The 142874-nt window shown below is 47.0% G+C and overlaps 1 protein-coding gene across 4 annotated transcripts; it reads left to right on the forward strand.

Moving 5' to 3' along the window:
* The first annotated feature begins 5722 nt into the window (after positions 1-5722).
* CYLD (CYLD lysine 63 deubiquitinase) lies at positions 5723-72751 on the forward strand. Of its 4 annotated transcripts, XM_062176066.1 has the most exons (19): positions 5723-5780; positions 6432-6496; positions 7339-7407; positions 12857-13511; positions 14982-15284; positions 17989-18094; positions 38247-38345; positions 40076-40192; positions 46903-47282; positions 48533-48698; positions 49931-50072; positions 51649-51771; positions 55170-55261; positions 56113-56179; positions 61266-61398; positions 62295-62403; positions 63544-63662; positions 63953-64169; positions 67151-72751. In XM_062176066.1, exons 4-19 carry the CDS (start codon positions 13008-13010, stop codon positions 67333-67335), a joined length of 2862 nt encoding a protein of 953 aa, XP_062032050.1. In that variant the 5' UTR covers positions 5723-5780; positions 6432-6496; positions 7339-7407; positions 12857-13007; the 3' UTR covers positions 67336-72751. The 4 variants fall into 4 exon arrangements, with proteins under 4 accessions (XP_062032050.1, XP_062032048.1, XP_062032052.1 ...); XM_062176064.1 differs by lacking the exon at positions 7339-7407; XM_062176065.1 differs by lacking the exons at positions 5723-5780; positions 7339-7407 and adding an exon at positions 5797-5872.
* Positions 72752-142874: the final 70123 nt, after the last annotated feature.

Here is a 142874-nt window from a genome sequence, read left to right on the forward strand (position 1 = left end):
CTACAGCAGGCTACTTTGTAAGTTAATTTTTTATGGCCCATGAATGCTGTTATAAATATCCATACGGCCCTTGGCAGAAGAGCGGTTCCCCAGCCCTATTAGACCCAGATTTCTAAGGGCTCCCAAGTGGATTGGATGAGAAGGGAGAATCAAGGATGACTCCGTGATTTCTGACTTGAGTAGCTGGGGACCACGGGTAAGAAGCAAACTTAGAAGGGGGTTGATGTTGTCAAGTTTGGGATGAGATGTGTAACTAGGGAGGCAAGTGGGGATGCTGAGGTGGGGTGGGAGTCTGGAGCCCATAGAGATGCCCCAGCCAGAGCTAATGGCGGTGGGGTCCTCCTCAGCGTCGGAATGGGGATGGGGTATTTGGGCATGGATGCCACCACTTAGGGGGAAAAGAGGTTAAAAGAATCCCGTGGAAGGGTGGTACTGAGATTTTATGATGCCATTAAGGTCAGAGTTCAGAGTAGGAGAAGGTCCATCAGTTTCAAAAGTTTGGCAGTTATTACCGAACACACTCCAGGACTTTGCAGGGAACTAGTGAGCTGGGAGTCTTCATCTTAAGGTGGGTAGGGGCGTTGCCTGGAAGGTCAGTGCTCATGGCCAGGGGTTTCTCCAGGAGCTAACCGCCCACCGATGTGTGCTAAGAATGCATCATTTTTAGGTGAAAGAAAAACAAGCTGCAGGAGCAGGAGCATTTTCAAAAGAGCCCCAGACTTTAATTATCTGCCTCATCTTTCTGGAAGGAAAAACATGTCAATCCAAGTGTTTCTGTCCTCCCCGCTCCCCCCACCCCACTCCGCCTCACAGCACCAAAACAAGATGCTGAAATGATGCCACCGCACAGTGTGTGAGAGGTAGAGAGTCACGTTCCACGGGGGCTGAGTTGAGGCGAGTGCTTCCTCCCATGGTTGCAGCAATCCGGCTTGAAGTCCCCCTGCAGGCGGTCGTTCAGCCCGGTGGGTAATGTGCACAGCATCAGAGCGACACCCTGGCGATGCCAGTGCCTGAGGGGTTGCACAGTGGCAGGCCTTGGGTGGTGGTGACCGGTGAATGGCAGAGACATAAAGGATGTCAGGATTGGCACCCAGCAGTTTCCCCTGGGAGGGTTACATGTGAAGGACCGCGGCCGGCCAGACTGGAAACCCAAGGTCTTTGGCTGCTGCTTCCCCTACATTTCTTTTTTCCCTCTCTAAATTCATTCCTACATTATCATTGCTTCCCGAACAGTCCACAGATCCAATCCTGTAAGCATCAACCTTCTCCCATCAGCCTCTTGGGAATGCCGCATTCCTTTTGTGTTTGGAACAGCTTCTTTTCTTTGCCTCTTCAGTTCCATGTTCCCCTCCTTCCTGCCTCCTACCTGCCCTGTCCCCACCCCCAGGAAACAAGGGGCTCCTTTGGGACCTGCCCTCCCCTGGGTTGCTGCAACAGTCTGCTGAGTGGTCTCCCTGTTTCTGCCTTGAACTCACGTGTGAGCCGTTCAACTACCCGTCAAATCAGCCACTGTGCTGACCCAGACCCTCTAGGATGTCACGTGCAGGGTAAGCGTCAGCGTGTCCTGTTGACCTGGATGCCCCCTGCGTCTTCTCTGGCCTCCCCTTTGCTCCTCACTCCCCGATTCTGTGTGCTGCAGCCACACTGGCTTCTTTGCTCTCCCTGGACAGTGCCAAGCGCACTGCTGCTTCCCGGTCTGGTCTCTGCACTTGCGCATCCCCCGCTCAGGACCACTCTTCCCCTTCTAGAGAGTGGTATGGCTCACTTCATTTCCTGCATGTCTTTGTTCAAATGCCACCCCCCAGTCCTCAGTTGCTCTCTCCCCTGTGTCCTGGCTTAACAGCAGGCACCACCTGATGCACCTTTGTGTCTTTCTTCCCCTAGAATATCAGCCCCCTGGAACTGGGGCCATGTTCGCTACAGCATCCTCCGAGTCCAGATGGTGCCTGGCATGTAGTAGGTGCCCAGTAAATAGTTGTTGAATGAATAAAGAAGCTGCTGTATTTCAAGGGACCAGAAAATGGAAGTTGGGGCTGCTTCTAAGAGCCAGTTGCCTTTTCCCTCCTGCTGTTAGTGTTTCCTTCCTGAGGGAGGAAGAACGTTCTGACGTGAGACCATGCCTAATCCATCAGCGGCCCGAAGTGTGCTCCAGGGGTACCACAAAGGTCTCAGTGAACAGCACTGTGTCCTCGTCCTTCTAGGGGTGTTTCTAGAATCACACAGAAATCATTTGTCATTGATAACAGCAAAAACGCTCAAATGAGAGAGCATGGGTTTATTGTTCAGCTGGATTAGTTTAAAGATGATTAAAGTAATCTCCCTTATCTCATCAGAAAGAGCTTTTAGGTCAGTGTGGAGTTGCACCTGGGGGTCTCCCTCGCTAAGAGGGAATCACATCCTCATTCCTCCGTGAAAGCACAGTGCTGGGATGCCGTGGAGGAAGCACTGGCACCCTGGCTTTGCCTGTGGGGATGCCTCCGTCCAGTCAGCCCTCGGCTTACAGCTCCTGATCGCCCATGTTCGCAGGGTTGGGGGGAAGATGGCTGGAACCATGGGAAGCTGACGCCCAACTGGAAGTTGCCAGTTGCTGGGATGAGGAGGGCAGAGGATTGCAGTGGGAGTGGGGACCCTCAAGAGAGCACTTATGGCGGTGTCGAGTGGGAGGTCACCGAGCGGGCAGTAGGATCAACGCTGAATCTGGTGGGGCTGGGAGGGCCTTCTAGTGGCCATTGGGAAGCATGGGGCAGGAGCTACGAGGAACCATGACCAGAGCAACCAAGAGGGCTCCTTGAGTCCTGTCAGGGTGTTTCTCAGGTCATAGACCCTACTAAGTAACCTAGAATTTACCACCTCCTGGGGAAGGAGAGGGCTATATTTGCTTTGATGACTGCTTGTTGGGAACCACGAGAGACAATTTAGAACCAGAGTCAAGCACCCTGCTCGACTCTTCCAAGGGTTGAAGACCAAGGCATGGCCCTGGCTGCCAAGGCCCTGTGGTGTAACATTGCCTGGGCTTTGTCTTTTTCTTTTCTTTTCTTTTGCAAGAGTTACACAGAGAGAGGAGAGGCAGAGAGAGAGAGAGAGAGAGAGAGAGAGAGGTCTTCTACCCTTTGGTTCACTCCCCAGATGGCCACAACGGCTGGAGCTGCACCCGTCCGAAACCAGGAGCCAGGAGCCGCTTCTAGGTCTCCCACAGAGGTGCAGGGGCCCAAGGACTTGGGCCATCTTCTGCTGCTTTCCCAGGCCATAGCAGAGAGCTGGATCGGAATGTAGCATCTGGGATTCCAACCAGGGCCCATATGGGATGCTGGAACTGTAGACCACGGCTTTACCTGCTACGCCACAGCGCCGGCCCCTTGTCTTTTTCAGTTCCTTTAGGGTCTATGTCCTTTCCTGTTCCCTTTGTCTGGACCACCCCCCTGCCCCACCTTCAGCTGGCACTCACCTTCTCTCCCTTCTCCTAAGGGTGACTTCCTCCAACAGGGCCTTCCTGAGTTCCCAGCCACTCTTGGTGTATGCTCAGAGGCGGTGTCCTTGGAAGTTCACCACTGTCGCAATTGGGTGATTGTTGGATCAGTTTGTTAAACGTTGTCTCCCCTTGCCAGAGGCAGGGGGTGCCATCTCTCACACACTTCTGTGTTTCCTGGCACCTGCTCACTGAGTCAACCACCAGTTGCATGAGCCCGGGGCCAGGCTGAATGGGACAGGCGTGGAAGAGGCTGGGTCTTCCATGAAGGAAGAATCTGGAATGCAGAGGATGGTATTTCAGTTGGAGAACCCACTTAAACATAGTGGAAAGAGCCCTGGCTTGGCGTCAGGAAAATCAGGGTTTCAAGCCATCTCCTGAGTGGCTGGAGGAAGTTATTTTCCCTCTCTGGACTTTAATCTCTGGACTTTAACCAAGGACTGCAAATACAGGATGCAATTTCCCCATCTCATCTCCTGGCGGTCACCTCTTCTGCCTGTGAGGCTGAACACAGCTTCAGAATCAGTTTCGACATAATGGTCTAGGTGGCCATCATCAGCTGATAGGAGACGGTGATCGAGATAAGCCCATCTGTCAACCTTGAGGATCTTTTGGGTGGGTGGAGACAGGCCCTGACACTGATTCAGTAACCGTGATGGGAGGACCGAGAGGGGGGACCTAGCTGTTCCTGGTGGCAAAGAAAGCCCCAGTGAAGCAGAGTTCAGCAGCACTGGACAGCGTCATCAGATGTGCGTGAAGATGTTCTGAAACTCGAGTGCCTTCAGGGGCCAGTAGGTAATGCAAATGAGAGAAGTGGTCCTGGGGACGGAGCAGAGAATGGCGAGCAGTGTGGCCAGGTGCAGGAAGTGAGAGGGCTTGTCCTGTGTGAAAGGATTCAGAATACCTCTCCCTCACTCCACTTCCTCTTTTCTTCCCTCCTCCTTGGTATATGGGCAAGCAAAAACCATCTTGAGGCTAATATCCAGCCAGCCAGCCATCCAGCCAGCCTACGACCTTTGAGCCCTATCAGCTGCATTGGAGAATCGAACTCCACAGGGGAACAGCGCTGCCGGAGGCCACTGGGAGCCAGACTCCCAACTTGTTGCTTCTGCTGCAGTTTAAGGGTAGACCAAGGAGGAGCAGGAGGGGATCAAGGCTTAGGTTTTCAAAAGAGGTCCATTTCACTCCGGGTGATTACGGCAAGGGAGTTAGTAATCACTTCTATGACTAGTTTTATGCACTCATTGGTTTCAGTTCCCTAGATCTTCAGAAACGTATCGCTTTCCACTGGGGAAATTTGTGTCATTAAATACGCACATGCACACGCGCGCACACACGCACGCACACACACCCCTCCTCCTTTTTCAGTATTAATCACCTTCTTCCATAATTAGTACCTAAAATGTCAAAGGAGAAGGAAGTAATTAACAGGAGTATCCAGCGCAGCAAGTCCCGCTGCGAGGCTCCGGGGCTGATTATAAAAAGCATTTCCTTATATATTTTGAGCACTTGTGGGAATCAGATCCGTAACTACACCCAAGTGCTGGCTGGCGGCCAGGGGCGCGGGGCTGGGTGAGGCAGCGTGCGGAGAGGGAGACTCTCTGGACCCGCGCAGGTGACGACAGGTGTCGGCTGTAGCAGGACTCGCAGGCCGCCTCTGGCGGGGAGGAAGAGCTCCACTGCGGCGTTTAAGCCAGGTGTCGCTGTCACCTCCATTTTACAGATGAGAAAACTGAGACCCAGCTTGAATGCGAGGTCCCCCACAACTGGTGACAGCAGCTTCGGACTTAGGTCTGATTCTAAAGCTTTGCTCTTTTCTGGAACCCGGGAACCCTATTACCAGCTCTCGTCCGGGCTCCTCCCCTAGCCTCCTTTTGACAGCTAAGGCAGAGAGCCGAGACCCGAGCGTGAGCTTGAGAGGCGGAGCTGGGACTAGCAAAGCGCCCCGCCCCGGCTCCGACATTACCCAATGGTAATGAGGCATCCGTAGTCTCTCGTCCAATCAGTCAGAGCTCCCCGCCCCCATCCCGTTCTTCTCCGCCCTTCCCCTCTGCTTTCCCTTTGGCTCCACCGAGCTTGACAGAGCGGAAAGTCCCTTCATCCTGCGACAGGCGGGCAGCCATTGGAGGAAGGTCTGTCACAGGAAGGCCCAATCAGGGCGCGCGTAGGAAGGGAGCTCTGGCAGCGATTGGTTAGCTCAGCGGTCGCCCTCTCCGCCCCCGCTCCCTCCTTCCCTCTTGGGCGGTTCGGAGGCGGGGCAGGTGGGGGCGGGCCCAGGTAGCAGGTTCGGCTGCGCGGGGGCCGCGCGTCGGAGGTAAATACTAGGGTGGTGGGTGTGGGGCGACGGGGCCGGCCCGGGACGTGGGCTGGGGAGCCTGGGCAAGGGGTTGCGTCCCGCCGCTCTAGGTGGGTGAGTGAGTGAGCGGGCGGCCGAGCGGCCGGCGGCCCAGTCCTCTGAGGCGCCCCTCCCCGGCCTCAGGGCGCCTGGAGCCGCCGCGGCGACAGTCGGGCCTCGGCGCCGGCCCGTTAGCTGCCCCGGCCCGCCGAGCTTCCCCGGCCCGCGAGGTGCTGAGCCCACTGACGTCAGCCCGGGCTTCCCCACCCTGGGTCTCCACTCGTCGCCGAGCCTTCCCGGGAGGACTCGATCCTGAGTGGTGGTGGCAGCCTGGCCGCCGCCTCTGGGACCCCCGGAGAAGAGGGGTCTTGGGGTGAAGACAGTGCGGGACTCGGTCTCCCCCCTCCTCCCCGTTAACAGGCAGGGAAACTGAGGCACGGGCCTCCGGCTGGCCCCGGCCGGCCCCAGCTGACCCGAGAGCCCCGGGTTGTGGCGTCGCCCGTCCGTGTAGAGGGGCGTTTGGGATCGGTCGGTTTCGAGGTGTTTGCGGCGCCCGTCCAGGAAGAGCAGCCGGGGTTCTGACCTCGTTAATGGCGTGTTCTGCTTTTTCTTTCCGTTTCCCCTTTCCAGGTTGAGGATGGTTTTGCACGACAACCTGGAGTTCTGTAGTTGAAAGGTGCGCCCTGTTGCGACAGGTACTTTTTTTTTTTTTTTTGAAATCCTATTAAGCGTGTGTGGGGGAAATCATGAAGTCTTGAAGGAGGATGGGGTTTCTGAGTTCGGTGCTCATCTGGGTCAGCTGCTGGGCTATTCGTGTATTTGGCATCCTGTGCCACCCCTTGGCATTTGCGTGTTTTGGGCTGGTTGTCATCTTCCAGCCAGCAAGCTTGTGGCTGCCCAACCCCCCTCGTCCTTGCCACCTTGCTCTCCCCAGTTTCCCCTGGAAAGTTGTATCCTCAGCTAATGAGCATTCCTCTCCTGCTTTTGATTTGTGGCCAATTAAGATTGTTCATTTTGCAAACCCTGGCTCCCAGAGAAAAGCTCAGGCCGGGAGAGGGTGTCCATTCAAGTGGTAGCTTTCTGCACGCCCCCTCATTCCCCAAGTAGATTGAATGGCCCTAGGAATTTAGCCTGCCATTCCCCACTGGGGAGTGGGTGGCTTTGAACTAGAACAGTGTTAGCAGGAAATAATTTGTTGGAAATTCCTCTTGAAGTTCACGTACTGCAAATGCTGATAGCACCCAGAACGTTCTTTAATGGTCTGCTGGAGAATTTGTGGGTCTCCTTGTACGGCAGCCTTCCTTTGGTTGGTACCTCTCTGGGAAGCTGGTAAGACCAGGGCACTTACTATGTAAAACAATGGACACTAGGCAACGATGATTTCTGTGGTCTGGCCGCCTACCCTGTGGTTTTGTTTGATTTAAGGAACTCTTTAACACAAGGAGAGAGAAGAGTAATTGTCTCACTCGTTAAACTGTTAGAACTGTGTTCCTGGATTTCAGAGTGTCATCTTCAATTTCTTACCTTGGTTATATAGAATTCCTAAGCATCACATACGGCGTGAGGCTCCACGGAGACTACTTCCATTCCTGGATTTGATTCTTAGGTGTGTAACAGTGGAGTGCTGCGGGACTTCCCCATGACTTCCTCTGTCCAGACTGGTGCTGTAGGCAGAACTCGCCCAGTCCTCCCAACCCTTTCTCCTTGCCTCCCTCCCTTCGTTTGTTTAACCTGCAAGAAGATTTTAATTCCTTAAAAACAGGATGAGGAATGGGAGTTGCAGCTGTGGCTCTTATCACTTGAGTTAGCCAAAAGTGTTTCGTTCGTTTCTCGTGTGTGGGGTCTGCGCAGGGGACACAGGCCATTGGACATGTCAGTGAGTGTAGGATACTGTTCCTTGTTCTTCTGACACGAACGTGTTGGGGAAGGAGCCAGACTTTGCCTATCACCCGATAAATCCCACTTGTTTTAGGGACTGTGTCCTTGTGTCACAAGTTAATAAAATGAGGAACATGGAAATTAAGTCTCCTTTCTGGTCCTGGAATCCCCATGTTCCTGTGCTTGAACCATTTAAGGAATTTAACAGCCAGTTCCTTTAGTGGGAGATGTTCTTTCTGATGAGGGCAATCATTCCAGCTGCCTGGAAGCAGTTGAAGAAAGGTCCACGAGTCTCCCGTGTTTGTGTTTGAGCCGGCCTTCCTACTTTGCCATTTATAAATAGGGGCAGTAATTTAGCATTGCAACTTGAATTCGAATTTAGATAGCCTCCTATGATCTTTGGAGCAGGGAGGCTATCTCGGCAGATACAAAAGAAGATGTAGTTCTTGAGTTACATCTGTCTTTGTGAGCTGTTGGGAACAGGAGAACCTGGTGACTCCAGGGTGAAATGACACTTGTAGCTTCTGGATAGGTTAACCATTGTGAGTTCTGTGTGGCTGGTGATAAGCCTTTGTACTAGGTATTGTTTTTTAGAACACGTGTTCTGGCCTTTGATGTGTTTATGTAAAACTGTTTTTGATCATCTGCCTTTCATGGAGATGGATAAAATATTCGTGTTTTCCAGTGTTCCTGTTGGTTTGATAATTTTATCTTAATACGTCCAATTCCCCTTTGCTAGAATCCAGACCGTCAGGAAGCTCAGGTAACCAGATATGTTTTCAAATCCAAGTGACCCCGTTTCAAGTTCAGTGTTGTCGAAAGCTAAGCGTTTTGTTCAGCATGGTTTTAGGGCTAAGTATATTACTGTATTTCCAGCTCTTTGGTAATCTTCATTCAGTACTTCAAGTAATTATCAGATATCCATAATCACACAGTTATCCAGCCTGAAACAAGATAGGATTTGACTGAGTCATTTGTTATATGCTCACCCTCTCAGTGATTTGACCTGCAAAGTATTCAGAGAACACAAGTGGAAATTTCTCCCTTCCCATTAACCCTCTGCCCCAGCTGCCCTACCTGGATTGTGAACGTGGCTGCCCTGCTTGTCCCTGTGTTTTTGCTCCAGTGGCCTCTCCTGAAAGGCAGAAGCTCAATGTGTGTGGGGTGTGGGGTGACTTTTGAAGGCAACTGTCATATAAATATATCTTTTTTTTTTTTAAAGATTTTATTTATTTATTTAAGAGGTAAAGTCACAGTGAGAGTGAGAGACAGAGAACCCATCCGCTGGTTCACTTCCCAAATGGCCACAATGGCTGGAGCTGGGCTAATCCAGAGCCAGGAACTTCTTCCAGATCTCCAAGGACTTAGGCCATCTTCCGCTACTTTCCCAAGCCTTAGCAGAGAGCTGGATCTGAAGAGGAGCAGCGGGACTAGAACCAGTGCCCATATGGGATGCTGGCACCATAGGCAGAGGATTAACCTGTGCCACAGTGCCGGCCCCTGAGATATTTTAATTCTTCTCTATTTTTCAGTGTCTGACACTGGACTCAGTGCATAAGATTACTGAACCCACAAGCCAGCCTTCCTGGTTGATAAAGAACTCATTTACAATGTGATTTCAGTCTTCCCTGGGTTTATCGCTTGGGGTTAAGACTTTAACTCTTGTACCTGTCCCGTTTGTAAGAAGAATGCCAGTGTTAGTTTCTACTGTGAGAGGATGTATGTGTTAGCATATTACTGTTGTAATACTGCTGTTTTCAGAACATTAATGGTCATTAAATTTATCATCTGACCCGTCTGTAGACTGGAGCCATTAGTTCCCCATTCAGCTTTATCAGTTGCAATGAAGAGAATCAATTTTTAACATGATAATTTCAAACCCATTTTTAATGTGGTCATTCTAAAAGAGGGAAGGCCACATCCTTTTTATTTTGGGATAATGTGTTATAAAATATTTAAAACTTTTGCTCAGGCCATTCTAATTGTTTAATGTGATCTGTCTGATCATTCTCACTGGGCTAAGGCAAGTTAGAAAGTTACTGCTCCTGGTGTGGTTCGCTTTAGAATACGATTCTTGAAAACTGCTGCTTTTGCCTTTAGTGGTTTTAGAGCCAATTAGTTATCTCAGTTTATTGGAGTCTGTCTCCCTTAAATAATTTGCAGTCTCATAATTAAATTCATTTAACATGGAATGCCCTAATGCATTACTCTTAGTAATTTAGTTTTGTCTTCATAGTATTTTATTAACACCCAGTTTTTATTTTAAATTGTGATATGGGTTGTTAAGCTCGAGAACCAACACAGTGGGAGTTGTTGCTGTCTAAATAATTAAGATTCAAGGCAGTTTCTGATTTTAATATTGCAAGTATTTTTAGGAATTAAAAAAATATTTCTTTCCAAAACATTCATAGAATTGCTTTCCCTTTTGTTTTTTAATTATTGGCCGAAAAATGTAAATCTCTTTTACAGAGAACCCAAACAATAGCTCCCTTCTTTGGAAGTTCCATTTTGACTATCTCCGCCTTCTCAGAGGGATGAGAATAATGTCTATGCAAGACAGCTCACGTCCTTTACCGCCTAAAGGTTCTTGCAGAATTTATGTGTTCCTCTTTTTGTTATTGTTGCTTTGTTTTTTTTTAACACACAAATCTACTTCATCATGTGGCTTCTCAGAACTGGTTAGAAGCAGTAAGTTGGAGAGCAACAAGGCCCTAAAAGGAGTCAAACGCATGCTGCAGGAAACCACAGAAAATGGCTGATTGCAGGAGAGAACGAGAGAGCAGATCGGTTCTCGCAGACGCGAGCGCTCAGGAAGTGTGCCGCACAGCCTGTGAGCACAGTGATGGACAGCCGTGCACACGCAGTCACACATCAGAATTTATGTTCTTCCTGAAAATTGTGATCCAGGAAAAATAAGGCTGCTTTGCAAGCATTTTAGTGCAAAATAACAAACACATCCTGTTGGTGCTTCAGAGGGACAGAGCCTGATGAAGGGATTGGGCAGCTGCTGGGGCAGCACCTGCGAGGGGTCGGTTTACACGCTGCCAGGATGGAGGTTTCCACAGGTGTCTTATGTAAGAGGCAGAGAGAAGTCGATCCCATTCCTGCTGAAGTAGACAGTGCCCTCAAGTGGCATTCAGACAAACGCATCACAAAAAGAGGAGAGAGGAAAAGCACTTCTTGCTGCCCTTGCCTCTGTTCTCGTTAAACGTTGCCCAGGTGCGCCGACCCGGTTGGGCAGAAGGGGTGCCAAGCCCAGCGCGTCTTGGGCATGTCCCCTTCTGACTTGTACAGAGACAGCCTTCTACTCTGGGGCAAAAACTTACTAGCTAACAATTTTTTTTTAAATAAATGTTCCTCTGTGTGTATAGATTTGCCAGATGGTTTCATCGTTAAATTATGAAACTTAAAATTTGGTCTCCTTAGTTTTAGGGGTGTTTGTTTTTTAATTGCAAGACTAGACCAGATGCATATGCTAGTGCTATCCGTTGCTGCCGTTACTCAAAGTAGTGGAAATGGATGCCTCTGGCCGGACGAAGGAGGAAATCAGTGCTGTGTTTGGAAACTAAAAAGCCACATCCTCATGACAGAGAATGCATAGAAACTATTCTTTTCAGAAGAATAATTAAAATAAGGAAGTCTCAATTTGAATTAATGAGTTGCTTAATTATGAAAGATTATTATTTTTATAAAGATTTTAAATGAAAATTTGAAGCTGAAAAGGAAATAAGTCATCTTGTGACATTAAAACACTTTTATTTTAAATAAAATAAATGTTTGCAATTCAGTATCAGAGTATTGCAATTATATGTCCTTATTACACAGTCCAAGTTTGAATGTTATAAAATGTTCTTAATTGGCCGGCGCCATGGCTTAACAGGCTAATCCTCCGCCTTGCGGCGCCAGCACACCGGGTTCTAGTCCTAGTTGGGGTGCCGGATTCTATCCCGGTTGCCCCTCTTCCAGGCCAGCTCTCTGCTATGGCCCGGGAAGGCAGTGGAGGATGGCCCAAGTCCTTGGGCCCTGCACCCGCGTGGGAGACCAGGAGAAGCACCTGGTTCCTGGCTTTGGATCAGCGCGATGCGCCGGCCGCAGCGGCCATTGGAGGGTGAACCAACGGCAAAAAGGAAGAAGACCTTTCTCTCTGTCTCTCTCTCTCACTATCCACTCTGCCTGTCAAAAAAAAAAAAAAAAGTTCTTAATTAAAATTAAAAAGTTATTTAAAATTTATTTTATTTATTTGAAAGACAGAGAAATTTCCCATCCTCTGGTTCACTCAGTAGCCAGGGCTGGGCCAGGCAGAAGCTGGGAGCCTGGAACTCCATTCAGATATTCCATGTGGGTGGCAGGGAACCCACTCAATAGGACTTGGGTGCCCACTAGCACAAAGCTGGGATGGGGAGTGGTGCTAGGACTCCAACCCGGGCTCTGACACGGGTTGCAGATGTCTTCAGCAGAGTCTTAATGGCCACAACAAATGCCTCCCCCCCCAACTGTTTTTTTTTATTAACATAATCAGATTATAATATCTGATATTTGTGATTGTGAGACATCAAATGTTGGTATGATGAATGTGATTAACATTTACCTAAGACAAAATGTACAAGATTAAGGAAGTGAAATTGAGTCAGTGATAAAATGTTCCCTTATCAAAATATGGCATACAGATAAATGAATTGTGATTACCGTTTCTGGATGTAATTTTATATTTTTATTGATAGATGTTCAACACTATAATGGATAACTTTTTACTTAAACTGTTCTGAAATGATAGCCACTTTGATTTACAGGATTTATGTGTATTGTGCTCAAGAATAACAGCCTGTCCATTAAATTAGACAAAATCCATAAAAATTGCTCCTTTTTAAAGTTAAAAAATGTCAGAATATGTGTATCTTTAAAGGTCATCCTGAAAATTTTTGCTGGAATCTAATTATAAATTTCAGTGCCTTAAAAACCAACATTATTGTCTTTGAGAATATTCTATTGGATTTTCTTAAATATACAGAGTTACAGTAGATACGAGCACTTGATGGCTTTTAGCCCTTTGTATGTGCTTCTGGAAATATTTCCTGTAAGTTCATGTTTACTAGTCAGATGAGATTTTAGAAAGTCTTTAAGCTCAATTTTAGGTCACGTAGAACAAAGTGTAAAGTTTCCTTTTGCTTCTTCGCCAGGCGTTTTGATTGCTGTCTTCTTACAGAATGGACACCAAATTGCTCAAAACATGCTTTGGGACTGCCTGTGACTTCATCTTCTGTGGTTTTACAACAAACTTACAAGTAGTTCCATTTTTTTTTGAGTCGATGTTTTGAAGTGAGCGTCACCATGAGTTCAGGCTTATGGAGCCAAGAAAAAGTCACTTCGCCCTACTGGGAAGAACGGATGTTTTATTTGCTTCTTCAAGAATGCAGTGTCACAGACAAGCAAACGCAGAAGCTCCTGAAAGTACCGAAGGGGAGCATAGGACAGCACATCCAAGACCGGGCCGTGGGACACGCCAGGATGCCTTCGGCCAAAGGCAAGAAAAATCAGATTGGATTAAAAATTCTAGAGCAGCCTCATGCCGTTCTCTTTGTGGATGAGAAGGATGTTGTGGAAATAAATGAGAAATTCACAGAGTTACTCCTGGCGATCACCAACTGCGAGGAGAGGTTCAGCCTGTTTAAAAACAGGAGCAGACTAAGTAAAGGCCTCCAGATCACCGTGGGCTGCCCCGTGAAGGTGCAGCTTCGGTCTGGGGAGGAGAAGTTCCCTGGGGTGGTGCGCTTCAGGGGCCCCTTGCTGGCAGAGAGGACGGTGTCCGGCATCTTCTTTGGAGTCGAATTGCTGGTAAGTTTGAGGCACTGTTTCAGTAGACTGGAGGGAGGGGTGTGTGCATCTGTGTGTCTCTGTGTATTTGTGTATATATATACGTATTTTCCCTTTGAAAACAAAATATGGTTTATAGGATGGTTTTGTAATCATTAGGATTTACTTTAAAAATCATTTATTTTCACTTTATTTGAAAGGGAGAGAGAGAGAGAGACAGACAGACAGACATTATCTCCCAAATGGTCACAATGGCTGGGGCTGTGCCAGGCCAAAACTGGAGCCTGGAACTCCATCTGGGTCTCTCGTATGGGTAGCAGAGGCCCAAGCACCTCCACCATACTCTGTTGTTTCCCAGGGTGCACATTAGAGGAAGCTGGATCGGAAACACAGTAGCCAGGACTTGAACCAGGCCCTCTGATATGGGATGTGGGCACTCCAAGTGGCAACTTAACCCCGCTGTGCCAAATGCCTACTCCAGGATTTGCTTCTTAATTATGAATTGAGATGATATAAAGGTGATGCTTACAATTTTAAAAAGCTGCCTACTGCAGTGGGGATATTACATACAGATAGGTCACAGTTATTGCAGACTTTATTGAAATTTTGACACTGTTTTAAAAAAGAACTTTATCAGTTGTAATCACTTCAAAAATTGTTATTGTCTTGTGACATTATTATGTATACATTTCTCAGTTCTTCTTCTTGTGTGAGATTAAGTAAAGACAATTTAGATACAAGATTTAAAGAAAGAAGTTACAGTGATTTAAACTTGCTTATAGCTGTCCCTGCTAATATATGTGAAAATCATCTTAGAACTCATTTCTACTGGAAAGAGATTCAAGAACTCTGTAATTTATTTCCAAACTTAGTATTAATTCTTGAGAACTTAAGTCAATTACATTTTGACATTCTTGCAAATAGAATTTCATGCCTTGTTTGCTTCCTGATTTAATTTTTAAAGAAGTAATTGTAAGACAGTTGGGGATTTGAATCCTAGTTATGTCATTTACGAGGTGGGTTGCCAGGTTACTTAACCAACCTACTTAACATCTCTAAGTCTGCTTCCTCATCTGTAGAAAGATAGCAGTACTCGATGTGTGATGTCTTTGCCATACATTGATATGGGATTTAGCGCAGTGGCTGGCACAGAGTAAGTGCTCAAGAAATGGAGCCAACATGACTGTTATGTTAAAATAAAATTTAGAATAAAAGTGATCTTTGAAATACATGTAGAAAAGAGTCCAGCTCTCTCACAATAGAATTATGATTTTAAACTATCAAATAATTTTATTTCAGCATCTGGTAGAACTTATTCCTTTAAAAAAATCCTAAAGCAACTGTTAATAAGTACTAATTATTTACAGTTTTTTTTTCAGGTTGATTTCCCTGAAATTCCCAGAAATTCCCAGAATGGGCCCTTTTTCCTGTGGATCATCTTTCTGTATCTGTGTATCTGTTATTTTTTCCCCTGTCTCTTTTGAAAACTAGGAAGAAGGTCGTGGCCAAGGTTTCACTGATGGGTTATATCAAGGGAAACAGCTATTTCAGTGCGATGAAGATTGTGGGGTGTTCGTTGCCTTGGACAAGCTAGAAATCATAGAAGATGATGACAATGGACTGGAAAGTGATTATGCAGGTCCAGTGGACAACATGCAGGTTGAACTTCCCCCTTTGGAAATAAACTCCAGAGTTTCTTTGAAGGTTGGAGAAACTATAGAATCTGGAACGGTTATATTCTGTGATGTCTTGCCAGGAAAAGAAAGCTTAGGATATTTTGTTGGTGTGGACATGGTAAGAAACTTTTGGATTATATTATCTTTGTGAATATATGTATTAGTTTATGACCAATTTAGGTACAAACTGAACACTTTGAATATTTAAAATGGACTAACTTGGAGTACTTTAAAGAACATGTTCTAATTTATCTTTGGTAAAAGAACATTGAAATGAGACAGGAGGCTCGATATAGAATTGCATTTAGTCTTTTGCTTCTAGCTTGAAGAAACTGGAATAATGTTTTCAGTCTTTAAGTTTGTGTCAGTGTAGTTGACCAGTAGACAACAACGACAAAACCCAAATATATTAGGTGACGTCTTATTTTGGAATTTTTTTTGTAATCCATGTTTCTCTTTTTGTAATATTTTATAAAATTTTAGTGGCTGATCTGATTTTAATCAGTAATGTGAAAGTCATTTACAGAAAATATGTGAGTAGAGGAAAACCACATTGTTTTTGAGGAATAGACAATTTGAGTATTCTCAAAGGGTATCTTTCATTAAAAGTTTTTTTTAATTTTGCTAACATTTATGTAATATAAAATTTACCATTTTAGCTGTTTTTAAGTCTAGGAGCATTAAATACATTCTCATAGTTGTCCCACCAGTGCCAGCTGCCTGCAGAACTTTTTCATCATCCCAAATTGAAACTTTACCTATGAAATAACTATTCACCCTCCCCATCCCTGCTAACTGCTCTTCTACAAATACTTTCTTTTTCTTTTCAAGTGTGTGTTTATTTTTATCTATTAGAAAGGCAGAGTGACAATGAGAGAGGGAGAGAGAGAGAGGTCTTCCATTGCAAGCAGACTCCCCAAGTGCCCACAACAGCTAGGAGTGGGGCCAGGCTGAAGCCAGGAGCTGGGAACTCCAGCCAGGTGCCCCACACTTGAGCCATCATCTGCTGCTTCCCCTTGCTGCAGGTCATGTGGTCAGACCCCAAACTTGGCGATAGCTGTTTATGCCTTTCCCTCCTTAGATAGGGGTCTAGGGATCATGTTGCTTACCCAGGGCAAGCTGCAGGGAGGTTCGCCCTGGCAGCTTCTCGCCCTGTCCCTGTCCATCCACCGGTTGCCTTGTGCAGTCATTCATTCTAAACGCTCCTCTTCCACTCCTGAAGAGGAAAGGTCTCTCAAGTGCGGTTTTCTCCATCTGTTCCTGTCTCCAGGAACATTGTAGCCACGCAGCACCTTGGGGCTCAGGGCACTTGTCTGACTCCAGGAGCAGCACTTACTAGCTGGTGCTACATTGGAACATCACATAATTAAATCTAAAAGTCTTATTTTGATGAAGAAATTCTTACTTGCTCTTAAAGTGACAAAAGAGCAATTAAAAATGACTTTCTGGGCCAGCGACGCGGCTCACTAGGCTAATCCTCCGCCTGCGGCGCCAGTACTCTAGGTTCTAGTCCCGGTTGGGGCGCTGGTTCTGTCCTAGTTGCCCCTCTTCCAGTCCAGCTCTCTGCTGTGGCCCCGGGAGTGCAGTGGAGGATGGCCCAAGTGCTTGGGCCCTGCACCCGCATGGGAGACCAGGAGTAGGCATCTGGCTCCTGGCTTCGGATCAGCGTGGTGTGCCGGCCGCTGCGGCCATTTGGGGGGGTGAACCAACGGAAGGAAGACCTTTCTCTCTGTCTCTCTCTCTCACTGTCTAACTCTGCCTGTCAAAAAAAAAAAAAATGACATTCTGTGTACAGAAAGACGTATAGAAGTTCAGATTGACAAAGTGTTCAGAAAGTATAAGAGTGGTCGGGGCAAGCTAGGGCTAATTAAGGACAAGTTTCTGGGTGAAATGATATATTATTAATAAAGCTTCCTGCAAAACAATGTCTTTGTAAACCTCAGATGAGTGCTGCTCCTTAGAATAAAAAAATCTGATTCTTTGTTCATCTATGGGTCTATGATTAACTTAAATATCCTTGAGTCCCCCCCCCCCCAAAAAAAAAGTAAAAAAGCAAAAACAAAACAAATGAACAAGCAAGCAAGCAAAAAAGCCTTATTCCTACTACATTTGTTTCTAATACATTCTTTCATTTGGGCAAAATAGTTAACAATTACAAGTGTAAAATATTTTAGAGGACCCTTTTATGGAGAATACAGACTTTCACATTTCTGTTTTTATTGAGGAGGTTTTTAAAAAAATTATTAATATGAAGAGAACAGATTTTATATATTCTAGAGGTACAGTTAGAAGAAGATAGCCATACTTCCCTTCCTCCCCTGCTCCCCCTACACCATCCATCCCTTTCCCTTCTCTTCATCAGTTTTTGCAGACATAACTTTATATTCACAGGCTTAATTTGCGACTAATCATATTATTCAACAAGTGAAAAATCAGACCACAGTCTCACAGGAGTGCCAACAAGGGCTAAGAACAACAGTCATATCCCATTTCGTTCCTATACATTTTTTTGTATTTGTATTAACTGCTACACATTAGAGAAAACATATGATATTTGTCTTTTTGAGAGAGGCTTATTTCACTAAGCATGGTCATTTCCAGTGGCAATTCATTTTGTTGCACAAGAGAGGATTTCATTCTTTTTTATGGCTGAGTAGTATCCCATAGTGTATATACACCACATTTTCCTTATCTAGTTACCAGTTGATGGACATCTGGGTTGATTCCATATTTTAGCTATTGTGAATTGAATTGAGCTGCAGTACACATGGGGTACAAATACTGAGGAGGCTTTTAAACTTGTTTTACCATTCAATTTCTAGGATAACCCTATTGGCAACTGGGATGGAAGATTTGATGGAGTCCAGCTTTGTAGTTTTGCGAGTGTGGAAAGTACAATTCTCCTGCACATCAACGACATCATCCCAGGTACGTGTTGTGTGTTTGTAAGTCAGAGCATCTAACGCATATTTGTTTCAAGGATGTAAACGTAAGCTTCAAGATAAATTTCTGAAACTGTACTTTTATATTATGGAATTACTAGATGGAATATCCTTCCTTTTCCTTTCCAGAAGTACATGAATGTGAAGTGGGCTTTATACATTATCATCTTTTTTTTTTTTTTTTTTTTACCACTTACTCATTTTATGGGGAAGAAGCCCTTTTTGATAATTAGAAGGATCAGAAAATGCAATAAACTGCTACCTGTTTGAGTGAGATCTTAGTTTAACACAGAAGCCTTTGAGCAGAAATTGGTTAATCTATCATGGAGATTATTGCTGGGTGATCAAGGAGATCCATTAATTTTTAGGTGGTATAATTGACCAGGCTTCATGGTATAGTCAAAAACTGATCACTCATCTTTAGAACTTAAAAAATCTTAAGCAGCCTTTATTTTATATCAAACAAATAGCACCTAATGACTGTTGTCTGGAGACTGACAAATAACTGTTGATAGCATCGTCAGCAGTGCCGTCCCCTGGCTGTTAGTAGAAGACTAGTGCAGTGAAGCTCGCCAAGGCATACCTGGTGCTTTCCTACCGAGCATTATGCAACTCTGAGTAAAACATCAGAAGGTGTGCAGGTAGACTGTAGCCAGGAACGTACCAAGCTCTGATTTAAATGACTGGGACCTTTTTACATTCTTGACAGACTTACAAGGTAGATCTTAATGATTCCCATTTTACCCATGGAAACCTGGGATGCAAATAGGACAAAGATTAGAGTAAGTGGTAGAGCCAGAATTCAAATCCAGACCTGTGTGATTACAGAGCAGTGCTCCCTCCAGTCCCTCTCTGCCCGTATCCTCTGTGTATACTTAGGATGTGAGGCCTGCATGGAAAGTCTACTTTGCAGTCTTACATTTGTCCTTGGGAAGATTGTTTCTATGGAGATGTATTTTGTCTCTAATTCTATAAAAGCTGGATTTTGCTATAGCAAGGAACAACAGAACAGGCAAACAGGATTGTTTTTTTTTTGCTTTCGAGTGTTTTTCCATTATTGCTAATCTTGACACAGAACAGTTTTGAGTTCCCCATAGCTCATTTCAGGTTCTTAGTTTCTTTCTGTTTTTTTTTTTTTTTTTTTTTTTTTTTTTTTTGTAAAATGAAGGGGCTAACAATAGATGATCCCTAAAGTTCCTTGTAGGCTGCACTGTGTGCTCTTCCTGTTTCCATGTTGTTGCTTTTTGAAGTTAGCAAATGCTTTCAATTTTAGCTTTTAGTTTTATAGCAAGAGTACATGAATTTGGTTGGAGTTATGGGATTCAGATCATAGTGTTATTTCAGTTTTGTTTTGTGAAAGTCTGATATACTTTGCTCTTTTTGATTTCTTTAAAATCAGATTTTAATTTCTTACAAATTAGGTTCTGGTTCTTTCTTTCTTTTCTTTTCTTTTCTTTTTTTTTTTTTTTGTAGGTCAAGGCAACCTAATTGCATCCCAAACCATTTTCAAATCCACCTTCAACTCCATCTTTAAACTTCTGGTTATTTCTTTGCTTCCCTTTGGAAACAAATTGCTTACATTAGGGAAAACATACATGTGCTTGATATTTTATTTAGTGATATTTAATTTACTTTTTCATGCCTGTTTTTGGAGATAACACAATTTATGGATATGTAAATGGAAATACTGACATTTTAATAAATGATTGCTGTTTTAAAGGCAGTTTTATGAAAGCTTTGATTCAGATATTATTCAGCCCTTACTTAGATGTTGGGGAGATAGTAGGAAGCAAAACAGATCAACATTCTCCTGATGGAGAGCCTTCGAAGATAAACAATAAGTAAAGTTAGATTGTGCTGCGGTGGAGAACGGTAAACAAAGCAGGGGTAGCTTGGAAGTGCTGGCTTGGTGGGTAGGATTTTTCTGTTTCATATGGGGTAGTCCTGATAAGCTTCTCTAATAAGGAGATATTTGAGCTCTTGACGTGCAAAAAATTTGAGAATGAGCCCTTGGATTCCAAGGCAGGCCCCAAGGCTTCAGCCTGGGCTAGTTGGAGCACCATCAGGAGCTCCTTGTGGTTGCAGCAGATTGACTTGAGGGCAAGGGAGTGATGAGGGGAGTGGGTGCTGGAACAGGAGAGCCAAGGGGGCTGTTGTGTGGATTCTTGGCTTTTACTTCGAAGGAGCTGGGGAGCCCTAGGTGGGTTTTGAGCAAAGGAATACTTGCCTGAATTTACCTTTTTTTTTTTTTTTTTTTGGACAGGCAGAGTGGATAGTGAGAGAGACAGAGAGAAAGGTCTTCCTTTTTGCCATTGGTTCACCCTCCAATGACCGCTGCGGCCGGCTCATCGCGCTGATCTGAAGCCAGGAGCCAGGTGCTTCTCCTGGTCTCCCATGCGGGTGCAGAGCCCAAGGACTTGGGCCATCCTCCACTGCCTTCCTGGGCCATAGCAGAGAGCTGGCCTGGAAGAGGGGCAACCGGGATAGAATCCGGCGCCCCAACCAGGACTAGAACCTGGGGTGCCGGCGCCGCAAGGCGGAGGATTAGCCTGTTGAGCCACAGCACCGGCCCTGAATTTACCTTTTAAAAATGGTAATTCTGGCAGCTTAAGAGATTATATGTGGGCCTCGTGGTGTGGCAGGTTAAGCTGCTGCTCGGGACATCTGCATCCATATTAGAGTACCTGATTCGAATGCCATCTATTCCACGTTTCCAGTCCAGCTTTCTACTAATATGCCTGAGAGGCAGCAGATGATGGCTCAAGTATTTACGTTCTTGTTGCCCACGTGGGAGCCCTGGATGGGGTTCCTGGATCCTAGCTTCAGCCTGGCCTATCCCTGGCTGTTGGAGGCATTTGGAAAGTGAACCAGTGTTTGGAAGATCTCTCTGTCTGTCTCTCCATCTCTGTCACTTTGCTTTTAAAATTAAATAAAATATTTATATAGAGTTCAGAGTAGGAAGACCAGGATGGAGACTGTAGCAATGATTCATATGAAAGTTGCTAATATCTGGGATTGGGATTGGGGTGGTACAGTGAAGTTGATGAGAGGTTAATGGATTTTGGTTATAATTTAAAGAGAGCTGACACGATTTGTAAATAGATTGGATGTGGGGTTTGAGTGAAAGAGAGGGAAGAATGGAGAAGATGCCTTCTAGGTTTGAACCGAGCAAGTGGAAGGCGGCAGAAGCTGTTTCCTGTGGAGGGAGGTCACCAGGAGGAGCACGCGAGCATGTGAGCCTGGACAAGGGCTTGGAAATCAGGATTTGGGTTTCAAACATGTTAAACATTGAGTTGTCTGTTGATTTTTTCTCTTGAATGTTTACTTAATATTATAAGAATGTTTCTTTAATCCTTAGGAAGGGTAACAGTGCTGACTTTTTTTATATTTAAGAAGCTGTTTTTATTCTAGAATATATGTGTAAAAACTAGATGAAAAATAGTGATGAATACTCATGTAACTTACCGTCCAGGTTAAGAAACAGAACATTGTTGAGTACCTTAGAAACTACACGATAACCCGTCCTCCATTGTAACTGCCATCTCCCCACAGGGGTAACCACTGTTTTGATTTTTTTCTTGGTAATTTCCTTATAGTTTTATGCTATCTTCATGCCTAAACCATATATTGTTTCTGAATTTAATATAGAGAGAACCATACTGTTCTTTAATTACTTGCAACATTTACTTCAACTGTATTACATTTGCTCAATGTGTGTTGTTGACATTCTTTATTGTGGGATAGTTCATTCACAGTCAGTGCTGCATAGTATATTGCACTGTGTGACAGTTCCGTGGTTCAGTGACCCATTCCAGTAGAAGTGGGTGTATGGGTTTTGGGGTCTTGCCATATCTGCTTCAACACCGATTCACATTTGTGCCAATATGACAGCTGAGGAATGGTTTCTCAAGGTGGTTTTCATTTGCAGTTCTCTGACACAAGTAGCTTTGAGCAGCTTTCCCTATGTTTGTGGAACATTTGTGTCTTCTTCCATTTAACACCTGTTTGTGTCTTTTGCCTGTTTTTCTGCTAGTTGTTTATTTGATTTATAAATTCTCTTTTTAAAATTTCAGTACAGTATTTCAAAACATTTTATTATGAAATTTCAAACATACAGAGAAGTTGAAAGAATTTTATACTCACCATCCCTATGCCTACCATCTGCACTTTACAATTAACATCCCATATCTTTCCATCTCCATCCGTGCACTAAACCATCTCCTTTTTTTAATGTTTTTTCAAAGTAAGCTACAGACATCAGAACACTTCCACAAACACATCAGCATATATAGGGATATGCGTTTAGGGTTTGTTTTCATTTGAGATCAAAGTTATACATGTAATGATGCACACTGTATCTTTTGAATTTTGACTGATGGATAAAGCCCTTGAGTTAGAAACGCCTATCAAGATACTAAAATGATTTTTGTAAGAAATATATTCTGATAGCTCAAATAAAAAAATTTAAAAGTACAGTTAAAATATCTTATTTCTGTTTTTATCTCCTCCACCCTGATTGCCCACTTAACCCACCCCTTGCTTCCCACTGGGAACTACTTGTATTAGTTTTTTATATTTTTCCACAAATACATATAAATGTAATATAAATATGCATTCTTATTCCCCCTTTTTAAGTAAAAGCATCCTATATACACTATCCTGACTCTTGTTTTAGTCTCTTAACTGCATATTGCTGTTCTTTGAAAGTCTAGTTCTTTTTTGTTCTTAAAGTGTATAATTTTTCATTGCATTTTAAAACATTTCATAACTTATTTAACCAATTTCCTGTTGCTGGACATTTTGGTTATTTCTAACCTTTTGCTGTTCCAAACAATGCTTAAGTAACCTTATATATAAATATTTTCCATATTGCTAGCATATCTGTAAGATAAATTCCCAGAAGTGAGGTTGTTTGATGCACAGGTATAGGCATTTATATTGTTCTAGACATTGCTAATTGCCTTCACTACTGGATATAGCAATTTATATTGTTATCAGGAGAATACAACAAGCTTTACCATGAGAGTAAGTGGTTAGTTTTTTTTTTTTTTGTTTTTTTTGTCCTATTGCGAAGATGAAAAATGTATTTCAGTATTTCCATTTCTCTGATGAGGGATGTTGAACATCTTTTTGTGTGATTAAGGGTAATTTTTATTTCTCTTTCTGTGAAGTGTTCGTTCATATCTTGTCAGTGTGTAGATTGGATTAATGCTCTTTTTTTCTCCCCAGTTTTTTCCTTCTGTGTTGGGAGGCACACCTCTTGTGCCTCACTCCTCTGACCCCGCTTGTCATTTGCCTTTTATTGTTTATCTGGTTACTCTCATTTGTATTTTTACTGTGGCAAACTATACATAACAATATTTATCATTTTAAACATTTCTAAGTGTAGAATTCAGTGGTGGTAAGTACCTTTACATGTTGTGCCACCATCACCACTTCATATTTCCAGACTTTTTTTTTGACAGGCAGAGTTAGACAGAGAGAGAGACAGAGAGAAAGGTCTTCTTTCCGTTGGTTCACCCCACAATGGCCGCTCTGGCCCGCACGCTGCACTGATCCGAAACCAGGAGCCAGGTGCTTCCTCCTGGTCTCCCATGTGGGTGCAGGGCCCAAGGACTTGGGCCATCCTCCACTGCCGTCCTGGGCCACAGCAGAGAGCTGGACTGGAAGAGGAGCAACCGGGACGGAACCAGTGCCCCAAACAGGACTAGAACCCGGGGTGCCGGTGCCGCAGCTGGAGGATTAGCCTAGTGAGCCATGGCGTTGGCCTCCAGACATTTTTCATCATGCCAAACAGAATCTCTATACTTACCATGAAATAACTCCCATTTCTTCCCTGCCCATGCCCCTGTAACTTCTTCTTCTTTTTTAAAGATTTATTTATTTATTTGAAAGGCAGAGTTACACAGAGAGAGAAGGAGATGCACAGACACAGAGAGAGAGGTCTTCCATCCGCTGGTTCACTCCCCAGATGGCTGCAACAGCTGGAGCTGCGCTGATCTGAAGCCAGGAGCCTCTTCAGGTGCAGGGGCCCAAGGGCCTGGGCCATCCTCTACTGCTTTCCAAGACCATAGCAGAGAGCTGGATAGGAAGTGGAGCAACTGGGATTCGAACCAGTGCCCATATGGGATGCCGGCGCTTCAGGCCAGGGTTTTAACCTGATGCACCAACAGCGCCAGGCCCTGCATGAATGTCTTTGATTTATTTGTATTTTATGTGGTGTGTGATGTGAAATACAGATCCAGTTTGGTTTCTGTTTTCTTTCCTCTGGCTAGCTACCTAGTCATCCCAACATTGTTTATTAAAAACTCCATTTTTTCTCTACTGGTGCTCAGTGCCACTTTCATCATACTAAATTCCCACGAATATCTTGATGTATTTCTGGGCTTTCTTTCCTTTTTTTTTTTTTAAGATTTATTTACTTATTTGAAAGGTAGAATTACAGAGAGGCAGAGAGAGAGAGGTCTTCCATCCATTGGTTCACTCCCCAAATGGCCACAACGGCCGGAGCTGAGCCAATTCGAAGCCAGGAGAAAAGAGCTTCCTCTGGGTCTTACACGCGGGTGCAGAGACCCAAGGACTTGGGCCATCTTCCACCACTTTCCCAGGCCATTTCAGAGAACTGTATTGGAAGTGGAGCAGCCAGGACTTGAACTGACACTGCAGGCGGCAGCTTTACCCACTACACCACAGCGCCAGCCCCAATATGTTTTCATATTAGTAACTCATCCTCTCTCATTGATGTTTGAAATTTTCCTGTTATACATTGTCTGCTAAAAGCTTAATGGTTTTGCATTTCCATTTAATTCTGTAATCCATCTAGGTTTGCCTCCGTGGAGGCTCTAAGACCTGGCTATAAATACCAATTTGATCTTCTATGATTGCTGATATAAATCAAGTTTCACATATGTATTTCAAAAAGTTTGTGAAAAATAGAATGAAAAGATTACTAATTTGGAGCAAAGAATTTTCACTCGAGTTACAGTCAGAGAATATAATGCCGATCCTTTGAAATTTTTGAGGGGCCAGCATTGTGGCACAGTGGGTTAAGCTGCGGCCTGCAATACTTGGGTCTACATGAATGCTGCTTCAAGCCTGGCTGCTCCGCTTCTGATCCATTTTCCTGCTAATGGGACTGTGAAAGCAATGGATGATGGCCCCTGCCACCCACATGGGAGATTTGGGTGGAGTTTCAGGCTTTTGGCCTGACCCAGCTCTGGCAGCCTTTTTGGGGAGTGGGCCAGCGAATGGAAGATCTCAGCACTAGGCTGGAGGTAAAGCTGGGAGTCTGGAACTCAGTTTGTGTCTCCCCTATGTAGGTGTCAGGAACCAGTGCTGCCTCTCAAGGTGTTGTGTTAGCAGGAAGCTAGAGGCAGGAGACAGAGCTGGGTAATGGATCCATGCACTTCAGGGTAGGACACAGGCATCCTAACTGCTAGAATGAATGCACACTCCCTCAATGTAGTTTTAAGACTTTCTGTCTAGTTTTTGGTTTGTTTGTTTAGTTAATATTAGTTAATTTAGTTAATATTTATTTCTCCAATGAGATTTCCTCTCTTTCACTAGGAATGTATAAGTTTTCAAAAAGTTCACATAAAAATGTGTTTTATTAAAAAACTATGCATGAATTTTAAATTTTTTGTGCCACAATAAACTTACCTTTCTTTTTGTTTTTGGGATTTTTAAAAAATTTATTTTAAAGGCAGAGTTATAGAGAGATGAGGAGAGAGAGAGAGACAGATATATATATATATATATATATATATATATATATATATATATTCCATCTGCTGGTTCACTCCCCACACGGCCTCATTGACTGGGGCCAGGCCAGGCTGAAGTTGGAGTCCAGAGCTGCCTCTGGGTCTCACACGTGGGTACAGGGGCCCAAGCACTTGGGCCATTGTCTGCTGCTCTCCCAGGTGCATTTAGCAGGCAGCTGGATCAGAAATGGAGCAACTGGGTCTAAAATCGGTGCCCATATGGGATGCCAGCATCATAAGTGGAGGCTTAACTTGCTATGCCACAATACATAGCAATAAACTTAACTTTCGGTTCTGTTTCCCACAAACTTTTTGAAATACCCTTGTATTTTCCTTTACCTCCTTGAGCATAGTTATGATTGCTGCTTTGACAATCCTTGTCTGCCAGACTGATGTTTGGCCTAGTGGGTAAGACACAGGTTAGTATATCTACATTCTGCTTCAGGGAGCCAGGGTTTGATACCCAGCTCTGGCTCCTGACTCTAGCTTCCTGCTAACGGGGACTCTGTGAGATGGTGGTGATGGCTCAGTCAGGTGGCTTCCCACAACTCATGTGCAAAATCTGGATTGAATTCCTAGTTCCTGGCTCCTGGCTGGTTTCCAGCTTCTGGCTTGTGCCCCTTAGCTGTTGCATGCATTTGTGAAGTGAGCCAGTGTATGGGAGCTCTCTCTCTCCATTTCTTAATAAGTAAATAATAAATAAACATCCTTAGCAATTGGTATCCATTGTGTGTTTTTTCTTTTGAGAATGGATCACAGTTTCCTAGCGTTTCAAAGAGCTATTTTGTATTAAGTCATTGTGTGTCTCTTCTTTCGAATATTGAGTCTCCTTATAATCTGCCTGCTTGTCTACATTCTGCAGTGCCTGCACATAGTTGTTTTATCTATTTTGTTGAAGTTCATTTATTATCTGAAGGAGAAATGATCCAGTTGGAATTTACTCCATCCTAACAGTTGTATTTATAAATGTTGTGCCTTTTGGAATAAGAGGGTCATTTATTCAAGAAAAAAAGAGGGATTTCCCTGACATTTATGAATAGATTTTACTTTTACAGTTTATTATTGTTTGAAATATGGTATTTTCACCATGTAGCTTTAATTTTTCTGCTTTGTTTTTGTCTTTTGCCTCACTGCAAAACCTTCCTAAGAAGGTCATTTTAGGGCTAAGCCAGTAGTTCTCAACCTGAGATGGTTTTGCCCACAGGGGCTGTTTGGCTCTGTCTTGAGACGGACTTGATTGTTCCACCTTAGGGTTACCGCTGGCTCCTGGTGGGTGGAGACCGGAGGTGCTGCTAAACATCCTGCCATGCTCACCCCGGGTAGCGCCACGCAGTGTCGGGAGAGTGAGGTTGGGAGTTGCACTGATTTTATAGTGGTAACTTGCTGGCTGTCTAAGGGGAATCCCTCAGAAATGTTTTTTTCATTATTTATGCGTTCCTGCAGGAGTGACCTATTCTGGCTAATACCATTTCTCCAAAATCACATGGATAAATGTAATGTCGATTGACTCACCCAATGAAGCATGTTCCTTTTTCATTGTTATTTTCTGAATTTCCAGAGGGTATTTTTCAGCTAAAATTTGTGCTATTTTAGGTTGATCGTAACTATGTTTTTTACCTACCTTAATTGTAATAGTTTGGACTTTACATTTTAAAACTGAATATAATTTATTATATTGAGTAAGTTGAGAGACTAGTGAAATCGGTAGGTTAGTATTATAATTTAAGAAAGAAAGAGCGACTTGCACCCTGAAGTTGGCTTATGTCTAGTTGATTGTTTTCCTCAGTCTGTTGTAGAATGAAGATCTGAAGTGCTCCCCCCACACCCACACTATAGAATGCATTTCCTTCTGTCTGCTCTTCCACACCTCGATTTGGTTTGAAGTATAGATCTCCTTGGGTCCCACAGCTGTACTTAAAAAGCAGACCAAGAGGAAAAGCTGCCATTTCTGTTTTTCCTCTGATGGAACTGAGTGTCACCTGACAAGGAATTCTTTTTGATAGTATTTATCTTAAAAACATTTACAATTGTATTTTATTTAAATATTGTTATGAATTAAAATAGTACAAATCAGTTACATGAACCTTTCAGGAGTCACTTGTCAGGCACACTTTGATCTTTCAGATCAGTAGTTATCATTATCATTATTGCTGGCTCTGAGTGGTGAAGGGAAAGGAAAAGAATGCTATGTTTTTTCTTTTAAAGCCTGATATTCATAAACCCTGAATAGGAGATAATTAAGAATGATACCAGCTTTTATAACATAATACAAAAATTACACTTATTTGCTAACAAAATAAAGCTTGCAAATAGACTTTAAGAACTAAAGTTGTTTAAATGAAAATTAATTTAGTTTATTTGAATGGGCCTTCATCTAAATTTCATGTCATCATTAACACCCTTTTCTTGAGGAGAAAAAAAAGTCATAGTGTTTCTAAAAGAAGCACTAGTTTCTCTTTCTTGTCCAATTACCTTCATTTGTAGAACAAAATTAATATTGCCAGCATTTAAAAAAGGCTCTGTATGGAGCAGCTGAACAGCTGACAAGATTAGGAGAGAATTCTTCCCAGTCAGTTGCTTGCTGCTACTGGCTTCTGATGGATACCTTTAACAAAAAGTGTAGGGATCTTAAGCCTGTTAATAAATTTTTTTATCTTTTCACTGTTTTCAAATGTGTAAAAGCACTAATCTATCTAATTTGACTTTATGTTCAGGTTCTTGAAGTTGTGATAAAGCATATAAATTAGTGCTATCCCAGAATGAGACATTTCTGCATTTCTAGATCGGTCTGTCATCTTCTTGGGGGTTTGGGTGTGTAATGCTCTTTGCTTTAATGCAGTCATTTAGTTGCACACAATTTTATTTTTTTTAAATATTTTTATTTTTTTGAAAGGCAGAGAAACAGAGAAGAGAGAGAGAGAGAGAGAGAGAGAGAGAGAGAGAGAGATCCATCAGTGGTTCACTCCCCAGATGCATGCAACAGCCGGGGATGGGCCAGGTCAAAGCCAGGATCCTTTGAAACTCAACTGGGACTCCTAGGATGGCAGGGACCCAACCACTTGAGCCATCACTGCTGCCTCCCAGGGTGCATGTTAGCAGGCAGCTGGAATTGGGAACGGAGCTGGGACTCCAACCCAGGTACCCTGACATGAGCTATGGAGTCCAAGTGGCAGCTCAGCTGCTGTGCCAAATGTCCACTCCGCATTGAGTTTTGAGGATTATTTCTAAATTCCGAATGCAAGCTCTTTATCAGATACATGATTTGCAGATATTTGCAATTGTAGGTTTGTATGCAAAGGAAATCCTGTTTATTTTTTAGCCAGTGTGAAACTATGGGACAGTATTGCAGCCAGGTTGACACTGACACAGTCAAGATACAGAACATTCCCAACACCACAAGCATCCTTAAGTTGCCCCTTTACTGCCACACTGCTTTACTCCTCTCCCATCCCCTCCTTAACCTCTGACTACCACTAATCATTTATCCATTTCTGTAGTGTTGTCAGTTCAAGAGTGTTAGATATACTAGAGCCAGCGCTGTAGTACAGTGGGTTAAGTGCCCGGTATCCCATATACCCCAGCTTTCCATATCAGAGCCCAATTTTGAGTCCTGGCTGCTCCACTTCCCATCTGGCTCCCTGATAATGTGCCTGAGAAAGCAGCAGAGGGATGGCCCAGGTACTTGGGCCCCTGCACCCATGTGGGAGACCCAGATGGAGTTCTTGGTTCCTGGTCTAAGCCTGGCCCAGCCCTGGCTATTGCAGCCATTTGGGGAGGGAACCAGCGGATGGAAGATCTCTCTCTCTCTTTCTGTCTCTCCTCTCTCTGTCACTGCCTTTCAAATAAATACAATCTTAAAAACACAACATTATTATAAATTTAACTGTACAGTGGGTAACCTCTTAAGATTGGCTTTCTTCTCTCAGCACAATTCTTGTTGTGCAAATCAATGGTTTGCTCTTTTTTATTGCTGAGAAATATTCCACATTTAACTGTCTATCCATTGTTTAACTGTTTACCTACTGAAGGACAGCTGATTTGTCTCCAATTTTTATCTATTATGGTTAATATATTTATTAGCATTTATATACAGTTTTTGAGTGAACATATATCTTCGGTTCCTATCGTAAATATCCAGGAGTGCAATTGTTGGTTGTATTATAGGCTAAACTGTTTTCCAGAATGACTGTACTATTTTACATTACCATTGGCAATATGTAAGTGGTTCCATTTCTTCACATCTCACCAGCATTTGGTGCTGCCATTATTTTTAATTTTGACTCTTCTGAGAGATGTGTAGTTGATATTTCATTGTGGTTTTAATTTGAGTTTCCCTGATGGCTAATGATGTTGGATGTCTTTCTTGCGTTTGCTGTTTGTGTATCTTCCTCAGTGAAGTGTCTCTTTGTCTCACTTGCCCAGGGACTAATTTGCCCAGCTTTTTTCACTGCTGAGTTGTTTTTGTTTTCTAGATACTAGTTCTTTTACATGTGGTTTGTAAATATTTTCTCCTGCTCCATACCTGTCTTATCTTCCTAAAGGGGTCTTTCACAGAGGAAAAGATTTGCATCTTTGTGACATCCAGTTTATAGAATTTACCCTTTATGGATCATGCTTTGGTGGCGAGTCCAACAGCATGTGCCTTGCTCTAATGTGGAAGATTTTCTCTGAAGTTTTAAAAACTTTAAATATCATTTACATGACATTACACTCTTGTTTACTCCTTTGAAGTACACAATTCAGCGATGTTAGCCACACTTGTAATGTGCAGCCATGGCCGCTGTCCTGTTCCGGAACCGTTTTCATTGTTCTACACGGAACCTTCAGCCACTGCTCAATAGATTCCCGTTACCTTCTCCCCCTGGCCTTGGCAACCACGACTGTGCTCCCTGTCTCTAGGGCTCTGCTGATTCTGATTTTATATAAATGAGATAAAAGGATATGCGGCCTTTTGAGTCTGCTTTCTTTTACTTAAGTATAGTCTTTTTGTTTGTTTGTTTGTTTGTTTATTATTTATTTGAGGGGTAGAGTTAGGGAGAAGACAGAGGGAAAGGTCTTCCATCTTGTTTCACTTCCCAGATGGCCACAATGTCTAGAGCTGGGCCAATCAGGAGCCAGGAACTTCTTCCAGGTCTCTATGGGGGTGTATGTGCCCAAGCACTTGGGCCATCTTCTACTCTTTCCCAGGCTACAGAGAGCTGGATTGGAAGAGGAGCAGCTGGAACATGAACTGGCATCCAAATAGGACACTCGCACCATAGGTAGAGGCTTAGCCCAGTGAGCCTCGGCACTCTAGTCTTACAGCTTATGGCTGAATACAGTCCCATTCAGTATCCATTCAGTGGACTAAGTACAGATTTTATTCATCACCTGATAGACATTTGAATTATTTCTAGTCTATTATAAAACATGTTGCTGTGAAATTCATGTACAAGTTTTTCTGTGGATACATGTTTATGATTCTCTTGAGTATGTGCTGAAAGTGGAACTGCTGTGTTATATGGTAATTCTAGTCATTTTGTGGAACTGCCACACTGGGTTCCAGAGTGGCTGCACCATCTTACCTTCCCACCAGCAAAGTATGAGAGTTCTTATTTCCCTGCATACTTACTGATTTTTTTCCCCCAAAAGTTTCAGTATTACATTTTACATTTTACTTCATGATTCATTTTGAATTATTTTTTAATGAGATTTAATGGATTTTTTTAACCTCTGGGTAACTAATTGCCCCAGAACCATCTGTTGAGAAAAATATCTGTCTTCCACTGAATTCCTTTTACACTATACCTTTGTGAAAAATCAGTTTGGTGGGCCAGTGTTGTGATGCAGTGGATTTGGCCTCTGCTTACCATGTCCCACATCAGAATGCCATTTCAAATCCTGGCTGTTCTGCTTCTGATCCAGCTCCCTGCTAAGGTTTCTGGGAAGGTAGTGGAATGACCCAAGTACTTGTGTCCCTGCCACCCACATGGGGGACCCACATGGGAGATGGAGTTTAGGCTTCTGGCTTTGGCCAGACCTGGCTGTTGTAGAGTAAAGCAGTAATGGAAGATCTCTCTTCCCCTCTCTCTCTCACTCCGCCTTTTAAATAAATACATTAAAAAAAAATCAGTTCAGCATATTTATATGGGTGTGTTCTCCAGTGTGTGTGTGTGTGTGTGTGTGTGTTTAAGATTTTTAATTTATTTATTTGAGAGGTAGAGTTATAGACAATGGGAGGGAGGAACAGAGAGAAGAGTCTTATATCTGCTGGGTCACTCCCCAAATGACCTCAACCATCGGAGCTGGGCCATTCTGAAACCAGGAACCAGGAGCTTCTTCTGGGTCTCTTACACAGGTGCAGGGGCCCAAGGACTTAGGCCATCTTCCACTGCTTTTCCAGGCCATAGCAGAGAGCTAGATTGGAAGAGGAGCAGCCGGGACTAGAACCAGTGCCCATATGTGATGCTGGCGCTGCAGGCGGAGGATTAACCTATTGTGCAAGAGCCCTGGCCCCACTTTGTGTCCAGTCCCACTGTCAACACTGCACCCTCTTGATTGCTATAGTTAAACAATAAGTCTTGTAATTGGGAAACTGGTTCTTTCTACTTAACCTTCTTCTGCAAAATGCTTTTAGCTTTTCTAGATCTTTTTGCTTCTCTGTGTCCGTATTAGAATAACCTTATGTGTATCCATACATTTTTTTTTTTTTTTGAGTTTCGATAGGAATCTCATGAAGCCTGTATATTACTCTGGGGAAAGTGGATATCCTTGGGCTACAGAGAACAGACTTTGGTTGGGGCTTTCTCTTTCTGTGCCCACTGAAGTTGCTGACATCTTCAGGCTGAAATGTGGGAAAAATGGGTCAAGAAGAAAAACCCTCTTAGGTCCAGAGATCCCTAGGTGGTCTGCCTTCTCCTCCTCTAGTATTTGTTGTACTCAGCAGGGGCAATGAGGAGAGCATGTCCACTCCATCTTCCTAGAAGGACAAATTGTATTTTCTTTTTTGAGTTAACAATAGATACTAGAGATTACTTCATGCTTGTATAAATTACATACTTAATCTGTTTAAATTATTGCGTTGCACTTTATGAATATATATTTTTAACTAGTCCCCTACTGATGAGCCATTTAGATTGTTTTCACTCTTTTGCTATTTTTAAAAAGAGGTTTATTGATTTATTTGAAAAGCAGAGAGACAGAGAGTGAGACAGACAAACATAAGAAAAAAGAGGGACAGAGAGTGAGATCTTCCATCATTGATTTACTCTCCAATACCCACAACAGCCTGGACCTGGCTAGGAACCAGAACTGTATCCAGGTCTCCCCTGTGGGCGGCAGGGACACCAATAACTGCCGTCATCTGCTGCGTTCGCAGGTGCTTTAGGAGGAAGTTGGATTGGAAGTGCAGACTAGCCAGACACGAACTGACACTCTGGTGTGGGATGCAGGTGTTGCAAACTGTGGCTCAACCTACAGCTTCCCCACAAGTCTGTTATTATAAACGTGAATAACTTCATATATACTAGAGACCTTCAAAGAGTTCATGGGAAATGTGTAAAGAAATTACACGTGGATTTCAAAAAATTTTTGTACAAAATAAGCTTATCCTTTTAGTCAGCTTTTCTTTATGTTCACCAAAATTGATGAGAAGAGCCATTTAGGAGGGAAGGTTTACTTCAACTCACACCTCACAGTCCAAGATCGCTTGGCCCATCAGTCGGGCATCTAGTGGAGGTTGGCAGCAGCAGAACCTCTACAGAGGCATGAACACTTGGCAAACCAGGAAGCAGTGAGAGACAGGAGGCATGTTGTTCTTCTGTGTCCACTGTGGTCTCTCTGTAAATGCACCTCAGTTTGATCATGAGACTCCACTCTAGCAACCTAATCCAATGCAATGACTTCCTAAAGGCCTTACCTTCAGACATCATAATTTAATCAAGCCTCTACCTAATTCACCAACTGTTAACATAAGACTTTGGTATTTAAACATCTGTGAAAGTTTGGGGAACCAAATCCTCTTCAACCACAGCATCTAAAATCCACTTCCCATGAACTCTTTGTAGTGCGCTTGTATGTATCAGTTTGCATGAAGCCAGTATGGCCAAAACATCCTGGGCATAGAATTGCTGGGCCAAAGGGTATGTACATTTCACACTTTGATACATGATGATAAATGGCCTTCCATAGAGATTGGTTGTCAGTTTGAATCACCTTGACTATATATAGTTCAAGATGCAATTCTAGTGTTATCTATATAGAACCTTCTAGCATTCCTTGAAAGGTTTTTGGTAATTAGTTGTCCTAGGAAAGTATTTATTCTGATCAATAATAGAACCCTTTAGAAATCTTTATATGATGCATTGTGAAGTGTGTTTGGTATTAGGTTTTATATTCTCAGATTTTCAATGGCCCTTAACTTCTCATTTGGACCTGAATTATGCTCTTGTGGCTGATGATGTTAAGCAGTGCACTAATTAAGCAGTTTCTCGCCATTTAATGGGTCATTTACATTCATAGACATTTCTTTTGGTTTGAACAATGTCTTGTTCACTGATTTATTACCATTTCCAGCCTAAGATTTTCCAAGGGATTTATTTATTTTTAAAATTAAATCAGGGGTGGGGAATGTCTGGCCATATAAGACTCTTAAAATCATTTGGTCTGGCCCTGGCAACCGTGGGTGGGACTTGAAATTCAGTAAATCTATAACAGACTGATTTTTCCATTGATAATTTTGTATGGCCCATGAATGGTGTTATAAATATCCAAATGGCCCTTGGCAGGAAAAGGGTCCCCACCTGAATCAGGCAAACAAGAGTGGTGGATAAGCTTCTGATTTTATCATTTTGAGTGCATTCTTGCTGGGTATTCTACATATAATGGGTACTTTTGCTTTGGATTCTCTTTTTTAAAAAAAGATTTTATTTATTTATTTGAGAGGTAGAGTTATGGATAGAGAGAAAGAAACAGAGAGCGAGGTCTTCCATCTGCTGGTTCACTCCCCAAATGGCCTCAATGGGCTGGAGCTGGGCCCATCCGAAGCCAGGAGCCAGGAGCTTCTTTTCCCAGGTGGGTTCAGGGCCCCAAGCACTTGAGCCATCTTCTACTGCTTTCCCAGGCCATAGCAGAGAGCTCGATTGGAAGAGGAGCAACCTGGACATGAACCAGCACCCATATGGGATGCTGGTGCTACAGGTGGGGGCTTTGACTACTATGCCACAGCGCAGGCCCCGGTCTGGATTCTTTTGCTCATGCAGTGTCTGTGTTATTGTGCATTTCAGAATTCATTCCCTTTTTCTGCTATAGAGTATTCTGTTGTATAAGTAGACCATGATTTACTTATTCGTTCTTTTGTAAAATGGGTTATTTACAGCTTTCGGTTAAAATGAATAGGGCTTTTGTGTACATTTTTGTGCATGTTGTTCAGTGGTTGTATCTTAGTATTTCTTTTAATATCTTTAATCAGGATAGTTTTAAAAGATTGATTTTTTTTGAAAGACAGAGTTACAGAGAGAGGAGAAACACAAAGAGATTTTCCATCTGCTGGCTCATTCCCCAAATGCCTGCAATGACCTGGGCTGGGCCAGGCCTAAGCCAGGAGCTGGCAGTTTCTTCCCAGTCTTCCCTGTGGGTGTCAGGGGCCCAGGGAATAGGCCATCTTCTCATGCTTTTTCCAGGCACACTGGCAGGGAGCTGGATTGGAAATGGAGCAGCTGGGACTTGAACTGGAGCCCACATGGAATGATGGTGCTGTACGTTGTGACTTAAACCACTTTGCCACAATGTGAGCCCCTCAGGATAGTTTTAATCTCACAAAACTGCTGAAGTTTTTCTTTTAAAAAATGTTTAGTTTATTATTTTTTAAGGTTTATTTACCTGGGGGCTGGTGTTGTGGCATGGCAGATTAAGCTGCTGCCTGCAGTGCTGGCATCCCATATGCATAGGCACTGGTTCAAGTTCTGGCTGCTTTGCTTCCTATCCAGCTCTTTCTCAGATGTCCCCTCTTTTCTCTGTCTTAAAAAAAATATTTTTTAGTTATCTGAAAGGCAGAGTGATAGAAGGAGAAAGAGCGAGATCATCCATCTGTTGGTTCACTCCCCAAATGGTCGCAATGACAGGTTTGGGCCATGCTGAAGCCAGGAGCTTCTTCTGGGTCTCCCACTTGGGTCAGGGATCCAATTACTTGGGTCATTTTCCACTGCCTTCTCAGGGCGCTGGATGGGAAGTGAAGCAGCAAGGACTCAAACCGGCACCCATATGGGATGTCGACACTGCAAGACCGTGGCTGTAACCTGCTGCGCCACGGTGCCCGCCCCAATAAATACATCTTAAAATTTTTTTATTTATTTGAAAGGAAAATTGACAGAGAGAGATCTTCCATCCTGTAATTTACTTCTCAAATGGCTGCAATGACCAGGCTAAAGCCAGAGCCTGGAACTCCATCTGGTTCCCAGGGGGTAGCAAGGGCCTAAGCACTTCGGCCATTTTCCATTGCATTCCCTGGTGCATTAGGGAGCTGGAATTATTTGTCTTTAGTTAATTTCTATACAGTAATTTGGGTACTTTTCCCAGTGACTAAGATTTTCTTTCCACAGTTGGTGTCAGAGATGATGTTTGAAGATATCTGAATGACCTGAAAGTATTAGTAAATAGTTATTATTTTACTATATCTCTTGGCCAAAATCCTGGTTAATCAATGCTTTTAGAATTAAAATAATATTTTATATTAAATCCATCATAATCTTAGATATTTAATATTTAGCTTAATAGTTTGAGGGTACTTCAAAAAAGTTCGTGGGCAATGTGTATTATAAAAACTGCACGTGGATTTAAATATTTTTTGCCTCAAAATAAATCTTTTAGTTTCATTTTTCCAAGAACTTTTTGAAGTGCCCTGATGCATTCCCTAATTTTCCGAACCGTGATAAAAAGTTACCAAACTTCATTTATTCATCATTAATTCAGTATTATTTCCTTTCTTTTTTTTTTTTTAATAGCCTTTCCCTCATGTTTAAGTAGTAAAAATTTTACTATTTTTTTCTTTCTGTTCTCAAAATTCCACTGGGGGTGACAATCGTTTTTGCTGATACACAGCTTTATCAGGTATGACTCCTAACTGTCATGTTGGACTCCACAGATGTGTTGTTGAACTTTTCAGAGGAAAAGCCGTCCACATTGGCTCTCATACATTTACTTGAACTGTGTGTCTATCTTACGAACACTATTGGGCTTTAAAGGCATAAAGTGACCTTTGTCTCAAAAGCATGCTTGCCAAATTTGTTATGCTTATGTTTCAAAATGAAGTTTTAAGTGTTTTCTGAAATATTGTTGTTTTATGTCTCTAGCTTCCTCTAGTACTGATCTGTGTATAATTCTCTATGTTTTTCCTGTTTATATGACTAAGTGTTTATAAATACATTTTTGCTATTCTTAGCATATGGTGTATGTGTGTTTTTGGATGGTGCATATTCTTTACTACAATGCATATTCCTGACCAGACTTTTTTCAGAATATGTCCCATGAATACATTAGTCTTAGATGCTGATTGGAGTGGCACAGCAAAAGTCTTCTCTCCTTGAGAGATTCAACATGCACATTAGTAAATTAAAAGTATTGATTTTATGCAATAAAGAAATTGTTTATCTTAGAATCTTCTAGAAATATTTGAGTACAGAACACTTTATAATGCACAGGGATGTTCTGAACCTACTGATCTGAGATATGCTTCCAAAACTATGAGTAAGTTTTTTGGGTAGTGTTTCAAAACATGAAATAAAATTGACTACAAGTGATTAAATTTTCAAGTGGTTAAAGCATTTGGCTAAGTTGTACTCTAGGGTTGCATTTTCTTTCAAAATTACATTTTGAAGCAGGGCATTGATTTTTCTTCCCCCATAATAGTTCTCTTTCCATGCTTTTGATGATCTTTAAGAAGAAATTTTTTTTTTGACAGGCAGAGTTAGACAGTGAGAGAGAGAGAGAGAGAGAAAGGTCTTCCTTCCATTGGTTCACCCCCCAAATGGCCGCTACAGCTGGCGCACTGTGCTGATCTGAAGTCAGGACTTGCTTCCTCCTGGTCTCCCATGTGGGTGCAGGGCTCAAGGACCTGGGCCATTCTCCACTGCCTTCCTGGGCCACAGCAGAGAGCTGGAATGGAAGAGGGGCAACTGGGACAGAATCCGGCACCCCAACCGGACTAGAACCCAGGGTGCCGGCGCCACAGGCAGAGGATTAGCCTAGTGAGTCGTGGCGCCAGCCAAGAAGAAATTCTAAAACTGTAACAATTCTGCTTTTCTGTTCAACAGTTATTTTTTGTTTTTGTAATTGTTTAATTATTATTTTCCTTCCATAAGAATTTGCTTTTATCTTTAAAAAACATATTTATTGTTTCAGATAGCGTGACACAGGAAAGGAGACCTCCCAAACTTGCCTTTATGTCCAGAGGTGTTGGGGACAAGGGTTCATCCAGTCATAGCAAACCAAAGGCTACAGGTATGAATCAACAGGATACAATCCTTGGTAATTTACATGACATCTGATTTCCCACAGTATGAAAAGTATTATAAGTTATTACTCCTTAACATGTAAGTAGACTTTTTTCTTTCAAACTTTAATAGTTAAGTTAAAAATTTTTTATATAGAAAAGTCTTATGCAGATGGTGTTACTTAAGCTAAGGATTCCCAACCTTTCTTAGGTGATGAGAAGTTACTGGTGAGGATCTGTGTCTTTTCTTGGCCAACAATCACCTGTATTTTGAGACCCTGTCCTTGTAACATTTGTGTATATAGTTATAGGGTTGCAATTGTCTAAAATAATTGTATGTGGACAGTATCATATAGGATGAAGTATACTTGAGTGTAATTGTGTAGATTTTGCTAACTGGCAAAGACATGGAACAGATTAAATTCCAAATTACTAAGTGGGAAGTTTTGTCTGTCTTCCAGAAACTACCTCACAGTCCATGTGGAGTCCACAGCTTTTGTGTTGTTGTTGTTGTTAGCTTCCACATACTTCATAGATTTACAGGGTGGTACTTAAGCCAAACAGCTCATTTAAAAAAGTTAAAAAATTTTTGTTAACTCAGGTGTGGGATAGGAGAAGAATATGTTTTCCTTAGTAATCTAGTGAACAAAACTATTTAAGCTTGTTTAAAAGGAAATTGTACTGTAAGAAATGTCATGTGACATCAGGCCCTGGGAAATTTAGAATTAATTGCAGGATATTTAGGGTAATAGTGTGTTTTGTGGTAACCTGTAGATCTACATAGGGTAACTCAAACTTTTCACTCTCTCTTAAATGTAAAGAACCATAGTGTGTTAATTGTTGTGCAATAGATCTTAGTTAAAGTATAGAGCTTCCTGCTTGTAAGTTGAAACAACAAAATCAAACCAACCCAGCTTCTGTGTGGGTTCTGGGTAGTCCACTGCTCTCCACTGGGTGATGTCTTCTGAAATAATACTGAGACAGGCAGTGTCTTCAAATATCCATGACGTAGTTAACTCTTACACTGAATAAATCCAATGCATAAGAAGTAACAGTGCTTTACTTTTTCAGATGTGAAAAAAATTAAACAAGGAGTTTGATGACCAACAAGTCCAAAATGTTTAATTCTTTAGTCTTTTTAAACTTAATTTGCATGTAGATTTGTATATAGATTTGAAGAGTTCTTCTGAAAAGAACTGTTTTAAAATACAGTCGTTTGTCACTTAGCAATGGGGCTATGTTCAGAAAAATGCATTGTTAGGCACTTTTTTTGTGGTGTGAACATCATGGAGTGAATTTATACAAATATGACATGAACATTGTAGTAGGTGTAGTCAATTGTTAAGCAAAATGTTGTTATAGAGCATGTGATTTTAATAGGTGAGCTGATAGGTTCATCACGTGAAATTGGAGAATGGTGATTTTTGACATTTGGAAACAAGCTTTATTTAGCACAGGGAATGATTTCTTAAAGGAATTCATTTAAATAAAAAATGCCTGCCTTAATGGACTCCCGTTTCCCTCCTGTATTGACTCTTGGGCTGAAGAACCTTTATTACATTGCCAGAATGGCTGCCAAGTTGTTAAAAACTGAAGACAATAAGAAAATAGACTGTTTGTATCCATCTGTTGGTTATGTGAACAGTTGTTAAACCACATGCATATTTCTCATATTAAAAGAAAAGCCTATCACTCCATATTGACTTTAATTTTAAAAGGAACTTTTCTTGTTCCATAGGATCTACCTCAGACCCTGGAAATAGAAACAGATCTGAATTATTTTATACCTTAAATGGGTCTTCTGTTGACTCACAACCACAATCCAAATCAAAAAATACATGGTACATTGATGAAGGTAATCTATAATTTTAGTGTTTTTTTTAATTATCCTCTCTTTAACACATCAGAGAAAAATGACTTTTTCATCAATATTTGTAGGTTTTAGAAACTGAATGAATAGAGCAGTCCTTATTAATATTGCTGACTATAATATTGTACACAATTTGAGCTGCAAATTTATGCAACATTTAATAATGTGTGCTTAGCTTGATCTCTTCTCTTTACTGATCCGTGTAGGGGAGAAGCACTCCAGAACCAAGTAAAGACTGCTGTCTGTGTCTTTCTTAGCTTCTTTGAAGCACTCTCTTTTAAAAACTCTAGCTTCCTGCTTCTGGGATCATTTTCTTCAGGTTTATTCCTTTCTTCATTCATCTGATGAACAACTCTGTGCCAGGCATTCTTCCATGCATGGAGGCTACAGTGGCACAAAGAAGTAGACGTGCTCCTTGCCCCTTTTGGTTAAGGAAGTCGTGAATGATCAGTCACTGGAACCGATGGAGCACTGCAGAGTGTCGTGCAGTGAGAGCTCAGGATGGGCTTACTAGAGGAGTTCACCTCGGGGCTCCAAGGGATTCTCTGAGCAACTCACCTGTGCTTAGGTTTGTTAGAAGGCAGCAACGTGAAAGGGGACAGAGACCCTTTTAGGCAGAAGGAATAGCGTTTGTAAACACCCTGTGGAAGAATGGAGCCTGCTGTTTGCCAAGGCCTATGAAGAGCACAGTAGCTAGAGCAGAGAGAGAGGGTATAGCATATTCTGAGATGAGAATGGGGAGGTAAGCAGAGCCAGGGCGTGTGCAGCCTGGAGTGCCCTGTTGACAGAACATGGGGAGCCACTGGAGGATTTTCAGCAAGGAGTGGCATGACTAAATTGGCCTTTTGGAAAGATTTTCCTGGCTGTGGTGCAGACAGTGGATTGAAGTGGGGACTATGTGAATGCTAGGACTTACTGAAGCCTGTTGCAGGGCCAGTAATAAATTGTAGTAGCTGGAACTAGACTTGGGGAAAAAATGGAGAGGAGTGGTTGGGTATAAGAGATACTTAGGAAGTAAATGAAAGGACAGTCAGAAAATGAGAGTCAAGAAAGAAAGAGATGTCAGTGAAAATGTCTGGCTTTCTGGCTTGCAGAGTCAGATGGTGGCAGAGGAAGGTGAGTTGTCTTGAGTGTGTTGAGTTGGTATGCCCTGTTAAAGATGTTGAGTTGCTGAATTGTGAAGTAGGCAGTTGAAGTACAGGTCTGGAGCTTAGAAGAGAGGTAAGAGTTAGATAAATAAACTTTTAGGTTGTGAATAATATTATACAAGGAAAGAGTGGCTATGGGAGGCATGAGTTAAGACTGAACCTTAAGAAACTTAATGGTTGGGTTTGAAGGAGGAAAAGTCATCGAAAGATACAGAAAAAGTGACAAGAGGGATATGGGGAAGATGCTTTTGAGTCAGGAAGCCATGGAACAATTGGGCAGCAGTACTGACTGCTCTTGATAGGCCAGGTAAGGTGAAGACCACACAGTGCCCTGTGGAGTTAGCACCCAGGGCCATTGCTGACCTTGGTCAGTTGTGTCAGACGACTGGAGCATGCCAAGGGTAAGAAGTGAAGAAGTAGAAAAGTGAGTCCAACTGCCTAAAATAGGAATTGGGCCATCATCCTGGACTTTCTCTCTCTCTCATTAGTCATAAGTAATCATCACAAAGTCCTCTGGATTTCCTCTCTTCAGTATTGCTAGAGTCATTCCCCACTTCATTTCTGCCTTAGTCTTATTTCTGACCCATGGCTGTAGTTCAGATCCTTCATTTCTTCCTGTATGGATGAATGTAGTGGCCAAACCTGTGTTCCTGCCACAGTCTTGTTCTTTTAATTTTTTTCTGACCACTAACTGTCAGCAGCAGCATCCTATCTACCCTCATCATCATTGCAACTGACATTTCCTGAGCACTAATGCATTATTGTATTTAACCCTTACAGCACTTTTATGATCTTTGTAGGTATTCATTTACTGTTTTGTCATCGTTAGATAACTTGCCTAAGGTCACAGGGCTGTGGTAGTGAAGTCAGTCAGTGTTCCAACCCAGGTCTGTTTGACACCCGAGCTCATGCTTGTAATCACTACACTATAGCTCTCTTCATTTTCCTATCTGAGTGCCTTTTCTGAAGATGTGTTTCCTCATGCCTCTCCTTTGCTTAGTATGTATTAGTATTTCACTAGCACTTGAAGACAACATTGAGCTTTCTTTCTTTGACATGTTAGACTCTTGCAGTGTAACCCTGACTCATCTCTGTCATTTCCCCTGAACTTGGGCCATCTTGGGATACACACCGCCGTCTCTTTTTGTGCTACCCAAAGTCCTTTCTGCTCTTCCATCTCCACTTACTTCTATTCACCTCTTAATTCACAGCCTGTTAGTTTACCCAGAAACCCTTGCCTTTCCTCTCCCACTTCTCCTAATTTAGGCCATGTATCATCAAAGTGGTTTGTTTACTTGCCTATCTCATCTGCCACATTATGTCCTAATGTTTGCACAGGCTTAGTACCTAGCAGATCTCCTAACCGTGTTTAAGCTAAATGAAAATAAGAATGTGAGAGTACTGTAGTGACTTTGTAGTGATCATATGGATTCAGTTACAGAGTACAACACATCCAACAGTGTAATGGTGAAAATCTGCTGTTAAGGAAGTTCAGCTTAGATACTCACATGGGAAGTGATTTTTGTCTTCTCCCTGCTTTCATCTCTACACTGAGTGGAGCAGTGAAGATAGGCAGCCAGGCCTTTACATCTCGAGAATTCTTTGTAGCCAAGAGCAGGCGGCTAGGTAAGCTGGTGCTGCTTTCCCCAGGAAGCTCCTGTCTCTTGATAGACTGCTGTTGTTAAGATGTGGCCTGAAACAAACAACCAAAACCCAAACAAGCAAACAAAAGGTGTGGCCCGTGTGTTAGTAGGTACCAGAGTCTAAAAATTCTCCTGGAGTGTGTCTGGCACAGTCCATTGGAGAATCACAGGCCTGCCCTCTTGCCTTGTCCTGACTGGCACATTTGGTGATGCTTTTCCTGTGTGGTGATTTCTTTCTAAGGAAATAGGTTTTTCGTAATCTGGGTAATGTCATTTCTTTAAGTGAATGCTGTTTATTTTGTCTTTCTTGTAAATACAGATTCTGTATTGTAGGGGAATATTCCTAACCTCTTGATTCTACTAGAAACTGGTCTAATGCTGCATAAGAATTTCATGAAATAATAGTGATCCTAAAAGACCCATGTGGAACATGGAGTAGGCCTTCATTATTAAGTTTGAAAATTGAAGCAATTTAGATGTAAAAGAACATTATTTCTGTAGTTAATTTTACTTACACATTTAAAAAGCTTTTCTTTGTAACATTTGGTTCATTTTATCACTTTTTCTTTTACAAATATTTGCTTGGATTAGTGGTTATACCAAGTGTTATGGATTCAGTTGTGGAAGACAAAGCTAACAGTCACTGTGCTTATAGTGGGGAAATAGTTGATTGTGACCTGTGCAGAGGAGGAAATGAGCAACATGGTAGCAACAAGGTTGGGTTGGAAAAGACTCTTGGAGGAAAGGTTTTGGGCTGAGATCTAATGTGAGTCAGAACCTGCCAGGAAAGAGCTTGGAAGAGCATTCCAGGTAGAGGAAGTAGTGTAGGCAAAGGCCTGGAGGCGAAGGTGCATTGGAGAAACACAGGAAGTAGGCCAGAGTGGCTGCAGCATTGTAAACAAGGAAAAGAGTGGTGAGAAATGAGTTTGGATAGGTGGGTAGGGAGCTAGTTCATCCAGAATCTCATAAATCTAGATAAAAAATTAGTACTTACTCTAAGAATATCACAAAGCCGTTAGATGGCTTTAAGCCAGAGAATGATAGACTGTCACCTAAGATCTTTACATTTTAAAAAGATTTGCTAGCTGTTGTATGATGAATAGATTGGAGGGGGACAAGAAGGGAGGCGTGGGGACCTGGTTAGATGCTGGTTAAAGAGTGGAAGATAATGGTACCCGGATTAAGGAGATGCTGGTTGATGTTAAGAGAAATGGACAAATTTCAGATAGAACCAACAGTACTTGCTATACAGATTCAGGTGTTGGACCTGGGGGATTCGATTTGAGAAAGGGTGAAATAATTTTTTAAATGTTAGATTAAATATTATTACTAAAGAACTTTAAGTAAGCAAGGTATAAAAAACAGTAGGTTTAAAGTGCAGTTGATATCCATGTAGGTACTGCTCAGTTTAAGAAAAAGACCTTTATCGTTACCTTTGAGATCCTCTGGTGTCTTCCTAGTCCCGTTGTCATCACTCTCTCCTCTGAGCTCCCATCATCTTAAATTTGATGTTTTATGATTCTCTTGTTTTGCATCACAGTCCATCACTAAGCTTTGTGTACCTAAACAGTATGCTGTTAGTTCTTTGTGATTTTGAGCTTTATATACAAGGAATCACATTGCATTCAGTGTTGTTTAATTAAGTGCCTCCCTTAACATGAAGTTCCTTTTTTTTTTTTTTTTGACAGGCAGAGTGGATAGTGAGAGAGAGAGAGAGACAGAGAAAAAGGTCTTCTTTTTTGCCGTTGGTTCACCCTCCAATGGCCGCTGCGGCTGGTGCATCTCGCTGATCTGAAGCCAGGAGCCAGGTGCTTCTCCTGGTCTCCCATGCGGGTGCAGAGCCCAAGGACTTGGGCCATCCTCCACTGCCTTCCCGGGCCATAGCAGAGAGCTGGCCTGGAAGAGGGGCAACCGGGATAGAATCCGGCGCCCCAACCAGGACTAAAACCCGGTGTGCCGGCGCCGCAAGGCGGAGGATTAGCCTGTTAAGCCATGGCGCCGGCCAACATGAAGTTCCTAAGATTCATCCAAGTTGTAGTAGGAATATGTGATTGCAAATTTCTTCATTTTCATTACTGTATCGTATTTCATGATATGCATATACCATAATTTAATTATCTATTTTGCCATTGATAGACATTTGAATTGTTTTTATCCTCTTGCTGTTATTATCAGCTGTTATTAATGTTCTTACATGTGTCTTGGGTATGTAACTAGGAGTGGTGTCACTGGGGTGTGGGATGTACACATCTTCCCTTCACTAAATGACACCAAACTGTTTTCCAAAGAAGTTATATTGGTTTGTACCCTGATACACTTATAAACAGCAGGATCTTATTTCTCTCATTTGTGGAGTCCAAGATAAAGGTGCCTGCAGCCTTGATGTGTGGAGGGGACCTGCTTTCTGGTTCAGCGAGGACCACCTTTTTGCATGTCCTCACTGGTGGAAGGGGCAGGGGAGTTCTCTGTGCATCTTTTAAGCGGGTCCTAACGTCGTTCATGAGGATCTCTTCTGTATGGCCTGTTTACCTCCCAAAGACCTCACCTCCGAATGGCCTTGCCCTGGAGATTAGCTTTCAGTCTGTGAACTTAGAGGGCCTGCGTGTGCGGTCTGTAACGCACGCCCATCCGTGTTGTGTGAGAGTATCAGTTGCTTCTCATCCTTACCCACAGGTGATATTCTAAGCCCTTTATTTTGAACTGATATCTCATGTTGGTTTGGTTTTCATTTTTCTATTGATTAATGAGGACAAGAATAATTTCATTGATTGTTGGCAATTTGGATGTCTTCTGTGAATTGCCTTTTCAAGTTTTTTTGGTCTATTTTTCTTATTGATTTATAAACTTTTTTTTTTTAAAGTTTCAGTCCTTTGTCTCCTATTATGTATTGCAAATATGTTCTTGTTTGTTGCTCAGACTTTCACTCTTGCTCTGCCGCCTTTTAATGAGCAAGGAGTTCTTAATATCATGTGACCATATTTTTCAATCTTTTTGTATAATTTGTATTCACCTGTTTAAGAAATTTCTCTTTACCCTGAAGTTACCGTTTTCCAGGTTTGTGATGTTCCCTGTCACATTTGTTTTAAAGCCATCTGGGGCTGACTTGGTGCAGATTATGAGTAGGATTCTATTTTACCTTTTGGAAAACATCAGGAGAACCGATGATCTCAGTTCTATTCACAGCTCAGCCTTCCCCTGACCACCTGCAGTGCCTGCTGGCAGATGTGCTGGTTATTTTAAGGGAGCACCTTTGGACTATGGCTCTCCTTACGGGTGTTTGCTTTCTGTTTTTGTGTTTCTTCTGGCTTTGAGCTTTTTAATATATCTGTTTTTCATTCATTGATGTTCTTTTATTTATTCTTGCTTGCTTTGGGGAGCATTTAAGTCTCGTAACTTTTTCAGTTCTATGCTGAATTCTTTAATGTTTAGCTTTTTTAAAGATAAACTACTTAGTCTGTAAATGTCCTTTATAAGTGTTGCTTTAGCTGGGTCTACAAATGTTTTTTCTTTCCTTTTCCATTTTCTTTTTTCTTTATTTTTATAAAGTATTATCATTTGTTCTTTGATCCATTAGTTATTTAGAAACATTCATTATTTTTTTGCCATCATTTTGCACTAATTTCTAACTTTTATAATGGACAGCAAATATAACTTACATGATTCACTACAATCCTACATTTTGTTGGCTTGAACAATTGCATGTCATTTACTGAGATAGAAAAGTGTGATGATTGGGCAGAGAAGCAAGAACACTGGTTTGGAGAGAAGTTTGCGATGCCTACAAGAATCCTAGTAGAGAGGCCATGCGGGCAGTTGGACTGGCTCTGTCTGTTAATTTTCAGAGATGTAAAGCAGATTTCCTCTTCTCAAATGAGCTTCTCTAACTGAGAATACTCTCTCGTAGTTGCAGAAGACCCTGCGAAGTCGCTCACAGAGCTCTCTCCAGACTATGGCCATTCTTCGCCGCCCCTGCAGCCTCCCTCCATGAACTCCTTATCCAGCGAGAACAGATTTCACTCCTTACCGTTCAGTCTGACCAAGATGCCCAACACCAATGGAAGCATTGGTCACAGTCCGCTTTCTCTGTCCGTTCAGTCTGTGATGGGAGAGCTAAACAATGCCCCTGTCCAGGAGAGCCCACCCCTGCCTATGTCTTCCAGCAACTCGCACGGTCTAGAAGTGGGCTCACTGGCTGAAGTGAAAGAGAATCCACCCTTCTATGGGGTAATCCGCTGGATTGGTCAGCCTCCAGGACTCAATGAAGTACTAGCTGGACTGGAACTGGTAATTTAATTTGACCTAAAAATTGCAATTCTTTTCTATATGAGGTTTTGTGTAGATTTTCCCCTACTAGATGTTTTTGGAAAACTGTTGTATTTGTAAAAAAAAAAAAAAAAAAAAAAAAAAACCTATAGAAAAATGTTGTGACTGTGCTGCCTAAATTCCCTTTGCTACCCACAAAGCTGCTGCCTCAGTTGTTCCAAATGCTGGGTGATCTGTGTTCATGGAAGGAAAGTGGACTTTTAGGCTAGAGTATTTTGGCTCCTTATGGCAAACAGAACCCAGTAAAGGAGGCAAATATGTTATCAGCTTTTCTGTTTTTTTTTTTCCCCCCTCAGCCTCCCTTCCCCAATATGTTTCAATAGTTCTATCAGTGACTTTAAAATTAATCACAGTTTTCAGAGATCTTTGGAGATCTTTGGTAGAGGGAAGGATTTTCCTCTGAGAGAACAGGGAAGCGTGTTGTTTCCTATTTCATAATGCAGAGAGGAGGATGTGAGTACATTTAACTTCTGCCTAAATCTATTTTTTACTTGTTTGTTTCTATTATTAATAATATGTATTTACTTATTTGAAATACAGAGTAACAGAGGGAAGGAGAGAGAGAGAGAGAGCGAGCGAGAGAGAGAGAATAAGCTCTTTGATTCTCTGATTCATTCCCCAAACAACTGTACTGGCCAGGGCTGGACTAGGGTAAAACTAAGAGTCAGGAATGCCATCTGGGTCTCCCATCTGGGTGGCGGGGCCCGGGCACTTGGACATCATTTGCTGCCTTCCCAGGCACATTAGGAGGAGGCTGGATCAGAAGCAGAGCAGCCAGGACTTGACCTGGCACTCTGATATGAGATGCCATTGTCACAGGTGGCAGCTTAACCTGCTGTGTCGCAATGCTGGCCCCATGTGTGTTATTTTTTGGATAGAGAGGGTTGTTAAAGCAATTGGCTTTCTTACATCTTCTCCCTTATTTTAATACTTGTGAAAATGGTACCGGAAAGTCAGTTAATCAAAGGAAGATTTAGGCTTATATTCTGAAAGGAAATATATTGAGGTCTTCCTGCTGGGTCAAGGAATGGATTAGCTGTGGGCTGAAAGCACTGATGAGTGAACCCCGCTTCCTGCCGTCATTCTTAGTAACAATGCGAAGAGGGGATTCCAAGAAAGAGCAACCTAGAGACAAGTGTTGGAAACTTGACTTGTTTGTATACTGTCTGGCCAGATGCAGCGTGAGGCATGTGGAAGCTTTTGTTTTCCAGGAGGACGAATGTGCAGGTTGCACAGATGGAACCTTTAGGGGCACGCGGTACTTCACCTGCGCCCTGAAGAAGGCGCTGTTTGTTAAACTGAAGAGCTGCAGGCCTGACTCCAGGTTTGCATCACTGCAGCCCGTCTCCAACCAGATTGAACGCTGTAACTCTTTAGGTATTTGGATGCTCTTCCTTTATTTGCTATCCTGAATGATGCCAATTCTATTTTTTTTTTTAAGATTTATTTATTTACTTTAAAGTCAGAATTACACAGAGAGAAGGAGAGGCAGAGAGAGAGAGAGAGAGAGAGAGAGAGAGAGAGAGAGAGAGGTCTTCCATCTGTTAGTTCACTCCCTAATTGGCTGCAAAGGCTGGAGCTGTGCCGATCTGAAGCCAGGAGCCTAGAGCTTCTTCTGGGTCTCCCATGCAGGTGCAGGGGCTCATCTTCTACTGCTTTCCCAGGCCACAGCAGAGAGCTGGATCGGAAGTGGAGCAGCTGGTACTTGAACTGGCACCCATATGGGATGCTTGCACTGCAGGTGGCAGCTTTACCAGCTATGCCACCGCACCAGCCCCGGCGCCAATTCTAATCTCACAGCACGTTGCATTAGGTGATGGTGTCTACATGATTACTTCATGTAAACAAAAGTTAGTTATTGTAAGAGGGGACATTTGAAAAAAAATGTTAATTTGGGAAAGTCGGACTTAAGAAAAAAAAAAACAGTGGGGATTACTTTTTACTACTGCCTACAGCCATCTAATCTTCAGTAATAGAGAAAAAAGAAGTTGAAATGTCACTTTGTTTTTGGCACTGACTTCTCTGTCAGTATGTTGCTTAAGAATATCAGTAAACATGTCCCGTGAAGACATCACTGTTGGCACTGGGAGCTTCAGGTGGGTGGCAGGGGATGGTGCTCCTCATCACTTGTCCGGGGCAGCAGGTCTCGCTGCTGTGCCTTCCTGGTTCTGGACTGTAGTGGTGAGGTGTCTTGTGGGTTGAGCACGTGTCAGCATGACAGCCATCATTGTGAAGGATGCTTTTCATTATGTTGAAAGCATATTTTGAAATTTTTTATTTTTTCAGACTGGCAGCATCTTCAGGTACATGATAAAACATTTGGGAAACAAGTATTTTAGTGGCCATATGCTTTGCATGTTACTTAGTATCATTTTTTTAAATTGTAGAAGAAGTGAGGTTGAAAAACAGCATTTTCATAAGCCACGCTGAATAGCAGTTTGCCAAAGCCTACTGTAAAAGTTAAGACATGGATTTTGCATCAAAATACCAAAATATATATTTTAAATCAATAAATATATGTGGGATGCATATTGTATAGTAATAGTTTTATTGTACATCTTGTAATGTGATAGTTTAAAAGAATTCTTTTCCATTTCTTTTTCTTTCAGCATTTGGAGGCTACTTAAGTGAAGTAGTAGAAGAAAATACTCCACCAAAAATGGAGAAAGAAGGTTTAGAGATAATGATTGGAAAGAAGAAAGGTATCCAGGGCCATTACAATTCTTGTTACTTAGACTCCACCCTATTCTGGTAAGTTTAAAAATAATGCAGTGGGTACACGTAGTCCCTGGGGGCAGGGACTGTACGTGTGGATGAGTTTGTGTGTGGGTGCATGTGTACATGTGACAGAATATGCAAACTGGCTCTGGTCGACTGGAGTTCAGGAAAGAAAGGTAGATTTGCTTTGCATGGTACTGTACTCTGTGGAAGCAGTTGAATGTTGTCTCATGTGCCTACATCCAAAAACGAATATAAAAAAGAATGTAGTGACTACTGAGGGAGGCGAATGCGAGCATAAGTGGAAGGATGTGGGAAATCTGTGACTGAAGAGAGTAAGTACAGACTGTCTGCATACTTATCAAACATGCTTGCAGTGAGCCATTGGTGGATAGATACCATATTTGTTGTAGGAGGCAAAGGCAATCATAACAATTACTGTATTTTAAAAAATTGGTTTCTGTGAAAGTACTGTCACCTTCATATATATAATTTTCTTCCAAAGTGGATCAACTTGGAATCTTTAGGCTTTTTTTTTTTTTTTTTGACAGGCAGAGTGGATAGTGAGAGAGAGAGAGACAGAGAGAAAGGTCTTCCTTTTTGCTGTTGGTTCACCCTCCAATGGCCGCTGCGGCCGGCGCATCTCGCTGATCCGAAGCCAGGAGCCAGGTGCTTCTCCTGGTCTCCCGTGTGGGTGCAGGGCCCAAGGACTTGGGCCATCCTCCACTGCCTTCCCGGGCCATAGCAGAGAGCTGGCCTGGAAGAGGGGCAACCGGGATAGAATCCGGTGCCCTGACCGGGACTAGAACCCAGTGTACTGGCGCCGCAAGGCGGAGGATTAGCCTGTTAAGCCACGGCGCCGGCCGGAATCTTTAGGCTTTGAATATTGAGCTCTGAGGCTTGCCCACTATCAGTTAGATTGAGTGTGGCCTGCCAGCTTTGTCCAGCTCTGTTGTAGCAATTGGGAAGATAATAGAGGATGTTACAGGACAAAGGTAGGAAGAATAGAACTGGTGGGCCATTCTGATGGCAGGATAGTTTCCCTCAGATGTATTGATAAAAATAAGCTCTATAGCACTGAGATGCTGCTTAGATTTTTCTGGAAAAAAAAGTCTGTTTCTAGCTAGATGTTCTTTTTCTTTGATACCTGCAAGTTAATGCTGTTAGTCATTCACAAGTGATTTTAGCATTTAAGAAAAATTAGATCTTTGCAAAGGACTTGGAGTGAGAGAAGTGTGATATTGAATGTTGTTTGCCATGGGAAGAAGTTTCCAGCTTCCTTCTGTGTTGTCTGCAGCTTGACTCAGGTTTGTGACTCTAACTTTAGCAGGCAAGCTTGCTTTTTTAAAATACTGCAGGTAAGTTTACCTTCTTCAAAACTTTGCCTTTTCAGTATTAGCATTCCCTTTAGTCTGGAGGATCTCAGGCCCTGAAGGTGGAACCGTGGAAATCTTCACAAGAATCTTGGTTTGTGAAACCTCTGGTCACAGAAACCATGACTATTTATTTCATTTGTTCCCTGGTCTTTGCTTCTTTTCCTCTCCTGGTTCTTTTTTTCTGTTAAAAGAATGTTTACAGTCTGAGGAAAAGTACCCCCTTTATTTTGCAGCTTGTTTGCTTTTAGTTCTGTTCTGGACACTGTGTTATTGAGACCCAAAGAAAAGAATGATGTCGAATATTATAGTGAAACGCAAGAGCTACTGAGGACAGAAATTGTTAATCCTCTGCGAATGTAAGTAGAAGATATTTGTGTAGTAGAGTTATTTTGCTTCTATGTGATATGCTATTTTCTGTTTTTTCATACAGTAATTATCCTCTGATTTCATGTAATAAAACACTGGCAAAAGTTAGTTCTTTTGGTGAAATACTAATTTTTTTAAACTTTTGGCTCTAATACTTCCTTTTCTTATTTAATACATTTAAATGTGGTCAATGGCCAGCACCATGGCTCACTAGGCTAATCCTCTGCCTGCGGCGCTGGCACCCCGGGTTCCAGTCCCAGTCAGGGCACCAGATTCTGTCCCAGTTGCTCCTCTTCCAGTCCAGCTTGGCAACAACATTCCGCATGGGAGACCAGGAGGAGGCACCTGGCTCCTGGCTTTGGATTGGCGCAGCGCGCCAGCCATAGTGGCCATTTTGGGGGTTGAACCAACAGAAGGAAGACCTTTCTCTCTGTCTCTCTCTCTCTCACTGTCTAACTCTGCCTGTCCCCCCCCCCAAAAAAATGTGGTCAAAATGTAGAACATGTTGCATTCTGTGAAATGGTTTAAAAAGATTTGGTATACAGGTCGAGTGTGCTTTATCTGAAACACTCGGGATCAGACTCGTTTCAGATTTTGGAGTTCTTCAGACTTTGAAATATTCGTATAAACTTTACAGGTTGATCATCCCTAATCTGAAAATTGAGATCCCAAATGTCCCCTTGAATCTTGAAGCAATTCAGTTTTGGGCTTTTTGATTTGGGGGTGCTTAACTAGTGCTAGAATTTAGCAGTTGCAGTAGGCTTAACAAAGCTGATCAACGGTACTTGGGACTCATCTTTGGGAATAGTTGATTCCAACTCTGCTACTGACAGTAATCATGCTTATTAGTTGAAATGGTGGAGTCTGGCTCCTTACTGCTTACTGAAATTTCTTACTGCTTTTATACTAGAAACAGATGAGATGTATTTTAGTAAGATGTTTATTGGTTAAAGGAATATATTTAGACCTCCACAACCCTCCCTTAAAAAAGTGATTCTGAGATAAACATTTGGCTGAGCATTTTTTTAAAAAAGATTTACTTTATTTATTTGAAAGAATTATAGAGAGAGGTAGAGACAGAGAGAGAGGTCTTCCATCTGCTGGTTCACTCCCCAGATGGCTGCTACGGCCGGAGCTGTGCCGATCTGAAGCCAGGAGCCAGGAGCTTCTTCCAGGTCTCCCAGGCGGGTGCAGGGACACAAGGATGTAGGCCATCTTCTACTGCTTTCCCAAGCCACAGCAGAGAGCTGGATTGGAAGAGGAGCAGCTGGGACTGGACTAGAACCGGTGCCCATATGGGTTGCTGGTGCTTCAGGCCAGGGCTTTAACCCAGTGCACCACAGCACCAGCCCCCTGAGCATTTTTTTTTTTTAAGATTTATTTATTTATTTGAAAGGCAGAGTTATACAGAGAGAAGGAGAGGAAGAGAGAGAGAAGTCTTCCATCTGCTGGTTCACTCCCCAATTGGCTGCAACGGCCGGAGCTATGCTGATCTGAAGCCAGGAGCTTCTTCCGGGTCTCCCATGTGGATGCAGGGGTCCAAGGACTTGGGCCATCTTCTACTGCTTTCCCAGGCCATAGCAGAGAGCTGGATTGGAAGTAGAGCAGCTGGTACTTGAACCGGCACCTGTATAGGGTGCTAGCACTTCAGGCAGCGTCTTTACCTGCTATGCCACAGTGCCGGCCTGTTGGACTAGCATTTTTAAAAAGATTTATTTATTTATTTGAAGATCAGAGTGGTAGAAAGAAAGGACAGAAAGAAATCTTCCATCTACTGGTTCACTCCATAAATGGCTACATCAGCCACGGCTGGACTAGGCTGAAGCCAGGGGCCAGGAGCTTCATCTGGGACTCCTTTGTGGGAGGCAGGGGTCCAAGTACTTGGGCCAGCTTCTGTACTTTCTCAGGCACATTAGCAGGCAGGAGAAAAAGAGAGAGGGAGGAAGGGAGGGAGGTTTCATTTGCTGCTTCCCACTCCCCAAATGGCTTCACTAGCTGGGGCTGGGCCAAGCCAAAGCCAGGAGCCAGGAAGTCCATCCTGGTCTCTCATGTGGGTGGCAGCGTCCTAAGCACTTGGATCCTCCTCCGATGCTTTCCCAGGTGCATTGGCAGGGAGCTGGATCAGCAGGCAGCACTGGGACACGGGATATTAGCACTGTAAGTGATGACTTCAGGCCCTGTGCCACAACATGAGCCCTTGCAGAAGCTTTTGGTCTGTAGCAGCAGGATACTGGGCTGTCATGCACATTCCCAGTGACCTGCTCCAGCACAGCACTGGGAGAGTAAACTGTGTAAGGATAAATTTCCCTGCTTGTGTCTTCTGTTTCCTTAAATTCTATAATGAATGCTGTGATCTTCTCACTCTTTAAGGTGAGTTAGTTTTCACATCAATTATTTTGTCTTATGCAAAATTTTAAGCATACTTTTTCCCCCTTCAAGTAATTGATACTAAAATAAGACAGATCAAGTCCAAAACTTTAAGGAAAGCTACCCTCTTTTCCTCCCTCGTCCTCGACAGACATTCTTTGAATACTATTGCCCATCCCGGTCCTCCGTGGGAATGTCCTGTTGTAATCAAGATTCCCAGGTCCACAGCCCTCAGGCCTGCTAGATCTGCATGTTTTATTTGGTCCTGAAGCCTCTGCTTTCCCCATTGCAAGCTGCTCTGGGCAGAGGCCCTGTCTCTCTCTACTCCAGTCATATTCCTGATGGCTGGCAGCTAGGATTGGTGTGGAAGCAGCAGATGCTCCGTGTACGTTGGTTGCAGAGAGCAACTAAGCGAATGACTGGTTAGCATAAAAAGTGGATGTCGGATTGGCTGCTTCTGACCTGCCTTCCTGAAACCCATCATGACCTCCATGTTTTCTTCTGAAGCCATTTTTTAGATTTAGAATTTTGTCCAGGATTGACGTTAAACTGAATGTGGTCCAAATTCCACCAAACATGAGTGGAAATGTCCTAGTTATGCTTATTGCATTGCAGATTGTAGACTTTTTCATCAGTTCCCTTTTCCATTTAGGCTATTTTACCCTTCAATATTTATAAGGGCTCTCTCTCTCACAATTGTATATTCCATTTTATAAAAGTAAATGCTTTCATTTCTTAAGCAAATCTTACTTAAAAAGTTAGCACAAACTTGTAAAATGTTTTTGTCTTATATTAGTACTTTATTTTGAAGGTGAATAATAGTGTCTGGAATAATTCTGTTCCTACAGCTTTAATTTTTTCAAACCTCAAGAAGTCTATAATTGCATCCTTCAAATAATTAACTAGCCTATTGATTTATGACTTATTGGAGTTATACAAGAATGGTGTGATTATTAAGAAGTGTTATATAATTTTGTATATATGCCAATATCCGCTAATTAATAGGTTTTTACTAACACAGATATGGATATGTGTGTGCCACAAAAATTATGAAACTGAGGAAAATACTTGAAAAAGTTGAGGCTGCATCAGGATTTACCTCTGAAGAAAAAGGTGACTGTCTTTGTTTAAGGTTTATGCATTAAAAATATCTTGAAAGCATATTTGTATGCAAATTATTACCTGACATGTGTGTCTTTTATTTTAAATTAGAAATTGATTCCTAAGTAATGTATAATTTTCTCCCCTTTTAAAATCAATTCTTGCCTCTTCTAAAAGTGATGAATAATGAACCCCTTAAAGAAGGTGCTAGGTTCTAATACAGAAGTGAGTAAAGACACAGCTCTGTCTGTAGCAGTGATTCTCTGAGCTGCTGCTCTCTCAGCAGTGAAAGCATTTACATTTTCCTACTTACTTTTTCTTATTATAGAAGGAGAATTAAAAAGGCTATCTAGGATAAAGTTTATGCTCACAGATCAGCGTTTTAATCTCTTCATGGCTTTACTCAGAGATTCAGCTCCTGGCTTTGAACTTGTTAGGAACCTTCTATAACCAGCTGTACTGCTTACAGGCTGCGTGATATTTAAATAGAAAGCAAAACAAGGCATAGTACAAATTTTATTCTACATACCCTAAGCTCCCCCCAGAGAAATTAAATTATTTTACTATATATAAATCATTATGCTCTTTGAAATGTGAAAAAAATGATAATAAAATTGAGGCAATACTTCATTTTTTAGTTTTATTTTTATCATGTTTTTCTGAAAAAGTTCTTTATATCATAGCCTTTAGATGCCCCTTATATTTCTCCTTTGTCAGGAAAACTTGAAAAGTATGCTTTTAACTGGAAGAATATTTAAGTGAATGAAGCAGAATTTGATATATGAACATGACTTATGAATTTGAAAATTGAATGATTTAAAAATTTTACCTGTGACTTATTTGATTTTTTAATTTTCTCCTAGATCCTGAAGAATTCTTAAATATCCTATTTCATCATATTTTAAGGGTAGAACCACTGTTAAAAATAAGGTAACTTTTAAATCGTTACAGAATCATTGAAAAAAAAAAAAAGACAGTCTTTGTTTCTGGGGACATCAGCCAGCAGAAGTGCTTTCCTTAGTGATTATTTACCATTGTATTTGTTTAGGACTCTGCATGTGTCCTAGAAATGCAATGATAAATGCAAATTTATATTAATCATTATGTGCTACAGAGTGCCTCCTTAACTTGAATAAGTCCAGTGTAAATTTGTACTTTTAATTTTAACCCTAGTTATGAATATTGCAATTCATTTTCAAATGAAATTGTTTGTGTATATATGTAATTTAAATTAATAGGCCCTTTAAGAGAATCTCATTCTAATCTAATCACTATGAGAGCATTGTTTTTTGCCTACCTATCATCCAGAGAATTAATTGAGCCTTAAATTAGCTCTTTTGTTCTCAGCTCTAGAACTCAATCTTTTTTCCCCATGTGTTGAATAAAAACCTTGAGTTTAATGCAGTCATGTTCTTAGTGAGATGTTCTTTTCTTTTTTAAAGATTTATTTATTTGAAAGGCAAATGAGAGAGAGAGAGAGAAAGAGAGAGAGAGAGGTTTTCCATCCACTGGTTCACTCCCCAAATGGCTGCAATGGTTGGAGTTGGGCTGATCCAAAGCCAGGAGCCAGGAGCTTTTCTGGGTCTCCCATGCGGGTGCAGGGGCCCAAGGACCTGGGCCATCTTCTACTGCTTTCCCAGGCCACAGCAGAGGGCTAGAAAGGAAGTGGAGCAGCTGGGACTCCAACTGCCGCCCATATGGGATGCTGGTACTGCAGGCTGGGGCTTTATCCTCTACACCACAGTGCCGGCCCCTAAATGTGGTTGCATTTTCCACTTAGTATGAATGTTCACAGTCAAAATGGTGAACCTTTTTGCGTTTTGGTCTGGGTTTCTCTGCTGAGAATCTTGGTAATATACTTCTACTTCCCAGAAAGCTAATTATAGACAAGTACTCTTGCCCACTTCTGTCTTAGGTGATGTTGCTTATATTGTTGTTGACTTGGTTAGTGAGAAGAAGGAAGTGGGGCCAGTGCCACATTATAGTTTGACATTGTTTGGGAAGTTTAACAGATTAAGTAGTATAAGACACTCAAACATCCAGGAGTATATATGTATGTATTTATATTTATTTGAGAGGCAAATAAATAGAAACCGATAGAGAGAGAACACATCCATCTGCTGGTTCGCTCCTGAAATGCCACAATGGCTGGGTCTAGGCTAAGACCAAGGCTGGGAGCTGGGAACTCGAAGTCTTCGGCATGGGTGCTTGAGTCATCACCAGTGCACACCAGAGCCTGCATTAACAGGATGCTGGAGTCAGGAGCTACAGAGGGACATGGAACCCGGGCACTCTTGATACGGGCCGTGGCAGTATTAACCAGCCTCTTAGCCACCAGGCCAAACACCCTCCTCATGGAGTATATATTTATTATCTGTTTAAAGATAGTAATAGCCATCTGTGTCCCTAGAAACATCCTAGAATTTTATAGAAACTATTAGAAGTAAGAGAAATGTTTGTAATTTGGCTATGGGAAAAAAATAATCATGGAAAAATCAATAGCATTTCTATGTATACTTTCAAGCAGATTGTAAAAAGGAGTAATTTCATACCACATGAAAGTAGAAAATACTAAGAAATTCATTTTTCTGAGGTAGATTTTTAAGACATCTTACACAGAACTTAAAGATGTTTTGATTAATTAAAAAGATTGTGTCTTAGGTAGTAAGATTAAATACTTCAAAGTTTTTTTTTTGCAGAATAGTTTGCACATAAGCATTTAGATCTGAAATGATTTTAGAATCCTCTACACAATGAGTAGGGTGAAAATATTAAAGAATTTTTAGAAATAGTTCTATCATAAGCTATAGCAACAAAGAAATAGACATTAAAATAGAATGTGATACGGTACAAAATTAGAAATATAGATAAATGGAACCGTACAGAAAGCTCCAAAATAGAATTAGCTGTATGTAGTGTTTCAGTATCTTGTAAGTCAGCCTTCAAACACAAGTCAAGAAGGAAAGATGTGTTAATAGATGACGTAGGAAATCTAGCAGGCACTTTGGGAGAAAAAAATTTTGTTTCTCCTCTTAGAGAAATTCCAGGTGCTTTAAACTGTTGTTTCCATCCTGGCTTTTTCCTCGCCCAACTACCTAATGGATGTAATGCACTCCCAGTAATAACCTAGGTCGAACACCACACTGAGTCCCAGTGCGGGTTCGGAGGGACCACATCTGAGTCTGAAAGCCTTGTGCAGTTTGAAGGACCCTGGGAAGTTCTTTATCCCCTGAGGGCTATGCCATCCCTTCAGACCCCAAATCAACCTCTTTATATTGAGAATTACCACTGAAGATCATGAAATGGGGGTGGGCTTTTGGCATAGTGGTTAAGACACTGCTTAGGATGCCCACATCACATACCGAGTACCTGGATTTGAGTCCTGGCTCTCTTCTTGGATCCCGCCTCCTGCTAATGTGCACCCTGGGAAGCAGCAGGTGATGGCTCAATTAATTAGATCCTTGCCACACACATCAGAGACCCAGACTGAATTTTGGGCTCTGGCTTTGGCCTGGCCCAACCCTGGCTGTTGCAGGCATCTGGGGAGTGAACCAGCAGATGGCCGAACTCTCTCTGCCCCTCTGCCTTTCAAATAAATAAAAAAACAATTGTACAGTGGTATTTTGAGTTGGCCAGTTTTTTTCAGGTGTCCATTCTCCCCTCAATTAACCTTTCTTCCTGACTGGGGGAGAGTCAGCTGACGTAACAGATAGGAAGATGTATACCTTAAAAATCTGAAGCAATGCACACAACGCAAAAGAAACTGTAAGATGGGTATTATTAAATGATAGAAGAGACAGAAGCAGGACTGGATACCAGTAGAAGACGAAAGTAGATTTGATAATAAGCTAAATCAAACAAGCAAGATTAGAATTTTCAGAAATGGAAAATATGCCCTGGGTAGGAGGGTGTACCTTACTAGATATGCGCAGCTGGAGAGAGAGTTGCTCATTTGGAAGGTAGAGCTTAATAAAGTACCTGGGATGCAGCCCAGAGGGATAAAGAATGGGAGACAAGAAAGAAGCTGAGACGTGGGAAATCAGTTGTTCCAGAAGACCTTAGAGAGACTAGGGAAGAAGCGATGTTTCAAGCGATAATAGCTGAAGAATATTCAGAATGCTTGACAGACTTACATTCTAAGAATAATGCTGCACAAAATTCCTGAGCTGGAAGAACAAGTACAAAATTACCACCCAGAGACTTATAACAGGGTGTACTTCAGTGAGACAAAGCTGAATTTAGAATAAAGGAGTAGGATGCAAGAAGCCAGGAAGAATCAAGAAATGGGGAAATTTGGGTATTTTAAGCCTTCTCATTTGAAAACCAATAATATGGATGGTAATAAAAGTGACTATTTGTGTGTGCAGTGTTAAAGATAAGGTGATACTAAAGTGAGAGCCACTCACCAAAAAGGGTGGTGATTGGAGGCAAAGTGTTCCAAGGAAAATGGGATACCTCGGCACCACGAGGTGAAACGGGGCGTGTCCGATTGTGCGCACTGCAGGACACGGTCTGAATGTCCTCACTACGTGGCTATGTCGTGTTTGCATTATATTCCACATTCTGGATGGCCCAGAATCCGGAAAGAATGTTAGTGGGTACTAATTATCTTCACAAAGAAATATAGACCAAAATTGTACAAATCCATGAATCTTTTTATCATCTCCGTAGATGTCCATCCAAATTGCACACTGTTCTTGTCCAGTAACCCTTCCAAAACTTTGCTCATGAGGTCTGTGTAGTGGCTGTCCACCTCCCCAGCATTCTGCCCCAGTGTCACAACGCTGTTTGTCACATCCTCATTTCTGTTTCCGTGTCCCCCACCTGCTCCTGCCATCCTTGTAATTTCTACTTGTAACTACTCACTTCTACTCCTTTCTGCTTCGTTAGTCTTATTTGGTTCTTGTTAATTTTCTGTTGTTAAAATTTTTCTGCTTTTTGGCTTCCCAGAAAAATTCTGGCCTTTTGTAGTCATCAGCCTTTTGGTTGTCATCTGTTTTTATTTGTGTCAGCTCTCAAAAATCTCCTGCTTTGTTCCCAAAATGTTGTGTTTATTTTGGAGAGTAAGTTACCTTGGGAAGCTGGGGGTTTCTGCAGACTGGTCTCTGGATTTCTGAGATTTTGTTGTCAAAATGATGTCAATATTCCCCCCCCCATCTTGAAATCTAGATATAAACATTCTAAATCTATATTCAGAATGTACTCGGCTAAAAAGGTAAACAGTGAACTTAAAGCTTAATTATCCTTTTGGTAGAATTAGTCTGAAAGATGAGTGGCATTCAATAGTAAAATATTCAGAAGGAAAATGCTCAATATAAGGGTGGCGCTGTGGCCTATAGTAGGTTCTTCCTTGATATTTGTTGAATGAGTGAGTGGCCATGGAAAGAGCGCACATGCTATGGCAGAGAGGATAGAGCGTGGCTGTTGGGATCCGTGGGCTGTACACCCAGCTTGGCTTGGGCTCTCTGGGAAGTCATGCTCCTTCCCTAGGGCTCAGGGCCTCTGGTTTAGAACTGCAGTTCAGTCTAGCAGTTTGTCTAAGGATGTCATATTCGGGCATGGGAGAATTTATTTCCCTGTTTTTCAATTTCTAGATATGGACAGTGAGGTTGAACTAAGTGAATTTAGCTTCTGGTTATTGTTCACGCAGTGCTTCTTGATTGGGCCTTACTAACGGCCTTTCAAAAGTTTATGGAAATCTCATGTATCTTTTAATTCCATTTTCTAAATGAACTTTTTGAAGCTTCCTTATATTCCATAACTCTGATCACTAAGATAATTTTTCAGTATGGAAATGAAAATAGGAAATTATTTATAAGGTTGTGTGCATAATGTCTTATGAATACATTTAAAGTACAGTTACTTATTTCATGCAAATCATTCTTTTCCCTCCATTGAGGGAAAGCCACTCCATCAATTGCATGGCTTTGCTGTTCTCAGACACTGCTAGAACAAATTCACATTTCAATTTAATAAATGAGTTACATGTGGGTTTTTTTTTCCTGCATGGTTTTAGATCGGCAGGTCAAAAAGTACAAGATTGCTACTTCTATCAAATTTTTATGGAAAAAAATGAGAAGGTTGGAGTCCCTACAATTCAGCAGCTGTTAGAATGGTCTTTCATCAACAGTAACCTGAAGTTTGCAGAGGTTGGTGGTGCTTGTTCATTGTATTTTACATGAAAGTCCTTAGGATTCTTACGACCACTGGCAGGTTCAATAGCTATTGATTTTAGCCAGCTGAGAGCAGTTTGAAACATAAGCTGTTAAGAAAACACACAATTTTAAAAATGTACAGTGTTTCAACTGTGTCCTTACAGAAAATGCCTTAGAATCAAGATTGAACTATTTGGATTTTTGGTGCCAAAGAAAACACAAAGCCAATTTGTAACTTGAAAAGTTTTAAATAGTTTAAAGCAAATAGGAAGATTTATGTTTTTTTAAATAATGTTACCCAAATTTATATTATCCAAATGTATCAAAAGAGAATATTTATTTTTCCTCTTCATTAAGAAATTAATTATCAAAAAATTAATTTCTATTGGTTTGTTTATGAACAGGCAATAAATTATTTTTCTTTTGCAGTCTACTGATTCTGTTTTAGTACCTTCATGATTTTAAGGTATAGACTTGGTGATTTATTTTTATTGTTTGTTTTATTCATTTCTGAGGAGATATCTCGGGGAACGTTTGTTACTCACTTGTTAGAACATAACAAATCAGAGTCCTGTGATGGTGGTTTTGTTTTTGTATTTGCAAGGACAATTTTTCCAAAACTTTTATGAAATATTTATATAAACCCATCATGAAAACCAGCCATTCTATTATTGGTTTCTGTGAGTGACGCACTCCCTGGCTCACTGGAGACCTGTGACCTGTTGGCGTCCGTGTCCACATGAACATCCCATGTCCACTGTGGGTCCTGTTGGACAGGCCGCCCCGCATCCCTGAAAATCACCACTCAGCCAGACAAGCCATGACTGTCTCAGTTTCATAGGAAAAACTTCTGAGCACTGTGGTTCTAAAAGTCTGTACCTTCGTTTTAGGCACCATCATGTCTGATTATTCAGATGCCTCGGTTTGGAAAAGACTTTAAACTATTTAAAAAAATTTTTCCTTCTCTGGAATTAAATATAACGGATTTACTTGAAGACAGTAAGTATACAATTTTTCAGTATTTTTGTTTATTTGTATATATAAATAGTCTGTCACATTGTATGCATCAGGTGTAAGTAAGAGCAACTGGAGAGATGCCTGTTTTCTTGATTTATTTTTAATTACTACAGAGACTGTGCATATGTATGGGACCCAGTAGGTCTGCAAGGCAGTTCTGTGTCTGAAGAACTGAAAACATTAAGTCAGTAATTTTAATTCTGGGAATTTAGTCTTAGAAAATGTTCAGCTATGGAAAGAAGTATTTTATAGGCAAATACTATTGTCACATGATTAAAAAATTAGAAACAACATGAACATTAATAAGATGGGACTAGTTAAATTAGTTGTGTGTCTCTGTAATGAAACTATTGCCAATAAAATTTATGTTTATGAAATCCAGTGTATGAAAATGATGATTTAACTTTAAATGAAAAGGTAAGTACCAGAGGACTCTAATATGTGTATAAATATGCATAAATATGTAAATTTTCAGTTCTAAAACCATTAGACAAATTTCACAATCATTGACAGTGGTTATCTTCTGCTAACTGAAATTGTAGATGCTTTCAGTTTCTTCTTTATACTGTTTTATGTCTTTGAATTTTTATGAATGAGTATTTTGTAATCAGAGGGTGAAATGCTCTAGAATATGTTAGTTTAAAAGAATTGTTATCTGGTCACAGAAAATGTCTCTAAAGATAATCTGAATCTAAAAAAGCTTCAACTTGAAGTTTAAGAGGCTGGAGGAGGGATAGTCTGTTCTGAAGCCACTACTGTTACCCTTAAAGCATAAGTTTTCGGGTGGGCGTTTGGCCTCGTGGGTAGGACGCCTGCTGGGTTCAGTACTGCCCCTGGCTCCTGACTTCAGCGTCCTGGGAAGCAGCAGTGATGGCTCGGTAACTGGGTTCCTGCCGCCCGTGTGGTGGACCTGGATTGAGTTCCTGGCTCCTACTTTTGGCCTCAGCCCGGCCTTGGCCATTGTGGTCATTTAGGGAGTGAACCAGCAGGAGGTAGCTGTTTCTCTGAGTCTCTGCCTTTCAAATAATAATAATAATGATAAAACATAACTTTTAAATCTTGTAATGAAAGAGTGCATTTTTAATAGGCTCCTTAACTGCTCTCCCTCCACTACCGTTTCAGCTCCCAGGCAGTGCCGAATCTGTGGGGGACTTGCAATGTATGAGTGTAGAGAATGCTACGACGACCCGGACATCTCGGCTGGGAAAATCAAGCAGTTTTGTAAAACCTGCAACACCCAGGTGGGTTTGCCTTCATTTAAAGGAGGGCCTCTGGTTGAATGCTAAGTTGTTTGTAGTTCATGGCAGATTTCACGTTTTTGAACTCTTTTAAAATTGTAATGAACTTTTTAAAAATCCACAATAAAATACTCTTTCCATACCCCGTCTGACTGTTGAGTTGGTAGGGTCTGTGAAATGCTTAGTAGTTAGTTGCAGTTTATGAGGGAGGTAGTGGGTAGGAGGAAGTGGAGTTGTTCACGTGAAACCCTGAGTGTAGCTCATTCCTGATGTTCTCGTCTCGTCCACCTTAGGTCCACCTTCATCCCAAGAGGCTTAATCATAAATACAACCCAGTGTCGCTCCCCAAAGACTTACCGGACTGGGACTGGAGGCACGGCTGCATCCCCTGCCAGAAGATGGAGTTGTTTGCAGTCCTCTGCATAGAAACCAGCCATTACGTTGCTTTTGTGAAGTACGGCAAGGACGACTCGGCCTGGCTCTTCTTTGACAGCATGGCTGATCGCGATGGTACGCGGAGGCCTGCTCTGCACGCGGCCGCCTTTGTGTACAGTGCAGTGGCCGCTTCCAGGGACGAGACAGTGAGAACATCCACTCAGAAGTACCCTGGTGACAGTGTCAGATCTTGAAAATGCACAAAGTAACCCAAATGCAGTCCCAGACTAAGGAATAGTATTGTGATGTTTAGACACGCACACGCATGCACACACACACACTTGTGTAAAGGATCCCGACATTCTTATTTTGGGGCTGAGGGATTTTGCTTTCAGGCTCTTGTCAGCCTTGTATGAACCACAGCAGCACGTACATGCCAGGCTCTCAGAATCATTCTGCCCATGTCCTGGCCAGACGGGGTTGTCCTGCTGCTTCCCTTGTTAAAGCTGAGGTGGTGATGCGGGTATCTGGTGTGAGGGTAGGCTGCAGCTTGGGACGCCACCATCCCATGTTGAGTGCCTGGGTTCAGGTCCCAGCTCCACTCCTGAGTCCAGCTTCCCGCTCATGCAGACCTTGGGTGTGTGATGGCTCAAGCAGTTGGGGCCTTGCCACCTGTGTGGGAGGCCTGGGCTGGGTTCCTGGCTCCCAGCTTTGTAAGGCCCAGTCCTGGCTGCTGTGGGCATTTGCGAAGTAAACGAGCAGATGGGAGCTTTCAGTCTCTGTCTCCGCCAGCCCCCCATTTCTCTCTCTCTGCCTTTCATATAAAAATAATTAATTTTTTTTTATTATTTTTGACAGGCAGAGTGGACAGTGAGAGAGAGAGACAGAGAGAAAGGTCTTCCTTTTGCCATTGGTTCACCCTCCAATGGCCGCCGCGGTAGCGCGCTGCGGCCGGCGCACCGCGCTGATCCGATGGCAGGAGCCAGGTGCTTCTCCTGGTCTCCCATGGGGTGCAGGGCCCAACCACTTGGGCCATCCTCCACTGCACTCCCTGGCCACAGCAGAGAGCTGGCCTGGAAGAGGGGCAACCGGGACAGGATCGGTGCCCCGACCGGGACTAGAACCTGGTGTGCCGGCGCCACAAGGCGGAGGATTAGCCTAGTGAGCCGTGGTGCCGGCCTCATATAAAAATAATTCATTTTTTTAAAAAATTATTTTATTTATTTGAAACACAGAGTTACAGAGAGAGGTAGAGCCAGAAAGAGAGAGAGAGAGAGAGGTCTTCCATCCACTGGTTCACTCCCCAAATGACTGCAACAGCCAAAGCTGAGCTGATCCAAAGCCAGGAGCTTCCTCCAGGTCTCCCACGCTAGTGCAGGGGCCCAAGGACATGGGCCATCTTCTACTGCTTTCCCAGGCCATAGCAGAGAGCTGGATCGGAAGTGGAGCAGCCGGGACTCAAACCGACGTCCATATGGGATGCCAGCGCTGCAGGCTGGGGCTTTAACCCACTGTGCCACAGCACCAGCCCCATAAAAATAACTAATTTTAAAAAATCTAAAAAAGAAAGCTGAGATTGAAAGTGTCCAAGGTTATGCAGTTGATATTCAGCTCTGTCCTTGCAATCCTGGTGCCTACGTTTTATACAAAACTGTGTTGTCTTCCAAATGACAAAAGCTAAGAACAGAAGGAAACACCGTCTTTGGGAAATTAAGCCTGTTTTGCATTTAATGTGTTTCTTCCTGAAGTGGGGAATGTAGTAGTGCACTTTCTAGGCCTTTTTCAAGGATGCTTAGTCATTATTTAATGAATGCTGAATAAGCACCAGGGCTCCAGTGGACTTTAGGAATGACATGGTTGTCCGAACAGCTACACCTCTGCCTCTCTGGAGTTCTCAGGTTCCGACCTGCTGTAGGCCAGGTCTTAACTTCCCGTTCTCTTCTTCTGACGCCTGTTTTTCCTTTAGCCACTTCCTCTAGTTCCAGCTCCCAGAGTCTTCTGCTCTGGGCCTCTGAGCACCTGAGATAGTGGTGGCCTCTTGGCCAGAGGCCTGTACACTCGACCTAGAACTCTCGGCTCTCACGAAGTTGCTGGGAGAGCTACACCACCAGGGCTTTTCCCGGAATCCCTAAGACCACCCACTAGAGCGTCGTCATAGTCTGTTGAGATTGACAACACACTGGGCTTGAGGTGTGCACATGCTTTTAAAAGGGAGATATCAAGCTGAGGTTGTGGGGCAGTGGGTTAAGCTGCTGCCTGCAATACCAGAATCCCATATGGGAGCTGGTTTAAGTCCTGGCTGCTCCATTTCCAATCCAGCTCCCTGCTAATGAGCCTGGGAAAAGTAGCAGAATATGGCCCATGTACTTGGGCCCCGGCACCCATGTGGGAGACCTGATTGAAGCTCCTGACTTGGGCCTGGCCCAGCCTTGACTGTTGCAGCCATTTGGGGAGTAAACCAACAGATAGAAGATTCTTTCTCTCTCTGTCTCTCCCTCTCTCCCTGTAACTCTGACTTTCAAATACAAATAAATAAACAAATACATCTTTTTTAAAAAGGAAGGAAAATATAATAGTGTTCACTTGAAGATTTATTTTTTCATTACTATTTATTTGAGAGACAGATACATATAGAGAGATCTCACATCTGCTGGTTTACTCCCTAAATGGCCATAGCAGTCAGGGCTGGGCCAGGCCAAAGCTGGGAGCCAGGAGCTCAGTCTAGGTCTCCCGCGACAGGGAAGCAATCACTTGAGCCATCTCCACTGCCTGCCAGGGTCCACACTGGCCGGAAGCCAGCGTCAGGAGCTGGGAGTTGAACCCAGGCACTAGAGAGCGTATTTCCATATGGCATTATTCCCTACGTGGATACACAGACACCTGGTCCAAGGTTTGGGGGCTTCGTTCAGGATGTGTTTTCTTTTACGAGTTTTGTTCACTGTTGGTTCCAGAATCCTACAAGGAACCAAGAAGTGAGAAGTTAAAATGAAGTGTCTTTGGGATCCTGAAAGCGAGCCTGCACTCAGTTACAGGACAGGACATGGGTTTGGTGGGGCAGGACACCTGGAGGGCATAGACCTTCGCCGCCCTAAAAGAGTTCTTCGTCTTCGTTCCAGGGGGTCAGAATGGCTTCAACATTCCTCAGGTCACCCCCTGCCCGGAAGTCGGAGAATACTTGAAGATGTCTCTGGAGGACCTGCATTCCTTGGACTCGAGAAGAATCCAGGGCTGTGCGCGAAGGCTTCTGTGTGACGCCTACATGTGCATGTACCAGAGTCCCACCATGAGCCTGTACAAGTGACTGCCCAGGGGAAGACCCCAGCACACGCTGCACGTCGCATCTCCCCGGAGCTGGCCGTTGTGCTGAGCGTCCATTGCCGGCAATGGATGTCCGCGTGGTGGTGACCTCTCCGAACGGAGTCCTGCGTTCCAAAACACATTGCTTTTGTGTTACTGAAGTATTTAATAAGAAGCATTTTGCACTCTAGAAAGTATGTTTGTGTTGGTTTTTTAAGAAGTCTAAATGAAGTTATTAATACCTGAAGCTTTAAGTTAAGTGCATTGATCATACGATATTTTTGGAAGCATACAATTTTAATTGTGACAGTTTCAAACCTCTTTAGTCCATTGAGAATGTAAATAAATGTGTCTTCTTTATGGACCAACAATATGAAATCATTTTTCCTTTGCAGCTAACGGTTGCCTGGAGGGAGAAATAGTTTGATTTTATTCAGAGCCTAACTTTCAGTCAAGTTATTCACGATGTGCTGAGTTTGATTTGTTGCTTCTTTCCTAGATAGCGCTGGCCCCTGCATGTCTGCAGCCTGCTGACTTTCTGTGTTTCTGCAGTCGTGGTCAGGAAATACTTAGATTCCCCTCCTGTGTGCTGTGTTCTCTTCGTCCTGGTTTTGAGATAAGTGAGTGCTTCTGTCCTAAAATGTCCCTTTCTGATGTAACTGTCCTGGAGGATGGGGGTGCACGGCCGGCGGAGCTCTTGGGTCCGTGCGTGCGTGCGGTGACTGGCTGCTCTCAGCGTTTCTGATGTCGAGGCTCCGTGTCAGGCAGTTGGGCTCAGCACCCTTTATGAAAAGACTGGAGCAATAAGCACATATTATGTTCCTAAACAAATAGTCCATAACAATTAATTCGGTGTATAGAGTGATGTATTAAGATTTTCCTGAAAGATGTGCTGGAGTTTTCAAACCTGTGCAGAACTGAAGTTGGGTTAGCCGGCCGCTACCTTTACTAGAATCAGGTTGGATTCATCTGAGATCATGGCCCCTAAGAATCGGATATTTTATTGAAATGCTAGTAGCAGCTTCATCCTCCTTCAGATTAATTAAGCAGAAGATGGTCGCTTCCCTTGTGTGTGTGTAGGGCGTGGAGCAGAACCACAGACTATCAGTGTCAGTGCCGTGCGGTGTTGATTCTCTGGGTGTTGTTTTGTGCTGTTGTCGTCTTTCTGGACTGACTTCCTGAACTTGCAGAAAGACAGGAAAAATGTCCTGTGCACCTGGCGTACAACTTCCTAAATCGGGAATGTCCACGAAGGCGGAAAGAATCTTCACGAACCCTGCAGTTAGTGTTTCAGAGGTACTTCTACGCCTTGGTCTCATCAGTCCATTTTACTGATATTTATTAGCTTATGAACCATAATGAGGCACCAAAATGCACCTTGTGATTTTTCCAGTTTGGCAGTGTAAAATTGCATACAGTTCACAAGGGTTTGTGCTGTGAAATGCTTCGGTTGGGGTGGCGAGGGGATTATGGGGCGGGCATTGAGGCTGAGGGGCCGTCTGGAAGTCCCCATGTACTATGTGTTGAGTAAAGCCCAGGCTGAGTGAGCTCCTCAGTGTGCTTTTAAGAGATTGGAGGAATGAGTAGGAGTCTGAGTACAGGTTTAACATTAGAGGGAGGAGGAGACAGCGGTCCTTCTTTCCGGAAATGGCAACAGTACAACCTGAGACTTGAACTGACTGTGCGGGTGTGTGCATGGTTTCCGAGGTCCGTCACAACTTCTGATGCCATTGCAGGTGGGGCTTTCTGCCCTGACTACCAGGGGCAGAGAGCGCTCAGTGGCGGGTGCCGAGGGCCAGCTCTGGGGCTTCCTTCCCTTGCTCCCGAGTGCCACAGGCCAGCCAGGAACCTCCTCACCCCAGCTGGCCCTGTGGCCCCCACTGTTCCTGCAGAGCCTCGTTTGTCAGGTGGGGTGTTGTCAGGCCCGGGCTGCGTGGCACAGGTGGACACTGTCCCTGCCAGTTGATTTCTTTTTCTGCCTTAAATTTTCTTTAGTATTTTCCTGTTGGGTTTTTAAATGTTTTGCTTATTTTTTTCGCCTTATATCTAGAATCAAGATGACAGTATAGTAGAATTATCTTATTTATATTTTGGTTCATGATTCATAGCTACAAATAGATAATATCACAAGACATGTTTCCCCTGCTCCAACTAAATACACGTATGTATGTGTGTTTATATATATAGATATATGGAGAGAGAGAGAGAAAGAGAGAGAGAGAGAACAAACCACGTTGTACTGTAGAGACTAGATATGTCCAGTTCCTCACTATCAGCTTTATAAAGGAGTTTGACCCACCCATAAAAGAATGTTTTATAAGACTGGGAAAACATGTTGAAAACCAAGACAAACAGTAATCGGTATAGTTTGTTACAGTTGTTAAGGTTTTCTTCTGAGAATAGTTGAGGATTTTTATAGTTTCTATTTACCAAATGTTATAGGTAAATGGCCAAGTTCTTCCTGTTCCTCCTTTTTTTTTCCCATGTAATTTGAGAACAAGGAGAGAGAGTTTAATAATTGATGTAGTGCCAACCCAATTCCTGGTTTATTGTCATAAACTCAGCACTCCCCGCCCCTTTGTGGGAGCTCAGTGTCAGGACAGATAAATCTGCATCTACACGGATGATCATGGGTGGAGATGCGAGGGGAGAATACAGTGTCCGTCCTCAGCTGAGCGGCGCCACTGCGTGTGTGCTGGGTGCCTAGGAACTCCAGCAGGTCTGGAGGAAGCTGGGGAGGCCGTGGAGCTGACAGAACGGTGCGGGGGTAGGGGGAGGCTGAGGGGCCGAGACCTGGGTCTGGCCCTGTGTCTGTCTCCTGTTCTGCAGCCTTAGGCAGCATCTTGACTTCCTGTGCTTTCCTTTCCTCTTTGATGTAACAAGGGAGTTGGACTATTGAGCTGAATAGATGAAAGAATGCGAATTCTTGGGCCTCCAGCCGTGCCTGGTGAATCTGACTGTTCCTGCAGGGACCTGGGGACTGTTAGTGCAAAGCTCACTTAATGTGAAAGGCAGAGAGAGAGAGAGAATCTTCTATCTGCTGGTTTAATCCCCAAATAGCCACAGTGGCCAGAGCTGTGCCGATCTGAAACCAGGAGCCAGGAGCTTCTTCCAGGTCTCCCACACTGGTGCAGGGGCTCAAGGACTTGGGCCATCTTCTGCTTTCCCAGGCCATAGCAGAGAGCTGGTTTGGAAGTGGAGCAGCTGGGACTTGAACCAGCGCCCGTATGGAATGCCAGCACTGCTGGTGGCGGCTTATCCGTACAACTCTGGCCCCGTGTTGTTGTGTTAATCATTCCACATAATTGGGCAATTGGCTGTTTCTCACATTGTTTATCTTGTGCACGTGTGGATTTATGTAGGAGATGCATCTTAGTAAATAGACCTGAACCTGCTGCTCCCTAGCGGTGTCTGGAGCACAGGTACATCTTTTTTTTGAACACTTTCCTTCCAATTGGATTTCATTAGGGGAAATTGAGGCTGTAGGAGCCGAATAAATAGAAAAAATTCTCATGCAAAATTAAAGGGAAAATATCCCATTATTGTCATTTGCTACTTTATGATGAAAATTTAAAAATGATATGGGAGAATTTTCCTCTGGGGTGGCAGGCTTCTCATCATAAAGGGTGTCCTTGGGAAAGTCACCGGTCCGGTGGCGTGCTATGAAAAAGAAGGGCACCTTCTCTTGGGATTGGTGACATGAACAGTGCATCCACAACTCTCTCTTTTATTTATTAATTTTTTTAAGATTTATTTATTCCTTTGAAAGGCAGAGTTACAGAGAGGCAGAGAGAGAGAGGCCTTCCATCTGCTCGCTCATTCCCCCAGTGGCTGGAGCTGTGCTGATCTAAAGTCAACAGCAAGGAGCTTCCTCTGGGTCTCCCACGTGGTGTAGGGGCCCAAGTCCTTGGGCCATCTTCTACTCCTTTCCCAAGCCACAGCAGAGAGCTGGATGGGAAGTGGAGCAGCCAGGACTCGAACTGGCACCCACACAGAATGCCAGCATTGCAGGTGGAGGCTTTACCTGCTATGCCACAGTGCCAGCCCCCATAACTCTCTTATGATGGTTATTTTTGTTATTTATTTGAAAGGCAGTGTGACAGAGGTATAAGGGGTGGGGGTTTGGGATATAGGGAGAGAGACAGGGAGAGCTATCTTTCTTCTTCTGATTCACTCCCTAAATGGCTGCAACAGCCAGGGCTGGGCCAGACCAAAGCCACAAGCCAGGAACTCCACTTGGGTCTTCTACATGGTTGGCAGGAACCCAAGGACTTGGGCCATTATCTGATGCCTCCCAGGAACGTTCTCGGGGAGCTGGGTTGGAAGTGGAGGTGGGACTTGATCCCAGGCACTTCCATACGAGACATGGGTGTCCCAAGCGGTGGCTTAACCTGCTGCATCACAGTGCCCCCACCCGCACAGTTCTCCCTTGATGCAAAGAATACTTGAGTTCTCCAAAGCGAGTAGTGCGTGAAAGAGAAGAGGGGATGTTAAAATGGAAACTAGCGTGCAAGAGAGGCTGGGAGAACAAAGGTGTGGGCCGAGCCCGCTTGTGCAGGTGTGCGTGGGGCCGTGTGGACCAGGGTGCTCTCTCTCTCTCTCTCAGGCCCTTATGCCGTGGTTCTCCTTTGAGACAGCTTTCTGGGTGAAGGCTTTTCCTCTTACTCTAGACCCTGGGGCAGCTGAATGGTTTCTCTAGTGTCGGAAGGCAGTGGGACTGGTATCAACAGATGTGACCGAGGACAGTGAGAAAGCGGGAAGGAAACAGCTTCCTCTTTGAGTCCTAGTCAACAGCAGTGTTGGTAGCCAGGCCGCTCCAGAACCCTGCAGCCCTTCCCAGCCCTCTGTCTTGGCAGTGAGGGCGATTCTGTGTCACCACACTCTCATTGCTGGGCATCACACATCACAGAGGTCAGGGAGGAGGGCCAGCCCCGCAGCTTCCAGCCTAACCCTCCTGGACCGGAACTCCCGGCCGCTTCCACTGTGCAGGGATCCTGGAGTGCTTGTGCTGGAGGCTCCGCTGTTCTGGGTTGTCGTATAAAAGGAGCTGGTACTGAGGGCTCGGGAGCCCGGACGGGCTCGGCATCACAGACATTTCTGTGATGAGACAGCCACGTTGGCGACTTCCCAGGGAAGTCGAGCTGTATGTAGGCGCTCCGAGCAGAGGAGCACTTGTTGTACTGAATTTCCCAGTCCTGGTATCGCGGTGAATATTTTTAAATTTTTTTTTTTGCCTGAAGAACATCCTATATTTATGAAAACATTCTCAATACACCACAGAAAATATCCCTTTACTATCAGATTCCTCTGATTTAGCCTTAATTTTGTTAAATTTTTTTAGAGATGAATGAAATGCTGCTGTGGAAAGAAATGTACTCTGTACTATTTCTTGTGTCATTAAAATGAGATTTTTATGGTTCCTTTTCCTTGATTTCTTTGGAGAAGGGGTTATGGGGAAGCCGGGGTTGGGTCTCTACAGCTTCGCGAGTGCAAGTGTTTGCTGTGGGAACCTGTCCCCAGGGCACCTGTGTCTTTGTCAGCCCCCTGCCCTCGATACAGTCGCTTCGGAAAACCTCACACCGGTGTCTCGGCTCAGGCGGGCGTCCATGGCACCCCGTGGTTCTGCGTGGTTTCGCCATGGAGCTTGGGGTTTCCCAGTGTCTCAGCTGTGCCCACAGGAAGCTGCTCCTGTCTGCCTCCCGTGGCCAGTTGGAAGCCTGGCACAGAGCCGTGCGTGCGCTGCAGGGCAGTGGGTCCCGGCACCACCAGTGCGTTGTGTCTCCGTGACCCTGCGTGCACTGACCTGCGTCCTGTTCTCTCAGGTCACAGGTAGGACAAACGCTCCCCAGAAACAACGTGGAGTTCCAGGTAGCACAGCTGGGATGGTCTGAGCTGCTAAAACTGGAGGTAATAGTACAGTCGAGAATGTGTCCAAAGAATCCACCCAACCCACAGCTGAGTGAGCTCGTGGAGAACCACGCGTGCCGTTTTCACACCAGTCAGATTGTCCTTGCAGATTCAAGGGGAGGCTTGCCTGGGTATCCATTCTTCCTGATTGCTCTGGGGCTACTCATGTGACCAGGATGGTGCATCTCAGAGTCCTTCAAGAAGCTCATGGGGAAAGGCCATTGAAAACTAAGTTGATTGGGGTGCAAACGTGTTCGCATTAATGTGCTCAGTTTGTTTCTAACATGCAGTCTCCATGAGCTTTTTCAAGACCCCTCAGATGCGTGTCTGTCTGTGGATCTGTGTGGTGAGGTGAGAATGAGTCCCGGGCAGGAGGTCTGACCTGGCTGAGAGGGTCCGCCGTCCCCACCCTACGCTTTTTGGGGGACCTGGCTTGCACAGTGTCCCTCATAATCCCCCAAACAGGGGCGCATTGCTAGAGCAGAGCATCTCGCTCCCGCCTGCATGCTGGATTCATGCAGGAGGTGGTGAGGGTGCCAGTGCCGGGACCCACCCAGGCCCCCCAGGCCTGCTGGACTCAGGGAAGATGGGGCTGGGCAAGTGGGAATTGTCAGAGCTCTCTACAGAGTCCAGTATGCAGCTAGCGCTGGGAACCGCCTGTCAGCATGGATGGTGTTTTCTTTTTAAGACTGATTTATTTAAAATTTGGGGGGTAGGGAGAAAGAGTGAGCTTCGATCTGCTGGTTCACTCCCCAAGTGGCCCCAACGGCCGGAGCTGGGCTGGTCCGAATCCTAAGAGCCAGGAGCTAGGAGCTTCATCTGGGTCTCCCAGGTGGGTGCAGGGGCCCAAGCACTTGGGCCGTCTTCTGCTGTTCTCCTGGGTGCATTAGTGAGGCGCTGGACCAGAAGTGGAACAGTCAGGACTTGAACCATCACCCATATGGGCTGCTGGCATCACAAGGCGGTAGCTTAACCTGCTGCGCCACAGCCACATCGTCAGCTCCAGGATGGCGGGATTTTATGAATAGAGCTTTCTGCTCCAGGAAGGACTGTAGGCGTGGTCAAGCCCCAAGGGTGTGGGGTGGGGTGAGGAGAAGCCACTGGAAAGGGTTTGGGTCTTGAGAAAGAGCCTTGGAAGTATGCAATCAATGTGTTGTGCAAGAAGGGGGGAGGGGGTGGAATTGGAAGCATGGAAGCATGCTGGAAGATTTTCTGTTTGAAGAGGACTTGAATCAAGATACCCTGAAAGGGGCCTGAAGAAAATGCTGCTCTCTGTTTAGGGACTGTCCCAAAGTGCCGAGAGACTTCAGATGTCGTTAATGAAAGCAAGAGGAGACCCTGCAGGCTGACCAGGGGAGAGAGCGAAGGAGTGGGGGAAGGGACTCTTGTGTCTTTTTTTTAAAAAAAAATTATTTATTTTCTGTTTAAGATTTAATTTATTATTATTTATTTGAAAGGCAGAATTACAGGGGGGTGGGGGAAGAGACAGAGAGATCTTCTATCCACTGGTTCACTCTGCAAATGGCCATAAATAGCCAGAGCTGAGCTGATCTGAAGCCCGGAGCCAGGAGCTTCTTCTGTGTCTCCTACACAGGTGCAGGGGCCCATGCACGTGGGCCATCCTCTGCTGCTTTCCCAGATGTATTAGCAGGGAGCTGGATCGGAAGTGGAGCAGCTGGGACTCGAACCAGCACCCATATGGGAAGCTGGTGCCACAGGCAGTGACTTTACCCACTATGCTACTGTGCCAGCCCCAAAGATTTATTTATTTGAAAGGCAGAGAGAAAGAGAGAGAGAGAGAGAAAAAGGGAGAGGTTCCATCTGTTGGTTTACTCCTCAGATGGCTGAAACAGCAGGGGCTGGGGCCAGGCTGAAGCTGGGAGCCTGGAGCTGTTACCTGCATCTCACGTGGCTGCAGGGTCCCAAGTACTTGGACCATTTTCTACTGCCTTCATGGATGTATTAGCAGGGAGCTGGATCGAACGTGGAGCGGCCGGAACTCCAACCAGCACTCCAAGATCATGGGATGCTGCGTGGCAACAGGCGGCTTAACCCGCTGGACCTGAGGGACTGTGTTTTGGGGTCACCTTTTTGAGTCCCTCCTTGCACTGGGTTGTGCAGTCCGGTGGGCTGCCAGCTCTGGTGGACCGTTTTGTGGTGCTGAATTTTACTGGAGGGGGTTAGCAAAGACTGGACTGGATGTCATAAAACAGGACAGTTCTCCCAGCAGAGTGTGCGACACATGACAAAGGCACAGCGGAGATCTGCAGTTGGGATCCACTCCTTGGATCTAACCACTTCTCTTAGAGTGTCTGAAACCTCTGAAGTGCCCTGTCTCCAACCCCCGCTTCAGAAATCACACCCAAGTCTGCCTTGAATGGTGGCTTTTCCAAGGAAAGAGTTGCAAGTTACTCTGGGGTCTGGAGAGTGGGAGGGAGAGCAGCGTTGCCCCCGATGCCCCCAAGCCCCTCCCCATTTCACGAAGGATGGACAGTGACCTCCGAGGCCTAACCGCGGAGTTCCACTAGGTGGCAGGTGGGTGTCTCCCCAGTCTTTGCCAGCCCTGGGTGTGCTTGCTTATTGCACCTTCAAATCGGCTACAGTCCCGAAAGGCATGGTACGGCCATGTGCATATTTTAAGCAGAGGTGCACTTGACCGCTTCTGGCCATCTCTGTGAACTTGGACGGTTTTGTTCAGAGGTGGCCGCAAGCTTGTCCTGGTGGTGGCCCATTGTGGGGGGAGAGGGGGCGGGCTGCTGCAGGTGGGGCGTCTGTTCAGAGGCCACCCCCCGCCCAGAGGCCTTGCACAGCGTGTTAGGCAGTGGTGTGCTTAACATGGGTGGGGCGAGGGGGGAGCGCAGGGCAGCCCCTGACTTGCCTCAGCTGATAGCCACGTGGACCTGGGGGCTGCACGGTGGATTCACACACAGCTGTTGAAGCACTCGCACCCACAGGTAGACAGCAGTACTGGAGCACAGAGCAGGGCTGAGCGAGGGGCAGCACGGGTCCAAGCCCAGTTCACCAGGACTTCGGTAACGGACATCTCACAGGAACACAGTCCCTCCCATCCATTCACGTGTCTATGGCTGCTGTTCTAGGGTCACGATGCCAGCGCCGAATAATTGTGGCAGAAACCTTATAACCCGCAAGCCTCAAATGGTTACTCTCTGGCCGTTTCCAGAAAAATCTTGCTTGCCCCCAGCACAGATAGCTGTAAAATGTGAAGTAATTGGGAAGTGATGATTTTTTGAACATTTAATACCTTTGCTTCAAATCCAACCTTTTAGCCGTGCGTTCACATAATGCAATAATGCATGCATTTAGGAGCTGCCTCTCAACAATCCTGAAAACTGAGCAGCCGGCTCTCGGGAGCCTCGGGGCAGCTCTGACGGCTGGCATCCTAGCCGGTGCACCTGCAGGCCCCTCGTCTCCCCGCAGCGCTGCTCCCGGCCTCGAGGCAGGGGCTTGCTGTGGCTCCAGTGCCTGGCACAAGGCAGGTCTCCCCCACGGGCCGGGTGGGAGCAGGCACTTTCTGCCCTGCCCGCACTGAGGCCTCCCCATTCACCATTGTTGGTATGGCCAGAATGTGCGCCCTGTCCCCCCTTTCTTCTGAGAAAGCACAAGAGGCCCCAGTCTCTGGTGCCCACATAACGTCTCCTCTCTTCCCCCTGGGCTTTCCATGGACTTGAGACGAAAGCGTGTCCTTGAAGTGCCTGCCTGGCACCAGGGACCACGTACGCAGCAGCAGTGGCAACGGCAGCGTGGCAGTCACGCACTCGCCGCAGCTCGCTAATCTGGCCCGGACACCTCTGTCCGCCTCCACCATCAGGCCACCCTCTCCCGCCTCCGGGTTGCTCTCTGCAAGGTTCACTCGGGCCGCGGGTCCTGCTGCGTGCAGCTCTGCCATCTTGTGGCCATCACAGGTTATGGCAGTGCCCGATTCCTTAGCTCCCCAGGTTGGGGAAGGAGCAGGTGGTTTTTGCACGCAGACGTGATGAGCAAATTGCATTAACACCTGGGAGGCTTGCGGCGTCCTCTGTGATATCTCAGGGCATTTGGTCAGTGGAGGGCATTTCTGCGTATGACTGTCCTCTCTCACAATCGGCCCGGCCCTCTCTCTGCCGCTCCGCCTAGCTGGAGCCCGCATCTCACACAATTCAGGGTGGGCCAGTGCCATCTGCTGGGCGAATGCCGTAAGGGCGGTTGTGCGCCAGGGAAGATTTCAAATCCGCAGCCTTCTGTAAGGACAACAGGTAGGTGCGAGGCCTGGGCTGTCACACCCCCGAGGGGCGGGGTAGGCCCGGTCGTCGCTTCTCGGTTCTGCAGCTCACGTTAGCAGGGTCCCACTGTGCAAATCAGCCACGCTCTCGTCAACCCTGGCTTCCGATTGTCCAGGGAGCTTTAGGAATGCAGGCTGGGAGGCCGGGCGCAACCCTGCAGCACCAAACCTGGAATCTGCATTTTGTTTTCAGAATGACTGATTTGAGGGGCGGGGTTCAATCCCCCAAATGCCTGCCACAGTCGGAGCTGCACCAAGCTGGAACTAGGAGCCAGGAACTGCATCTGGGTGTCCCAGGGGGGTGGCAGGGGCCCAAGCCCTGGAGCTGTCACCTGCTGCCCCCCCTCCCACGGTCGGGAGAGAGCCAGGACCAGAACACAGGCGCTCTGACGGGGGATGAGGCCTCCCAAGGGGCCCCCTGGCCCCTACGTCCGAGGCCAGCCCCCCCAACCTGAGCATTTCTGGTGGCATCTGTGTCTGATGTGAGCACAGGCCCCTCCCTCACCTCCCACTTCTGCCGCTGTGGGTTCTGCTGAGCCCCGCACAGCTGACGCCGGGGCCCCGGGAAGAGCAAAGGAACCCCCAGGCCACCCCACGGCACCAGCTGCCTTGGCGGGCTGTCCGCCGCGGAACGTTCTGTGCCCATCCTGTTCTGGTTGCCAGCATGCGCCTCTACCCGTGCCCTCCTTCCAGCCATGGCCACCTTCTCCCCTACCTCCAGTGCAAGCCCACCGAGGAGGGAGGTGAGCTGGGCCGGGGGGGGGGGGCTGTCGGTGTCCATGGCAACCACCCCGTGCATGGCGTGGGTCCCCTGTCACTCCAGGGTCTCAGGAGCCCGGGAGCCTTGAGGTCGGGTGCTCTGCAGACAGTGTCCTGTCTCAGGGTCTCAGCCCCAACAGAGCAGGGACGCTGCTCACGGCCAGGTCCCCGTGTCCTCCTAGAGGCCCTGGGACCGAGTCACAGCGGTGCTGGCTTGGGTGCTCGTCACTCTGCGCTCACTGGCCCCAGTTTATCTGTGGGGTGTCCTCCCCATGGCTCTGGGGCTTCCAGGCCTCCTGGGGCCGGGCAGGCAGCCTGAGCAAAGGACGAGGCTGTGCGAGACACAGGCCCTGGGTCTCATGTTTTCAAGCCAAAGTGGAAGCTTCCTAGTGAAGGGAGCGTGCCTAGTGTGTAAACTTCCGGCTTTTTGAACAAGACAAAACTATAAGGTAGCAACCCGTGATCCTGGGCTCCATGTTCGGCGCCGCCACTCCGAGAGCGAACCTTCCTTTTGGCTGGTGGTGGCGGTGGCTGGGGGGAAGCTTGGGCTGTGCCGCGTGTCGCCGCCCCAGCATGCCAGCTGTCATGTCACCGGCACTTGCTGGGACGATCACCTTCCTCTCGGGGCGCCGGGGTTGGCAGATGAATTTTTGATCGGGGTTGCTGTTGAATAAGTTGACTGTCATGAACATCAGGGCAGAGGGCGCCGGCACTGTGTCTTTAAGTGTTCCAATTAATTATGGGTTTAATTAGCATACATCGAGAGCAGCCCTGGGAAATAATACTTCATGGGTTACAGATGTCTGGCAGCTGTAACATGCAGGGGGACCCCGAGCTGGGGTAGAGATAGTTATTAATAAATTACACCTATTGTAGAGACCCTTATTTATACAAATTAGCGGGGGATATGGAATCAACTTTAACTGTATAATTTATAATAATTGATTTCATTTTGACTGACCACGAGTCGCTTACCAAATTCCCTTGGAAGAAAAATTGCTCTATTAGGGTAAGTTTAATCCTAAACATAGCTAATGAATCCTATTACTTTAAGGTCATATTTGAAGCTTTTGTTAATTGTCAGAACCATTTTAAATTGATTAGAGTTAAATTAAATCAATGTAATGTTTAGAAAAACAATATTTCTAATGGATGAGGCCGGGCTGACCTCGAATAAACATATTTATCAACCGATTCTTGGGGACGAGAAGGGGAACAGCTGGGCCCATACTTCACATTTGTCTATAATATGTGAAATGTCACCAGGCAATTCGTTATGTCAGGTAATGAATGGCGAGCGGGGCCTCCCCTCTGGCAGCTGGGGCGGATGAGATGGAATGTTCCGGACCAGAGCGGAGGCTGCTCACCTCCACGTGGCCTCCCTTCCCTCCCATCCCCTTCCCAGAGGCTCACCTGGCCCCCTCCCCAGCCCCGTGCCCCTCACCTGCCCCGACCCCGCTGTTTTCGATTGGGACACCCAGGCCTGTCCCCAGGGGCTGGGGTGCTGCCCGGCCTCCTGGTCTCCACCTGCTTGTCCTCACCGCCCCTCCAGAGCCACTTAGGGGTCACTGCCTCAGGGAAGCCTTTCCTTGACCCATAGACGCCACAAAGCGCCCCAAGGATGGGCTCTTGGGACAGCGTGAGGACGGCTGCAGCTGTCACTTCACACCCCCGGGACGATTTCCTGGTCGTGTGGCCCCCACACCAGGGGTACGCTCCTCAGTGGTGGCCGCCCTCTGCGGCTGCTTAGGGCGGGGTCTCAGATTCTGGTCTCTATTGGGCACGCCAGGAAGACTGGCAGAGTGGCTGAAGGAGTGAGGGTGGCGAGCCACTGGCCACATCCAGGCTAGAGGGAGAGGGTGACAGTCACCACTTTCTGCCCACCCCCAACTGCCAAGGGCTTTAAATAACCCCAGCTGCTGTCGTGACCGTCCCACGAGGGGGCCTTGGCACCTCCGACAAAGGGACCAAATCCCCCAAGACGTCTCAGTTCAGCCGTGGTACAGCTAGGATCCAAAGTCAAGTCCAAGTGAATCCAGAGCCCTTTCTGGGGGCTTGGTCTGGTCAGGAGGGCTTCCTGCAGGAGGCAGCGTGGGGTCCTGGGAGGGGGGCTGGGTTTCCAGGGCAGGCTTGGGTGGATGCTCTGGGCTAACTCCAGGGAACCAGATGTGTGCAGGAGGGAAAGGTATGGAGGAGAGGAGAGGGGTGTCCACAGCAGGGCCTCCTGCTTCCTCCCCCAGCCTGGAGGGAAGATGATGAGTGGCAGGGTGGGGCTGTTAGAATCTTTGCGGGGGTCATCTGGATCTGGGGTGAGTCCTTGATTGGAAACTTGTTCACCATGTGGCCATGGGGGGTTCACTCTGGTCTCGTTTCCAAGGCCAAGGAGTGAGCAGCCAGCCGTAGTGTGGCTCAGAAGATGGGCCCAGAGTGCATGGGGGCACCCTCTGGCTCCTGTGGCCCTGCTTCCATCACCAGGCCTGGCAGGTGCCAGCCACAGGCGAGGGGGTGCTGCACTTTGTTCAGCTTCTGCTTGGGACCCCGCGGGGCGAATGGAGGAGTCAGGCAGGCTGGGGTGATACATGGAAGAGGGCCCCTTACCAGATCACCATGCCCAGGACAGCAAAGACACTCCACTATCATTTGCTGCTTCCTAGGGTGCACATTAGCAGGGAGCTGGATCCGAAGCAGAGCGCTGTGGCTGAAGCCAGCCCTCTGATGTGGGGTGCAGGCACCCCGGGTGGCAGCTCAGCCCGCTGCACCGCAGCGCCTACCCCTGTTTTGTGGATGTCGAAACGGATAGCTGAGCACCTGGCCCACACCCAGACTCTCGTCTGGTCATGCGAAGACATTAAAGGAACTCCAGCGGAGGGGCGTTCTCTGAGGTGCCTGGTCCTCTCTGTCAAGGTCAAGGAAAACAAGAGATGGAGACACGGCCTGGAAGAGAGGGAAGGGCCGAGGTGACTGACTGTCATGCGGAGTCCTCAAACCAGGAAGGGACGTTCGTGCAAAAACTGGTGACATGGAGATGCAGCTTAGAGTTTAATTAGCAGGATTGTGCCAGGGTTACATTTTTAGCTTTGAGTAAGACCCTGGAGTTACGTAAGAGGTTAACATTAGGGGAGACTGGGTGAAGGGCATACAGTGGCTCTATCAGCTTTGTAACTGTGCAAACCTAAAATTACTCCAAGAAAAGGCTTATTTCAAAAACCCAACATAATCACATGCCTGGCAACAATGCCAAACAGTGCGGGGGTGGAAAGGAGTCCTCCCTCCTCCGGGCGCCTCCCAGCTCCTAGCTCTCCTGCCTAGAATTAACCGAGTTTCATCTTTCCAGAAACAATCTTTCCAAGGATAGACACAGGCAAAAAACTGCCCACCGTCACGGAGAAGGTGGTTGGGCAGGTGTTTGGGGCGTGGTTTCGATGCCTCCCGAGACACCTGCATTCCCCGTCAGGGTGCCTGGCTTGAGTCCCTGCTACTCTGCTCTCGATCCAGATTCCTGCTAATCCGCGCTCCTGGAGGCCATGGGTGCAGTAGTGGTGGGTCCCTGCCACCGAGGTAGGAGACCTGCTCGGAAGACCGGGCTCCCGGCTTTGGCTTGGCTCAGCTCTGGCTGTTGCAAGCCTTTCGGGGAGTGAACCAACAACAAACCCTCTGTGCTTGGCTCTGGGCTTTGCTTTGCTCACTAAACCTCATCACGGAGAGACTCCCCGGTGATCAGCGCGGAAGAAGCCGCCCCCGTGTCTGTACGCAGCTGCACGGTGTTTTAGGGTTGGATAGTGCCATCGCTGGTTTGTCCAGCCAGGTGGGCTGCTTCCAGTCTGTAGCTTCTCCTACCTCCCTCTTTCTTTGTTAGGGCTGGCAAAAAGCAAGAGAGGAGCTGCTTTTCCAGGCGTGTCTGCACTTTAATACTCTTCTCCGGGCTGCCTTGAACACCTGCCCCCGGGCCAGCATTCACTGAGGAGGCTAACAGTTCTTCCTCGAGTTCTTTATCCTTCCATGCCCGACACCGCTGTCGCCGGAGGAACCACGGGTTTGCTTTGAGCAGAGATGGCTGCTGCGGGTGGGCGCGTGGCTGGCAGGTGGGTGCGTCCTTTTCTTGTAGGTGGCCCTGTGCCTTGAAGCCTGCATTGATCTGTGTCTCAACAAAAAGTCCCTTTAATCACCACACCCCAGAGGGCAGAAAATGTTGGTTCTAACACATCTTTGCCTAGGATGCAGGGGACAGGGGGCGGTGGTGGACATTGAAGACTGAGAACATGCTGGTGGTGCAGACGGGGAGCCCAGGCTGCCGTGGGGGCAGGAAGGACCTGGTCTGTGTCCGAGGAAGTTCTGCTGGGGCTAGGGAAAGCCGCGGAGGCTGCGAACTATAGCCTTCTAGCTTTGTGGGGCATACAGGGCGCGGGCTGCAAGCTGGAGCCCCGTGTGAGTGTGAGAAGCTGCCAGTTCTGATGATCACTTTCATGTGTGAACTTGACTGGGCCAGTGGGTGCCCAGTGGACTCAGGACAGCGGGTGGCCCTCCCTAGTATGGGCGGGCCACACCTGAACCAGGAACAACGGCCTGCACAGAACAAAATGTGGAAGAAGGAGGAGGAAGTCACCGCTTCTTCTGCCTCGCCGCTTGAGTGGGGACATGTGATCCCCGCTTCTCCCGCCCTCCGATGCTGACATTGACGCCACCTGCCCTGGTTTCCAGGCTTGAGGCTCAGGCCGGACTCTAGCCCTGGCCTCCTGCGTGTTCAGTTTGCAGACGCAGAATGTGGGACTTCGTTTCTCTTTCTCTCCCTCTCTCTCAATGTACGTATTTCCTATTGGTTCTATTCCTCTGATTAATTCAGCAGCGGGAAAGAAGTGGAAGATTGCTTGTAAAATCTGGCTCTCCAGGCTTTCTAGAAAAACCGTGGGAGTTGGCATTCAGGACCTGTTTTCTGGGGGGGTGACCAGGGACAGCAGGGGGCCCTGAGCCAAGCTCTGAGCTCTGCCATTCCCTGCAGTCCCCACCTGCTGCTTTGCAAGGCCTGGACAGCAGAGCTGAGCAAGTCTGCAGCCCCTGGTGTAAGGGAAGGGACCCCAGGGTCCACATAGCCTGTCCCCCGGGGAAGGTGGCGAGCTGCCTCGTTTTAAGGGGACAGAACTGTCAGCTGCACGTGCTAGCGTGGAAGACGAGGGAGCAGAGTAGCAACATTTTCTGAGTCCCGACTCTTCACAGACACAGTTAATTCTCCCCACAACTGTCCTGTTGGGGGTTCTGGTTCTCTTCTCTACATGGAAAAGCCAGGGCTCGGAGAGATCAAGGCTGCAGAACTGACCTCTGGCGCCACGTCTCGCCCTTGGTACATCTTCGTGAAATACTCACAGGGGTGAATACCTGATTGGATGAATGATGGAGAACATGAGTTGTGTGACAGCTGAATGTGTGACTATCAAAGATGGGCTGGGCTGCAGGTGGGGAGGGGGTGTTTCATGGCCCTTATGTCTTCATCAGAACCTCCCCATCGCCCAAAAAGCCCCCACTTGCCATTGTTGTCACACTTGCCTCGGGCCTCGGGGTCTCCAGATGACCTGGTGTGGCTGCGTTATCCTGGGTCCTCAGCCAGGGGGATGGGTCTGGATTACAAGGTGGCGGCTTCCACCTTTTCAGGGGCACCTTCTGTTGTGCGTGTTTCCAGCTGGAGATAGAGATTCAAACAAGGAAAACTCAGATGGTGTCCGGGCAGGAAGCCATGAGAAGATAAAACCTTGGGCTGGTGCTAGACTCATCACACTGCTTTCTACATGTTCTCATTGTGGGTTAACAGCGCTTCCAGGAGCCACCTGTCACTTACCCCGTTTCACTCACCCCGGGGAAAACTAAGGTGCAGACAAGGGAACCCCTTGACCGTCACTGTGCAGTGGTAGGTGGTGGAGCAGCAACTTCCCGACCAGGTGTGCGGGGCTGTATTCATTAGCGTTGCTAGCCAGTGTGCTGATGATGGGAGTTTTAGGCCCACCGAGGAGGGACGTTCCCTTTTCCAGGGTGGGTGGCGGGTCGGTTTCCGGGGCTGCTGTGGCGAGCCCCAGGCACTGGTGTGGTGTGAACCACAGAAACGCATCGTCTCTCGGCTCGGGAGCCCACGAGTGGCGGCTGGCTGGATTTCCTGTTCCAGGCCTTTCTCCCTCATTTGCAGGTGGCCATCTTCTCCCTGTGGTCTTCACCTGACTTTCCCTCTCTACTGTTCCAGTGTCCAGTGGACACCAATCAACTGGATTAGCGCCTGGATTAGGGCACCCGGATGAGGGCCTACGTGATGGCTTCACTTCGGTGTGGCTGCTGCTGTTAAAGACTCTTTCTCCATATCAAGTCACGTGCTAAGGTGCTGGGAAGTAGAGCTCTCACGTTTCTTCTTCTTCTTCTTCTTCTTTTTTTTTTTTGACAGGCAGAGTGGATAGTGAGAGAGAGAGAGAGAGAGAGAGAAAGGTCTTCCTTTTTGCCGTTGGTTCACCCTCCAATGGCCGCTGTGGCTGGCGCATCTTGCTGATCCGCAGCCAGGAGCCAGGTGCTTCTCCTGGTCTCCCATGCGGGTGCAGGGCCCAAGCACTTGGGCCATCCTCCACTGCACTCCCGGGCCACAGCAGAGAGCTGGACTGGAAGAGGGGCAACCGGGATAGAATCCGGCGCCCCGACTGGGACTAGAACCCCCCCTCCCCCCCCCGGTTTGCCGGCGCCACAGGCAGAGGATTAGTCTGTTAAGCCACAGCGCCGACCTAGCTCTCATGTTTCTTGAGGGGACGTCCTTCAAGCCATGACAGTGGCTTTAGGAATCTGCTTCACTTGGCCAAATGAGTTACAGTTATCTTGCTTTTTTTTTTTTTTTAAGATTTATTTATTTATTTGAAAGTCAGAGTTACACAGAGAGAGGAGAGGCAGAGAGAGAGAGAGAGAGGTCTTCCATTCGATGGTTCACTCCCCAATTGGCTGCAATGGCCGGAGCTAGGCCTTTTGGAAGCCAGGAGCCTGGAGCTTCTTCCTGTTCTCCCATGTGGGTGCAGGGGCCCAAGGACTTGGGGCATCTTTTACTGCTTTCCCAGGCCATAGCAGAGAGCTAGATGGGAAAGAGGAGCAGCCAGGACTAGAACTGGTGCCCATATGGGATGCTGGTGCTTCAGGCCAGGGCGTTAACCTGTTGTGCCACAGCGCCAGCCCCAAGTTATCTTGCTTTCACCTGGGTGACAGACAGCCCTGTTAACGCATCATTGCTGCTCCCGGATATCATTAATTCATCACAGAACTTTCTCCTGCAGCCTCAAAATCCTCCTGGGCTCAGCTCTCTCGTGCCTGCTGGTCACCCGTCCATCAGGTCTGACACAGGCTTTGCTCGGCTACGTGCTGCCTCCACTCTTCTTGGTTCAAGTCTGTTCATTGGCTTGGGGGTGCCCCCAGAGCCCAGGTCAGCTGTCTTCTTCCTCTCTCTCTAGATTATCCAGGCAGAGACTCTCTTCTTCTGTGTCTCCAACAGCACTGGTTCTGGAATCTTCTCTTTGGGAGGAAAGGACTTGGGGATGCATTTGCATAAACATTGCCCGGAAGTCAGCAAAGCTCAGTTGCTTATGTCAGGTCAAGGGAGATTGGCTGATGGAGACGGTGGTGGGTGGGGTGAGAGCTCCTCTGTCCCCGCCCTGATGGGCACTTGGAGCTAACCTGTCTGTCCCCTTCATTGCAGCCTGACAGTGATCTGTTCACCTGGCAGAGGATGAGAACTTCTGACAGCCAGGAAATAACCAGCCAGTCTGCTTTGGCTTTGGAAGAAGCTTTGGGCTTGTTTCCGGGGTGATTTGAGGGCAAGGGGGACCGTCCCCAGGACTGAATGAAAAGGTCCCCATTCTTCAGTGGGGACCCAGAAGCTGTGTTTCACAAGATCGGCCCTCCCTGAGCTCCGGGAAAGGGGGTCTCGGCTTTTGGTTCTCCAGTAACTTTGGCTGCGGGTTTCAATATCCGGTGGATGAGTTTCTGATTAGCTGTGAGGGAGGGATTGAAACCCAGGGGGGAGGGGCTGATCCCTCCCAGCCCACTCTCCAAAAGTAGAGCCTTGCCGTAGCCAACTAGGGGCCTCCCCAGGGGAACGTGCACCCCGCATCTCCGAAGGGACTTTGTTCGGAAGAATTAAGGGAAGTCTATCAAGATGGTGTTCCTGCTGGATTAGGGGGGCCCCAGACCCAGTGACAGGTGTCGTTATGACTGGCAGACAAGGAGGGGACAGGAGTCCCCAAGCCAGGAGCCTAAGGAAGGCCCAGGGTGGCTGCAGCATCCAGGAGCCAGGGAGGGCAAGGGGCACATTCTGGCTCAGAGCCATCCGAGGCCCTGCCCACCCCTCCATTCCAGAACTGAGAGAGAATACATTTCCTTTGGTTGAGGGCTCTATGGTTGTATCATCTGTAATACAGGAAACAAGTACGCCAGGCCAAGCGCACTTACCTTTCCTCGGACCCAGTCCATCCTCGTTTGGGTGAACTAAGACGCTGCAGGGGAGGGGGCGTGACTCTGCAGCATCCAACACCTGCTGTCCCTCCTACAGATCACATGCAGGGCGCAGCTTGGTTATATCCAGTTTCAACTTTTTTTTAAAGATTTTTATTTATTTATTTGAGAGGCAGAGTCACAGAGAGAAAGAGAGAGAGACAGACAGACAGACTGAGAGGTCTTCCATTGCTAGGTCACTCCCCAAATGGTCGCAATGGCTGGAGCTGGGCCAATCTGAAGCCAGGAGCCAGGAGCTTCCTCCAGGTCTCCCATGCGGGTGCAGGGCCCAAGCACTTGGGCCATCTTCTACTGCTTTCCCAGGCCATAGCAGAGAGCTGGACCGGAAGTGGAGTGGCCGAGACTAGAACCGGCACCCATATGGGATGCCGGCACTGCAGGCAAGAAGCCCAGCCACAGCGCTGGCCCCAATTTCAACTTTTTAAAAGCTGAATGACAAAGCCTCTTATGAAGCAATCTGACTATGAAAGCTTAGATTTCCATGATATATTCTTCTAATTCTTTTGTTTTATTTGACAGGTAGAGTTATAGACAGTGAGAGAGAGAGACAGAGAGAAAGGTCTTCCTTCCGTTGGTTCACTCCCCAAATGGCCTCTATGGCCGGTGCTGTGCCGATCTGAAGCCAGGAGCCAGGTGCTTCCTCCTGGTCTCCCATGCAGGTGCAGGGCCCAAGCACTTGGGCCATCCTCCACTGCCCTCCCAGGCCACAGCAGAAAGCTGGACTGGAAGAGGAGCAACCGGGACTAGAACCCGGCACCCACAGGCAGAGGGTTAACCGAGTGAGCCATGGCGCCTGCCCTCTTCTAATTCTTACAGTTCTTTTGCCACACTTACTCCTACAGTGAATTACCACGAAGAGACTTGTGCAAATGTTCAAATTAGTTTCAAATTTTCCCATTCATATTTCATAGGTTGAATAATATTTAACTAATGTTACAGGAACTAAATAAAAACATTGGTATAAATGGGTTTGGGAACACTCACAGTGAACTCAGATGGAGAGGGCGGGTACAGAGGTGGACTTGGACTTTCACTTGATTTATAGGAATAGATCCGGGAAACAGAGGAGGGCGTTTCAAAAATTCATGAAGAATTACATTATCTTTTAATTTCATTTTCCATGAGTTAAAAAATTATTGACATTTTCTTTTATTCTTTAATTAATTAATTAATTAATTTTTAAATATTTATTTATTTATTTGAAAGTCAGAGTTACACAGAGAGAGGAGAGGCAGAGAGAGAGAGAGAGAGAGAGAGAGAGAGAGGTGTCTTCCATCTGATGGTTCACTCCCCAGATGGCCTCAATGGCCAGAGCTGCGCCAATCCGAAACCAGGAGCCAGGAGCTTCTTCTGGGTCTCCCATGTGGGTGCAGGGGCCCAAAGGCTTGGGCCATTTTCTACTGCTTTCCCAGGCCATAGCAGAGAGCTAGACGGGAAGAGGAGCAGCCAGGACTAGAACCGGCACCTATATGGGATGCCGGTGCTTCAGGCCAGGGTGTTAACCCCCTGCGCCACAGTGCAGGCCCCATATTTTATTTTATTTTTTAAAGATTTTATTTATTTATTTGAGAGGCAGAGTTACAGAGACAGAGAGAGTGAGAGCGAGAGAGAGAGAGAGAGAGAGAGATCTTCCATCTGCTGGTTCAATCCCCAGCTGGCCTCAGTGTCCAGAGCTGTGATGATCTGAAGCCAGGAGCCAGGAGATTCTGGGTCTCCCATGCAGGTGCAGAGCCCAAGCACCTGGGCCATCTGCCACTGCTTTCCCAGGCCATCAGCAGGGAGCTGGATTGGAAGAGGAGCAGCCAGGACAAGAACTGGTGCCCATAGGGGATGCTGGTGCCGCACGTGGAGGCTTAGACTTCTATGCCATAGCAGCAGCCCTGACATCATTTTCATTTTTATTTGAAAGGCAGAGAGAGAGAGAGAGAGAGAGAGAAACTTCCATCTGCTGGTTCACGTCCCAAATGCCCACAACAGCCAGTGCTGGGCCAGGCCAAAGTCTGGATCCTGGAACTCAGTTTGGCTCTCTCCTGTGGGTGGCAGGGACCCAAGCACTTGAGCCACCACCTGCTGTGTGTCCCAGGATGCACATTAGCAGGGAATTGGATCAGAAGTGGAGCAGCCGTGGCTCGAACCAGGCACTCTGGTGGGGGATGCAGGTGCCCGGGGCAGCTGAAGCCACTGCTTCAAATGCCCGCCCTCCCCAGAACTGACTGGACCCCCGTCGTACCACAGGGACTCTCCAGGGGTCTGCTTAAGATGGAGGCTATGACTCAGAGGGCCAGGGCTGGGGTGTGAGAGCCTTCATTTCCAACTCTCGGGCGATGCCGATCCCGCGCGTGTGGGGACTGCTGTTTGGGGAGGCGGAGACAGGAGCGTTCCCACTGTGGCCGTGAGGCCGGCCCTCCGGGGGGGGGGGGGGGCGCGAGGACTTCCGCCAGTGGGTGCGTGGCGTGAGGAGGAGGACGCCATGGTGTGTGTGTGTGTGGGGGGGGTGTCTCAGCCTCCGGAGACTTAAGCTGAAATTCCATCGCGATGTGGCTGTGCTGAGAGGTGGGGCCCAGCAGAGGCCATCGGGTCACTGAGAGGGGTCGATGCCTTTCTCACGGGGGTGGGTCCGTTCTCTCGGGGCGGTTTAGCTACTGCTACAAGACACCTGCTCTCTCGATGCTGCCCTCTCTCTTTACAGGCTCTCCTGCTCTTCCCACCAACCGCCGCTATGGCTGTGCACAGCCTGGCTTCCAGGCCGTGGGCCAACATACACTTCTGTTCTTTATAGATTCCCAAGTCTGTTCTGTGACGGCGGCAGGAAACAGGCTGAGCCAGAGAGCGCTGCACTGAGCTGATTTCTGCTCTCCAATCCTTTCCCCATTCATTGATTTCGGTCCTGGTCTTGGAACCGTGCAGAATCTATCGCTAGGTGGGAGCATAGTGACAGCAGTGTCAGTGCGGAGTCTGACATGGGGTTACAGCTCCTTAAGTTTTAAATGTTAATGGGATCATTGAGGCCTTAATTGCATCCAGTAGAAATCACTTGAAGAAGTTCAGAGTTCAGTTATCTTTTCTAAAGATTTATTTGAAAGGCAGAGTGACAGAGAGATGGAGAGATGGAGAGAGGAGAGAGAGAGAGAGAGAGAGAGCGCTTTCAGCTGCTGGTTCACTCCCCAGATAGCTGCAGTGGCCTGGAAGCTGGGAGCCTGGAATTGTATCCAGGTCTCCCACATGAATGCTGGGGCCCGAGCATTCAGGCCATCTTCCACACTTTCCCTTGTGCATTGGCAGGGAATTGGATCAGAAGTGGAGCAGCTGGGACTCTTAAGTGGTACTCCAACAGGGATGCTGGCATAACGGGTGGTGACTTAGTGCACTGTGCCCCAGTGCCAGCCCCAACGTGGTGCATTTTGATAACAAATGCAGTCATGTAATAGCCACAATCAAGAGATGGAACACTGGGGCCGACACTGTGGTGTAGGGGGTAAAGCAGTACAGGCATCCCATATGGGCACCAGTTTGAGTCCCGGCTGCTCCTCTTCTGATCCAGCTCTCTGCTGTGGTCTGGGAAAGCAGTAGAAGATGGCCCAAGTCCTTGGGCCCCTGCACTTGTGTGGGGGACTGGGAGGAAGTTCCTGGCTCCTGGCTTTGGATTGGCTCAGCTCCGGCAGTTATGGCCATCCAGGGAGTGACCCAGAGGATGGAATACCTTTCTGTCTCTCTTTCTGTAATTTTGCCTTTCAAATAAATAAATAAATCTTTTTTTAAAAAAGAGAGACGGAACATTTCTTGCAGCCGAAACCCCGTCTTTGCAGTCAGGACTCTTTCCCTGCCCTGCCGTCCCTGGTGAGCACCGATCTGACTTCTGTCCTTACCGTTTTGCCTTTACTTGGAAGCGTACAAAAGGAAACACACATTGGGTCTTGCTTTTTTCATTCACCAAAATGCTTTTGAGACACATTCATCATGTGACAGAGAGCAGTCTTCATTCTGTTTGCTGCTGAGAAGTGTTCCACTACACCCACACGTCGGTCAGTGGATCTTGGGGGTGTTTCTAGAGGAGGCTGCTACAGACATAGCTTGTGTGCGCATGCGTTTTCATGTCTCCTATGTGGATTGCTGGGTCATGAGACAAGTGCAGCTGTAGCTTTATCAACCCCTGGCAGGAGGTTTTAAAGAGACTTCCTGTTGCTCCAGTTCTTGTCACCGCTTGGGCTGTCAGTCTTTCATTCTAACCATTCCAGAGTGCGTGTAGTAGTATCTCGGTGTGGTTTGACTCTGAACTTCTTTAACGACTAATGACGTTGAGCATCTTTTCATGGATTTATTTGCCGGTCCTGTGTCTTTCTTGGTGTAGTATCTGTTCAGATTTTTTCTTTTTTTTAATTGGCTTCTTTGTCTTATTTTGGGCTGTAAGAGAACACTTAGGAGAGCATATTCTACATACGAGCTCTTTATCCAGTGTTCCTCAATGCATTTTTAAATATCACCCCCAAGACTCTCATTAGACATTCTTTCCAAATGCCTGCTCCTCACCCCACCCTATGAAATTCAATCCCACGGATAGGCCGTAATTCTGTTCATGCACGATGGAGGGACACACACCTTGTTAGAACCAGGATTTTTTTTTAGTCCTCCCAGAACCAATTTTCCCCCCTTGAGGGTGATACCAGCTCCTTGTGGAGCTGCCTGCACTCGATGTGTGTCGTGCAAACGCTTGCTCTAAATCTCTTTCCGTTTCCTTAACAACATTTTCTAAAGAGCAAAGTTCTTAGCTTTGATGAAATCTCACTTGTTAAGTGTTTCTTTTACGGCTTCAGCTTTCTTGTTTTCTAAGAATTATTGGTCTACACCACTTCCCAAACATTTTATCCTGTTTCCTTCCAGAAGTTATATATTTTTAGCCTTTATGTGGATGATCCATTTCAAGTTATTTTTTGTACATTGAACTGAATGCCCTATGTTCTAGCACAACTTGTTGAAAATATTATTTTCCCATTTAATTTTCTTGCGACTTTGTCAAAATTCAGTTGACTGTGTAGGTGTGGAGCTAATGTTTTGGAAGCTTAATTCTGTCCCAGCGATCCGCATGGCTGTCACTGGGCAAACACAGCGCCATTTGGGTCGGGGGCATCTCTTTAGAGCCAGTCTGGAGTTAGGCAGGGACCCCTCCTGCTTTGTCTTCTTTTCATAGTCATTTTGGCCGTCCTGGGCCTCCGTTTTCAAGTAAATTTAGAATCAGTCTGACAGTCTCCCTAGAAGTCTGGCTGGAGTCTTGGCTGGGATTCTATTGAACATATAGACATATTTGAAGAGTGGATTAGTTAGGATTCTCCAGAGAAACAGCCAGGAGAGCGGGGGGGGGGGGGGGGGGGAGAAGAGAGAGAGGTTTATCACCAGGAATTGGCCCCATGGTTTCGGGGGCTGGCAAGTCTGAAGCTTCAGTGTGGCATGGCAGTCTCGAAGGAGCCATTGCTGAAAAGAAAGTCCAAAGGCAGCCCTGGTGCGGTCCCTCCTGCTGGCAAAGTCAACCTTTTTGGTCTTTTCAGACCTCAATGATCGAAGGAGAGGAGTCTGCCTTCCCCTGGTTCATCCATGTAACTGCTAATCTTTCGAAGCTGCTAAGAGCCATCCCAACGGCCTGTCAGACCCAGTTACTGGGACCCGTGCCAGGGCACAAAGTTCTGTGTCCAAGGACAGGGCTCCCTGGTCATCCTGTGATGGCTTATCAGTGCTCTGTTTGGTCCACCTTGACCCAGTGTCCTCCGGATCCACTCCTGGGACCCTCTCCTTCACCCTCTCCTGCTGCTCTACTTCTGATCCAATTCACTGCAAGGGCAGGTTCACCAGGCCCTGGGGTGTCTTTCTTACTCACTGTCCCATCCCTTCGTGGGCTCAGCAGGGACTCCTGGTGGCTGGGAGAGGAGGGGACACCAGACGCGGAGGAGGCCCAGCATTGTCTTGCTGGCCTCACTGGAGGCTTCTGGAATAGGCTTCTAGCATGGTGGGGGGGTGGAGTGGGTGGGCAACTCTTCCTATCTGAGGATTCAGTTTCCAGTGCACGGACTCACATGTCCATACCCCAAGTTCCAAGTCCCAAATCTTCCTTATCAGGGGCCCAACTTTGGCGTCGGCTGGGAATTGGGATTGAGATTTCCCTGAACTTCTTCTGCTCTTACCTTAAGGCCAGAGCCAGGCAGGACCCGTCTGTCCCCAGCTGCAGGAGAGGGGCCTGTGTGTGCTGCAGGTGCTTGTTCACTTTGTTGCTGGTTGCCTAGGCCTGTCTGTCCGAGAGAGAGAGAGAGCAAGAGCGAGCACGACAGGTCTGATCCCATCGTGTGCTGATTCATTCCCCAAATGCCTACAATGGCCTGGCCTCAGGGTGAAGAGTGAGCCAGAACCCAGTGAGGTCTCTCACATGGGTGGCAGGGACCCAAACACTTGAGCCATCACCTGTTGCTTCCCAGGGTGCACATGAGCGGGAAGCTGGGATCGGGAGGAAAGCTGGGGTTCGAACCCAGACATGCTGATACGGGGCGCAGGTGTTCCAAGTGGTGTCTTTCCACAGCTAACACCACGTCGCCATGTCCCTGACACAGATCCAGTCTCAGTGCACTTGGCCTACTAGTTCAAACACTGCACACTTTGGGCTGGGGATTGTGGGCCAGAGGGTTGACCTGCCACTTGAGACACCCACGTCTCAGGTGGAAGTACTAATTTGGGTCCCAGCTCCTCTGTTTCCTATCCAGCTTCCTGCTGATGCAAGCAGTGGTCAAGTGCTTGGGCTCCTGCCACCACGAGGGGGACCTGGGTGAGCGCCTGACTCCTGCCTTTGGCCTTGCCCAGCCCTACCTGTTTCAGGTATTTGGGGAGGGAGGGAACCAGCAGATTGGTTCTCTCTCTCTCTCTCTCTCTCTTTAACATTCAAGCATATGAAAATAAATAAACATTAAAAAAGCAAAATCACACAAATATTGAAGAGTCATTTTACTTCTGGGGAGATTGCCAATGTAACACAGAGACATTATTTTTATGCTGTGTCATTTCAAACATAACATGTGGTGCTATGTTCTAATTTTTTTTAGATTTTTTTTTTTTTTAATTTTTGACAGGCAGAGTGGACAGTAGAGGGAGACAGAGAGAAAGGTCTTCCTTTTTGCCATTGGTTCACCCTCCAATGGCCGCCGCGGTAGGTGCGCTGCCGCGAGCGCACCGCGCTGTTCTGATGGCGGAAGCCAGGTGTTTATCCTGGTCTCCCATGGGGTGCAGGACCCAAGAACTTGGGCCATCTTCCACTGCACTCCCTGGCCACAGCAGAGAGCTGGCCTGGAAGAGGGGCAACCGGGACAGGATCGGTGCCCCGACCGGGACTAGAACCTGGTGTGCCGGCGCTGCAAGGCGGAGGATTAGCCTAGTGAGCCGCGGCACCGGCCTTTTTTTAGATTTGTCTTTTATGTTTAGCACCTTAATCCGGTTGAAATTTATTTATATATAATGTGAGGTAGGGATCTTCATTTTTCCAAATGAAAAACATGTATTGGAAACTATCAGTCCCCTGATTTCCCCAAATATATACTTCCATTTCTGCTTTTTTTTTTTTTTGACAGGCAGAGTGGATAGTGAGAGAGAGAGACAGAGAGAAAGGTCTTCCTTTTTGCCGTTGGTTCACCCTCCAATGGCCACTGCGGCCGGCGCATCGTGCTGTTCCGAAGCCAGGAGCCAAGTGCTTCTCCTGGTCTCCCATGGGGTGCAGGGCCCAAGGACTTGGGCCATCCTCCACTGCCTTCCCGGGCCATAGCAGAGAGCTGGCCTGGAAGAGGGGCAACCGGGATAGAATCCGGCGCCCCGACCGGGACTAGAACCCGGTGTGCCAGCGCCGCAAGGCGGAGGATTAGCCTGTTAAGTCATGACGCCGGCCCCATTTCTGCTTTTTATAGTCAGTCTGCTTCTTTGGTTTCTTTGTCTAATACCATCAGTTTTGTCATTTTTTTTTTTAAAAAAAGCCTTATTGTTTGTTTTCATATTTGGTAGAACAAATGCTCAATTTGTTTTTCAAAATTTCTGGATTGCTGTCTTGCATTTTGACCTTTCAAATGCATTTTAGCCTGGACTTGTCTAGCTCCATAAAAAAAATCCTACAGGGATGGTGATTGGGATGGAATTGAATTTATAGTTGAACTTGAGGGGATCTGACATCTTTACAGCATCGAGTGCTTCTGTCCAGGTCTACAGTTATGTCTTTCCATTTATTCCAGTCTTCTTTTATGAACCACAAATAAATTTTTACGGTTTTCCTTGCAGAGGTCCTGAACATTTCTCAGTAGGGTTATTCCCAGGTATTATCTATGTGTGTGTGTGTGTGTGTATAAAGTCTTCATTGTGAATGAGCCTGGGAGGTTCTGGGATTGTACTTACATCACGACATCATGATTCCTGGGGCTGGGATGAGCAGAAATGCTTCTGTCACTTGCTCCCGAGAGTCTGTAAGTCCACTGTGCAGACCAGTGGATGAACTTGGCTGTGGAAGTGGGTTCACTTTCTTGGTGTGCAGTCTATGGGTTTTGACCTGGGGTTAGACACTGCTGCGGCTTCCTGTTTGGGTACAGGGCTGGGCGTTGGCCGCAGGGGTTCTAATGAAGACGATTCTGAGCAGGGCTGCCCACGCCTTTCTCGCCGACTGCACACGCTCGGTTCTTTGTATTTGTCATCCTCAGCCCAGGGTGACCGTGGATGCCCTCCTGCTTTCTCAGCAGCTCTGGCCATGGTCTGACTGCCGCATCCTGCCAGTCCGTTCCCACCCTCCAGGATTTGGGGCAGAGTTCTCATTTGTCCCAGGTAGTGACAGAGTCCCTGTTTCTCTTCCAAGTGGGGCTCTCCCATGCAGGAGGGAGGGGAGGAGCACAGGTGATGAGCAGGCCTGGGTCCCTCTCCTGACCCCGTCACTTAGTGTGCTCAACCTCCTGGAGGCGGGGCAGTCTGCCATGTGTTTCCATGGTGATGCTGGGGCCAGCGGGGCAGAGGGGGAGTTGAGATACAGGAAAGAGGGGGTGGATGATGCAGGAGGCAGCGTAGGCCCTTGAGGTGTGTGAGGGGCTGGACCCATAGGTCAAGGGGTGGAGTTGGCTTTAGACAGGCAGTGCAGGTCAAGGATGAGTGTAGGTTTCATGTGAGAAATTAGCGAGCTCTCATCTGCTCCTCCCATGGTCTCGATGAGATGGGAATCAGGCCATCACGGGAGGAGAGGGCTGAAGATGAGAACCAAGGGGTGCTAGAGAGGGGGGTATATGAGGTCATCCCCGTGGCGAGGGAGTGAGAGGAGAGAGAGAGAGAGAGAGAGAGAGAGAGAGCAAGATTGCTGAGGACACGTGAGGGCTGGCCCTCTGATCAGACATCCAGCCCCCAGGGGCTGCCCCTGACTGGTACTGAACCACTCTTTGGAGGGTGCTAGTTTGGAAGCTGGAGAAACTTGGGAAAGCTCTGGGTAACTTTTTCCATCTGGGAAGCTCAGGCAGCCTGGGGCTCAGAGGGCTGGACTCAAGCCCTGGCGCGCTGAGCGCTGAGCAGCTGAGCCTCTCCCACCCGCCTGTGCAGAGGGCATTGTGGGAGCGACCTCACGGGGTGGCTGTGAACTTCACTGTGAGGGACCCTGGGGCGGGCCGGGGGATATACTGGGAACGGGAGGGACGTTGATGGGGACTGGGCTTGGGCACTTGCAGCTGTATCATTTCTTTGTGGTTACAGGAAGACATGAATGAGGTGAACCCTGGGAAGGGGTACAGGTGGGGCAGGGGGCACTGCTTTTTATTCCCACCCCACCTTGGGGCCCTTTCCCCCAGAATCCCGGGGTCCCCTCAGTTCTTGCCGGCCCCGATTCCTCTCCCTTCCTCTGCTCATGGGTAAGGACTGGGCACGGATCATGGGCATCCTAGGGGCGGCTTCTCAGCTGTGTGGGGCTGGAAGGGACAGGGGGTCTTCCCTGTGACGCTGGAAATCATGGGCTGAGCCCAGGGCACCCAGCTTAGAGCTGGCAACCTCTTGGGGCCAGGCTCCTTTACAAGGTAAGCTGGGCACACTCAACCCCTTGTAAACCACACTTCTGGCATTTTCAGGGGAACGGTGCTTCTCCCCATAGGCTACCCTGGTAGCCACAGATCCCTCTTGCTCCTGAGATGGGGTGGGGGCCTGTGGGGCGCCCCGCCTGCCCCACATGCCCACCTCGACAGGTGAGCAGCCGTGACAGAGCCTCGTTTTCCCCAGAGCAGCTTCTCACCAGGGTTCTAAATCTGGGGAGGGTTCTGGAATAAGCCTTCCGGATGGGAACCCCTGCATGGCTCGCTCCCTCATTCCTGGAGAGCAGGAGCTGTTTGAGCGGAAGCTGGGGCTCATCAGCAGGGAAAAGCAGAGCCTGGGACAGCACGAACCGCCGTGTCTGCTGCCGGGGCCATGAGCTCGGAGCCGGCCCCTGGCCGGGACCCACCACAGCGTGCAGAATCCCGCGCTCCACGGGGGCAGCTGCCCTCCTCCCACGTGTGGCCGGCTCTGGCCACCAAGTCCTCTTCTCCCCTTGTTGAGTTCTTTCCCCCCCCAGAAAAACGTGCGATTTTATATGCTTTTCTCTGCATGTATTAAACAAATTGCACAGCTGAATAGCTTTTCTTCAAACCTGGACATTCCCCAAAAAGAAGTTTGCCAGCACGGACAATTAAGCTTTCTTCCCGGAACAATGCCGTGACTGACTGGCACATTTGAAATGCGAGCATGTTTTTTTTATTTCACTGTTCATCCTTCAAGCTGATAAACAGCAACAATGGGAAACAGCTGGGACAGGAAAACATTTGAGTTTGTATTTTCAAAGCAAGCAAGAAAGAAACCCGTCAGTGCGGGCCAGATCCCGTGTTCCGCCTGAGGGTGAGCCGGCATTTGGGGAGGGAAAAATACTATACATATTTCTAATCAGACATTATATATTTACTAATGTGCAGCTGGTGCATTGTATTCTGAGGCCTGCTGGGGGGGCTGTCTCTCCCCCACCCCCACGCCACCCGCCTTGTTCCTCTCCCGCGTCTTGTCTGGCAGGCTGGCATTGTTCTGTGGCTGACATTACTTTAGAAGACTCACAGAGCCTTGGGCATTTCACAAGGACTCGCAGAGAAAGTTGCCCCCTGAACGGCTCAGGTCTCTGAGACGCAGGTGCCACCTGAGCCTGTTTCTGGCCTGGGACCGGGCAGGGTGGGCAGTGGAGGTATCATTAGGCAGGTGCATCTGGGATTCTGTGAGAGCGGACGGGGAAGCCCTCAGCACTGCCACTGCCACCCCTCGCCCCACACGCTGGGTCCCTTCTTGGAAGGCCCGGGCCCCTGCCCAACAGATCGAGTTCTTTCTAAATGTGGGAGCAAATTTATTTTGATGCTTAAGGAGATTCAACTTGCTGTGCATCTTGTCGAGAGCGAGGGTTGGGTCTGTTCATTAGGTGGGAGGCTCACCTTGTCAATTTCCATCGAGCGCTGGCCCGAGTGATCACTTTATCATCATTTGTCAGCAGCCCCGACAGGTTTTACTCAGCCTTGATTCCTCTCGGGCCCCGCTGTCATAACGCCATTGGCTTTATGGTGCCAGCTGAGTTCCCTTAGGTAATCGTCTAATAGGCCGACTTGCCCTCAATATCGGTAATACATTAAATGTAAAGAACACGGAGAGAGGCGAGGACGTTAAACCCCAGACACGCCACCCGTTCCTGTGACAACCCCAGCCGCACCCTAACTGGCGTCCCCATCCGTCTTTGGAAATCCCATTATTCTGAGTGGGGGAGGGAAGCCGTCGCTTACAGCTTTGAGTGATGGGAGCCAGAAGTATTCGGCCAGGAAGGGAAGGCATGCGGGGTCCCAGGGCGGGGGTTAGGGCCTCTGGCTCCCGGTACCCAGCCTGGCAGCCCCCCTTTTCCTCTGGGCAACCGTCTTCCCATCTGTTTCCTGAGGGGCGCCAGCAAGGTGTCCAGGTCCTCGCTCAGCTTCATACTGGGCCAGGCAGTGCCAGGGATGGGCGAGCGGGACGTGTGGGGACTTCGGCAAGCTGAAGGCTTCATGCCTCTCTGTAGCCAAGTGGACTGATACAGTCTCAGTAGACCTAGAGGGCTGGAATTCTTCCTTTTTTTGAAAAAAAAAATGTACCTTGACTATTGAGAGTTTTAAAAGTTACTTAAGAGGCAGAGAGACAGAACCCCCATCTCCTGGAGTAGATGGATACCTACAATGGCCAGGGAAGCTGGGAGCCAGGAACTCAATCCAGATCTCCCACGTGGGAGAGCTGCCTGCTGCCACCCCCTGCTGCTTCCAGGCTGCACTCCAGCAGGAAGCCGGCATCAAGAGTGGAGCCAGGGGTTGGGGCCAGCGCAGTGGCCTAGCGGGTAAAGCCGCCGCCTGCAGTGCCGGCATCCCATATAGGCACCGGTTTTAGTCCCGGCTGCTCCTCTTCCAGTCCAGCTCTCTGCTGTGGCCTGGGAAAGCAGTAGAAGATGGCCCAAGTCCTTGGGCCCCTGCACCCGCATGGGAAACCTGGAGGAAGCTCCTGGCTTCTGGTTTCGGATCCGCGCAGCTCGGGCCATTGAGGCTATCTGGGGAGTGAACCAGCAGATGGAAGACCTTTCTCTCTCTCTCTCTCTCTCTCTGCCTCTCCTCTCTCTATGTAGTTTTGACGTTCAAATAAATAAATAAATAAAGAGTGGAGCCAGGACTCCGATGTGGGATGTGGGTATCCTAACCCTACATGCTAAGTGCTAGGCCAGACACCTGCCCCAGGTTTGGAGGTTTAAAGAGAAAACTGACATTCTGAATTTTTATGCTGACTGTTTAAATTTGTGGTGTTGATATTAAATTAAAATTTTTTTGTTGAGGAAATGGAACGTCTGCTGGCTTTGATTAATTATGGTGATGAAGATGATCAGTGACAGCTGACGCTGCTGAGTGCTTGTCAGGCGCCAGGGGCTGTTTGCGGTCGCTTTCACCCTCACAGCAGTGCTGGAAGACAGGCACCAACGGTGACCCCGAGTCACCATCCTTGCTGTTCACTGGTCGGGGCGTGGCTTCCAGGCCCCCTGGGCCTGCGGGGGAGTAGAGCTATGTCTGAAGAAGGCTTTCCTGGCAAAGGCCAACTTGTTTCAATGATCTTAGAAAAAAATTATCTATGCTGCCCTTAAAACCCACACTTGTGGGCTGATGCTGTGGTGCAGTGGGTTAAGCTGCCTCCTGCCATGCTGGCATCCCATGTGAGCACTGGTTCCAGTCCTGGCTGCTCCACTTCAGATCTAGCTCCCTGCTAGTGGTCTGGGAATGCAGTGGAAGAGGGACCAAGTCTTTGGGCCTCTGCCACCTACGTGGGGGATCCAGATGGAAGTCCCAGCTCCTGGCTTCAGCCTGGCCCAGCCCCTGAGCTGTTGCAGCCATTTGGGGAGTGAACCAGTGGGTGAAGAACCTCTGTGTCTCCCCTTCTCTCTGTAACTCTGCCTTTTTTAAAAAAAATTTATTTATTTGACAGTCAGAATTACAGAGAGAGCGAGAACGAGAGAGAGATCTTCTATCTGCTGGTTCACTCCCCAAATGACTGCAATGGCTGGGGCTGGGCCAGACCGAAGCCAGGAGCCAGGAACCTCCTCCATGTCTCCCACAAAGGTACAGGGGCCCAAGCACTTGGGCCATCTGCTGCTGCCTTCCCAGGCCATTATCAGGGATCTGGATGAAAAGTGGAGCAGCCAGGACTTGAACCAGTGCCCGAATGGGATGCTGGTGCTGCAGGAGGTGGTTTTACCCATTACACCACAGCACTGGCCCTGTAACTCTGCCTTTCAAATAAGTAATTTTTTTTTTAACACAAACACACACATATTTTCTAGAATTTTCCCCTTCCATGTTGCACTGTCATTTAAAGTCATGAGTTTTCCTTGGGTAGCAGGGAGTAACGACGTTGATGACTGATTTGTAGGGTGGAAGTAAGGACCCGACTGGGGATGTGCCGCCCTCTTTCACAGTCCATAGCTGTCTTAGGTTTAGTGACCTGGGGAAAATTCTAGCTGCCCGAGTCCCTCCCTATTAACTCAACCTAATGTCCTGCCTTGACATCTAGCTAAAACGTGTCAGGTGCTCAGCAAACATCTGTGGGCTCAGTGTCTGGTGAATTAAAACTTTGAATGCAGGGATGTGCAACAAGGGCCTCTTGCTGCTTGGTGACCACCGTGCTTGCTTCCTGTTGCTATCTCCGGCTGTCATTATTTGCACACAGTCTCACAGACAACATCATGTGTGCGATACTTGCGTGTGGTTCGACATACCCACGCACGTACAGGATGCTTACATGTGGTCCAATTTACAAATGTTCATACACTTACCTGTGCCGCAGCACACACATCCATGTGCTATGCACATATGTACACATGGCTCAAAATATGTATGTGCAATACTCACATGCAAAGCAACATGTGTGCGGTTGTATACATGCAGCCCAACACACATGCAATACTGACACACAGTCTAATGCGCATGTCCATGCTTCCATATGGCTAGGAACACACGTGCAGTGCACGCATGTGCAGTCTTTTGATGCCTGTCCACGTGATGACATGTAGCTTGCTGTGCATGTCTGTGCACTCTCTGTGTGGCTCAGACACACCTGCGGGGTGGGGGTGGGTGTCACTGGTGTGTCCCTGAGCTACGGGTGCTGTCCCAGACTTAGCAGTGGTGAGATGAGAGTCTCTTCCCACAGCACGGGGAGCACCGGGAGCTACTTCTGTTGCTCACCTGGGCCAGAAACTGTGGCTGCCCCAGCGAACGTCTGATCCTGGCCAATGTCCAACATTTCCAGGAGGTGGTGGATGACGTTCACGGGTTGGCACCACCACTCCCGGGACAGCCCTTTGTGCACAGGTCTCTGCATCCAAGGCGTCAGAGGAGACCCATCCCCACCTGGCAGGTTGGCCGACGAAAGGAGGTGGGGTGTTCTGGGCAGTGACATGGAGGACAGTGGCACAGTGACTGTCTCGTGGACACGAGCGACAACCTGTGCAGCCAGTGGGGGTCAGCTGTGGGAGGCCAGCGAGATCATCTCTCACACACCTGTTCCGGTGCCGGGTGTTGGAGGTGGGTGCTGTGCAGTAGCAGACAATGGCAGCTCTCTTGTGTCCCTGTGAGCCTGGCTGCAGGAGGCCGACTGGAAGTGTGCTCTCTCTCCAGGCTGGGGATGCGGCTGAGGGGGTCAGAGCCACATGGAGCGGGGGCTGGGTTGATCTTTCACCTGGATGTGCATTTCATTCCAGGGGCTCAGTGGAGACCCTGTCCCGTGGTAAAGAACTGGCTGGTATTCAGGCAGGGGCCAGTTGGCAGCGTGGGGACGGGAGGGCCTGTCCGTCAAACCTGCTTCAGACACAAGAATGGGGAGACGACAGGAGGGCCGGTGAAGACAGGAGAATGGTCAGTGCAGAGAATAACTCTGCTAATATTTGTCCACAGTGGAACTCCAGCATTGATCCTATACCCATTTCTGTGCCAGGTGTTTTGAGCACTAATTTTTAAAATTTTTTAAAAAGATTTATTTATTTATTTGAAAGAATTACAGAGAGAGACAGAGGGAAAGATCTTCAACCTACTGGTTCATTCCCCAAATGGCTACAATGGCTGGGGCTGAGCCAGGCAGAAGCCAGGAGCTTTATCTGGGTCTCCCACGTGCGTGGCAGGGGCTCAAGCACTTGGGCCATTTTCTGCTGCTTTCCCAGGCGCATTAGCAGGGAGCTGGATAGGAAGTGGAGCAGCTGGGGCTCTAATCAGTGACCATCTAGGATGCTGGCGTTGCACGTGGCAGCTTAACCCAGTATGCTACAATGCTGGCCCCGGACCCTGACTTCTAAACCTCTTGGTGTCTTTAATATCTAGGTTCCTTTCTCACTATTGTTGAGGTTCAGAGAAGCTAAATCAGCCCGTGCAAATGCATAGAACATGTAAGAGGGGTCTTCACATAGCTCATGGAAAATACGTATTACAATAAAAAAAATCATGCAAAGATTTCAAAAAATTTTTTGGCACCAAAATAATCTTTTAATTCTATATTCCAAGAACTTTCAGACACACAATCCTATCTGCAGAGTGAGACTGGGGACCAGGGCTAACTCTCTGCTGAGCCCTTTTCTGTCTCCAGGTGGCCACCACCTCCAGCCCTGTCTCGAACCTTCGTCCAGAACCTGCCGCCCTTCTTGCGTGCTGGCTGTTAGTGGGAAAGAAAATTTCTCACAGGGACCTGCCTGTCCCGCTCAGATGCCCCAAGGCCAGAGCCGCTTCTCCCCTGTTTGGGGCCGGCGAACCCAGCCTTCTCCAGCACTCTGCAGATTCTGGGAGGAGAAGCTGCCCCGCGTCCCCACGTTCAAGGTTATCCAGATAGCGGTCCGCAGGCCTTATTTGCATGGCGGTGCGCTGTGCATGCGGGGCGTGCAGATAAGGTCTGGAGGCGCAAGTTGCGGGGTTGTTCTGGCATTATCACCGGCTTCCTTAAGCGCGGATGAATATGTAAATCTCTCCCCGCAGCTGCCCCGCTCTGCAGCAATTCCGAGGGTAAAATTGATTAATATTTGTTTTCAAAATGACACACGGTGATGTATGGGCCCTTTTACAACTTAAATTAATACTTTAAAGAGATGAATGGTCTCTACAGAGGGTGTTAAAGTTCAAGCCCAGGGAATTTGCATATTTATATTACAACCAACTGATAGTAATTGTGGGAATGGTCTGTAATGCCGTTCGTTTGTCATCTTCAGCGGGCTGTGCTGCTGCGGGGACCTCATTAAGTCCCGCAGCCTCGTTGCCTCCGGCCCGCAGGACACAGGCTGGGGGCCGGCTCCAGGGCCCGAGGTCAGACCATAGTCCTGCCTTGAGGGCCCCTGGAAGCTAAATCCCGCCTCCAGCCTGGGCACTGGCTGGGGGGGGGGGGGGGGGAGGGGACTGAACGCAGGTGACTTGCGCCAGTAGACCCCACATCCTGTTTGTCTGTAAATTCTTCCCCAGTGTAGCCAGAATCTGAGCCCTTGTTACCAACCCCCATCCATGGGCCACCTGCCACTCACCTGCGTTATTCCAGTACCTGGGAACTCTAAAAACTTGGTGGAAAACGGAATTGAAAGATAAGTTTGCTTTGGCGCAAAAATATTGGAAATTCAGGTATACAAGGGGTCTTCAAAAAGTTCATGCAAGATGCTATATTCCACAGAAGTTTAGAATAATTTAGGTTTTTTTTTTTTTTTTTTTTATCTTTTGACAGGCAGAGTGGGCAGTGAGAGAGAGAGACAGAGAGAAAGGTCTTCCTTTGTCATTGGTTCACCCTTCAACGGCCGCTGCGGCCAGCACACCGCGCTGATCCGAAGGCAGGAGCCAGATGCTTCTCCTGGTCTCCCATGCGGGTGCAGGGCCCAAGGACTTGGGCCATCCTCCACTGCCTTCCTGGGCCATAGCAGAGAGCTGGCCTGGAAGAGGGGCAAACCGGGACAGAATCCGGTGCCCAGACTGGGACTAGAACCCAGTGTGCAGGTGCCGCAAGGTGGAGGATTAGCCTATTGAACCACGGCGCCGGCCTATAATTTAGCTTTTTTAACTAAAATTTTTATTTATTTAAAAGGTGAGAGTAGGGGTGGAGAGAGAGATCGTCCATCTGCTGGGTCACTCCCCAAATGCCCCCAACAGACAGGGCTGAGCCAGGCTGAAGCCAGGAGCCTGGAACTCCATCCGGGTCTCCCACTTGGGTGGCAGGGGCCCAAGCACTTGAGCCATCTGCTGCAGTCTCCCAGGGTGTGCGTCAGCAGGGAGCTGGAATTGGAAGCCGAGTCAGGACCTGAACCCAGGCCGAGTCAGGACCTGAACCAGGCCCTCCAGCGTAGGATGCTGGCTTCCCAAGCCGCATCTTAGCAGCTGCACCAAATGCTGGCCAGTTGTGAACTTGCGTCCCCTCAGAGCTCCGTCCTACTTACGGCTCTCCCAGAAGCGCATCTGCAGGGGAGGACTGGGGGCAAGGGGGCGTTCTCCGAGAGCGCCCCAGGAGGCCGTGGGACAGAGCAGGACGATCTCGCAGGATGCGCTGTTGGGCAGGTGACCGTCCTGGGCAGCCGGAGCGCAGTCCTGCTAAGGACACCAGGGCAGCCCCACGGGTGTGCTTTGGGCGACGGAGGGGAGGAAGCTGGGCTGCTTAGTCCGCAGCTCCATCTCTCATTGGCTGAGGGCCTCTCCCTGGGGAGCCCCCGCCCCTGCCCCAGCGTCCACCCACCCTCCACTCAGCAGCCAGGCTGACCCTTGTGGAACCTATCAGGCAGATCACTCACACTCACAAGCCTTCCCCGGCCCTCCTTTCTATTTGGAGTAGAAGTCAGATTCGCTGTGGCCAGCAAGGCCTGGTGGGATCTGGCCGCCCGCCCCCTCTGACCTCACCTTCTGCTCTTTCCCCCTGTCTCCCTCCCCTGCACACACAGAGCCTCCTTGCTGGTCCCTGCAATACTCCAGTCACGCTTCTGCCCCAGGGCCTTTGCATCTGCTCTCCTCTTCCCCTGGAATGTCCCCCACATGCCCAATTCCCTGGGCATGGCTCAGGCCTTCACTTCCACTCAGCACTCTCTTTCAGGGGTGCTTTCCTTGCCCACCCCCTCACCTGCACCTCTGCAGACCCCCGCCCCCTCCTTCTTTTGTTTCTTCCCGCTTTGTTCCTTCCTCGCAGCCCTGCTCACCCTACCATTCAGGATGTGTGGATTTCTCCTGTTGTCTCCCCCTCTGGAGTGCGCACCCCACGAGGATCGTGACTCGTGCTCTCTGCCACGTCCCCAGCACTTAGAAGAGTCTCCGCAGTGTGGTAGGCACTTGATAAATCTCTGTTGAATGAACGAAGGGATGAATGAATGAATGCGTCAATGTGGCCCCGCAGTTTTAGGTTCGTAGCAAAGTTAAGCAGAAGGTACAGCGATTGCCTGTCCTCCCGCTGCCCCAACACAGGCGCCCCCATTGTCACCGTCCCCCACCAGGTGGCACGTTGGTTAGCACTGATGGACAGACATTGGCACAGCAGTGTCACCCAAAGTGCCCAGTGCACATTAGGGTTCACGCTAATGATCACGCTGTAATGGGTTTGGAAGAATGCGTAACGGCGTGGACCCATCATTGGATCACACAGAATAGTGTCACTGCTGTGCCCTGCCCGCTCAGCCCTCCCCCTTACCCAAGCCCTGGCAACAACCACTGATCTCTTGAGTGACTCCATAGTGTTGCTTTTTCGGGAGCATCAGGTGGTTTGGATCACCCTGGACACACCCTTTTCAGATTGGCTTCCTTCACTTAGTGCCGTGCTTTGAAGGTTTCTCCCTGGCTTTTCGTGGCTTGGGAGGTCATTTCCTGTTAGCGCTGAGCAATGCTCCGTTACCTTGGGCTGTGCGGTGCTCCCCGTGGTTGGTTTATCCATTCACCCACAGGAAGTTTCCAGCTCCTTCGAGTAAACGTCAGAGAGTGCAGGTGCTGGACCAGTGCCTGCACGGTTTGCGCTTCCACCGTGAGTGAATAAGAATTCGTGTTGCTCCACATCCTTGCCAGCTCTTGGTGCTGTCGCTGTTCTGGACTTGGGCAGCTCTAATGGATGTCCACCAGTGTCTCACTACTGCTTTAATTTGTGTTTCTCTTATGGCCTCGTACTTGCCTCCCAGCCAGTGGCTGTTTCCTTGTCATCTTGACAGATGTCTTGAAAGCACTTAGCACTTCGCCCTGCTGGCAGGGTTACCAGGGGTTAATGAGTTCTATGCGCGTGCTAAGCTTTGGGCCTGGGCAGGGACTTCGTAGGAAGTTTCTAGTTAGTGCTGCCACCAGTGATGGCCATGGGCTGCTTACAGGTGTTTAGGGGGACAGAGGAGCCCAGCGTTGACAAGCCTGGAGTGTAAGGAGCCTGCCACATGGTAAAGGCAGTTTCCTTTAAAAAAGAGATTTGTTCATGTATTTGAAAGACAGTGTGACAGAGAGAGAGAGAGAGGGAGACAGGGATCTTACCTTTGTTGGTTCACTTCCCAAATGCCTGCAACAGCAGGACTAGGTCAGGCCAAAGCTAGGAGGCAGAAACTCCATCTGTGTCTCCCACGTGGGTGGCAGGGGCCCAAGTAATTGGGCCGTCATCTGCCGCCTCCCAGGCATGGAAGCTGAATCACCAGGCACTCTGATATGGGGTGCGGGTGGCCCAAGCGGTGGCTGAACCCACTGGGCCACACTTGCTTTATTCCGCGTGTCCATGTGCCTCCTAGAGCCCACACATTCAGACATGCATACTTTTTTTTTTTTTGGTAGATTAATTTAAAAAGTGTTCCCAGTTCTCCATTCCTCCACGTCTCCAATGAAATGTGACTTTGTAATTCTTTCCAAATCTGAAGAGCATGGTTTTTTTCCCCCCTTTTCTCCTGCCTCTTGAACTTGTGAATTGCTTGCTTTGCTGGATTGTGGTGGAAGTGAGCAGCTCCAGTTCTGCGCTCCTCCCTGACACCAGGCCTGGGCTGGCTTCCTCCTGGAGGGTGAGGGACACTGTGGGGCAGACGGGGGTTAGCAAAAGCGCCCTGGCTGAGGTCCTGGCGGGGCGCCCAGGTGAGATCAGAGGTGGAGGGGCTGGGGATTGGCCCACTGAAGAAGGGTACTGCGCCACTGAGCGAGGCGGGGATGCGTGTTAGGGCAGGGCCTCCAATCTCTCCCTTCTCTATTCAAAGGTGGGGAAGACAGCCCTGGGTTTGACAAAGCTTAAGGGAAGAGAGGAGGCAACAGGGTGAAGCATGGCCTTGTACCCAGAGCAGGTTCACGGTGGGTGGAGAGGCTGTGCCAGGCAACAGTGTCCAAGCTGGGTGGAGAGGCTGTGCCAGGCGACAGTGTCCAAGCTGGGTGGCAATACTCAAGCCAATGTGGATGGGATGAGCCGACCCTGAGAGGGGAGGCCCTCGTGGGCAAGGCCTGCACATATGATTGAGATGTGGACACCACACACACACACACACACACATATATACACACACACATGGCAGGACAAAAGGGGTAGAAGGCATCTGGAACCTTTTTTTTAAGATTTATTTATTTATTTATTGGAAAGTCAGAGTTACAGAGAGCGAAGGAGAGGCAGAGAGAGAGAGAGAGAGGTCTTCCATCTTCTGGTTCACTCCCCAATTGGTCACAACAGCTGGAGCTATGCTGATCTGAAGCCAGGAGCCAGGAGCTTCTTCCTGGTTTCCCACATGGGTGCAGGGGGCCCAAGGACTTGGGCCATCTTCTACTGCTTTCCCAGGCCACAACAGAGAGCTGGATCGGAAATGGAGCAGCTGGGACTCGAACCGGCGCCCAGATGGGATGTGGGCACTGCAGGAGGCGGCTTTACCCACTACGCCACAGCGCCAACCCCAGCTGGAACTTTTTATTTAAATCTTCTTTTGGAGGGGAAGGTGTTGAGTCTGCATGTGATGGCAAGACTAGTACAACGGATGCCTGGTTAGAATCAGCCAGACTCAGCACTTGTTAGTTTTTGGACACATTTCTCTCTCTCTCTCTCTCTCTCTCTCTCTCTCTCTCTCTCTCTCCCTGTTATTGCTATGGTAATTGTGGGCTCCTGTGAGAGGGAGGCTGGCTACCCTCCACACCCACACACTTCTAAGGATGAGCACTTTCTCTTAGACATCACCGCAGAGCGATCCAGTCTAGGAGCAGTCAACCTTTCTGCAGTACTCTTATTTTTATTTTTATTGATTTATTTTTTTTACTCTTAGCTTAAATGCTATCTGTGATCAAATTTGCCAATTATCTCAGAAAGTCTTTTTAAAAAAAAATTTGAAAGGCAGAGTTACAGAGAGAGAAAGAGAGAGAGAGAAAGAGAGAGAGGTCTTCCATCCATTGATTGACTCCCTAAATGGATGCAATGGCCAGAGCTGGGTTAATCCAAAGCCAGGAGCCAGGAGCCTCTTTCTTCGAGGTCTCCCACGTGGGTGCAGGGACCCAAGCACTTGGGCATCTTCTGCTGCTGTCCCAGGCCATTAACAGGGAGCTGGATCAGAAGCAGAGCAACCAGGACTTTAACTGGCACCCATATGGGATTCCAGCATTACCAGCTACGCCACAGAGCTGGCCCCAGTAAAGGCTTTTAAAGCATTTCCCCACTTCCCCCAACTACAGTACCCCATTGAGAATGAAGGGTTTCCCTGAACTACCTTGGAACGATACCTTGTTCTTAATCTGGAACTTGCTGAGTGCTTTGGTCGTGAAAGAGTTTCAGATTTTGTCACGTGCCTCCTCTATGTCAGCCGAGATGGTCATGTGGTTTTTGTTGCAATAACATGATGCAATAACATTATGAATGTAATAAGTTTGATTTTCAGATGTGAGCCGACCTTGCATTCCTGGGGTAAATCCCACCTGGGCATGGGGTACAATTCTTTTTGTATGTTGGTGTGTTGAGTATGCTAATCTTTCTGAAGGTTTTTACATTCATATTCATGAGAGATATTGTCCTGTAGGGGTGTGTGTGTGGGGGGAGGTGTGTATGTGTGTATGTATGTGTATATATGTGTGTATGTGTGTGTATGTATGTATGTGTGTTTGTATGTGTGTGTATGTGTGTGGAGTATTTGTGTGTATGTATGTGTGTGCATGTGTGAGAGTGTGTGTATGTGTGTATGTGTGTGTGAGTGTGTGTATGTGTGTGGAGTGTGTATGTGTGTGGAGTGTGTATGTGTGTATATATGTGTGTATTGTGTGTGAGTGTGTGTATGTATGTTTGTATGTGTGTATGTATGTGAGTGTGTGTATGTGTGTGGAGTGTATATGTGTGTCTGTATGTGTGTATGCATTTATGTGTGTATGTATGTGTATGTATGCATGTGTGTATGTGTGTGTTGTGTATATATTTATATGTGTATGTATGCATGTTTATGTGTGCATGTATGTGTATGTATGTGTGTGGAGTGTATATGTATGCATGTATGTATATGTATATGTGTGTATGTATGTATATGTATGTGTGTATGTATGTGTGTGTATGTATCTGTATATGTGTGTATGTGTGTGAGTGTGTATGTGTGTATGTGTGTGTATGGGCGTGTGTATGTGTGTGTATGCATGTGAGTGTGTGTATGTGTGTGTGGAGTGTGTGTATGTATGTGTATATGTGTGTATGTGTGTGGAGTGTGTATGTATGTTTGTGTGTATGTATGTACATGTATGCATGTGTGTATATGTGTATGTGTATGCTTGTGTATGTATGTGTGTATGTGTGTGTGTGTGTGTGGAGTGTGAGTGTGACATCCCTTCTGCCTCTAACCTGAGGACAGTTTGCTCAAGCCCTCACCTAGCCTGGGCTGCTGCTTTCCCCAGAGGACCCTTCTGCCGCCCAGGCTCTGTTGCTCTCAGGTCACTGTCGAGGGACAGGGCTGCTAAAAGGGATTGTTGTGTCTCCAAAGGCTGGCGTGGGCAGATCCGCACCTCACAGGAAGTCAGAGTTGGATCTATCCTGGGCCCGTGGAGATGAAGTGCATACGTGCACCTCGTGTGTTAGGGAAGGGCCCTGGTACAGTGAATTCGGAGCACTAATCTCGCTGCTTGTCGGGAAAACCATCGTCACCACCTGTCAGTTCGCACTGTGCGTCACGTCACAGACCCCAGAGAGCCTTCCTCAATAGTGGGAGGGGTCAGGGATCGCCAAACCCAAGGTCAGTAATATTGAACCCCTGTGCTTTGTTTTACGTTTTGTAGTTTTCACTCTTACATTGAGGTCTTTGACCATTTTGACTTAATTTTTTGTATATAATGTGTCCAAGTTCATGGTTTTGAATGTGACTATCCAGTTGGGCCAGTGCCATTTCTTGAAAAGCTTCTGCTCTCCCTGTTGAATGTTCTTGGTCTCCTTGTTAAAATCAGTTGACAGCCGACGTGCCGGTCTACCTCTGGATTCTCAAGTCTATCCCGTTACCACATTGTTTTGACTAATGTTGCACGTAGTAAGTTTTGCAGTTGGGAAGGGTGAGTTCTTCTACTTTATTCTAATTTTTCAAGATTGTTTTGGCTATCCATGGAGCCCCGAGGTTCTATATGAATTTTAGAATCACTTTGTCATTTCCTTGTGCTGACTGTAGATCAGTTTGGGGAACACCCCTGCCTTCCCATCCATTAACATGGGATGTTTTTCCAGGTACTTAGATCTTTAATTTCTCTCAACAGTGTTTTGTAATCTTAATACTTCTTTTGTTAAATATAATCTTAAGGGGCTGGCTCTGTGGTGTAACAGGTAAAACTGCCGCCTGCAGTGCCAGCATCCCACATGGGCGCTGGTTCGTGTCTCGGCTGCTCCACTTCTGATCTAGCTCTTTGCTATGGCCTGGGAAAGTAGTAGAAGATGGCCCAAGTCCTTGGGCCCCTGCACCTGTGTAGGAGACCCGGAAGAAGCTCCTGGTTCCTGGCTTCAGATTGGCCCAGCTCCAGCCATGTGGCCATTTGAGGAGTGAACCAGTGGATGGAAGACCTCTCTCTCTCTCTCTCTCTGCCTCTCTGTAACTTTGCCTTTCAAATAAATAAATCTTTAAAAATTTAATCTTAAATATTTTATTCTTTTGATCCTACTTTGATATAATTACTTTAAAAATTTTATTTGTCACTTCAAGGGTTTAGTAATTCACTTGATTTTTACGTAGTGACTGCTGTGTCAGGCATCTCGCTGAACACATTTGTTAGTTCTCATAGCTCTTTAGTAGATTACTGTGGATTGTCTCTCTAAGATGATGTTATCTGTGAACACAGAGTTTTGCTTCATTTCTAACCTGGATGCTTTCATTTCTTTTACTTACCCAATAGCCCTGGCTTGAACCTCAAGTGCAATGCTGCAAAGAAGTCACACAAGCAGAAGTCCTTGTCTTGTTCCCCCGCGGCCTCGGGGGAAGCCCAGGCTTTCACTGTTGGGTGTGAGATTAGCTGTGCCTTTTATCTGGTGCCCTTCGACAGTTGGAGGAGCTGTCCGCCTGTTAGGAGCTGGCTGAGTGTTTTGGTCATGAACGAGTTCAGATTTTGCCAAGTGTCTCCTCTGTGTCAATTGAGATGGTCCTGTGGTTTTTTTTTTTTTTTTGTTCCACCGACCTGATGCAATTACATTATGACTGTAATAAGTTTAATTGATTTTCAACGTGATCCAACCTTGCATTCCTGGGGTAAATCCCATTCGGGCACAATATACAATTCTTTTTATATGTTGGTGTATGAGTAGACTAAAATTTTGTTGAAGATTTTGACATTCATATTCATAAGAGATATTGGTCTGTAGGTTTGTGTGTGTGTGTGTGATGTGTTGTGGTGTGTATGTGTGTGTGTGTGTGTGTGATATTCCCTCTTCCTTTAACCTTCTGGGAATCTCTTCAAGGTTCAGATCACCCATCCAGGCTTCATGGCTTGAGCCAAATTATCAGCTGTTTTATCTCTCCCTCCTCCCACCAGCCGTCCACCCAACTACAGCTGACGTTGACCGACTGTTGGTCCCTTTTCTGTGTCTTCTCTCATCTGACCTGTTATCCACTCATGAACAGGTGCACTTATACCCACTGTACAGATGGGGAAAAGGCAAATGAGAGATCCATGGACTCCCCCAAGATGGATGCATCTGTTGAGATTTATTGCCCAGTGAATGGATGGCCAGGTTTATTTTAGTTTCTTGTTCTTTCAAAGAATAATGTAACGAACATACCTGCTGCCCCCTTTCAGCAGTTAACGGTTCTCCTACTGGCTGGCCAGTTTCCCTTTTCCTTGAAGAAACAAGGCATTCGACCAAAGTTAAGGTCTCTAACTCCCCAGCAGCCATGATTCTCACTATTTAGGTGCCCAATCTATCAGATAGAACATTTTATACTGATTTATATAAATATGCATCTAAAATTATACTTTTTTGCATTTATGCTCATAATTTTAATTTTGTACACACAAATATTTACATACCTGCATGGATTTAGAGTTTTTAGGTAACTTTTTTTTTTAATGGAGATGAATCACTTGATCCAAACTTGTCTGCTTTTTGCTTTTCTTACTTATTAGGAACTTTTCTTACTTATGACTTTCTCTAGGTTTGGCAAAGCTTTAACTCCTTCTTTTCAGTGGCTGCATAACATAAGTATTACTCCTTCATTCTGAAGGGCATCTCTTTATTACATCTGATGTCTTGTCACATGAATAATCGTGGACAAGTGCATGGGAGGGCATTCCTAGGTACCAGTGTTTTCATTGTTGTCAGGTCCATTTCCAGAAAGATGAGCTCAACTCATAGAATACATGGGTTTTCCATTATAACGGCTATCACTGGCTATTGCATTCCGAAAAGCCTGAAATACTTCCCATCTCCCCTGGATTCGAGCACTTTGTTGGCAGTAAATGCTCATCAAAATTTTTGTCAGTCTGACTGATAAAAAAGTCATCTTGGGGCTGGCACTGTGGCATAGTGGGTTAAGCTGCCGCCTGCAGTGCTGGCATCCCATATAGGTGCTGGTTCAGGTCTTTGGCTGCTCCACTTCTGATCCAGCTCTCTGCTATGCCCTGGGAAAGCAGTGGAGGATGGCCCAAATGCTTGGGCCCCTGCACCCATGTGGGAAACCTGGAGGAAGCTCCTGGCTCCTGGCTTTGGATGGGCGCAACTCTGGCTGTTGTGGTCATCTGGGGAGTGAACCAGTGGATGGAAGACCTCTCTTTCTCTCTCTCTCTCTCTGCCTTTCCTTCTCTCTCTGTGTAAGTCATGACACTGCTATTTTGATTTGCATAGCCTTGAGTTTGAACACCTCTTACTGTGTTTCCTGACTTCTTGAATTTGCTCTTACTTGGTTTTCTTATTTAAGTCCTTACCCCAGTTTAAAGCTAAAAAAAAAAATTCTCTATTTGCGCCAGCCCCTTAATATATTATAAATCTTAACCTTTGACCCTTTGTAGCACAAGAATTTTCTAAATCTATTATTCATCTAAACTGACTTTATCTGATACCATATAAAAGTTTTAATTTTGGCCGGCGCCGTGGCTTAACAGGCTAATCCTCCGCCTTGCGGCACCGGCACACCAGGTTCTAGTCCCGGTTGGGGCGCCGAATTCTATCCCGGTTGCCCCTCTTCCAGGCCAGCTCTCTGCTATGGCCCCGGAAGGCAGTGGAGGATGGCCCAAGTCCTTGGGCTCTGCACCCGTATGGGAGACCAGGAGAAACACCTGGCTCCTGACTTCGGATCAGCGAGATGTGCCGGCCGCAGTGGCCATTGGAGGGTGAACCAATGGCAAAAAGGAAGACCTTTCTCTCTGTGTCTCTCTCTCTCACTGTCCACTCTGCCTGTAAAAAAAAAAAGTTTTAATTTTATATCACCAAGCATTCTTTGCTGATACAAAAATTATTCTTCTATAGCTTTGAGAGTTTTAGACCTAAGGAAATCACCTATATTTATTCTTGGTGTGGTTAAAAAAAATCAGTGCAGTGGTATACTGCTGGCTTTGTTATGTCAAACTGTAGTTGTTAATCTATTTTGTTGTGTTAGGTCCAATTCAATAATAATAATAATAATAATAATAATAATAATTCAGACAGTATTTGTTCGGTCTCTGCCATTTATCAGATCCATGAATAAGAATAATACACACTTTATTTCACTGATTCCTCAAAGCACCCTATGAGGTGGGTGCCATTGCTATTTCCAGCTGATAGACAGGAAAACTGAAGTGCAGAAAGGTTAAGAAACTTCCCGAAGCTTGAAGCTCACAAAGCAGCGAGCAGTGGCAGAACTGGCTTTTGAATCCTCTCGCCTTGCTCTCACCACTGGGCGCTTAGCCACTCCGAGAGGCTGGGGCTGCACAGCCTCAGAACAGACTGAGACAGTAGCATGGCTGTGCGTGGGGACTGAAGGGTGGTCAGTGGGGGTGCATCAGAGGGGCGCCCTTCCAGGGGGTGCAAGCTGAGCCCGGGGGAGGGGCTCCAGTAGCCTCAGACTGGCCCTTACTCCATGATGGGACAACTGTTGGTGCCATGGGCCGGGGGCAGAGGTGGTGGCTGGGGCCTTGCTGGCCCCTCCCGGCCAGATACCGATCTGTGCTGACCTGAAAGCTGGCCACCCATGCTCCTCCCCTGGGATGGTTAATTTCATGTGTCACCTGGACCAGGCTACAGGGTGCCCAGATGTGTGGCTGGTCATTGTCCTGGGTGTTTCTGGATGAGATGAACCTGTAGGTTTGTAGACAGAACAAAGCAGATTGCTCTGCTTAGTGTGAATGAGCCTCACCCAATCAGAAGACGGCCTGAATAGAACAAACAGACTGACCCTCCCCCAATGAGGGAGAATTCTCCAGGAGGCTGGGAAGGACTTCATGGGCACCCTCGGGGCTTCTGGGTCTAGAGCCTGCTGCCCCACCCAGCAGCCTGGGCTTGCCAGTCTTTGTGACTGTGTGAGCCAGTTCCTAATAGTCAATAGCCTCTCTCTGTGTCTCTCCCTCCCTGTGCACGAGCGCGCGCGTGCACACACACACACAGCCTGACGGTACCGAGGTGTTTGCTGTCTCTGAGACAGTGTGCAGGGGAACAGGCTGTGGTTCCCAGGGGGAAAGGGGAGCTGGAAAGTTCTTGTTCTGCTGATTTATGGAGGCAAGGCCTTTCCTTTGACAACAGCAAGGAAGACTTGGGCCAGACGTCGTGAAGGACTTCCAAGAGCGTGCTAAGGCACCACCAAGGGCTAGGGAGAAAGGAGTTCTGTCTGCTCAGGATGGGGGTATGAAGGCGGGAGGGCAGAGGGATGGACGGACCGCTCTTTCCAGATCTTCTCTGGGACTTGGAGAATGATCCAGAAAGCAGGAATTGTTGCCCCTGATAATGGGAGCCCCTAGACAGGACCGTGTTTCTGTCCCAATGCTAAGGTGGAACGCCGCTGTGAACGCGCAGAGAGAGATGCTGACGGCCTCTAGGAGCACAGTCAGGGGTCAGGGGGGATTGTGGCCAGGGCTGGGCCTCCCGGGGGGCCCTTCCTCGGCCTCGGGCTGCGGTGGACAGTGAGATGGGCTTCCCCAGGCTCAGCGCTCTGGGGGGCCGCTTTGGGCAGCCTGGACGTGGTCAGGAGGGGCAGAGGCTGAGTGAGAGCCGGGGCCAGGCCGGGGTAGGGGCGGTCCTCACGGGGAGGAGCTTTGTCCGCACAGCATCTCTCTCTGAGGGGCCTTGTTGCTGTCACCAGTTCTGTTGGCATTGGTTGTCTGGGGCTCGTGCCCCGTGCGCTGGTCTGGCAGCACAGGTGTGTGCGGTGAAGAGCCGCATTCCCGCCCGCACCCCCTCTGCCACCCCTTGCTGGAGCCGTTCCTGGCGGTGTCGAAGGCGTCCACTTGCGAGGACAAGCAAATGATCCCACGCAGAGGCTCAAAACATTGTTCTAGAACGCACGTAGCATGGATGCACCGTTCTGTCCAGCTCCTCAGCTGAGCCTCTGGACCCACTCAGCAGAAGCTTCCTGCTGGAACCCCACAGCACCCTGACGGCCGCCAGCCTCCTGGTCGGCTGTGAACGTGGTGACTCCCGGCCCCTCCCGTGGAGGAGTCGGGTCCTCTGGGTCCCTGTGTGTGTTGTGGCAAATGGCCGTTTCTTCCTTTAAAAAAATTTAAAATTTTTAGAAATTTCATGAGAGAGACCGAGAGAGATCCTAGCACTGGTTCTTTCTCCAAAGGCCTGCAACAGCCAGGGCTGGGCTGGGCTGAAATGTGGAATCAGGAACTCTATCTGGGTCTCCCATGTGGCTGGCAGGGACCCAAGTCCTTGGGCCATCACTGCAGGCTCCCAGGGTGTGCATTAGCAAGAAGCTGGACTTGGAAGCAGAGCGAGGACTCAAACCAGGCACTCTGATACCGGCTGCAGGTGCCCCAACAGGTGTTTTAACCACTAGGCTTACCAGATGCCCGGCCCAGAGTGGCCATCTAAGGCTAGATGACATCCTATTATGTACGTAGGCTAATTTCTTTATCTGTTCATCCTCACTGGCCGGGTAAATTATTTCCATATCTTGGCTACTGTGGAAACACAGGGTTCTTTTTTTTTTTTTTTTTTTTTGACAGGCAGAGTTAGACAGTGAGAGAGAGAGGGAGAGAGAGAGAGAGAGAAAGAGAGAAAGGTCTTCCTTCCATTGGTTCACCCCTCAAATGGCTGCTATAGCCGGCGCTGCGCCGATCCGAAGCCAGGAGCTGGGTGCTTCTCCTGGTCTCCCATGCGGTGCAGGGCCCAAGCACTTGGGCCATCCTCCACTGCCTTCCCGGGCCACGGCAGAGAGCTGGACTGGAAGAGGAGCAACCGGGACAGAATTCGGCGCCCCAACCAGGACTAGAACCCAGGGTGCCGGCGCCTAAGGCAGAGGATTAGCCTAGTGAACCGTGGTGCCGACCTAGAACACAAGGTTCTAATGTCACTCACATGCCATCCCACAGGGTAGACAGATCACCAGCTTTTCCCTCATCAGATGGAGTGTGCTGGCCTCACGGCAGCACGTATGGGAGCCTCGTGTATTAGCCCCGGCCTTCTCTTTCAGGGCAGGTGCAGTGGGCACAGTGGATCCATCTGGGAAGGGGGCGGGGGAGCCCCGACCCACCCACTGTGGGTTAGTGGCCGCACCCAAACTCATGTTGGAATCTAACCCCCCTTGTAAGGTAGTAAGAGATGGGACCAGAAGGGACCTGCAGGAGGTAAGTCACGGCCCCGTGAATGAGTTCATCCATTCATAGACTAGTGGAGTGGCAGGTGGAGCAGTGGTCTGGTCACCTCGGGAGCATGTTCATCAGGGAGCTCCCCTCGGCCGTGTGGTGCCCTGTGTGGCCCCGTGGCTCTGCAGCGTCCCTTCCCAGTGCCGGCCCTTGATCTTGCACGTCCCAGGCTCTATGAGCTAAATAAGCCTCTTTTCTTTACCGATTCCCCAGAGTGTGGCTTGCAGTCCCAGCAACAGAAAACGACCATGACTGCTCGGGCAGCACCGAATACAGGGGCAGAAAGCTCGGCTTGGCTCCCAGCTTCTGTGCTCAGCTGTAGGGGGCAGGGGAGAGCAGAGCGGGGCCGGCTGGCCGTGGCTCCTGGACGTCTGGGGGCTGTGGTCTCTGCCACCGCCGTGACAACTTGTCACGAAGCAAGATGCTGAAAATCCCCCCCCCAAATCTGTCACCTTGTAGTTCTCAGGGGCCACGTGGCTGGTGGGCGCTTTCTGACTTGATCTCTGCTTAGGGTCTCCCAAGGCTGGACTCCAGGGACGCCAGGGAGAATGGGTTCTATGGCTTGCTCAGGCTGGGGGCGGAATTCGGTTCCGTGTGACTGTGGGATGGAGGTCCCTGTCTCCCCAGCCTGCACTCCTCTGATTCCACAGCCAGCCACAGCAGGCTCATCAGCAGGGACTGTCTTCCCTCTCTCTCTCTCTCCCCCCTTTTCCCCCAGCAGCTAGTGTCATTGCATTGAAGGATCCCTGTGCCTCGCTTCGGTGCACCTGTGTCCTCCAGGAGGCTCTTGCCAACTCACGCTACAGATTCTACCCCATGTGCAAGCCCTGGTGCCGGGTGCTGCCCCAGAGTCCCAAGTTCCAGGGATTTTGCCTTAGAGCTCTTTGCGGGGAAGAGAGACTATTCTGCTGGGTGCTGGAACCATCAGAAGGCTTCTTCATACTTGGGACTGGCGGGTGATGGGGCTGTTGGTTGAAACCTCAGCAGGGGCAGGCAACTGCAACACTCCCTGACCATCTGCCCATGGGACCTGGGCTTCCTCACACAACAGCACCTGCGGGTCACAGGTGCAGGTGGTGGGGGCAGGGAGAGGGACAGAGAAAGAGAGAAAAAGAGAGGGAGGTAGACGCTTCAGCTTAGGTGCTAGCCTTACAAATCAGAGCAAGGGGGCAGGGAAGAGAGGAATTGCCTCCAAGGTCTCCAAGCTCTGGATGGAAGGGACAGGTTCACCTGGAGCCCTGGGGCTGCAAACATTTTGGAAAATCCCACCTGCCATGCTCTCGTGGACACGGTGGCAGCAACAGCATTTGTTCTGTAGGCAGAGGTGCAGGCTCTGTGCTCACCGCATCATTCCACGCAAGGTGGAAGCTAGGGTGTGGATGGGGCGCCCGCCTGGGAGGAACAGATCTCTGAAGAAGCAGGATGGGTGGGTGCGCGGCCTGGGAAGTCAAGGAGAGGAAGCGTGCCGGGCGGGGGCTGAGCCCCGTGCCGCCCCACAACCCAACCAGGCGGCTCAGGCTCTGTCCTGTAGCCGGGGCAGAGGCTGGATGAACCAGTGCAACAACGCTTTCTTCGGCTCACGGTTCTGAAAGCTGAGAAGTCCGAGGTGGAGCCTGCCTCCTGCGAGCTGGGCCAAGGGAGCAGAGGAGCGGCAGGGGGGCAGCACCACCACAGGCTGGCTCCCGTGATAACCAGGGTCCCGCCTTTAAATCAGCATAGGCTTTGGAGGGACCATGCGCACCCTGGCGGGCATTGAAGGACGGGTCACTGGGGGGCAGTGGTGGCAGGCTGGGTGGAAGCCTCAGAGGCAGACATCGAGGCTGGGCTGGAGGGGAGGGGACTGTGGCCAAGCGTAGAAGGGTGGCGTGTGTGGGGGAGAGGGGGTGGGGTCAGGAGGAGGGGCAGTGGTCCATGGACATTCTGGTGTGAGACACAGGGTTCCATCAAGTGTGGGGGCAGGGCTGATGGCAAGGCGGGCTTCTCTCTCAGCCGGTGAGGTTGGACCCTGGCTGGTCTGGTGCACTGCTTCCCCCAAACCCCATGTGTTGTGGATCGAGGAAGCTCTGTGCACCCCTGGAGGCCCCCACGTGTCCTGCTGAAGGCAGGGTAGTGGGTAGGGGGCAGCAGGCAGTGCACAGGGAGCTGGGCCGTTGACATCAGCCTTGGATTGCCTTTCTCTCCAGCTCTGTTGGGAGACTCCTGCCTCCCTGGGCCCTGGGCGTGGCTGCAGGGCTGCCTGCGGCCACCAGGGTTTTCTCTCTGCTCTTGGTGTCTCCCCTTGGCTCTGTGTCTCTGTTTTCCTCCGCAGTTCTCTGCCCCTCTGCCTCTCTGCCCTGCGCATCAACGTGTGCCTGCCGCAAGAGTGAGCCCATTTTACAGATAAAGAGACTGAGGCACCGAGAATCTTGGACCGAGGCCTCTTCAGGAAGGCTGTGTCCAGGGCTGCGGGGGCATTGGGCATGCTGGACTCCCTTCAGGGATTTTGCAGCTACCTGAAAGCCCTTCAGCCAACGCTCACAGCTGCCTGGCTGCTGCTGGCCTCCGTGTGGAACTAGCTGCATCCGCATGGGAACGGGGCTGGGTTCAGGCTCTGCAGCCACGTGCCTGGGTGCCAAAGCTCCACCACTTACAGGCTCCTGCTTGATTTCTCTGGGCCTCAGTTTCAATATCTGTAAAATGGGAGTAACAGAGGCACAAGAGGACTTCAAAAAGTTTGTGAAAGAATGGAATTCCAAGATAAGTTTAGGGGGAGCATTTGGTGCAGTAGTTTAGCTGCCACTTGGGACGCCTGCATCCCATTTCAGAGAGCCGGGGTTCGGGTCTCGGCTCCACCCATGATTTCAGCTTCCAGCTGCTCTTCCCTGAGTCCCTGGGGAGCAGCAGGGGTGACACAGAGGTTGTGTCCCTGCCACCTATGGGGAGACCTGGATTCAGTTCTCACCTCCTGGCTTCAGCCTGGCCCGGCCCCGGCCATTGTAGGCATTCGGGGAGTGGACCAGTGCATGGGAGCTCGCTCTCTCTCCCTCTCCCTCTCTCTCTATTTCTCTGCCTTGCAAATAAATAAATAGATACATTTTTAAAAGGTAAGTTTATTTTCTTGCATAAAATTTGAAATCCATGGACTTTTTGCAGGTGCCCTCACCTCTCCCTCCAGGGGTTGCGTGGGGCCCACAGGGCTGGTGCCTGGACAGTGCTCCTGGGAGTCCCTGGCCCCTGGGGGGAAGCCGAGGGTGTCTGTGTTTGTGAGTATGGACATGCACGCTGGTTGTGTACAGCACAGCCTGGTGGCTTAGCGCAGTCAGCTCTGCCTAGCTGGGTGGGCCCCGCGGGTTTTCACCTTCTCTGAGCTTGTTTGTTTAGATGCCAGACGAGCGCCAGAGGTGGAACAGGGCTCAGGTGAGATCCTGCAGGTGACCCCAGGTCAAGGGCAGGAGGAGCTGCAGCCTGGGGCGATGGGGGATGGGCAGCGGTGGGAGAGCATCAGGGACAGGCCTGGTGGAAGCCCATTCCTCATGTTCTCATTAAGATGACCAACAGGTGCGGGGGTCTAGGGAGGGGCGTGTGGAGTGGGGACCTTGGCCTAGGGAGCTCCGCTTGCTCCAGCCGGGGTGTCCGGGCATCTGCCCCGCCTTCCCCCATGGCCTCCAGGTCGGCTGAGTTGCCGCCTCCCACTCCAGCCCCCACCCCCACAGGCCGCCAGAGGTCACTGCTTCTTCTCCCAGCACCAGCCCAGCAGGTGCATACCCTGTCCTTCCTCCCCAAACCCCACCCTCGGGTTGAGAACCTCGGCACTGGAAGTGGCCTTCAGGTCCCCTCCCCGCTTTCGTGGATGGCTTTTTGTCCCTCCCTCTCCAATGTGACCTCGGGGGGGGGGGGGGGAACCTGCCAGTCAAAGGGCCCTGGGCAGATTGTGTGACTCCAGCCGGCCAACCGGTTGATCTCACCTTCCTGGAAACAGTGATTGGTCCTGAACCACACATGTGATCCAAGGGGAGCCGGTCAGAGTTCCTTTTGCAGGGAGGAGGTTGCTAGGCATGCTGGGAAAGAGAGATGTGCCGTCAGAGGCTGCGAGACTGCTGGGACCAGCCTGGCCACCTTCTGGAACAAGCCTGCCTCAGGCTGAAGCTACCATGGAGAGCAGACCTGAGCCGGGGAGAGAGAGGCAGGTTCCTGAGGACACTGAGCGTCTACACCTGCCGTCCGCCCTCTGCTCCCGGCTCCTGGCTCTGCCTTCTGAATCTCGCTCCTTCCCATCTCCTGATCAAGTTCACGCTGTCTTCCTCCAAGGGTCCCAGAGAAGAAGGGACGCACTGAGGGTCAGGAAGGGCAGGAGGCCAGGGAGCTGGGTCAGGGGAGACCCGGGACCCCTTCTGGTGTGCTCAGTGCCCACCAGATTACTTATTGTAGCGAGGAGAAAGGCGGGGGTGGGGGGTGGGGCACAGAGGAGTTGAGTGACTGGTTTAAGGTCACACAGCTTGGGAATAGCAGAGACAAGATGAGGATCTGGGTCTTTTGACTTTGAACTCTGTCATCACAAAACCTCAGGCTGTCAGGAAGGAGGGACTCTCACCTGAGCTTCAAAGTCTGCAGATAAGAAAATCCGCGGCTGGCTGGAGGGGCTGGCTCAGTGTCTCAGCAGTGGGCGGGTGATTGATGGGATGCACGGCACAGGTGCAGCTGTGAACACACACACACGCACACACACGCACACGCACACACACACGCCGTCTCCTCGGGTCCTTGGATGTTCTTATCTGCAGAAAAGCGGTCTGCAGATCTGACGAGAACCGTTTTATCTGACTAACACTCAGGGTGACAGGCACACTCAGGAGCATAAACAAAAACTCGTTAATAAAATATTTGTAAAAATGGGCTGCTCGGCTTCCCACACAAAACTCAAGCTCCCTCCCATCCCTTGGCCCCATCCCGGCCTGGCTTGCTTCCTCGGGGGGGTGGGGTGCTCCACAGTAACTTCCAGCCCTGTCTCTGAACTGTCGCACCCCCCCCCCCCCAATACTGCATAATAGGTGGCACTTTCTGCTGAGTCATCAGTTTGGGACATTATCTATTGACTTTCTGCTACGATAGATGGCCGGGTCACTTATACTCACACCCCCTCCATGCCCATAATCTGTTATGGATGTTCGGGACTGCCAGAGAGGCAGAGAGAGAGAGAGAGAGAGAGAGAGAGAGAGAGAGAGACAGGGAGACAGAATTCCTTTCTGCTGGTTCACTCCCCCCAAATACCTACAACAGCCAGGGCTCGACCAGGCTGAAGCCAGGAGCCTGGAACTCAATCCGAGTCTCTCACATGGGTGGCAGAGACCCAAATACTTGAGCCATCTCCTGCTGCTCCCCAGTGTGTGCACTAGCAGGAAGCTGGAATCGGGAGTGGAGCTGGGACTTGGACCCAAGCACTCAAGAGGCAGCTTAACTGTTAGGTCCAATGCCAGCCCCCAGGGGGTGGTTACTTTCTGATGATGGACATGTCTCCCCCGGTTCTGGGGGATGCAGTGCTAGAAGCTTCTCCTAAAGGTCCCTCTGTCCTTCCTGGTGGGACAAGGCTCGTCAGGCCTTTGCCTCTCCTGCAGCTTCATCGGCCCTTGCCCCCGATGTCCCATCACGTATCTGCAGGGACCAACCAGCTGGTCACCATGGTTCCAGCAACCAGGGCCTGGAGTCCTTGAGCCCTTGACCCATCACTCTACCACCCTAGGCTCTGACCCAGCTCCTTCAGGGTGATGGTTCAGAATCCTGTGGTCTGATGACCGTGGCCAGTATCCACCTCTGTGCGGCCCGTGGCCCAGCTGCATCTGTGGGTGCCTCCCCCACTTCCCATCATCCCTTGGAAATAGAACACGGGCTTTCTCTTATTGTGGAGTTATCTGGCTTCATTACGTCATTAGAAAAAGAGAGACTCAAACCCACCCTGGAGCGAGGCGCACTTTGGCAGGTGGGAGGCTGGACCAAGCTCTCCATCACAAGCCCCTCCCGACACCTTTACAGCACGAGCCGCAGGGCCTTTTGTGGGGTTGATGGCTTCTGCGCCGCCCTCCTGAGTCACTGCATATTTTTATGTGTTCAGTAATATACAGTGTGAGTCATTCTCCAGCTTGGGGGTATTTTGGGACTTGTGCTGTTTTACTTACAATTGCAGAAAAAAATCAAATATTACAGAGGTGCTAAAAAATACAGCAAAGTCTTATGACCCAACTGTGTGCACAACCCCCCAGGGGCGGGGCGGTGCTGGGGTGTGAGGTCATCGTAGGGGCTGCTCTGGGGAGAGGGGCTTCTGCTTGAAGGTCAAGCACGACCTGCATTGGGGGGCAGGCAGGTAAGGGCGTGATGGTAACATCCCTATGGAATCTTCTATGCCCAAGGCCGAGTGTGCCAGCCTGGGAGACCAGACAGGGCAGGGAAGGTTCTCCCTCTAGATGGTTGTCTTGGCTGTGGGAGGGGAGGCAGGTGGAAGCTGGGATGGATGGGCCCGTGCTGCTATTTTCTTTGCCCAGATGGACCACGGCCCCGGCTGCCTGCCCCCTATCTCGGGGAGCTGCAGGCTGAGGGCCCGAGTCCTGCTGGTGACAGGGCCAAGCCAGCACATTGGTTTGGATGAGATTCAGAGGAGACCGGGGGCAGGGGGCAGCAGGGTGCACCTGGAGAAACTGAGTCACAGTAGACTAATAAGATACCATAAGAGGATGCGTGTCTTGGGGTCAGGGATAGGCGTCACCCCCCTCGCCACCTGCTCCGCTGCCCCTCTCGTGCCACACACCTTGGGCCAGCCACTTCCCCCGCTGTGTGCCTCAGTTTCCCTGTTGGTAAGCTTGACCTAGACGCTGACTGCAGGATGCTGCAGCCTGCATGCCCTGCTTCTCTGACGGGATCTGGCCGCCAAGTCCAGGCCCTGAGTGTCTCTGGAAGGCCTGTGAGCAGGTCCTGGGGAGCGAGGCGTGGCCTAGGACCAGGGGTTCGGGCATTAATTGCATTCTGAGCACATGTCTACCTCTCGGAGCTGCGGGGCCTGTCTCTTTCTATTAGTTTAACAAGCCCTGGTATTAATGAGATTGCTCTATAATTGAACCTTTTCACGGGTCCCTCGGTAATGAAATTATGCTAATTTGCATTCAGCACCACCAGGCATCCATCACGCGGGATCAGCCGGGAGCGGCCGGTGAGGCGGTGGGAATGCACCGCTAATTATCACCGAAATGAACAAACCCAGAGTATTATTATTTCATCTTCTGCCCCTTCCCTTCCTCACTCCCTGCCGCCCCCCACCCCCACCCCATCTATGTGAGTGCCCAGCCTGCAGGCCATGCGGGGTGGCTGGGAGGGGATGCCGGGGAGGACGCCGCCTCTCCACTGTGTGGCAGCATGGACCAGGGAACGTGCAGGCTCCAGCTGCCTGGGGGCTGGGGCGTGCAGGCTGGGGCGTGCGGCTGTGTGTGTGTGTGTGTGTGTAGCCCACTGCCGGCTTCTCTGCATGTGGGTAGCACGTGCTGGCATCTCTGCGTGCTTGCACCTGGACCACTGTACGTGAGTGTGTCGATGTGAGTGTGTGTGTGCGTGGGGCTGTCTTACCAGTTTGTGTCCATAGGTGTGTGTTTAAGCTATCTGGGGTGTGTGTTGGGGCACCGAGGGGTGAGGTGCCTGTGTTGGTGTGCATAGGGGGTCAGTGTGTGTCTCTGCGTGCTCGTCAATGTTTAGATGTGCAAGAAGGTACGTGTGTATGTGTGTGTGTGTGTGTGCATCCAGCCGTGTGAGGATTCACATTCCACGTAGCCCAGGGGCCTGCTGAGGGCTGCCTCTCCCACAGTGACTCACGGTGATGCTACAAGGCCCCCAGGACAAGGTGGAAACATACAGGAGTCTTTCTTCCTGCCTCCTGGAACCAGGGAAGCCCCCCGGGCTTTTGGATGAACCAGGAAGAGTTGAGATGATTTTCGGGCCAGGCCCGCTAGATGGGAGCTGTGAGGAGCAGTTTGATTTGATTTAGAGGAAATAATTTGATATTCCTTGCTAACCTCAGCATGTGCAATGGACTCGATTGGGCCTTCATGGGAAGACGTTGGTTGGGATTCCCCTGTGACAAGCTCCCGAGGGCCCTGGGTGGCTAGTGGGGTGGGAGGGAAGGAGGACACTTAGACGTGGCGAGAACACGTCCCAGAGGAGCCACCGCCAGCCACTGACTTCGGGCAAGCCTCTTTTGCTTCCCCGAGACTCAGTCTTCCCAGCTATAAAATGGGAGTGGCAGAGAGACATTGGCTGACGTGATTTTTCGGGTTCCTTCTAGTAATGGAATGGCTGCTGTTAGCATGGAAAGGACTGAAGTCTGGGATGGAGATAGTCAGCTCTGACCTTGAGCGAGTTACTTCATTTTCTGAGCCTCCACTTGCTGTCTGTGAAATGTATATGATAATATTTGTTATTGCACGTTTGTGTTGAGGCTAGAATGAGATCAGAAATGTACTGGTAGATGTTCAATGACAGACTTGACAGAAAAAAATGCACGCATATACATATGTGAATTATAAAACTCACGGATCTAAAGGAACTCAGCAAACAGTTTATAAAAATCAGCAGGACATGCGCCGCTGTGCTAGAAGAAAACTCCCTTCTAGATCTGTTTGCTGCGAGTTTTAGAACAGGTGCTCCATTTGTCAAATGCGTTTTTCGAATCTGTTAAGATGATCGTTCGGTTTCTTCTCCCCTATTTTGCTAATGTGGTAAATTGCACTGCATGATTTTCAAATATGAAATCCCACTTGCAAGCAGTGGCCAGTCCCAGTTGGTTGACTGCTATATTACCTTCTTTATCTATTACTGGATTCCATTGGCCAATATTTTGTTAATTATTTCAGTGTTTATGTATCAGAAGGAAATTATGCATATTGAGAAATTGTATTGTAATATCTATGTTTTTTAAATGAGCATAAGCATAAAGATCATCGTTTTAACCCAGCGTCCAATTAAGTGGCATTTAGTACATACACAAAGTCGGACACCCATCATCTCTCTCAGGTTCTGGAACATTCTCATCACCTGCAAAGACCATGCTGTACCCTGAGCCCCCATTCTCTCCTGCCTCTCGGCCCCTGGCAATTAGAGATCTTTCTGTATCTATGGAATTGCTGAGAATACTGGGTAGCTCATATAACTGAATTACGTGATGTGTGAGCTTCCGTGTCTGGCTTCTTGCCCTCAGCATAGTGTTTGAAACACTCTTCCACGCTGGGCTGTGTAGCAAAACCGCATTCCTTTTATGGCCAAGTGGTCACCCATTACATTGCTGCACCACATGTTGCCTTTTGTGGGTGGTGCTGCTTTGAAGTACAGGCTTTTATTTGACGTCCAGCTTTTCCTTCTCTTATCATTGTTAACTTGTCATTTTCCTTTGGTTTTGTTACAGCCAACCTAGTGGTATGAGGTGGCATCTCACAGTGAGCTTTAAAAAACTTGGTTTTAGTTCTTAAATTTGAAATTCAGACACCCCCCCACACACACACCCACACCCACAGAAAGAGAGAGAGAGAGAGAGAGAGAGAGAAATCTTCCATCTGTTGGTTCACTCCAAAAATGCCCACAGCAGCTAGGGCTGGGCCAGGACAAAGCCAGGAATCCACCCAGGTCCCCCACGTGGGTGAAGGAGCCCAGGTTCTCCAGCCACCACCTGCTGCCTGCCAGCAGGTGCATTAGCGGGAAGCTGGATTGGGAACAGAGAAGCTGGGGCTTGAACCAGGCGCTCCGATAGGGGATGGGGACGTCCCCGCAGCCAGACGCCCCCTCTCCCCTGTGCTGCTGCTTTACCCTTTCTTTCTGAGTAACCCCACTAAACATAATATCATGTGCTGGTCGACATTTGGAAAAATGTTTGCTCAAGTCTTCTGCCTACATTTTATTTGAATTGTTTCTCCTTTGATTTATGAGTTGTTAGATGATAGATCCTGGATACCAGACTCAGCAGATACATCATTAACTAGTATTTCCCTTCATTTTGTTTACTCTCTCCATAGTGTTCTTTGGTGCAGTTTCTAATTTTGAGGAACTAGGATTTAACTGTTTTTTTTTCTTTTGTCCTTTTGTTGCTTGTGAGTTGGTATCCTATCTAAGAAGTCATTTCCCAGAGTGTGAAGACACCTCCACATGTCCTCATCCAAGAGTTTTATGGCTTTAGTCATTTGATTGAGGTCTTTGCTCCATTCTGAGTGAGTTTTGTGTTTGCAAGGGTCCAACTTTATCCTTTTGTCCATGAATATATCCCAGTACACCTGTTGAAAGTCTGTTCTTTCTCCCATTCAATGGTCCTGGAACCCTTATCAAAACAAGTGACCATAGATGTAATGATTTTATTTCCTTGCTTTTGATTATGGACAATTCTCAATTTTATTCCATTGTTTATATATTTTTCCCACATTTTTATTGTACCCACTTTTTTTTATTGTGTAGCTTTATAGTAGGTTTTGGAATTGGGAAACATGCATATTCCAGATTTTTTTCTTTTTTAAGATTGCTTTGGCTATTCGGAGGCCCTTGAAATTCATATGAATTTTACCTGATTTCCTATTTTTTTGCGTACAAGGCCATTGCAATTTTGATAAGGATTGTATTGGAGCTGTAGATTACTTTGGATGGTATTGCTATTTTGATATTGTTAAATATTCTAGTTTATGAACATGAGCTATCTGTCCACTCATTTAGGGCTTGTTTTATTTGCATATTTATTATTTAATTTATTTATGCATTTTTAGGGAGTGCTTCATAATTTACAATGTATAAGTCTTGCTCCTCCTTAGTTAAATTTCCAAGCATTTTATTCTTTGTCATGCTATTGTGAGTGGATTACTTTTCCCCCAGATTGTTCATTTAATGTGGAGAAATACCAGATTTTTGTGTGTTGATTTTGTATAGTATTACTTTGGGATTTTTTTTAAAGTTTGAATAGTTTTTTTTGTGAGTTCTTTAGAGTTTTCTATATTAAAAATCATGTCATCTGTGAATCAAGATAATTTTGCTCCTTATTTCCATTTTGCATGCCTGTATTTCTTGTTCTTGCCAAACTGCACTGGATAGAACTATTTCAATGTTGAACAGAGCAGTAAAAGTGCAATGGTTTTCTTGTTCCTGATCTTAAGGAGAGAGTTTTCAATCTCTGATCATTCATTGTGATTTTAGTTGTGGATTTTTCATACATGCCCTTTAACAAGTTGAAGAAGTTCCTTTTCCTTATTTTGTGTTGTGGAAGGATGTTGGGTATGCCAATGCTAGATGGATTGCCATGTATTGTGTCACTCTTACATTCAGGAATCAATTTCATTTGGTCTGGTGGCTAAGCCTTTACACGTGCAACTGGGTTTGGTTTGGTAGTGTCTTCCTGAGGGTATTTGCTTCTATATTCATAAGGAATATTAGCCTAGAGTTTTCTTGTGATGCTTGGTCTGATCTTAGTATCATGGTGATACTAATAAGTATCACAGAATAAGTAAAGAAGTGTTCCCTCCTTTTCATATTTTTGGAAGAGTATTTAGAAGGATTAATGGTAATTCTTCTTTAAATGGTTGCTAGAACTCACCAGTGGTTCCATGTGGTCCTGGATTTTCTTTGTTGGGATGTTTTGATCACTGACTTAATATCTTGTTAAAGATCTGTTGAGATTTCTATTTCTTCTTGAGTCAGTTTAGATGATTTGGGGTTTATTCATTTCATTGAGGTTTTTTGTTTGGCACACAATTGCTTACTTTATCCCTTTTTAATTCTTTTTTTTTTTTTTCCGTATGAGGTTATTAGTAATATCCTAATTTGCCTGTCTGATTCAGTTATTTGCATCTTGTTAAATTCTTTCATTTTCAATCTTGCTAAAGATTTGTCAATTTTGTTGAACTTTTCTACGTCAACTTATGGTTTTGTTGATTCTTTCTTGTTTTTCTTTTCTCTAATTTATTTGTCTTGCTACAATTTTTCTTATTTCTTTCCTTATGCTAACTTTAGATTTATTTCGCTCTTTTTATATTTCCTTAAATTGGCAGGTTAAGTTGCTGTTTTGAGATTTTTCTTCTATTTTCATGTAGGTATTTACAAATATGAATTTTGCTTGAGACTGGTTTTCCTACATCCCATAAATTTTGGTAGGCTGTATATTTATTTTCGTTTATCTCAGTGTTTTCTAGTTTTCCTTGTGATTTCTTCTTTGACCCTTTGTTTCTTAAGTGCTTTGTTTATTTTATGATTTTCTACTTTTGTCATATAATTGATTCGGAGTTTCACTCCATTGCAGTTAAAGAAGGTACTTGTTATGATTTTAATCTTTTTAAACTTGCTAACACTGTTTTTTTTTTAAAGATTTATTTTATTTACTTGAAAGAGTTACACAGAGAGGCAGAGAGAGAGAGAGAGAGAGAGAAGTCTTCCATCCGCTGGTTCACTCCCCAAATGGCTGCAATGGCCGGAGCTGAGCTGATCCAAAGCCAGGAGCCAGGAGTCTCTTCCAGATCTACCACGTGGGTGCAGGGGCCCAAGAACTTGGGCCATCTTCTGCTATCCCAGGCCATAGCAGAGAGCTGGATTGGAAAAGGGACAGCTGGGACTAGAACTGGTGCCTATAATGGAAGCCAGCACCTCAGGCCAGGGCTTTAATCCACTGCGCCACAGCACCAGCCCCAAGATTGGTTTTTTTGATTGAACATATGCATAACATGTGGAATGTTCTATGTACACTTCAGAGGAATGCCTACATAGCTATTGTTAAGTGCTTTGTACATGTCTTTCAAATCTATTTGATTAACAGTGCTGTTCAAATGCTTAAGCTTCTTGTTGATCTTCTGTTTTATTGTTTTCATCTATTATTGAAAGTTGAGTATTGATGATTCAAACTATTATTATAAAATTGTCTCAGTTTCTGCTTCACACACTTTGGGGCTCTGTTGTTAAGTACACAAATGTTTATAATTCTAATACCTTTTGATGTATTGAGGCTTCTATCACTAAAAAAGATCATTCATTTTCTCTTGCAAAATTTTTCTACTTAAAGTTTATTTTATCTGATATTGTCTTAGCCACCCAGTTTTCTTTTGATTACTATTGGCATGGAGAATCTTTTCTATCTTTCTACTTTTAACATGTTTGTGTTTTTGTATCTACAGTGAGTCTCTTATGGACAGCATATTGTCAGTTCATACTTATTATTATGCAAGTCTCTTCATTTGATTGGAGAATTTAATCCACTTACATTTATAGTGAGCACCAATAAGGAAGCACTTGCTTCAACCAACTTGCTGTTTGCTTTTTTTTTTTTTTTTTTTTTGACAGGCAGAGTGGACAGTGAGAGAGAGAGACAGAGAGAAAGGTCTTCCTTTGCCGTTGGGTTCACCCTCCAATGGCCGCTGCGGCCGGCGCACCATGCCGATCCAAAGGCAGGAGCCAGGTGCTTCTCCTGGTCTCCCATGCGGGTGCAGGGCCCAAGGACTTGGGCCATCCTCCACTGCCTTCCCGGGCCACAGCAGAGAGCTGGCCTGGAAGAGGGGCAACCGGGACAGAATCCGGCGCCCTGACTGGGTCTAGAACCCGGTGTGCCGGTGCTGCAGGTGGAGGATTAGCCTATTGAGCCATGGCCTCTGTTGCTGTTTTTAAGATTTTCTTTGTAGGGGCCGGCATTGTGCTGTAACGGATTAAACTGCCACCTGGAATGCAACTACAAATCCATTATATGACAAAACTGGAAAATCCATAAAATAGAGGTGCCGGTTCGAGTCCCAGCTATTCCACTTCCATTCCAGCTCCCTGCTAATGTGCCTGGGAAAGTAGTGGAAGATGACCCAAGTACTTGGGCCACTGCACACATGTGAAGGGAACTGAAAGAAGCTCCTGGCTTCAGTCTGGCCTAGCCCTGGCCGTTGTACCCACCTGGGGAGTGAACCAGTGGATGGAAGATTTCTCTCTCTGCTTCCCTCCCCACCTCCACTCCGCTCTCTAACTCAGCCTTTCAAATACATAAAATAAATTTTGGGGCTAGTGCTGTGACTCAGTGGGTTAAAGCTCTGGCCTGCAGTGCCAGCGGCCCATATGGGCGCCGGGTTCGAGTCCCGGCTCCTCCACTTCTGATCCATCTCCCTGCTAACGCACCTGGAAAACCAGTGGAAGATGGCCCAAGTGTCTGGGCTCTTGCACCCATGTAGGAGATGTGGAAGAAGCTCCAGGCTCCTGGCTTTCAATAGGCTCAGCTCTGGCCATTGTGGCCACTGGGGAGTGAACCGTGGATGGAAGACTATCTCTCTCTCTCTGTTTTTACCTCTCTCTGTAATTCGCTTTCAGATAAAATAAAACTTAAAATAAATAAATAAAATTATTTAAAATTGACAGTTTGATTATAATGCGTCTTGGTGTATCTTTTTGAGTTTTTTTTACTTGGAGTTTGTTTAGATTTCTAGATATGTAGATTTTTATATTTAATTGTATTTGGGAAGTTTTGATTTCTTTAATTGTTCTTTCTATTTCTCTCTTTTCCTTCCGGAGCTCCCATTGTCTCTATGTTGGTTTGCTTGGTGGTGTCCCATAGAATTCTTAGGCTTTGCTCACTTTTCTTCATTCTTGTCTTTCCTTTCTGATCCACAGATGGGGTAATTTCAGTTGACTTGTCGTCAAGTTCACGGAGTCTTTGTTCTGTCTGCTCAAACTGCTGTTGAATTTCTTTGTAAATTTTTTCTTTCAGTCATTGGGCTTTTCAGCTCCAGAATATCCATTTGATTGCTTTATTTTTTTTTTAAAAAGAAAATTTCTATTGATATTGTCCATGTATTGGGACATTATTCTCCTGATTTTCTTCAGTTTTTTGTCCATGGCTTCCTTTAGCTCTTGGAGCATATTAAAGACAGTTGATTTGAGTCATTTGTCTAATAAGTCTATGTCTGTGCTTTTTTAGGGAGAATTTCCACTATTTTTTTGCATATGAATCAGCCAGACATTCTTGTTTGTTTGTATATTTTTTGGTTCAGAACTAGACATTTTGAACATTACTGTAACTCTAGAAATATAGATTCTCTCCTTCCTCTGAGTTTATTTTTGTCGCATGTTGTGGGCCATAATTGTCTGTCTAGTGACTTTTCTAAATTATTTTTATAAATATTGTATTCCTTGTCCCGTGTGGTTCTCAATAGCTCAGTTCTGCTAGATCAGTAGGCAGGGAGGGATTGGATAGCGCTTTCCTTAAATACTTGAAACCAAAATGAAAATAAAGAATAAAAAACAATAAACAGAAGTGCTACCCCCACCCTCCTTGTCTGTGCAGATTAACTCTGTGCCAGGGATATTTCTTCAATGCTTGGCCGTGGCTTCTACAAGCCTGCAATAGCTTTCCCTTCCTGCTTCCACAGAGCCTAAATGCCAGCCAGAAATCGAGGCCTAGAGCCTTGCTAGCCTTCTCAGGCTTTATTCTGCATATGTGTCCAGCCGTGGGCACGTGTGCGGCCTTCTAGAAGCCCCAGTGTACACAGAGTAAGCCTTTCAAAACGCAGTTCTCTCTCTCTCCTTCCCCGTCTTCTTCACTTGTTTTGTTTGTTTGTTTGTCTGCTGTGATCCCTTGTCCCAAGCGGCTGCAGCTAGTGTATTTTCCTTTAAATGCTGTTGACAAATGCATCTTGAGAAAGTGTTTTAAAAAAGATTTATTTATTTATTTTGAAAATCAGAGTTACAGAGAGAAAGAGAGAGAGAGAGAGAGTCTTCCATCAGCTGGTTCATGGCCCAGATGCAAGCTAAGAGTAAGAAGCTTCACTGGGGGGCCGGTGCCGTGGCTCACTTGGTTAATCCTCCACCTGCAGTGCTGGCATCCCATATGGGCACCGGGTTCTAGTCCCAGCTGCCCCTCTTCCAGTCCAGCTCTGTGCTGTGGCCTGGGGAAGGCAATGGAGGATGGCCCGAGTGCTTGGGCCCCTGCACCTGCATGGCAGACCAGAAAGAAGTTCCTGGCTCCTGGCTTTGGGTCGGAGCAGTGCCGGCCATGATGGCCATTTGGGGAGTGAACCAACGGAAGGAAGACCTTTCTCTCTGTCTCTCTCTCTCTCACTGTCTAACTCTGCCGTTAAATAAATAAATAAGTAAATAAATAAATAAAAGATGCTTCATTGGGGTCTCCTATGTGGGTGGTAGGGGACCAAATCCTTGGGCCATCTTTCGCTGCTTTTCCTAGGCCATTCATAGGGAGCTGAATTGGAAGTGGAGCAGCCGGGACATGGGAAAGACCACCACAAAAAGACACCAAACACCAGAATAAGGGAAAAGGTTTATCGCTGGGGAGGAAACCCTCAGGCTGCCTCCCCATGCACGAGAGAACAGCAGCCTGTACATGGAGAACAGGTCTCACATACCTGTGCAGAGGTGAGGAAGTGGGAGCAGTGAGTCCCGGTAGGGTGGGGGTGGAGCTGACGCTGTGGTTGGGCCATTTGGTCACCTGACTTCTAGTAAGCCAGGCTGGGCTCAGGATCAAAGCTTATTGTACAAGGTGGCCACAGGGCCAGAGCCTAAGATGGTGCCTGGAGCTTACGATGGTGCCCCAGACAAGACAGTATCATTTTACTAACAACGTGAACTGGTGGCCATGTGGGATGCCAGTGTTGCACGACATGGCTTTACCCGCTATACCACAGCATCGGCCCCTGAGAAAATTTTGAAGTGAGCAGACCAAAGACAAAGTCCTTGAATGAGTTCCCCAGGGAGCCACAGGACAGGCCGACACACAAAATCACTCTTCAGTGGAAACAGTCTATGTGGCTCTCTCTTGAGCACTGGCAAGGCACCAGGAATGTGGGCTCGTGTTCCTGAAGTCACTGCTGACTTCAGTGGGGTATGGTGGGCGGTCAAGTTCAACTGTCACAATACTCTTTTAACAGAGTTGAGCACTTCCCTCTCCCTGCTTGTTCTACGTTTTCAGTTTGATTTCAGGGCTCAAGGAAAGCTGATGCTGGCTGCTTCTGTCACCTCGGCTGTTATTTTCACAGAGGATGCGATTGTTATCCACCATGTTGAGTGACGTCACTGCTTTTGTGTGTGATAGTGATGTTAGGACAATGCTGGCCTCATAGAACATGCTGGGTGGGAGCCGGCATTGAGGCGTAGAAGGCTAGACCTCTGCCTGCAGTGCCGGCATCACATGTGGGCACTGGTTCTAGTCCCAGCTGCTCTGCTTCCAATCCAGCTCTCTGCTATGGCCTGGGAAAGCAGTGGAAGATGGCACAAGTCCTTGGGCCCCTGCACCCACGTGGGAGACCCAGAAGAAGCTCCTGGCTCCTGGCTTCGGATGGACTCAGCTCCAGGCATTGTGGCCAATTGGGAAATGAACAAGCGGATGGAAGACCTTTCTCTCTCTCCTCTCTGCCTCTCCCTCTCTGTGTCTGTAACTCTGCCTCTCAAATAAATAAATAAAATCTTTAAAAAAAACCGTGCTGGGTAGCATTTTATCTGTCTATACAGCCTGAAAGGTTCCATGCAAGATTGCTATTTTTCCCCTAAGTGTTTAACAGAGTTTACTATTGATACCATCAGGATCTAGCGTTTTCTTGTGGAATAACCTTTGATATTGAATTTATTTAATAGGTGAACGGATATTTTTCAAAGATTTATTTATTTATTTGAAAGTCAGACTTGGTGTATTTTTGTGGTGGGCTTTTCCATGTCCCAGCTGCTCGACTTCTGATCCAGCTCCCTATTGATGGCATAGGAAAAGCAGCGAAAGATGACTCAAGGATTTGGGCCCCTGCTGCCCACATGGGAGACCTCAATGAAGCTTCTTGCTCCTGGCTTTGGGCTGGACCAGCACGGGCACTTGTAGCCATTTGGGCTGTGAACCAGCAGATGGTAGACTTATCTCTCTCCCTCTCTGACTTTACCTCAGACAGAGAGAGAGAGGAAAGGCAGAGAGAGAGAGAGAGAGAGAGAGAGAGAGAGGTCTTTCATCTGATGGTTTACTCCCCAACTGGCCGCAATGGCCAGGACTGTGCCAATCTGAAGCCAGGAGACAGGAGCTTCTTCTGGGTCTCCCATGTGGGTGCAGGGGCCCAAGGACTTGGGTCATCTTCTGCTGCTTTCCCAGGCCATAGCAGAGAGCTGGATCGAAAGTGGAGCAGCTGGATCTCAAACCGGCGCCCATATGGGATCCAGCGCTTCAGGTCAGGGCATTAACCCGCCATGCCATAGCGCTGGTCCCAAAAGGATATTTTTATACTTTATTTCATTTTGCATCTATTTTGATAAGTTTTGTTTTAAAGACTTTTATTCATTTCATCTATGGAGTCAAATATATTGGTCCAACATTGTTTCTTCCCTTATTTTTTAGTGTCTGCTGGTTTTTAAGTGATGTTCTTTTTTAATTCCTGAGATCAATATTTTCTGTTCCATCTCATTTTTTCCTAATCATTATTGTTAGGGTTTGTCAATTTTATTATTACTATAATATTATTACTAAAGATTTTTTATTGATTTATTTGAGAGGCAGACTTACAGACAGAGAGAGGGAGAGAGAGAGAAAGAGAGGTCTTCCATCCACTGGTTCACTCCCCAAATGGCTGCAACAGCCAGAGTTGGGCCAGTCTGAAGCCAGGAGCCAGGAGCCTCCTCCAGGTCTCCCACATGGGTGCAGGGGCCCAAGCACCTGGGCCATCCTCCACTGCTTTCCTAGGCCATAGCAGAGAGCTGAATTGGAAGAGGAGCAGCTGAGACTCTAACCAACACGTGTATGGGATGCTGGTGCCACAGGCAGTGGCCACAGCGCCAATTCCATCAATTTTATTATTAATCTTTTCAGAGGACCCCCTTTGTGTTTGCTGATATTCTCTATTACCTATTTGCTTTTTGTTTCACTGACCTCTATTCTCATTATTATTTCCTATATGTTACTTATTTTGAGCTTAATTTGCTATTTCCTTTCTAGTTCCTTAAGGTAGACACTTAAGACAATAGATATTCTTTCTTTCTTTTTGTTCTAATATAAACATTTAGAGCTATAAGTGTCCTTTTAATCACTGCTTTGGCTACACTCTGTAAATTTTGATATTTTGGTATTTTTATTATCATTTGATTTGAAATACTTTCTAATCCTTGTGATTTTTTTTTTGATCCATGGATTACTCAGAAGTGTGTTGTATAATTTCCAAGAATTTTGAGATATTCTAGACATCTTATTGTTTTTAATTTTAAATTAATTTCACTGTTATCAGAGATTATTCTATGTACAATTTCACTGTTTTGAAGTTTACTAGATTTATTTGCTGGCCAAATACATGGTCTGTATTGGTGAGTGCTTCACGTACACTCAAGCAGGCTGTATGTTATGCAATTGTTGGGTGTAATGTTTCTGCAAATTTCTATTAATCAAGTCGGCAAGGGCTTTTTTAGTAACTGCTGTGATAGACGTTTGAAAATAAATTATTATTATTGTGGATTTGTCTATTTCCTCTTGGTTGTGCCAGTTTTTCAAACTCTACTGTTAGTTTTAGCAGAATTTATGATTATTGCGTCTTCCTGATTGATTTCTGGGTTTTAATCATGCAATGTGCCCACTTATATATGGAGATATTCTTTGTCTTGAAGTCTGCTTTCCTGATGATATAGCTACATCAGGTGTCATGTTTTCTGCTTGCATGATATATCTTTTATCTCTCTTTTTAATTGATTTCTTAATATTTGCAATGTTTCTTGTGTAGGAATAGAGTTGGTCTGATTTATGTGATTCAGAAGGACAACTTTCTCTGTTTATTTTAATTATAATTGATTTTTAACAGATTGAACATGATTTGTAGATGTAAATCTAAAAACATAATGATAGTCCCTCCCTCCCTCCTACCTTCCTTCTTTCTACCCTTCTTTCTTTCTTTAGTTTTAGTTTTTTGAGGTAATATATTTTAAATTTACATTGCATTAAAAAGGCTTACTATTTCACTGAATAAGGAGTTTAATAAGTAAAAATAAAATCATCCTAGTTTGGTGGGAATATAGACAATGGCTATAAACAATAATTGAATGGAAAACTGACCATTTCAGCTATATACAGTTTTCTCGGTCAGTCATTCATAATATCTTTCAATGAAAAGGAACCAATGACAATGTAACATCTAAATGTTTCCTGTGTGGTTACAAGCTAATAATTAACTTCATTTAGACTTTAAGCCATTTCCTCCCAAGAGTTTATGCACAAGAATAATGTTGTGCAGATTGCAATGCAAATAATTATGCATTACATTTTTTGGTTCTCTATTAGTTACCACAGATGAGGGAAAATATATATTTGTTTTTTTTGGGACTGGCTTATTTCACCAAGTATGATGGTTTTCAGTTGCATCCATTTGGTTGTGAAAGACAGGATTTCATTCTTTGGTATGGTTGAGTAATATTCCAGTACATACACACACACATACACACACACCACATTTTCTTTGTCTAATCATTGGTTGATGGACATCTGGGTTGATTTCATATCTTAGCTATTGTGAATTGTACTACAATAAACAAGGGGATACATATAACTCATATACTGATTTCATTTCATTTGAGTGAATTCCCAGGAGTGGGATGGCGGGGTCATATGGAGATCTGTCTTCAGCTTTCTGAGGATTTTCCAGACTGTCTTCCACAACGGCTGTACTAGTTTGCATCCCCACTACCAGCGGACTAGGGAACCTTTTTCTCCACATCCTTGTTAGCATTTATTGTTTTTTGATTTTTATTTGAGTTCCTTTCTAACTGGGGTGAGGTGAAATCTCATTGTGGTTTTTATTTGCATTTTTCTAACAGCTAGTGATCCTGAACATTTTTTCATGTGTCCATTGGCCATTTTTATTTCCTCTTTTGAAAAAATGCCTGTTCAGGTCCTTTGCTCATTTCTTAACTGGTTTGCTTGTTTTAGAATTAGTAGTCTACCACTCTACCTAGAATTGAAGAATCTTGTAATTCCATTCCTCCTCTCTGTTATTTGTACTGTTTTGACATATATTACTTCTATATGTGTTATAATTCCATAAAACAAGACACATTTTTGCTGTAGTCACTTGTCTATTACAAAATTACACAGAAGGAAAAAGTGATCCTTTATATTTAACCACTTGTTTACCATTTCCAGTGCTCTTTATTTTTCTCTCAGAATCTGAATTTCTCACTGTTACCTCTCAGTCTACCGAGCTTTGGAAAGCATTTTCCTTCTGCAAGTCTAATGATAATGAATTCTCTGACTTTTCCTTTATCCAATGTGTCCATCCCACCCTTGTTTTTGCTGTATATAGAATTCTGGATTCTTAGTGACATCTTAATGTCATTTTTACCCCCTCCTCATAATTGTTTTAAGAGTGCCTGTCAGTCGTATTACTGTTCCTAGTGTGCATTGAATGTTTGTTCAGAGAGTTTTTCCAGTGTATCTTTTATTATTGTCATTTTGCTATTTTGACGATGAAATGACTGAGTGTAATTTTCTTCATATTTATCATATTTATTTTGGGTATCTGTTGAAATTCTTGGATCTTTCAGCTCTTGCTTTTTTTGGAGATTTGGGAAATATTCCTACAAATATTTTTCAGCCTTATTCTATCGCTTATCCTTTTCCAATAGCATATATTTTGGACTACTTAATATTCCACTGTTGGGGAGTCTCTGTTAAACTTTCTTTTTTCAGACTGGGTACTTTCTTTCCTTTTTTTGAAGATTTATCTTTTTTATTCATTTGTATAAAAGACAGAGTTACAGAGAGAGGGAGAGAGAGACAGAGATATTTTCCATCAGATGGTTCACTCCCAGAATGGCCACAAGGACTGGGGCTGGCCCAGGCTGAAGCCAGGAGCCTGGAACTCCATCTGGGTCTCCCACATGAGTGGCAGGGGCCCAACAGCATGGGCCATCTTCTGCTGCCTTTCCAGGAGCATTAGCAGAGAATTGGATTGGAAGTGGAGCAGCCGGGACTCGAACCGGTGCTCATGTGGGAGGCCCCCAACCCCAGACTGGGTACTTTCTCCCGAGCTACCTTCTAATTCACTATCTTTTTTTTTTTCTGAAATGCTCAATCTGACTCTAAGGCCATCTGGTGAATATTTCATTTTAGATGTGATACTTTGCAGTTTCAGAATAATCTGGAAATGATTAAGGAAGAAGTAGGCTCTGCCTGGTAAGCCCTTTATAGCAGGAGTGATCTATTCCTCTAAACACTGAATAAAAAGCCCCACCTCCCAATATTGTTGCCTTGGGATTCCATTTCAACCTCAGATTGTGGCCAGGGTAAAAACATCCAAACCATAGCAGAAGGTAAATCACACCCCAGAGGAATCCCGGTCCGTGGCTGGGTTCCTCCAGGGAACCAGTGACTCGGCTGCCTTTTGGAGGAAAACGCCACTCTTTGCAAAGCCGTTCTCACTGCCACTGCCTCTGTGAAGCCCTCTCTGATTTCATCAACCCCAGAGATATTTAGCGAAGTAGTAATCCAGGGTGGAGACCTGGACTGCTTCCTAAAGAAGTGCTGCTGATATCTGGAACATTCCCCGATTACTGAAGCCTTTCTTCTTTAAAGCCTGGAATTTTGTAAAGCCAATGAAACCTGGGTGGGAACTGTGGCACGGCAAGTTACGTCAAGTCACCGCTCGAAGTGCCAGCATCCCATCTGAGAGTGCTGGTTTGAGTCCTGCTACTCAAAACTTCTGCTCCGGCTTCCATGCTAATGTGCTTAGGAGGTAGCAGAGGACGGCCCAAGTACTTGGACCCTGCTATTCATGCGGGAGACCCGGATGAAGTTCCTGACTCCTGGTTCAACCTGGCCCAACCCTGGCTGTTAGCGGGCATTTGGGGAAGTGAACTAGCAGGTAGAAGATGTATGTGTGAGTGTGTGTGTGTTTCTCCTATCTCTGTCACCCTATCTTTTTTAAGAAGACAATCAATGAAGATGATCAAAGAAGGCCGCCCAGATTCCGTAAGGGAGTGCCTAGGATTGAGTCCCTGCTCCACTACTGAGCCCAGCAGATGGTATCTGTCATAACTGGGTCCCTGCTACCCATGTTGGAGACCTGGATGGAGCACCTGGCTCCTGGGTTTGGCCTGGCCCAGCGCTGGAGGTTGGGGTATGAACCAGGGATGGGAGACAGCTGCCTGTCGGCCTATCTCTTTCTCCATCTCTGCCTTTCAAATAAATGAGTAAATCTTTTTGGAAAAGACAGTGAAGGCGGCGCTGCACATACCTGGCCTACCACGTCTCCCTGGAGTGACAAGGGAAGTTTCTGTGTGGATCCCATCGGCACAGGCTCCTGTCCCTGCCAGCTCCGCACTCGGCATCCGGACTGACGAGGGTGCTGTGCCCCATTCCCTGACGTGCCCTGGGGCTCTGTGCTCCTTCCTCGCTGGCTTTCCTGAAGCCGAAGGAATTTCAGCAGCACGATGCCTGCTGCGGGCCATGGGCCTCATTACGCGGTGCGCCTGTGTGTCCCAGTATGTGTCTCAGCCTGTGCTCGGGGGCTCTGTGGTTCCACAGACACTTAGGGGAGGTTTATAGTCAAGAACTGGGTCCCGACCGGAGAGAAACAGCACCACTCCTCATGCAGGGCCACCCCGGGGCCTGCTGGTGCTGCTTTTCCATGCGACTCCTCCTAGGCAGGAGCCCACAGCCCTCCTGGGATTGGTTCTGCCCACCCGCCAGGCAGATGCTGGATCTGAGCACAGCGGGAACCTGCTCAACGCTTCTCTGCCTGAGCGCCTTCCCAGAGCATCCTGCAGGTGGTTTGCAGGCCTCGTGTCTCGCTCTGTCTTGCTCTTGCTTTCACTGTTTAATCATTTAATTTCCAATACCTGTTTCCCCATTCATTCCTTAGAGCAAGAAGCGCTTCAATGTCTTTTTCTCATAATTTGTTTTAAAATTTTTTTTATTTGAAAGACAGAGTGACAGAGAGATGGGGAGGAAGGGGGAGAGAGAGAGATCCTCCATCCACTGGTTTACCCTCCAAATGGCTGCAATGGTCAGGGCTGGGCCAGGCAGAAGCAAGGAGCCAGGAACTCCATCAAGGTTCTCACGTGGGTGGCAGGAGTCCAAGAACTTGAGTCATCTTCCACTGCTTTCCTGGGGGCATTAGCAGGGGGCTGGACTGGAAGTGGAGCAGCCAGGACCCCAGCTGGAGCTCCTAAGGGATGCCGGTCTCACAGATGGCAGGCTTAACCCCTCGTGTCACAGCACCTGCCCCTCTTCTCATGGGTTGCATTAAGCAGCACCAGAGACAGGCCCATACCCGTAGCAGTGGATGTGAGAATCTGGCAGAGACAAACAGATCCACAGCCTTGCTCGGGCTGAAGGAAGCTGAGAGCGGGATGCCCGTGGAGGCCTCCACGCTCAATATGTCCCTTTTGGAAAATGGGGAAACTGAGGCTGCGAGGGGAGCAGCCCCGGCCCCCAGCTGGGCAGACCCACAGCCCTTGTGCATGGTCAGGGCCTGCAGAGCAGCCTTCTCAAAGCTGGCTGCATCCCAGGACCACCTGGGCAGATTGTAACAACCTGGATGCCCAGGCCGTACCCCAGACCACTGGAAGCAGAACCTGTGGAGGGAATGTGGGCCTGAGTAGGTTTTATTTACTTATTTTTTAAAGATTTATTGCTTTTATTTGGAAGACAGAGTTACATATACAGAGAGATCTTGCATCCACTGGTTCACTCCCCAGATGGCCGCAACAGCTGGAACTGAGCTGATCCAAGGCCAAGAGCCAAGAGCTTCTTTCTGGGTCTCCCGCAGGGTGCAGGAGCCCAAGGACTTGGACCATCTTCCACTGCTTTCCCAGGTGCATCAGCAGGCAGCGGGATCAGAAGTGGAGCAGCTGGGACTCAACCTGGCACTGCAGGCTGGGGCTTTAACCCACTGGGCCACAGCACTGGCCCCACCCCCCAGCAGGTCTTAAATCTCCCCAGGTGAGTCCAGGCTGGGAGCAAGTTTGAGCACCAGCGACTCAGAGAGTCCAGACTCCAGCAGTTTCCAGCCCATCTCCTGGGAAATGGAGGGGCCTGCAGAGCTATCTCAGAAGGTGCAGGGGGGCGTGGGGTCGGGGCAGGGGTCCCAGCCTGTCTTGTTCAGCTTCTTCAGAGCAGCCCACTTTTTTGTCGCCCTCCTATGAAGTCTCTGTTATGGTCTGGGTGTAGTTAGTGCCCTGAATTGCCATACTCTGGAGCTTGGTCCCAGGATAGCGGCAGTGAAAGGGTGGAGCCTACAAGGGGCGGGTCTAGTGGAAGGCCCCGCCCCCATGAACAGGTTAAGGCTCTTTCTGGTGGGATTGGGTCAGGTCTCCAGGGACCAGCTCAGTGCCTCTGAGAGCCTGGTATCTCTGAAGTCTCTTTCGCGTCCTCTCTCACCACGTGAGCCGCCTCTTGCCTGC

Source organism: Lepus europaeus, chromosome 19 (assembly GCF_033115175.1).
Source record: "Lepus europaeus isolate LE1 chromosome 19, mLepTim1.pri, whole genome shotgun sequence".
Classification (NCBI taxonomy): domain Eukaryota; kingdom Metazoa; phylum Chordata; class Mammalia; order Lagomorpha; family Leporidae; genus Lepus; species Lepus europaeus.

Excerpts from the sequence above, each read along its gene's own strand:
- CYLD (XM_062176066.1), top strand. The coding sequence starts at position 13,008 with ATGAGTTCAGGCTTATGGAGCCAAGAAAAAGTCACTTCGCCCTACTGG. Across the intron at positions 50,073-51,648 it reads TTAGACTCCACCCTATTCTG|CTTGTTTGCTTTTAGTTCTG; the intron begins GTAAGTTTAAAA and ends TTTATTTTGCAG. Across the intron at positions 63,663-63,952 it reads GTAAAACCTGCAACACCCAG|GTCCACCTTCATCCCAAGAG; the intron begins GTGGGTTTGCCT and ends CGTCCACCTTAG.